A 121896-nucleotide genomic window follows, 5' to 3' on the forward strand; every position below is an offset into this window, starting at 1 on the left:
GGACTGTGTTCTGATGCCCTTGCAGACTGCGTGGTACCTTTGGGTGGGTCCAGGTTTCTCCCTCAGCCCCGTGGCCTAAGTGAGAAGCCCCTGGGCTCTGCAGTTGAGGGGAAGGTCTCAGCCAGGCTCTGGGGACCTTGTGTTGCCCGGGCTGTGAGGAGCCTCCCTGCAGGCTCAGGGAGCAGCTGTTGAGCAGGGGTCCCTAGGACTCAGATAGAGAGCCCGCCGGCACAGCCCCAGGTGGGCAGGTGGCCCTCCTCTAGGGCTTTGCTCTGAGACAAGGTTCTTCCTTCCCCAATCCCTCACCCTCTTCCCTTGTCTCTGCTGGATTTTCCCTCGCCTGGCCTCACAGTGGCTGTCACTTCCACCATCTCACCCTCCCCACGGTTCCCTGTGGCAGTATTCCCTGCTCCTAGTCACTAAGACTTGGCAGTTGGAAACAGCTCCCTTCTATTTTTAGGGACAATTACTTGCAGTTTCTTTGCAAACACCATCACACGTTGGAATTTCTAATTTCCATTTCTTTTAGAAAACAGAAAACCAATTTCTTGATTTACAGTAAGCAGTGTATCAGCCAAGAGCCTGAGAATGATGCTTGCTGGCCCGGAAGAAAATAGTTCTCCCCTGACAGAGGCTGGGCAAGCAGATGGTCAGATACAGGGGCCGTTGGGGAGGCGGGGGCCATGGCTTCATCCCTGCCCTCGGGAGCAAACGGCCAGCGAAATCCCACCTCGTTTGTCTTTGGCCAAGCTCCTCGCAAGCAGGTTCCTTCCCGAATGTGAATTTTTCTGGGGCCTCACTATTTTCAGATTGATTTTCCTCCTTAGCAATCACTGCTCAAGTAGCTTTTCCCCCTGAGCCAAGCCTTGGAAGCCACCTGCCCACAGTGGTGTCTGCACAGTCCTGCTGGTAGGGCCCCTCGGAGCTGTGAGGGGTGGCTGCTCTCCTTGTCCAGCAGGTGCGGGGACAGGGCTGGGGAGGCGACGGTGGACCTGGGCAGGGGCACAGCTGACTAATGGAGGAACAAGCCATGCATAGGGCAGGGGCACTGGTGACTGACGCCCTCGAACCTTTTCCACTTCAGGCCTTTCCTCAGCCCTGTTTCCTTCCCCCGCCTCTGGGTCTGAGCCCCGCTTCTGACTCCCAGATCTGGGCTCTGCCTGCCTGGCTGGGATGCAGTTACTCTTACAATCAGCATTCTGCTCCATCTCATGGTGGCAGGGCCTCCATGGATCCTGGCCTCTGGCCTGGCTCCCAGGGCTTCTTCATAAACGACCAGTTCTGCTGAATCATCACATCCGGGGTGGGGTTGGGGTAGCTTGCTTGGTCACAGGGTTGTTTCTTTCTCCTCCCCATCCCAGAGCACAACTAGCAGAGAAGCCCCCAGGCCCAGGGTCAAATGCACGTACGCATTAAAGTCTGCATTAACCATAGCTGGTGGACCTTCTCCACAGAGCAGTGTGGGTCTGCCCGGTAGAGGCCCTTCCTTCCAGGAGCAAACACTGGGGCCCAGAGAAGGGAGAGACCTGCTCAAAATCACACAGTCTGTTGGTGGCCGAACCAACACTTAAGCTGAGGACCTGCCCACCCACCAGCCTCCCTAGCGACCTGGGAACACAGGAAACACAAAACAGAAGGCTAGACTGGGAATTGGAAAGCATTGATGTCTTCCGGGTGCAGGAATGCCTTCTTTGTCCGCACTGATCCTCATCCCCAGCCTTCCCCTGTCAGTTCTGGGTCGGGGCTCCCAAGGATGTGGGTCATGAAGAGGACTGTCCACTGCCCTCCGTGTCCTCCAGGAGGAATGTTCAGATGCCTGCGAACACAGGGCCTATGCCAGGCTCCTAGCTGCATGGACAGTGACCCAGAACTAGGAGAGGAACAAAAGGGCCTTTGGAGGAGCCAGACGGCCTCCAAAAATATCCCTACCTCCTGCCCCTTTCTCTCGGCCTCACTCTGAGCCGGGTCACTTTAAACACATTCTGCCAAGTGTACTCTTCTAGTGTTGCCATCAGAGACTGGCAGCCTTCCCTTCAGGTGACCCTTCAGGTGGCCGCCTCTGCCCACCTGGACCTCAGACTGGCAGGGAGCAGGCAGTCATGGTAACCTGGCTCCAGGTGTGCCTGGATCGCGGGGCACACGCCTTTCAAGTGACGAGAGTTCCCATCCACCCTCCTGGCCCCTGAGAGTTCCCTTGCTTGGGTGTTCTTGGTCGCCAGCAGTCATGGAATTGGAACAAGGGACAGTCCCCATTATGGGTAGCATGTGGGAGCGGGCGGGAAGAGATGTCACTGGCATCAGACAGGTTGATGAGGTTATCTTGAGGAGGATTGCTGGTGATTGTTTCTTTGCTACTTCATGCTTTTCTCTACAGGGCTTTTTGACTTTTCTACCTTCAGCGTGGCTCTTTTTATAGCCAGGTAATAATGGCTGATGTTCGTGGCCTCACTGTGGCAGACACTGTGTTAAGCACATTACAGGCATTGACCCATTTTACAGATGAGGAACTGAAGGTAAAGAAGTTAAGTAGCTGCAAGGTCTCAGGGGTGATAAATAGCAAACTGGGACTTGCAGGTCTGCTTGACTCCTAAAGGGGAGAGCGTCTTACGTGGGCATTTAAATGAAAGGGGTGACTCTGTTCCCTTTCTGTTTAAGACACAACTTGGCCTGTCCACCCTGCATAGAGCAGACTATGAGATTCCACCACCCAGGCAGGGCCTGTGGGTCTCCTCCTCACCCTCCCCACAGAGCTTGGCCCAGGGCCAGGCCCCCACTCACCACCCACAGCAAGAAGAAGCGGGAGGGCACTCTGAGGTCTGCAGGGCGAGAAAGAGGAACTTTGCAGGGACTGGGCAGCCAAAGGGGGTGGGTCATAGGGTGAGTGGGTTGTGATTGCTGCCTTCTCTCAAGAGCCAGGGGAAAACCCTGAACCCATCACCGCTCACCTGCACACTGCCCTGGGGTTCACAAAACGCTTCCCACCATCGTCCCTTGTGGCATCCGTTCATTCAACAGGTTTCTGTTTGGCACCTCCTGCATGCAGGCCCAGGAGGTGGAGATCAGCCAGGCAGATGCAGCCCCTGCCCCTCCAGGGCCTGTCGGGCTCCTAGGTGGCGGGACCCCTCTCCCAGCCCTGCCCCACCCCACCCCGCCTCCTCCCCGACCCAGTCACTCTCTGTCATTGACGCCTAGAGGTGGCCACACATGGAAAGCTTTTTAGCGTGATTACGTGGGCGTCCGATGATTTCCAAGGATAAGCAGCTGTGGCTGTCTTCGGGCCAGGAAAATGTAATCTGGCAGTTTCCAGTGAGTGGCTCAACTATGCTGGCGCCGTTGGGGGTGGATCAGTGGGTTCTCGTGTGGGTCGGCAGACCTCGCTTCAGTTCAGTCCCACTTGCTTTGGCTGTGAGACAGGCGTTTGTGCTGAGCAAGATTAAACACTCCCACAGGTGGGGCTCCTTGTTGTTCATTAAAGGATCCTTCTCATTGGTCAGGGATCTCTGGACCCACAACGGGAAGCGGAGGGGGTGGGACCGTGGGGTGGGCGCCCTTCTCTGGTGGGGAGAAGTGTGAGGTGGGCTCAGTGGCCTCCGAGGAGCTGTGCTCACAGTTGGGCCAAGGGCAGTGCTTCCCCCCTGCCTACGAGGGCAGAAAGAAGCCGTTCCATGGTGTTCCCGCCACGGCCCCAGCAGCCGGTGCCATGGGGAGGCCACGGTTCGTAACCTGATGGGATCTGGGGCAGCTGCTAACAAGTAATGCCATCGTGAAGAAACAGGACCAGAGGTGAGACAGCAACACCCAAACTGAAATTGTGTTCTGTGGACAAAGGCTGGATTTCAACATGGAAACAAGGGCGTTGTTTAATTTCCTAAGCTGGCAAGCCGAGAGAACTTCTTTCCTTTTCTTTGGTTACCCAGAAGGCAGTGTAGGGCCCCAGAGAGAGGGAGCCCCAGGAGCCAGATGCCTGGAGGCCATGTGAGCCCCTCGGCCTTGGTTCCCCAGTCTGCAGAGCTGGGAGGCAGCACCTGGAGGTGGGGTGCAGGGTGTGGGGGACAGATATGGAGCGCTGAGGAAACATGTGGCTGGAGCCTCGGATTATGAGGTGTTAAAGCTGGTGAGGCCTCGCGAGCATCTAACCCAGCAGTTCTCACCCGGCTGCGGTGTGAAATCTCCTGGAGAAACTTTTTTTTTTTTTGTGGTACGCGGGCCTCTCACTGTTGTGGGCTCTCCCGTTGCGGAGCACAGGCTCCGGATGCGCAGGCTCAGCAGCCATGGCTCACGGGCCCAGCCTCTCCGCGGCATGTGGGATCCTCCCGGACCGGGGCACGAACCCGTGTCCCCTGCATCGGCAGGCGGACTCTCAACCACTGCGCCACCAGGGAAGCCCCTCCTGGAGAAACTTTTAAAAAATACTGATGCCCTTCCCGCCACCAAGGCACCAGGCGGTCCCCCTGACCTGGAGGCCGGGCCTGCAGGGGGCTTTCTGTGAGCCAGGAGTGAGCAGACAGGTGGGATGGAGTTTAGAGGCTTGCAGTGGAGGCTGGGGGAGCATGGAGCCCCCTGAGGAGGCTCACTGTTGTCTAGGTGAGGCGGGTGCCTCGGGGAGGATCCACCGTGCTGAGATGCAGGTGGGTTCCTGTCTCGACATCAGCAGGTCAGAGGAAGAGGAGCGTCCGTGCTCCAGCTGGCTCTCTCGTGCCTCTTAAACAAGGGCTCAGGTGAGAGCAGCGGCGCCTCGCCCCCAGTCAGCTGGCACCGGCAGGGAGTGGGCTGCAGCGTCTCCGCCCAAACCCAGCTGGCGTGGGGTCCAGCCCTCACGCACCTGCCTCAGGTTGGCTGAGGGGCAGCCCACCTCTACACCTTGAGACCTTGGGGCAAGACTCAAACCAGGACGGGGCAAATGAGTGAGTCTGGAGATGGGGGGGGGGATGCGTAGGACGCCAGCTCTCTGTAGTGCTGGATCTGGGACGGCACCCCATTCCTTTAGGAGACCCCGTGGAAACCCTGGTTAGGGTGGAAGCTCTGGGTGGGCTGGGCGCTCTGCGGGCCGGAGGGGGCTGTGGGTGGCAGGTTGGCTTCAGCATCTCAGAAGATGCCATAATTGGAGCCTGCGTCTCTATTTTAAGGCTCCATCTCTGCACCAGTGTTTATTTCCCTGGAGTTGGGCCCTGCTCCCAGAGCCGTCCATCATCCTGAGGATGCTGTGTGGCCCCAGGTCACAGCCCTCTGCTAAGGAGGAAGGCACCTGGTTCTGCGGGCATCCTAGCCGTCGCTTGCATACACTTATTTTTCACCCATCATGTGGCTCGTGGCTCTGACCTTGTGCCCTAGCCCCTTCCAGTGAGAGGAAAGGGGGTTTGTTTCTTTGCTCTCTGAGGTTTTCGCCCAGCCTTCCGCTGCTTGCTGACCTCTACAGCCAGCCCAGGGGTCCCTGGGGGTGTTTTTCCCTGAGAAGATCAGAGATTCAGTCACCACAGATACTGGCCTACAGATTCGTGTTTGTGGGATGAGGTTCCTGCCTCTGCATCCCCTGTGGACTGGAAGCAAAGCCCGACTTTTGTGTCAGCCCGGGGCACCCATCCCTGGGGCCCCACATCAGTCTTGTTGATAGCTGTCCAGGTTGGGGTGCCACCCCTGCACCCCTCTCCAGTGGAAGCTGCTGGAGAGCCTGAATGTGGTCTCACCCGGTTCCTGGTGCCCTCAACACACCCCATGCTGATCACCAGAGAGAGAGGAGGGGAGATGGGCCACAGAGGGCCCACAAAGGTCATATGATGCCGGTGCTCTGGCTTGTGTTTTCCATCTGCCTACCAGGGTTTCACAATTTATTATTTATTATTATCTGATTTTTCCATCAGATTAGATTCCTCCATGCCTTCCGGTATCCTCAAGGCCAAGCTTCTCAGAGCTTTCAGTCACCTGCCTCCTTGGCTGGGAAGGACGTCATTCATCCTATTTTTGGAAGTTTTTTTTTAAATCACTGGTTCCTTTATCTGCAGAACCCCCTGCAGGACTAGTATCCCACAGAATCTACTTTGGGAAAGACAGACCTGCTTTCCTTCTGGATTTCCCAGTCAGGAAGGACTGGCAGTACCTTGGTGGGGGGGGCACTCCCGTTCCCAGGGGCCCCCAGTGGCTCCCTGTCTCGTCTGACCTGGTTCCTGTGCTTCACTCTCAAGCGCTGAGGCCTCCGACCTGCCTCCGGGACTGCACTTCAGGGGTGCTCCTCCTCAGGGCTCTGGCCCTGTGCTCCTGGACCTCATCCCCCTGGAGCAGCACCTCCTCCTGTGTCACCCCTTGCAGGGTGTGCCTGTAAGGCAGTCACCTCCTCCCAAGGCCTCTTGGGACCCCACCCGGGGGCTCCTGTCTGAGCCCCTCTCTGTCAAGACTAGGAGACCTCTCAGCCTCCCTCTCCCCATTGCCTGAGTGGGGTCCTCCTCCAGGGCAAAGGACCACAGGAGCAGCGTCACCCCAGGCAGGGCTCACCTCCCCACTCGCCCAGTCCAGGCCAGGTGGTCACTGGCCAGTACAGGCTTCACCTCGGGCTGGGTGGAGTGAGCTGCTGCAGTCTCTCAGCCTCAGGGCCATGGGAGTGGCAGGGGCCATCAGACTCTTTGTAAAGACCACTCTGCCAATCCCAGCTCCACCACTCAGGAGCCTTGGGTCTTGGGCACAGTCCATAACTCTCCATGCCACCCATTCCTCTCCTGGGTGTCGTTCGTGCAGCAAACTGTGTCATAACGTGGCGAAGTCATTGACCCAAGGAAGCACAGGATAGGCTGTCACTGAGCAACAGGGCTGTAGGGTCTCAGAGCCACCAAAGTCACTTGACCTCGTGGACCTGCCTCAAGGCCTGTTTCTGTTGTCAGCATCCAGCTGATTGGATTCTGCAATTGAATTTGGGCAGCTTAACAAACCTCCCGAAATCTAAATAACAGTCAGCAAACCTGCTGTAATTGAATTTTTGAGATGCTAACACTGCAAATTGGAAGTGGCTGTTTTCTGCCGAGAGTCCAGGGCCCCACGGTTCTCACTTGAAACCAACGCCCGCTGGCTGTGCTTGTCTCCTCAGAGGCCCTGCGGTGGGGGTCTCTGCACATCCAGACTGCAGGAAGGCGGGAGGCACTCCCTGCTCAAAGTTCTTAGTGTTCAGGCGAGATGAAAGCCCCCCATGGGGTCCTGGGGGCCCCAGGGAGGTGTGGCCACTCAGGGTCCCAGACCATGGCTGGAAGGCTGCAGGGCTTGGGGGTTAGGCCTTGTCCCCTCCCTGTCCTGCGGAGAGGGAGGGGAGCAGCGCCTGTCCCCATTAATCCATTAACCATGCTGCTGGGTCAGGGAGCACTGCTGGGTCAGGGCATGATGTCAGCATCGTCAGCTGCCGTTCTAAGTTGGGTCTCAGGCCACGGGCACAGCGGGGCCCACGCTGCACTGATGCAGGCTCCCTGCCATGGTGGAGCAGGGAGCAGGGATCCTTCCCCAGCCTCCCTGTGCCCTCTCTTCTGTGGAGTGGCAGGGGGCTGGGACGGGGCCAGCCTGGGGTGAGCAGGCACTCAGACAGCATGTGCCCTGTCCCCCCGCCCCTTCCCCACACCAGCTAGTGGCACTCCTTGGCTGTCTGCTGGCCTCCACCTGCCTTGCGCCACCCACCCATGGATGGCTGTGGGTCCCCTTGTGTGGCTGCCTCCTCCCGTGACTCCTGGCCAGTGGGACAAGGCTTCTCTCTTATTCCCCTGACCCCCTCTGGGCCCTGCCCAGTCAGTGGCCTAGTGCCTGGCTAGCAAGTTTTGTACCTTGTCATCCAAGAAGCCATCACCTTCTTTTTACATTTTTGAATGTTACTCCCATCAGCCGGAGGCAGGTCCAGGGGCAAGTGCTGGGGAGCCCGAGGGCTCAGGGCAGTGCTCAGGTGAAACGATGGGTACTGGGCCTTGGGGAGCAGCCATCTTTTTTTTAAAAATAAATTTATTTTATTTATTTATTATTTTTGGCGGTGTTGGGTCTTCGTTGCTGCGTGCAAGTGGGGGCTACTACTCATTGTGGTGCGCGGGCTTCTCATTGCAGTGGTTTCTCTTGTTGCGGAGCACAGACTCTAGGTGCGCGGGCTTCAGTAGTTGTGGCGTGCAGGCTTAGTTGCTCTGCGGCACGTGGGATCTTCCTGGATCAGGGCTCGAGCCCGTGTCCCCTGCATTGGCAGGCGGATTCTTAACCACTGGGCCACCAGGGAAGCCCCGGGAGCAGCCATCTGTAGACGGAGGAGAGGAGGAAAGAAATTTGGAGAGTGGCAAGGAGCTGGGAAAGCCACGGGGTCTCCCTGGTACTAGATGGGCTGAAGAGCCAAGAGGAAGCAAGGGCATGGAGCGCAGGCAGAGCATGGCCTGGCTGGGCAAGGGCGGGGGTCCCTGGCTCCCTGGCACCTAGAGGTGGATGAGCCATCTGAATGTCCTCCCTGTTCAGAACCCTGCTGGTGTCCCTGAACTTGTCTCCTCACCTCCACAGGCCTGTCCCCTTCCGCTGCAGTCCTGTCCCTCTGCCAGGACCCATCTAAGCACCACCTCCCCCCAAACCTTGTCCTGCCCAGCGCTGGGTGGAGGTGCAGAGGGAGGCGTGAGTGCTGGGCTTCCCCAGCCTTCACCTCACCTGTCCTGAGGCCCCTCCTCAGCCAGTGCTGCTGTCACTCATCTCCAGCCACAGTGTGTGAGGGGAGGGGGGCCCTGGTCATCCTGTGCCTTGACCCCGAGGAGCTTGTGGGCAGGCGAGGGCAAAGCCAGATTCCCCAGAGAAACAAGCAAGAGACAATGCAAAATGGGGCAGCCACAGGGCCCCTGGCTCCCACGTCCCCACCATGTCACCTCCCCCACCTTCCAGACCAATCTGTGCAGCCTGTTGGTTTCTTGGTTTCAAAAAGCTGCCTCCCCACCCAGAAACTTGATCCATTTTCCTCAAAGATGGGGGAAAAAAAGCTCCACTTCTAAAAATAGCCAACCTGGCTTGGCTCTGCTGGCTGTTTCCATGGCAACCCACTCCTTCCCAGGAGTTCCAGGTAAAAGAGGGTCCCAGCCCTGGTGCGGGTGCCCAGTGGCTCCTCAGCTGCAGCCGGCTACTGAAGGGTTCAAGGAGACCCCCAAGCGGGGGTGGGGGCACAGCAGAAACACCGGGGCTCCCTCTGGCTCCAAGCCTCTATGATTTGAAGTAAACTCAAGACTGGTTGTGTGCAAAAAGTGAGCTGTGCTGATGAGGGTGACAGGGATATTGGTGGGTGGGGGGCCAGGAAGTCCCAGCTGTGCCCTGGCTGCATGCTGGGGACTTAAATCCTTTCCCAGAGGAGGTATGAATATCCCCAGAGTATGGACAAGCACCCTTAGCCAAGGCCACGTGGGGTTGAAGCAGGACTGCCTGGCCCAGAACCGGGCTCCTCCGCTGTCCCAGGCCACCTCCCTGAGCAGTCAGGGAGGCATGTGTGCCAGGCTTGAGGGGAGAACAGAGAGACCTGTGAGGTCTCTGTGCCCAGGTGGGAGTCTCAGTGCTTATCTAGGGAGCATCCAGGGACCACCCCTCAGGGCAGTAAGTCAGAGTACTGATCATCTTCTGGTGTTGCTGGCAATCCTTGGCTTGCAGATGCTTCACTCCAGTCTCTGTGTCATCACGAGTGTTTCTGTGTCTTTGCTTCTCTTCCTGTAAGGAGGTCAGTCATATTAGATTAAGGACCCGCCCTATTCCAATATGACTCATCTTAACTAATTATACCTGCATCAGCCCAAATAAGGTCACGTTCTGAAGTTCCAGGAAGGGCATGATTTTGGGGGGACACTAGCCAACCCAGGATAAGGGTTGGAAACTCATGCACTTGGGAAGCTTGCCATGGATGGGAGGCCACTGCCGTACTCTGCTGGCCTGGCCGGGATGGACAGAGAAGTTGTGACTGCTGCCTTGTAAACACGTTGGTAACCCGAGTTTTATGGATTTATTCTCATCTAACAAAAAGGAGAATTCATTCTTGCATTTAGCTGGTGAAAATCAGTGGGTATTTCAGGAGTCGGTGCTTTTCTAGAAATGGTCGTGTCTGAGAACAGGCTTGAGCCCTTTATTCCACGGTCATTTGCTGCACGTGATCCCGCCATCCCCAGAGCTGCCTGCACCTTACCTTGAACCCCGACCCTGGCTTGGAGGCTGGGTTGATTGTTCTTTACATGTTCCACAGTCTGGAGCTGCTGTTTGCTTTTGTCACTTTAGCCAGGGAGGCTCAGGGTGCCACTGGCTGAGGAATGTCAGGCCTGAGTTCCCCAGGAAGTCTTTCTCATTAGAAGGCGCAGGCTCGTTGGTGCAGAGTTGCCTGGGGAAGAAGAGCAGAGTCACCTTCCCCATCTGCCAGGCCCGCTTCCTGGTCTCAGAAGCCACAGTCTTTGCAGCTGGTGGAGCAACTCACTGGGCTCCTGCTGAGTCGCTTTTCTGTGAAGGTTTGATCTGAACGTTAGAAGCACACCCAGAGCAGCAGCGCAAGACAGGCAGGCAGAGCAAGGCCTGGGGAAGCAGGGGTTCAGCACGATGGCCCTGGCAGCTGGGGCTGGGAGGATGGGAGGGCAGAAGCCCCTGCCGCCTGCCCCCTGCCTGGGCCTCCCCTTTGCCCCCTCCAGCTCTCCAGTCCTTCTTCCAGTTTGGCTCCCTGGGGTCACTGTCCTTGGAGGCTGGCCATGCAGGGATGTGGGCTCCTGTTCTCTGGCTGCTGGTGGTCTTGGCCAGGTGCTTCCTGCCCTGAACCTCAGCCCTCCCGCTGAGATGAGGGTGTGCGTGGCAGGGTCTGCAGTCCCGCCGCCATCCCCAGTACAGACATTCTGGCTCTGTCCTCTTCCTGGTGAGGCTAACAGTCTCGGGACGGGTGGGGGAGGAGGGTGAGATGATGTAGGCTAGCAGGGAGAGGGCAGGGTGAGATGCCCCTGTTAGTGACCCCCTCAGTGTGGCCTGTGCTGAGAGACCAGGGGAGGGACCCCAGCCCCACCACTTACTCTCCGTAGGACCCATCCTGCTCTGATCCTCTGCTTTCTCACCTGTAAAATGAGGATGCTAAGGATGCAAAGATTAAGTGAGTTATTTGTCCAGTGCTTTAAGAAGTGCCGGCACCTTGTGTATGCCCTGGCCATTACTGCCACTGTCCGTTGCTGCCACCATCCATTGCTGTGGCTGTTTGCTGCCGGACGCCGCCTTCCCACCCAGCCCTTCATGGCTGAGCAGTAGGAAGCTGCCTCTTCCAGAGTTTGCTTCCCGAGCTGCTGAGACTGGGCTGGGTCTGAGTGCAACTCATGCAGCATTTCCCGGGGCGCACCAGCTGGTGCAGAGCCAGCCAGAGGCCAACATGAGTGGAGCAAGGCAACTGACCGCAGGGAGCTCGGTGGGGGTGGGTGAGGGGCCCTGCAGGCCAGCGTGTCCCAGGGAGAGCGGGAGAGACGGGCCTCATGCGCAGGGGTTGAGATTCGGCGTGGAGGATGGCAAACGATCCTCACCAGGCAGAGGGCAGGTGCCATGTGCACTTTGGGCTCCCCTAACCGGCCCCTTGCTCACACCTACTGCCCGGTGAAGGGGATGTCCTGTCCAGTCCTGCCTCCTCCACCCTCGGCCCTGTGCTGGCACCTCCCCACTGTGCAGGGACCGCAGGCTCCTCATGTCAGCGGCTGGGGCAGACGTGTGAGCGCCCCCGCCTGGGGAGGTGCCCCGGAGCTCAAGCCTCTGCTCTCCGACCACCTGATTTTTCCTACACCAGGGGCAGCCTGGAAGCTCCTCCGCATAGCTGCTCTGTGCTGAGTTCTGGCCTTCACATGAGCTTTGAGGCAGGCCAGGGCTCCACCGTGGGTGGATGTGTGGCTTCGATGTGGTCCTAGATTCCAGTTGCTGCTATTCTTGTATTTTTATAGTTGCAGAATTCCTGTAGGATTTTTAAGTCCATGGATAGTTCAGTGTCTGCTGTGTTATTGAGATGTGGATTGTTACTTTGTTCCTCTCAGATGCTCACTGTGCCTGAGTTTTATTCCCAGTGGGAGTGGGGACAGTGAAGATGTGTGGGGTCAGAAAAGCCTGAGAACCCCCAAGGCCACAAGCTTGAGAACCACAGCCTAAGCGACTTTGCACGTATGAGTGTTTTCCTTCCTTGGACGACATGCCCCACCAGCAGAGCTCCCGTCCGGGGGGCAGGTGGGGGTGTGGGGGGACAGTGGAAGCCGAGGAGCCCTTTTCATGGCTCTAGATGGGTAACTGCCAGTTCATCCTTCAGAAAGCACAAGATGAGTTAATGCCATCTATTCTTTTTGCTACTTTGAGGAACATCACATTGAGTGGTTTCATTTGCATCTCTGATGTTGAGCTTCATCTGTGTGTCCCACATGGATTTACTCCTTGCAAAGACCCCTGACCCTGAACTGAGACCTGGGACTCAGCCTGGCCACAGTTCACCATTTGGGGGCCAGGGTCCCCTTCATTGTTCAGCTCTGCCCTTCAGTCTGTCACCAGCCTCCTCTCATCCATGGACCTCTGCTCAAATGCCCACATACTCCGTTTTGCCAAGGGATGAAGGCCCAGGCTCCTTAGCTGTGCCCTCTCCAGCTAGCTCCTCTGTGCTACTACTCACATCCTTCTCCAGACCCTGCCCTTCTGTGTGTGACCTGCCGCTTCCATGCAGGCCTCCTGAGATGCACCCAAGATCATTCATCCAGTCACTCCTCCTCTCGCCCCTCCCCGCCTCCCTCATTCTGATCTCACTGTCCCTCTGAGAGGTACTCTGCCTGTGCATCCCCATAGAACAGACTTTGCTGGTCAGGTGTCTTCCCATCCCTCCCCTAGCAACACAGCCAGCAACTTGGGAGCAGAACAAGCACTTTCCTGTGTCCCTGGCAGCTGGACCTGAACTTGGACCCTAAGAGCTGCTTGCTAAGGTGCGATTACCCACCCTCTGCCCGTCCCGCAGGAAGATGCTCCGAGTTAGGTTGGTCAGTTCTTTCTCAGAGCACAGGGGGTCACTTTCAGGCTGACCCACAGTCAGCATGCCCCCGTGCACCCCTCCCAGTGCCCAGCAGCAGCTGTGCTGACTGGTTGGTGGCCATTCTGGTTGTTTGACACGTTGAACCTGGAAAGTGAGAGGAGGTTGCGTTGTAACTAAGAGCCTAGGCTCTGAAGCCGGACAGGCCTGGAGGCTCCAGAATTTCCCCGCCTGTGGCCCTGGGCAATTTCAAAGCACCTGTCTGCCCCTCAAACCTACCTCACTGGGTCATCAACGTGCATTAACCAAGGCAGCGCCTTGCCCAGTGCCTGGCACCCAGGAAGGCAAGATACGCGTCAGCCATTGGAGCCTTTCTAAGGTGATCCAGAGAGAGGAAACAATTCTGTGCAGATCCCCCTGGGTTCAGATCCAGCACTGCCCCCTTGATAACAGGGCCCTAAACCGGTGGCTTGGTGTCTCAGAAGCTGCGTTTTCACGCCTGCACTGCTGGCCACTGAGGTTCAGCGTTCACACTGGTCAAGCGAGTGGCCCAGGGCCTGGCCCGGCACGTGTGGTCTCCAGACACTGGGTCATTTCGGGGCTGCAGTTGGGCTGGATGGGGTGGGCGAGCCCTGCCCCCAGCCTGGATGCTGCCCCCTGCCACCTCCTTGCTCCAGGCACCCCTCCGAGGCTGGCCAGGCCCTGTCTCCAGCTTAGGGCGTGTGCGGAGCGGTGTCTCAGCTGTGGCCACCCCCATGCACCCTGTCTGCCATGGGAGGAAATCTGTTCTCTCACAATGCGTCCTTCTTTCAAAATTTTCTATCTTGGGTTACAGATTTCCTTCACCAAAAAAAAAGTTTCTTGTTAATTATTTCTAAATCAAGGCATCTCAGACACTGCTCAGCAATTACAGCCTCTGGTACTCACAGGCCAGTGTCGAAGTAGCAGCAGGGCCCAGGCCAGCTCCCCACCCCACCCCACTCGCCGCAGAGCACCCCGGAGGCTCCCATAGCCCCGCGCCCCTTTGGACACAAGCTGGGCTTGTAGCGGGCCAGGCTCCAAGGTACCTCAGACTCCCAGGAAGGGGTGCCGAGGGCACCTGGGGTCGAGTAAGCAGGGAGGGGGTGGGGCGTGAGCACCTGCCTGGCTCCTCATGGAGGCCCCCAGGCGTGAAGAGGGTGGCTCGGAGGCAGACAGACTAGCCAGGGGGCCTGGGCCAGGGCTTCACCTACCTGAGCTTCATCACCTGTCTGTCCCCTGGGAGTGGTACAGTCCCTACCCTGACAAGGCCATTGAGAGGCCACAGCCAGTGTCTCCACACAAGAGACGCCCATAGGTGAGCATGGCCTTGCTCCTCAGGGGAGACCTGCAGGAGGGGATCACCGGTCGCAGCGGGGAGGGAGCTGTGACTGCGGCCTGGGGGGTCTTCAGGCCGGCTCTGAAGATGGGGCGGCATTGGGCTGGGCAGGGGTGAGACCTCTGAGGAGCTGGGGGTCGTGAGGAGGTTCCAGGCAGTGGGGACACAGTGGGGATACAGTGGGGACACAGAGGGAAAGGCCCGAAGCACGAACACTCATTGTTTGCAGGGACCAGGGGTGGGTGGACAGCGGAGAGCAAGGTCAGGTTGGCGGGGGAGGCATGGGTCAGCCCGAGCTGGGCCTGTGACGCGGCGACAGTGCCCGGGCTTCATTCAGGGTCTGCGGGGTCTGGGATGGGAGCCGCTCCCACACAGCCAACTCCACCTCTTCACCCGGACAGCCCACCCCTGCCTGCACATCAGCTTGGGGGGTGCTGGTGCCCCCTGCAAAGCACAGCCCAGGCCCTGTCATTCAAGCTGGTCCCCTCTTCCATCCCCCCCACTGACTCCAGAGGGGCTGTGCAGACACCTCGCCCTGGCCAGGAGCCGGCACCTCCCGGGCCTCTGGGTGTGTGTTGCTCCGTAAGAACCATGGCGACCCCGCGTGTCTCCACAGATGACTCTGGGGACGACGAGGACGGGACTGCCTCCCCAGCTGACAAGAGCGAGCTACACGACACCATCAAGAAGCTCTCCCTGAAGCTGGACGACCTCAGCACGTGCAATGAGCTCGTGGCCAAGCACGGCGTGGCACTGCAGCGCTCCCTGAGCGAGCTGGACGGCCTCAGGATCCCCTGTGAGAGTGGCGAGAAGCTGAAGGCGGTCAGCGAGCGGGCCACCCTCTTCCGCATCACTTCAAATGCTATGATCAATGTGAGTGCCGCCGGCCCGGCCCAGGGACCCAAGGAGGAGGTGGCTCCCCGGTCCCCCAGTGGGTGGCCAGGGTGAGGGACAGGCCAGGGCTCCCTCTTGCTCTTGTCATCCTCCGTGTCATCTCATCCACGTGTCGTCACGGGGTGAGGACACTGCTTTTCATTGTTGGGTGGAGCTTGGAGTTGGGTGTGAGATCCGGCTGAGCCCGCAGGTGGTTCAGGCCTGGGCGAGGAAGGCAGCGCCCAACCTAAGCAGCCGGCTCAGCACACACAGTAGGGACGCGGCTGCCGCATTTTTCAGCAACAGCTGCTGCAGCTCTTTCCCCCAGTACGTGGCCCAGATGCAGCAGGATTGGAACCTGTAACCATGGGGGACTTGCATGTGTGGTGGGGGTCCCTCAGTCAGAAGAGCTTTCGAGTTGAGGCCACCACAGCCGTGCCAACCTGATAGTAAGTAGCTGAACGAGGACCCACGTCTGTGGACTGAGGGGTTCAGCCCGAGGAGTTCCCCCTTTCCACGGGTTCTGGGAGCCACACAGCTGTGACCGCGAACCGGGAGGGTCTCTCCGTGGTGGCAGAGAGTTCAAGGCTGAACCGAGCTTCTGGGTCCTTCCTCTTTCTGCCTGATGAGTGTTCCCCAGAGGTGCATGTGCTCCCTCTGGACACAGGTCTGATGTGTCAGAGGAGGCCACAGCCTCCTCCCAAGGACAGCCCCCAGGATGAGCACATCCCAGCTAGGATGGCACCGTGGGAGCTGGGGGCCAGAGCACAGAGGTGTGGGGAGATGGAGGCCGCCTCAGAGGAGGTGGGTCCAGAGAACGCGGTTCAGGCAGGCTGGCCGCAGAGACAGTGGGCAGTACCAGTGCCCAGGTGAGCCCCAGCTGGGGGGTCAGAGCAGAGACTAGGCTCTCCGTCCAACACCAGGAAACCTGAGGGCAGGGTGGGAAGGTGGAGGCTGGAGCCCACTGCAGGCCAAGATCCTGTACCCTCTTCCCAGACTCCAGGGAAACACGCACAGGTGCCCGCAGGTGTGGACTTTGTCCATGGCGTTCAGGGGTGCAGTGGCGCCCACGTGCAGAGAGGCTGCTGGACTGCAGCTCTGTGGCCGCCCTGCTGTTTGGCCCTGTCGCTGGTCTTCTCTCTCCTTTTCCCGTGTCCACCCTCTCGGCCCTCTGGCCTCCTTACAGCCCCCAGACTCTAGGGGCCTCGGTCACTGTCCTTCTTCCAGTGACAGGCACCGATATCGAGCATTTAAGGCATAATGATCCATTTGTGTTTTCCCGTGGTTTCCCTGGCATGGCCTCCCCACATGCGGAGACTAAAGCCGCATCGTCTTGAGTAAGCGGTTTTGGTTTTTCCCAGATAATGCGCTGCTCAGCTGGCGTTTCTAGCGAAAGTATTTTATCAGGCATCAGAGGCTCATCTGTGTTTACAAAGCCATAAAAACAGCTCGCCACCTAAGTGCGTAATGAATTGTTTGATGGGAAGCTCAGGCCCCTGGGGATGATTAGCAAGCCTGTTAGCAGTTCTGGCACCAGGAGTGCTGGACCCAAGTGACGGAGCCTGCACCCTGGGCTGGGATCTGCGCCCCCTGCAAACATGAACCTGACGTGAGGGCCTCTCCCATCCACCTCCACTGTGGGGGCACAGAAGTGAGGTGCTGGGAGCCCAGGCTAGTGCAGAGTCCTGCATTTCTTCCAGGGACCCTTCCTGACAGCTGCTTCTCACCTGGCAAGAGCCAGCTCAGTTCTGGGAGGCTGTCAGACCCTGAACGCCCAAACCCCCGCTGTGTGCAGAGGGGCCACCTAGGCAAAGCGTCCCTACTCCTGGCCAGGCTTTGGCCTCCACCCCTGTTACTAGGAGGGGTTTGGACCAGGGAGCTGTAACTAAGGCATCCATGTGGCTCCCACCCCCGAGCCCCGAGGGGAGCCCACTCCCATCCAGGACCACTTACCCCTCCCCACAGCTTCGTTATTACCGCTAATATCCACGTGGAGACAGAGGCACAGAGAACTCCCTGAGCTGCCCAGGGTCACCAGCTGCTAAGTGGCCAAACTGGACGCAAACCCAAGTCTGTGTAGCGCGCTGCGGGAGTCACGGCCCTCATGACGGTGAGGGTGAGACCCTCAAGGGCTGCAGAGGCCCCCTTCCACTCTGAGGTCAGCACATGGAGGGTGGCCTCGCATCCACCTGGGGCAAACCCCCATTCTCAGGGACCTGAGTCCCTGGTGTGCCTTTTACCTTTAGGCTGCAGCCCTACCAGGGTCTTTCCTGGGAAGGTGGGGACCCAGGATGGGTGGAAGCCACCCCCAGCTGTCCCCAGAAGGCACAAATCCTCATCCCTCAGATCCGCCCAGATCTCAGTGTAAGAAGAGGAAGCTGCTTCCCCCACACTGGCTTCCTACTGCCTCTCCACCATCCCCTCCCTGCCCCCCGCCCTGACTGATGGGAGCCCCTACTGGGGAACTCAGGGAATCTCTCCTCCCACCAGCCGCACAGCCAGGGCAGCCCCCTCCTGTGGATGGTGAATGGCTCTGGGTTTTCCACCTCGTGGGCTCCGATTAAGCCTGGGTCATGGAAGTGGAGCAGAAAATGGGGGACGGCAGGCCACACAAAGCCCGCAGGCAAACACATCCTGTGGAGGGCCCTGGGCAGGCTGCACTTTCCCCACACAGGGAGATGGACTGCTGCTTCTTCACTTTTCCCCAAGACGGCCAAGAGTCTGGGGTTGTTCAGCCTTCAGGAGAGAAGTAGAGGGAGATTTCTAAACCTTCAGATTCAGGAGAAGGCATCACTATCATTAGCCTTTAGATCCTGAGCCCCCAGCAGGGCAGGGAGGGAGGTTCTCTGGACAGTTTCCAAGATCCCAGGAACCATGGCTACTGAGGCAGGCCTGTCCCTGTGGCCCTGCTCCCCAAGGCGGCATCTGGCCCTCACCTTGAGGCTGGCCCCTTTTGTACGTGTTTCAGGGAACAGGATGTCTGGGGGAGGTTCTGGATCAGGAATACTGAACTGTATTGCCCTTGCCTGCACTGTACCCTCTAGAATACCCCTTCCCCACCCTTCAGATGCCTGGCAGATCCCTTTTTATCCTTCAGAACCGCACATGGACGTCACCACGGCCGGGAGGCTCTCCGAATTCCCCATCAGGAAGCCGTTCCTCCTGGTTAGATCCCCCAGTGGTCCCAGCCCACTGAGCAGTGTTTAGCCCATTATTCCAACGTCTGATCCCCCACCAGGCTTTGTGCCCCTTGAGGTCAAGCTCAGGTCTTACTCACCTGTGGCCCCAATAGTAGCCCAGTGGGAGTGCCCGATACACTCTGTCTCAATCAAAGTGGGTCTTGTATCTCAGGGGAAAAAGTTCTAAGTGGCCCACATCTCACTTACCTGCTAAGTGACCATTTACAAAGCCATTCTAGCCCCGTTTCCTCACCTGGACGAGGTCAGTGAGAAAGTGCAGGCTCTGAGCAGGGTGCAGAGCTGCTGGTCACTACCCCTCGCCACCCTGGTCACCTGGCCTTGCAGAGAAATGACCCAGCCTGGTTGCTGAGACACAGGAACAGAGCTTTATGAAATCAAGTCATAAACGTGTTGTTTTTTTTTTCCACGGGAACGTGGTACTGAGCCCCGGCCTCCTTCCCTCCTATTGTGGTTTCGGTTGGCAGGGTTCTTTCTAGCAGGCCTGCGAGGGTGGTACCTGGTGGGCCTTCAGGAGGCCTCAGGGGGCAGCAGCTGAGCAGGTCAGCGGCCCCATAGTGAACTTGGGGCTCAAGCAGTTAGGAAAGTCCTTCCTGATGGGATTTGAACCCAGACCTGAGTGGCTTCCCACTGATCCTGCCCCGGGCCTGTGCCAGGTAGGGACTCGGCGAGGACCAGGCAGACCCGTCCGGCCCCTGAGGATCCAGGGATCCCAGGGATGGTCCAGGGATCTTCCTTGTGATGCTGAGTCTCGCGTGGGCTCAGCAGTACAGCCTTTGGGAGGAGTAGCTAAGCAGGGCAGCAGCTCACACAGCCACTGGTGAAGGCCAAGTGTGTAGAGGGCCATGGAAGGGCTGGGGAGTGACCCTCAGTGGCAGGGCGGGGCCTGCAGAGGGAGAGGTAGTGGCCACAGAGTGGGGCCAGAAAGGGTCAGGAGGATTTCTCCCAGCAGGGAAGGAAAACACTAGCTGTGCGCAGGGGGTGCTGAGCTTTTTACACATGGTTCCCTGTAAGCGTTGTGCTGGGACGGCACCCACGCCATCAGGCTCTAAAGCTCCCCCACCCTTTTACCCTTCCTGGGCCTCTGCGGACAGTTCCCCAGTTGTGGTGGCCCCTTGGGCAGGACCTGGTCTTTGGGCGAAGCTCGCTGGCTGTGTGGATGACGGCCTTACCACCCGCTGCCCTGGAAATGAGAGCAGACACATCTCCTTCCCACCTGGGAGGAACAGGTGTGGGGTTCACATGACCCCTGACTGTCCCCGGGGGCCCAGCAGCCCCTCCCAGCCTCCTCTCCCACCTGTTCCCCGTCTGCCTCCCGTCCCCTGCCAGAGTTGGCCACTCACCTAACCTGAGGAGGCCACAGCCTCTCAGACTCTCCCCACCTATCACCCCTCAGATGTACATTATCTCTCCTGGGAAGCCCACCCGCAAGCCCACGGCTACTCCCAGGGCCCATCTCACAGTCCACCTGGCTGGGTCGGCCCTGGGTGCCAGGGGCTGGTGGGGCCCTGGCCAGCAGGGAGCCAGGACAGGAGAATCAACTACCCATGGTCACGTCGCCTGCAAGGCGTTCTGCATGCACCATCTCCCCCCGACCCACTCAGCCGCTTATAGTGGGGAAACTGAGGCAGCTGCTAAGGATAAGAGCCCAGGTCTTCAGGCTCCAGAGCCTTGCGCCTCATAGGAGGGAAATAAACCTATCCCTCCCTTGAGCGGGGGAAGGAGGGTCAGGAACCCCTCCTCTGCCCACCTTTACCCCACTCCCAGCTCCGCATCCCCGCCCCACTCTGCTGACTGTCGCCCTGTCTGCAGGTCCACGAGTCTCGTGGGCTTTTCTTTCTTTCTTTCTTTTTTAAATAACTTATTTAATTGAAGTATAGTTGACTTACAACGTGGTGTTAATTTCTGCTGTACAGCAGAGTGACTCAGTTATACACATGTATACATTCCTTTTCACATTCTCTTCCATGATGGTTTATCCCAGGATGTTGAATATAGTTCCCTGTGCTCTACAGTAGGACCTTGTTGTTTCATGGGCTTTTCTACCGCAGCAGTGTGCAGAGACAGGACATGGTCTCCCTGGTGATGCTGGGAGCCCTGGAGCTTCCATGCCTGGCACAGTGTCCAGCATATGGGAGCCTCAGTGAATAAGAGAGAGGAGTTGGTTGTGAAAGAACGTGGGAGCGACTGAGTGAATTGCTTAGTGTCTGGCAAAATTCCCTAGTGGGTGATTTTGTGAGTCTGATCAAAGGCAGTGCAGTGGGTCCATGCTTGGATCACCGTCTGGGTAACTGCGTTTGATGCCATTTAGAAGGAACTTCACAGCGCAGTGATCAGCCGTGGTTCAGAGACTGAGCCTCGAAGCGCTGCACATGTGCAGGGCTCCCCCGGCCCTGGTGTGGGGACCGCAAGCGGCACCTCCCTCCCTGAGAACCAGGACGCATGCGGTGTTACAGCATTGGCTCCATCACGAGGTTTGAGGTAGAGAATGGCGGAATTAATACATGTTACCAGCTCAGGCTTTGGGTATTTGTTTCCATAAAGTGAAAAGAACAAACTCCCATTTTCTTCTTTTTTCCCGCAAGTTTGTCTTTGTGGGAAAGCAGAGCGCCCTGGTTTGGAGGCAGGCCTCTGGGATGGTGGCAGTGTGATAGCAGGCACCCGCCCCAGTTTCCTCCCGTTACTTTGCTTCTCACAACGGCCACGTGAGGTTGGTGTCATTACAGCTTCCTTGTCATCGCTGTCGTTTGTATTATTCACGTGCCACCCCCAAGGCCCAGAGCGGTCATTTTGCCCAAGGTTGGCAGGCCCGGCGGCTACATGAGCACAGAGGGTCACAGCCGTTGGTCCTGGGCCATCCCCATTGCTGGCTGCGGGGCTCTGTGCAGAGGGCCAGGGCTGTGTTACCTGTCACTAGGCACAGCACACCTGGGCTCACCTCTGGGTTGGCCTTGGGCCCCTGCCCTGGGCAGAAGAGCCCCACAGTGGTGCCACGGTCATTCTGGGGCGAGTCTGCCCTGGGCTGGTAGGGTGCACGCTCCCCTCCCTGTGGGGGAAACAGGGTCTGTCCACCTGCCAGGCGGTGGAGCCTGGCAGGGAGAGAGCCGCTTCTGTGACTCTCAGGCAGGCCCGGAGGCAGCCACAGTACCAGCGTGAAGGCGCTGAGCCCCTCCGTCGGCTGGCAGCCTCGGGGCTTGCTCCCCACTTCTGCTTCTGCAGGCCCCCTCCTGACATGGCCCCCATACCTGAGTTGTGAGAGGCCCCTCAGAGTTGGGGGGCCCTTGACCTCAGGAACAGGTTTTGGGCAGCCAGTGGGCAAACAGAGCTGGATGGTAGGCAAGCCCCACAAAAGACCAAAGACAGTCGAGGTGCAGAAAGCCAGGGGGTGGGTGCTGGCCAACAGAGGGTGGTGCCCACCAGGCCCCCCTCCAAGGGCCCAGTGGGACAGACCCGGCATGCTTTTACCAAGGAAGGTAGTGGCCCACGAGGGACACACCCTGGTGCCCGCAATAGAGCTGGCCGGGTGGGATGGGGCGCAGATCCTGACGGCAGGGGCATGGGGAAGTGGCGGAGGACGCATGCCCAGGACAGCTGGGCCTGGAGGGAGGGGGCTTCAGCTCCAGTTGGAGGAGCTGTGAGAGCACGATGAGGGGGGAGCAGAGGCACTGGGGGCTGGGGGAGGCGGCTGGCGGGAGTGGGAACAGGGACACAGATGAGGATGGGTGGGGGAGGCGGGGGGCACACAGACGCAGAGGCAGCAACTCAGGGCACTTGGCCAGGACCTTGGATTTGTGGCATCATAGAAACGGACCAGATCAGAAGGGGCTGTTTACCGCTGGAAATGCTCTGAGGCTTCACTGAGCCCTGTTTGGAGATCATGAGGGGCTCCTCTCACCCACCCAAGCAGAGTGGTGGTGAGAGGCCCCAGAGCCGCCCTCCTCGTCCTTCCGGGGCCCATGGGCAGGTTCCTGTCCAGCTGACCTCTGTTCTGCCCCTGACAGCTTGCTCACTTGGGGCTTGGGGAGATGAGTAAAAATAGATTCCAGGACGATCTAAAATCGGTTGGCAAACTGGCAGCCAGATGGTGCTGGTTCCTGTGCACGAGGGGTAAACTATTTTGAATGTGGAAAGGGCTATTTTAAAGTTTGAACTGAAGTGAGAAGCTGACTCCCCAGTGCTGTGAGTGAGTCACATTAAGAAGAAGCCGTGACCATCCCCTCCGTGTCCGAGAGGGGCCGGCCCCTGTATGCGGGGCAACCCGAGCCGAGGGCCACGTGAGAAGGGGGCCCGGCCCTGGGAGCTGCCCAGCCTCCAGGGGCCGGGAGGGTGGTGGATGCGGAGCATGGTGGCGTGGCTGAGACTGAGCCAGAGGGACCCCCGGGAGAGCCTGGCACCCCCATCGCAGCTCCTGGGGGACCCGCTCTTGGTCTTGGAGCATGAGATGGCTGTGTTTCATCCAGCATGGCTGCCTCCGAGCCAGACAGTCCCAGCCTGAATCTCAGCCCTTTCCCACCGTCGGGAGGTAATGTGCTGAGGCCAGCCTGTTGCTCCTCAGTGGGAGGGGAACGAGAGACTGTGTTGACCCTGATGTGTCCCTAGTGTGAGCTGCTGGCCATGCAGAGGGGCTCAGGGAACCCGTGATTCTGCACGTTTTTCTCCTGTTCACCACCTTTATTATTACTACAGACCATTGAGAGGTGGGTCCATAGTGACCTGGCCACGTGAGGATCGATGTGGTGGGGTAGATGGTGGGGCAGCCTCGGCCCTGGCCACCCACTGACCTGGCAGCCCTGCGCCTGAGAGCCACGGCAGGCCGGTCACGTGGCTGTCAGCCCCAGGGCAGGCCCTGGCTGGCTGCAGGTGGAAACGTGGCCCTTTCTCCCTTCCTCCCTGCAAGCAGGGTTATCACAACCTGCTGTGTGCCGACAGCTGGGGACAGTCACCGAGCTGGCCCTGTCGGCCCAGGGCACCCGCCCAGCCTGGAACCACCAGGCATTTGGCCCTTGTCCCCACCTCCTCTGTGGCTCCGAGGGCTGCCCACCCGACATCCAGCAACTCTCCGGCACCCTCTTCATGGCCCGGCTAGGACGGCAGTGACCGTGCAGGAGACTGATGGTTTCCACGTGGCCACTGAAGGCTGGGCCCGAGCGGGGTCCCGGCTCTGCAGACTCTCCTAGAGCTTGAGAGGCTCCCCAGGCCATACACAGGGTGGGCAGGAGACCCAGGCCACTGCCCACATGCCCTGCTCGCCCGCCCGCATTTGAGTAGCAGCGAGGTTGTGGTTGGGATTAGGATTAGGACCAGCAAAAGCGATTAGCGTTCGTCCTCCTTCCTCCCGGGCACAGCTGGGCAAGGTTTCCGGCTCAGACACTCTGCATCTGTCCTGTGCGACACCTGTCGGGGTGACCGGTAGCCACTCCCATTGGGCCCCGACACGCTTCCACGGGCAGACAGCCCTCATAGCCCCCTTCACGGGCCCGGCTTCTGGGAGGGGAGAGTCCCCGGTGGGTGCCTCCATGCAGGGGCGTGGGGGAGGTGCCGCCATTTCCTTTCTGGGCTTTTGGTTCTCACTCTGCTTTGGGCGTATCAACAGGCCCCCTGCCTTCCCCACAGAGGTAGAATCGCATTGCCCACAGGACCCTGCACCTCTTCATCTCAGGGACACTCTCGACAGCCATGGGGGTGGGAGGAAGGGGCAGGCTTGGGAGACTGGAACCCAGTTCCCGTCCAGAGGACGATCACCCCAGTGGGTCACAGAATCGGGGACTCTGCAGGAGTCCTGGGGTTCAGCCCTCTGTTCATGAGAACACTGAGGTCCAGGAGGTTATGGGCCTGCCCCAGAGTAGGCAGCGAGGTGATGCCGTGAGGGGCCTGGATGCTGGCCCAGTGTGTCTGAGTCGGGGGCTTTGTGGTGGCCTGTGGCTCTGCTCCTGGTCAGGGCGGCGCGTGAGCTCTGAGAGTTGTGGCGGGGCCTCAGGGGAAGTGTGACCGTGTTCAGGGCCAGGGTCAGCCAGGCCCTTCCTGGGCCCCTGGGAGCCACCCCCAGCCACCCGCCCATCGCCGGGCCCCAGGCCTAATCCAGCTTAGCGAGCACACGGCGCACAGCCCAGCTCAGCATTCCAGGGCGGCGGGGCCAGACCGGCACCTGCCTCTGTTCGCGGCTGGCTGGGATGGGGCCTGGAGAAGGTCGGCAGCATCAGAGGAAACCGGCGCAGTTGGGGATGGACACCAGGTAGGCACCTCAGGGCAGAGGGGGCAGGCGGGCTCTCCACAGCCTGCAGGGTGACCCGAGCAGCTCGTCAGCTGCAGATGACTCCCGTACCCCGGAGTCAGTGGAAAAGGCCCTGGTCCAGCCACATGAGCCCCTCGATATTGGGGTACAGCAGCCTCCGCCGTGCCCCCCTCTTCAGGCAACTCTGACATGCTCTGATCTTCATCGCCCAGCCCAGCTGCATGTGGCCCCGATGAGGCCCCTGCTGTCCTGGGGATTTGACTTCCTGCCCCTCTGCTGCTCCATATCAGCCTGTCCTGCAGGGACAGCAAGGTGGAGGGCACCCAGGTTATCAGCCGGCAGCCCTGGCTCTGTGGGCAACAGCTTCTGCTGCAGGGACCAGGCATGGCTGGGTCCTGTTGCTTGAACAGGGTTATTCCCCAACATCCTTGTTAGCGAGCATCTCCAGGAGCCCAACCCCACTCCGGGAAGGCCCTGGGACCCCACATCGCCTCAAGGGGCATCCGGATGGGGGTAAGGATCCAGCTTGACAAAATAAACAGTGACAGCGCTGGTTCCACGCCCTGGGAGACTTGGACCCTGGCCCTACACGCACGGCCTGTGGCCTTGATCAAGTCCCTTGGTCTCCCTGAGCCTCCATGTCTTCCTCGGTCACGCTGTTAAAACAGCCACCTCAGTGCTTGTGAGAGTGCGCCACCCCTCCTGGCACCGGCACCGACAGCCCTGACCCACAGGGGATGGGGGGTCTGAGGGAGGTGGGGCCAGAGAAGGGGAGGAAGGCACGTGGTCACACAGGAGGGAGAGCGTGGGGCAGGACGGGGCCCCAGGAGCTGAGTGTGGAGAGGGTCTGGGACCAGGTCTGTGAGAGGCTGTCAGCTGTCTCAGAAAATGAAACCAACACTGTTTTCCCTTCCATATCATTCCTATAGTGTTGAGAGCGTCACGAACATCAAGGGCAGGAGGAAGGGAGCCTAATTCATCTTTGCAGCACAATCATCTTTCCCTCTTTGCTTTTTAAAATTTTATTTTATTTTTTATTGAAGTTGATTTACAATGTTGTGTTAGTTTCAGGTGTACAGCAAAGTGATTCAGTTATTTATTCTTCAGATTCTTTTTCCTTATAGGTTATTACAAGATACTGAGTATAGTTCCCTGTGCTATGCAGGGAACTATAAACTTGTTATCTTTCCTTCTTTGCTTTTGCTGCTAGGAAGGTCAGAGGCCATGTAGAGCTCTCTGACATGAGTTTGTAGAATTATTTACCATGACATTTGGCTATTTTATACTGTTATTTGTGGCTCTTTTATAAGCCTTGTTTTATTTTTTTTTATAAATTAATGTATTTATTTTTGGCTGCATTGGTCTTTGTTGCTGAGTGCGGGCTTTCTCTAGTTGCGGCGAGCAGGGGCTACTCTTCATTGCAGTGCGCGGGCTTCTCATTGCGGTGGCTTTTCTTGTTGCAGAGCATGGGGCTCTAAGGCGCGCGGGCTTCAGTAGTTGCGACTCACGGGCTGTAGAGCGCAGGCTCAGTAGTTGTGGCGTACGGGTTTAGTTTTTCCACAGAATGTGAGATCTTCCCAGACCACGGATTGAACCTGTGTCCCCTGCACTGACAGGCGGATTCTTAACCACTGTGCCAACAAGGAAGCCCAATAAGCCTTGTTTTAAATGCTGTGAAGTATATGAAAGGAAAGTGTCCATCTGTGTTAAAACTCAGTGAGATGACTGCAGGAGCTGTAGAGAGTTGGCGGGGAGTGACAGTGGCAGGTACGACGGAGCAGCGCTAAGGAAAGGCGAGGGCAGAGTCCAGAGGCTCTTGTGCAGCTGCCAAGCTAGTCTGATGGGGCAGGCAACCTGCCACCAGGCAGGGCACCCACAGACCCTAAGAACCAGAAAACGTGAAGCACCCATCGTGTGTCTCACCTGTAACAAGGCTCCTTGCATGACACAGCCCGGGCCCCTGCACCTTCTCCCCAAGACAGCCAGGCAAGGGGACCGTGCCTCATGTGGTCTGGGGTCCTGTCCTGTTCGCCCATTGTTGACCTGGGCAGCCCCTCCTCCCTGGGCCTCAGTCTCAGGGGGACAGGAGGATCCAGCAAGGGGCTTCCCTGAAGCGGTGGACCCGGCGCTGCCCAGGTAGACAAGGGCACCCCCCCCCCACCTGCCAGAGCCAGGCCTCTGGGATGCGTTTCTGACAGTACCTGGCTCGGTGGTCTGAGAGCTGCTGGGGCAGCGGCAGAGTGACGGCACCCCTGCAGTTAGGACTCCTTCCTTGGTCAGCAAATGGGTGGCTGGAGCCCAGACTAACCTGACTAAGCACTGGGGCCGAGCTTAGGGTCAAGGGAAGCAAGGATGAAGTGGACACAGGCCACTCAGGAGCCCACCTTGGGGGTCCCCAAATTGCATGGTAGTCACTGACTGCAGCTCTGCACCAGTGGGCAAGCCTTATAGATCCAGAATAGCCCCAGACCTGCAACAGCCCTGGATGCAGCCTCTCTCACCTCCAGAGCCTGCTAAGTGCATAAGGAGATTTCTTTCCTTCCCCACTAAAGTCTCTCCCTCCCCCTAACCTGTGCCAGGACACCTGTCAGCACAAATCCCTGCCCCTTCTGGAGAAGCGGGTTACAGTGGCATGTGGCTGGGCAGGGACCAGACCTGCAAGGGAGGGCGGGAGGCCCTTGAAGTGCCCCCTCCCCAGAGCCTTGCTGGGGAGCTGCTGGGAACTAAGCCTCAGTTTCCTCATCTGTCAAATAGGGACAGTCCCTCTCCTCCCACCTCAAGGATTTTGCTGGGTGAGCTGAGATGGGGCGGGGGGGGGGCTGCAAATGCAGGGTCTGTGGGGCTTTACCATTGTGGCTTATGGACAGGACATGGGCTCAGTGGGGCTGAGTGACCCATGTGGGAACTGGGCCTTCCCAGTCCTGATCATGCGACCTTTTCCACTACACTTTGCTGGTTGCCTTGGGCCTCCGTTTCCACATCTTCAGAAAGGTAGGGTGGCGAGGCCCTGCCCTGCCCACTCTGCATGGTGCTGGGGGTGAGATGAGATGGGATGACAGAAGGAAGGTGCCCGGGGAGGGCTTGTTAAGGAGTGACGTGCGGGGCCAGATGAGTGGCCAGCCTTCTGGAGCCCCACGCTGGGGCCCTTTCCACCAGCCAGGCCGCCACTGGGGCTTGGCTCCTTATGGAGTGGGAGAGCCAGCCAAGCCCAGGCAGGGTGAAGGCATGTGCTCGGGCGCCAGCCGTGATGAAGGGGGTGTCCATTGAGTGCCCCTTGGCCCTGAGCTCCGCGTCACCTCCCTGGCTCCTCCTGACAGCTCTTCAGGTAGTGCTGTGCGATCCCTGTCACAGAGGAGAGGCACCGTGCCTCTCTCCCTCCAGGAATCAAGTCTCTAACCCTCAGCATCAGACCTCATGTGATGTGCGTGGAGCCCAGTGGCTGGTGGTAAGGGGGTGGTGGGGAGTGGCGGCCTGAGATCACTGACGCAGGTTGGGCCGGGAACCATGTCCCTTCCAACCACATTAGAGGAGTTCAGAAAGGGCAAGTCCAGTGGTGCCCGGCTGGGACCTTGCTGCCCTCCAGGGACCGCTGAAGCCCAGACCCTCTTCTCTACTGTGATGACAGGGGCAAAACAACCATCCCGTTTCCTAAGAGTGTGCTAGAACCACTTATGGACCCGGGAAGCTGAAAAGAATCTGGATGTCATAGTAGGCCACAAGTTTGAAGGGGGAACCTTAAAAGAGTTTATGTGATACAGACTTTGAGGTAACTTGGTAGAAAGTTCGACAAGACCCTTTAGCTCTGAGCCAGGCGGTGTAGCAGAAAGGTGGCTTTCCTTCCTTCTGTGCCAAAGCCAGGGTCTGGCCTGAGCTGCTGTGTTGGTTCCAGTGGGGACAGGGGTTGTGACAAACCTAGGCCCAGACCACAGTGAGGATGCAGCAGCTGAGAGCTGGGGCCCCTGCCACCAGGAACATGCAGCACCCCAGCTGATAACTGGCGAGGCAGCATGACCAGCAACACCGGGTTTAGTGCTCTCGAATGGCATCTTGACTGTGGTTCACCGACCAGGGCAGATGCCAGGCTGGTTCTGAGAAAGCCAGGGTCCCCATGACCCCACGGAAGCCACAGGGGGCAGCAAAGGTGTTTCTGACCCACCTGCGAAGGGAGGGGGAGGGGCCACGGCACCCCCGGGCATTCCTCTCTGCCCTGCCTGGCTCACAGGCCACGCCCCCTCGCAGGCCTGCAGGGACTTCCTGGAACTAGCAGAGACGCACAGCCGGAAATGGCAGCGGGCTTTGCAGTATGAGCAGGAGCAGCGCGTCCATCTGGAGGAGACCATCGAGCAGCTGGCCAAGCAGCACAACAGCCTCGAGCGCGCTTTCCGCAGTGCCCCCGGCCGGGCCGCCAATCCCACCAAGAGCTTCAGCGAGGGTGAGCGGGCGTCAGTCCATCCATCCAGTCCACCATCAGTGTCCCCTTTGCCAGCTGGCTCAGCTTACACAGCCCCCCCAGGTTACATACCCCTCAACGCACCTACGTCTGGGCCTGCTTGGCCGACTCTGGTGCCCGTGTGCCTCTGTATCCCCCACGCCCTCACAGTGGGCACAGTCTCCCCATGTCTAGTCTCCCAATCTCCAGAGAAGAGCTCAGTGAGTCCAACTGTCCCCTCTGTGGCAGGGCTGCCCGGGTGCCAGGTGGCTGCCCACCTAACCTGGGGCTCAGGGTCACGGGTGCCCTGGGAAGGGGGTCCATCAGAAAGGGAAGCTGGGCCACAGAGAGACTGACCAGCATGTTTAGAGATCAGGGAAAGCTTCCGGAAGGAGGGAGGCTCTGAGCAAGAGGGTGAAAGTGCGTTCCAGGAAAGGGAGCGCGGGCACCACAGCCGGGTGACAGAGGTGGGGAGGGGCCGCGGGCTCTAGACCTCCCTGGGCAGGCGCAACTGTTGAAGTCGCAAACTGAGGCAGTGGCTCTGTGTGTCTCTAGGAAGCCTCTTAACCACCAAAGGCGAGGACAGTGAGGAAGATGAAGATACCGAGTACTTCGACGCCATGGAAGACTCCACATCCTTCATCACAGTGATCACTGAGCCCAAGGAGGACAGGTGGGCTCGGGGCTGGGCGGCCACCTGGAAGGAACCTCTCCCGGGTCAGCCGTGCTGGCCTGTTCTCGTGCTCCACCTGTTCTTCGCACTTGGGGTTTTCTTTAAGTCTTGCTCCAGACAGTATTTTTGCTTAGATTGGTTCTGTTCTTCCTTAAATCAAAAATACCCAAATAGAGTTTGTATTGGGATTTCATTTTAAATGGACAACAGGGCATTGGCTGCATCCAGTTCCTGCCCCAGAGCCGCACAAGTTCCCAGCCACTCCACCCACTGTGTCAGCATTCCAGAGCAGACTGGAGACACAGAAAGCCTCTTTTATTTTCTATTTCAAAGCCTTTGTTTCATTTTTCATAAAAGCTTGCTCTTTCAGGATCTTTCTAAATACACATTAATAGTAAATGAGACAGTTACTAGCACTGAAAGCCACATTGCCACACTCCCTGGGACCCTCGGGAAGCACCTGTGCTTGTGGACCGAGCTGGCAGGACACGTGCGGAGGGAAGCACGTGAGATGGGGTGGGCGGCAGGGCTGTGGTCAGGGGAGCATGCGGGGCTTGAGCACAGATTTTAATATGGTTCGGGGTTCAGTCCTCACCAGGGTTGCTCATTCTCGTCGGGTTGCCTTAGGTCCTGACCCTAGAAGGGTTGGTGGGTATGGCAGTGTTTGGGGACATAAAAGTGGCCGATGAGCCCCACAGGGGAAAGAACTGACTGTAGCCTGTGCTGCCCACTGACACCCTCACAACAAGGTGTGTCAGGACCATGTGCTCCCCTGCTCGCCCTTAGGAACTGCATACTTCTCAGCGGCCTCACTCCTACATGTATGCTGTGGCCTGCCCACCCCATGCTGCCTTCCCTGACCCCCCCCTGAAGCCCAGCCCGGCCGGGAGGAGGCCGGTGAAAACCTGTGGCTGCTCCTTTTTTGCCTCTGTGGACCAGCGTGTTTCACCACTTCCCTGTCCTGGTTTCTTCCAGGGAAAAGGCATGGTTTGGATTCCTCTTACCCCTCAGGGAGTTTCTGGTCCTATCAGTGGTATATTTCCATTTCCCAATCATATTTTTTATACATATATTTATTTTATTTATTTATCATCATCATCGTTTTTGGTTGCATTGCGTCAAGCGGGGGCTACTCTTTTTTTTTTTTTTTTTTTTGGTACGCGGGCCTCTCACTGTTGTGGCGTCTCCCGTTGCGGTGCACAGGCTCCAGACGCACAGGCTCAGCGGCCATGGCTCACGGGCCTAGCCGCTCTGCGGCATGTGGGATCTTCCCGGACCAGGGCACGAACCCGTGTCCCCTGCATCGGCAGGCGGACTCTCAACCACTGCGCCACCAGGGAAGCCTGGGGCTACTCTTTGTTGCGGAGCACAGGCTTCTCATAGCGGTGGCTTCTCGTTGCGGAGCACGGGCTCTAGGCATGTGGGCTTCAGTAGTTGTGGTGCATGGGCTTAGCTGCTCCGCGGCATGTGGGATCTTCCTGGACTAGGGATCGAACCCGTGTCCCCCGCACTCGCAGGCGGATTCTTAACCACTGTGCCACCAGGGAAGTCCCCCAATAATATTTAAAAAAAATTTTTTAATTGAAGTATAGTTGACTTACAATGTTGCGTTAGTTTCTGGTGTACAGCAAAGTGATTCAGTTTTACATACATATATATATATATATATATATATATACACACACACACACACACGGCCAAAAAGTTCGTTCAGGTTTTTCTGTAACATCTTTTTGGCCAACCCAATACATATATTCTTTTCCATTATGGTTTACTACAGGATATTGAATATAGTTCCCTGTGCTATACAGTAGGACCTTGTTGTTTATCTGTTTTATATATAGTAGTTTATATCTGCTAATCCAAAACTGCTAATTTATCCCTCTTCCCCCTTTCATAACCATAAGTTTGTCTTTTGTGTCTGTGAGTCTGTTTCATAAACAAGTTCATTTGTGTCATATTTTAGATTCCACATATAAGTGATACCATATGATACTTGTCTTTCTCTGTCTGACTTACTTCACTTAGTATGATAATCTCTAGGTCCATCCACGTTCCTGCAAATGGCAATATTTCATTCTTTTTCATGGCTGAGTAATATTCCATTGTATATATGTACCACATCTTCTTTATCCATTCCTCTGTAAGTGGACACTTAGGTTGCTTCCATGTCTTGGCTATTGTAAATAGTGCTACTGTGAATGCTGCATTTCCCAATAATATTTAAAAATCGCTTATATTGCTCTCAAAATTAGCACAGCTTAGCTGTTCTGAAATTCCATTATCACCTGGTAGTGGCACCCTTTGGGCTCTGAGGCCAGGGGGGTCCTGCTCAGATTCCCTCTGGCTCCCTGTCCACTCCCCTATACCTGGAGCCCCCAGGGCCTGGGCTTGCCTCCTGCATGCCCCGCCCTGGCCTCCTTCCATACCTCAGCAACAGCCCAGGCCCCTCTGCTCCCACCCAATCAGCAAGCAGGTGACCCTGTGCTCAGTACTCTTCATCGGCTCCCCTGGCTCCTGGCACAGCCCCAGTGCTCACGCAGCGCCCCAACTCGTGCTGCAGCTGCACTGGGCAGTGGGCAGATACTCTGCCAGGTGCCCCCTTGTCTGCAGTGCCTTCCCCCTCTCCCCAGGGACCTGGGTGGGTTCTTCCCATCCAAGGCCCTAACTGCCTAGTGCCTGTCCCCTGACCAGGCTGGCCCAGGTCACCCCTCCTGGGAGCTCCCTCAGAGCCTGGGCCCCTCGGCCAGAATGCCCCCTGCTGCTCTGGCCACCATCTCACCGCAAGTATTCCTGGGCACAGAGATCCATCCGACCCACTTCCTTCCCTTCCTGAACCCAGTAATGTGCAGTAATCAGACCAGCACAGTAAGGACACAATGGGGTTTGTCCATGCCAGAGGGGACCCACGGGGCTCTCGGGGGCTCTCCCAGAGGTGCCCACCCCTTGGCTTCTCTGGGTCCTGGTCAGCCAGTCCCCAGGAGGGGCCTGTGTGCAGGGACCCCTGGTGAGAACTTGGCTGGGCGGCTGCTGCCACAGGGCACCAGTGGGTGGGAACCCCTCCAAACTGCTGCCCCAGGTCCCTCAGCCCCACCTGAGTCCTGAACTGGAGACGCTCCCCTAGGAGATGCAAGCTGCCCCTCGGACCTCACTGAGGGGACTGGATAGAAGGGGGCTGGGTCCCCAGGAGGCCTCAGAATTTGTAAATAACTTGCCTTCCCTTTTGTGTTTCCTGCAGAAAAGCCGAGGGTGGGACTACAGGCTCCGTGGAATGGACCTCAGACAATGTGAGTGAGGTGGGACTCCGAAGGGGGGGTGAAGTGGGGAGGCCAGCACTTTGAACTCGGGCCCCCCAGGGGCGGGCCCTGTGCCTGGTGCCTTCATCTGAGCTCAGGCAGAGCCTTCCCCTCCCACCAGCAACGTCCCAGCGCGGGCCTGGTCCTCAGACTGCCCTGGGCCAGAAGCGAGGGCGAGGCCTGGGGGCCGAGGCGACCAGGCCTCTGCTGACGGGCACACTCTGCTTCTCTGGTAGGTGCTAGACAGCACCTCACTTGTGCCCCAGGGCCCCCCCAAAGTCAAGAGGCGTGTCCGCATCCCCGACAAGCCCAACTACAGTCTTAATCTTTGGAGCATCATGAAGAACTGCATTGGCCGGGAGCTCTCCAAGATCCCCATGCCGGTAGGGGCCGGGCAGAGCGGCCAGGGGGGCCCTGGGGGCTGTTTTCTTATGCGTGGATGGGAAGTAATGGCCTTTGGAAGTATACGCAGCCCTGGGTGTCATTTTCTTAATGACACTTGAGGAGCATATAACGTGTTATTGAATCGTGTTCCATCCGCACTGCTGAAATTCCCCCAGGGCAGAGGTCTCACGCTTGGAGGTAAGGAGCCAGGAAGGGGCTCTGCATTGATCAGACAGGGGGCCCTCAAAGTGCCTCCCACCCTGGTAGATGGGGAGTGGTAACATTGGGCTGTGTATGGGGCCGGGTGGACCCTCCTCCTCCATGCTGGGCTGCCCCTGGTCCCCACCCCAGCGAGGTCACCAGCAGGCAAAGGGCAGGGCTGGCGCCCTCGTGCTGCCAGATCACAGTGGCATCTCCATGGAGCAGGAGCTGGGGCTGCTCCAGGCCAGACTTGGTTTCACTCTGTGACCCAGGACAGAAGACTTGCATAATAGCTCAGAATACAAGGTAGACCCACTTCATCCATTCATTCACCTATTCATTCATTCACTCACTCATTCACTGATTTCTATGATTCACTGCCCTGGCATTTATATCCTAGGAGGGGAGACTGACAGTAAATGTAACAAAATTCTGCCAGATGCAGCAGGTCAGAACGTGGTGAGGGCTATGGAGAAAACTGAGGCAGGAGGGGCGGGGAGGCAGGCCAGTGAGTGGGGCTGTGGCTTTAGACAGGTCCTCAGATGAGCCTCTCTGTGAAGGTGGTCTGAGCAGTGATGTCCCCGAACATCTGAGAAAAGCAAGGCTGCTGTGCCGACAACCCCAGGTCTGTGCTGGGAGCAGTGGACGGTCTGTGCAGACCCCCGACCTGACACCCCGCCCACAGGTCAACTTTAACGAGCCCCTGTCCATGCTCCAGCGGCTGACGGAGGACCTGGAGTACCACCACCTGCTGGACAAGGCCGTGCACTGCACCAGCTCCGTGGAGCAGATGTGCCTGGTGGCGGCCTTCTCCGTGTCCTCCTACTCCACCACCGTGCACCGCATCGCCAAGCCCTTCAACCCCATGCTGGGCGAGACCTTCGAGCTGGACCGTCTCGATGACATGGGCCTGCGCTCCCTCTGCGAGCAGGTGAGGCCCGCGCACGCTTCAGCCAGGCCTGGGGGTCAGAGCCAGACAAACGGGACACGGCCTCTGACCGAAGGGGCCATCAAGCCAAGGTCCGGTCAGGCAGCTGGACCTCATGCGGCGGGGACAGGTCAGGGGCGCCCCACGGAGCAGGCCTCCTGGGGACAGTGTGGGCCGCGTGGGAGGAGAGCTGGGTGAGGACAGTCAGGTCTGGTGGGGGAGGGGAGGACGCCTCTCTCGGCCAGAAGGCATGGAGCAGTGGGGGAGGGGTGTGCTGGACACCATCAGGGATTAGGGTGGGCTAGAGCGTGGGGTCACCACTGAGCTGAAAGGGAGCAGCCCGCGCCACACGGGGCCGCAGTCAGTGATGGTGGAGGCCGTGAGTGTGAGGGGCCAGAGCTCAGCTCGCCTCCATCCTCTCCATCGCTTCTACAGGCCTTCCCTGCAGGTACTGGTCTCCCCAAGGCGTGGAACCAAAACTGGGCCCCTCGGGCACCTCAGCCCAGCTCTGGTATCCTTGTCTGAAGGGGGTCGATTCTGTTGGTGCTTCACTGAGTGCCAGGAGGACCCAGGCAGGGGCTACATGAAGGCGCCCAGGATAGATTCGGGTCGGGCTGCCGCTGAGTATCTACCATGTGCCAGCCGCTGCTGTGGGCCCAGGGGTTGAGCTCAGAAAGCAGACAGTTCGCAATCCAGTGGCTGGTTTTAAAGGTGTGCTCTGCCTGCTGTGCAGGCCTGTAGGAGGCCAGACCAGGGGAGGTAGGAAGTTGAGCACAGGCACCTTTAAAAAGCAGAGCTAGGGATTTGCCTTGGATGTGGGTAGGGAGGCTGGGGAAGGCGGCAAGGATGACCCAGGGTTCCTGGCCTGAACTACTACTGAGTACATTTCTTCGTTGAACATTGCTGATCAAGTAACCCCCTCAGGAGTTGAGGGTGCAGCCAGCTGGGAAGTGGCCTGTTCTCGTGGGCCGGGGGGTGGGGACAGGTACTGTGGATGTGGATGGTTCTGGCTCTTTTAGGAAGGCCCGGGAGCGGTTTGGCAACACAGAGTGAGGGAGAGAGAAGGAGCCGAGGTCAGAGAGAAGGAGGCAGGCGGCAGAAGGCTCTTCTCTGTGTGGGAAGAGTCACGGGAGGGCAGAGGAGGCAGCTTTATGAGGAACCGCCCCCGTCACTGGCTGCTGTGGGGAGAGTGCAGCACAGGGATAAGGGTGGAGCAGGGAGGCTGGGGAGGCTGGAGGCGGCGTAGGGGAAGGGCAGATTCTGGATGCTGTTTTGAAGAAAGAACAGCCAGGATTTGCTAAGGATTTAGATGGGAAACATGAGAAAGTGGGGCCAGCCATGACTCTAGAGCATTTGGTGTGAGCAGCTGGACCGACTGGATCGTCTGCCCGAGAAGGTGGTGCTGACACTGAGCTCCAGGGCCAGGTCTCTGGGGTCACGTCCCTGAATTTGCTGATGGGTGGGCTTCAGTGGGGGCCCTGGCCACAGGCATCGGGCAGGCTCGGGGACGGCTCACTCATCACCCAGTTGCTGGCAGGTTTGGCCGGCGCCTCTGAGACGTAGGAAGGATGAGGGTGCCTCCTATGGGGGCTGTCGGGAGCTCTGGGCCGTCTGCACGGAGGGGTGCAGGGAGGCTGGAGCCCACGGCTGCAGTTCCAGGGCGAGGCTGCGAGACGGGAGGCTGGGAGACGCTTTGCCCTAACCCTGTGACCAAAGGAGCCACAGAAATGAGGAGGGACAGATGAGGAAAAGTTGATGGCAGTGTCCTGGTGGTGAGACTGTGGTTAGGGTGCCCAGTGCTGGAGAGGACGGGGCGGAGGCACCGGGTGGGCAGAGCAGGCTGCACCGCCATCCAGGCTGGGACGGGACACCAGCTGGACTCCAGCTCTGGAGCCGGGCTGGCCAGGAGGCTTCCCATCCTGGGCCTCCTCAGTGCAATACAGCACAACAGATGCAGCCTCTGCAGGCGATGGGCAGGTTAACTAGAAAGTAGGCCCGAAGCCCCTGGTAGAGCCTAACGCCCTCACTTTATTCACCCTCAGCACAGCTTGTCACAATGTCATCACCCTCATTCCACAGCCCAAGTCAGGCGTGAAAACGCCCCGGCCACTGGCTCAGGCCCACAGTAGTTGGGGTGTGCCAGCCCTGCCCCCGTCCAGTGCCACCCAGGCTGCTCCCCTGGGCATTCCCTTGCTTTCCCACTGGAGCACTGTCCTTTCTGGGGGGCCTAGGCCCTGCCGTGTGTCCTGGTTCCCAGGGCCACAGAGCCATTCATACTGGGCACAGGGCAGGCTGACCCCCGGCCGGTTGGGGGCAGGCCCGGGCCACGTCCAGCAGACGCTCACGGCCTGTGGGTCTGGTCTCAGGTGAGCCACCACCCGCCATCGGCCGCACACTATGTGTTCTCCAAACACGGCTGGAGCCTCTGGCAGGAGATCACCATCTCCAGCAAGTTCCGGGGGAAATACCTCTCCATCATGCCGCTAGGTGAGCGGGGGCAGAAGGACACTCTGGATGAGGGGGAGGGTTTGCCAACCCAGAAGCCAGCTTGGTGCCTCCAGGGGTGACGTCAGTCCCCCCGTAGACTTCCTGGATGCCCCCCTGACCTGTACCCTATCCCCAGTCTGCACAAATACTGCTTCTGGTTCTCAGGACCCTGGGACCTCGGGAGGGTGGGTCAGGCTGGCTGGGACCCAGCATGGCAGGCCATGACCTCTCACCCTATATCTGGCCTCCAGGTGCCATCCACTTAGAATTCCAGGCCAGCGGGAATCACTACGTGTGGAGGAAAAGCACCTCGACTGTGCATAACATCATCGTGGGCAAGCTCTGGATCGACCAGGTCAGGGGATGCTCTCGGGGAGGGGCCGTGTGGCCCAGGGATCGGCCGCTGACCACTCCCCTCCCTTACCAGACAGGGGACGTCGAGATTGTGAACCACAAGACAAAGGACCGGTGCCAGCTAAAGTTTTTACCCTATAGCTATTTCTCCAAAGAGGTGGCCCGGAAGGTAAGCAAGGCCACCTCTTGGAGCCTGTCAGGGGGGAGCCACGGAGAAGGGCGTGTGCCTACGCTGGCCCTGCCAATGTCCCCAGGTGACAGGAGTGGTGAGTGACAGCCAGGGCAAGGCCCACTACGTGCTGTCAGGCTCGTGGGATGAACAGATGGAGTGCGCCAAGATCGTGCAAAGCAGCCCCAGCAGCCCCAGCTTGGACGGGAAGCAGAAAACGGTATACCAGACACTACCGGCCAAGCTGATGTGGAAGAAGTACCCGCTGCCGTGAGTGGGACTGCGGGGCGAAGAACAGGCAGGGAGCGGGGAGGGGACAAGCCAGACAGGAAGCGAGCGGCGGGCACGGGAGGGTTCAGGCCACGCCTGAGGGGAGCCAGACACCCGACTGTAAATAAGCGTTGACACCATCAGGTGGCAGCACGTCCTATGCAGACACTTTAAACAGGCTGATTGATGGGACAAGTCCGCATAGTCCAAGGAATGAAAACCAAACATGAAAATAAGTGCAGGAAACTATAAAAAGTGGCACAGCTGATTCCAAAGAGAATGAAACAGAAATTCTACAAAGGAAACATAAAGTAACTGAAATTGAGAACTCCATGGGAAGGTTTAATAGAGAGAACCCATTGACTGAATATAGGTCAGAAGAAATAATCTTCAGATAAACAGACAAAACCTGGAAAAGCCAAGCACCTACAGCGAGAAGGCTGGCCACCTGGTGACCCAGAGTGAGTCCCTGGAGCAGCCCCACAGGCATCCCCGGAGCCTGGGAGGGTGCAGCGTCAGGACGTGTAGGGCACGTTGAGTTTGAGAGCAGGGTCCAGCAGGCTTCTGGTCAGAGTCCAGAAGCAAGAGACCATCTCAGGAGTCTTATCTGAGGAGAAAACAGCAGAGATTTTCCACATCTAAATCTATACAGTGAAACTGTTGAGACTAGATCAGAGAAAATATTAAGCAGCCAGATTTTTAAGAAGATGTACTTTCTGAGGAACGGCAGACTGACAGCCTTCTCCTCATCAGCAATAACGGGAGCTTGAAGACAGATGAAATCTTACACATGCAGAAAGACTCACTGACAGGTGAGAATTAATTACACACCCAGCGAGAACATCTTTACAGAGTAAAGTTGAAATAGACATTTTCAAGCCACTCATTTTGCCACCAGCAAACCAGCACTAAGGATAGAGCTCCCAGATAGAAGAACCAAGATGTGTGAAATGAGGAACAAAACCTATGTGAACAGTGAATAAATAAGAACAATAATGTCTTGTGGGGTTTAAAATCTAAACATTAAGTGCAACTGCACAATCAGGTAAGTCAGAAAACTGGAGACTTTTCAAAGGCCCTTGTGCTACCCAAGAGGAGGGTCAAGATGCACACTAATTTCTGACTATGTGAACTATGCATATTGTAATTCCTAGAGTAGCTACTAAATTAATATGTTTAATTGGAATCCCAGAAGGAAAGGAAAGGAAAGAAAGAAAAACAGAAAGGAGAGAGAAATAGTTAAAGAAATGATGGAAATAAATTTCGCCAAACAAACAGATGAAAGACCTTGGGTTGAAAGGGCCCGTTGGAGTTCCAGAGACAGGAAACAAAGAAAAACTTCTGCCTAGACCACAATATACTGAAAATTAAGGACACCAAGGAGAAAATTCTAATAGCTTCCAGAGAGAAAAGATTTCAGTAGAGAATGAAGAATCAGATGGACATCAGATTTTTGGAATAATATTTTCAAAGTAATGAAGAAAATGAAATTAGAAGGTAAAAGTTTCTGTCCAGGGCTTCCCTGGTGGCGCAGTGGTTAAGAATCCGCCTGCCAAAGCAGAGGACATGGGTTCTAACCCTGGTCCGGGAAGATCCCACATGCCGCAGAGCAACTAAGCCCGAGCACCACAACTACTGAGCCTGCGCTCTAGAGCCCGCGAGCCACAACTACTGAGCACACGTGCCACAACTACTGAAGCCCGCGCGCCTAGAGCCTGTGCTCTGCAACAGGAGAAGCCACCGCAATGAGAAGCCCATGCACCGCAACGAAGAGTAGCCCCCGCTCGCCCCAACTAGAGAAAGCCTGCGTGCAGCAACGAAGGCCCAACACAGCCAAAAATAAATTAAAAAAAAAAAAAAGTTTCTGTCCAGCTGAGCTATCGTTCAAATATGAGACTGTGATAAAAAAAACAAAATGTTCTCAGGTGAACAGCCTCAGAAGGTTTGCCACACAAAAACCCACAATGAAAACAGTAGTCTAAAAGGGGGAGGGAAAGAATCCAGAAGGTGCTACAGTAGTTATATGAAATAAAAGGTTGTGTGTGGGAGGGATTTTCAAAATAATTACTAAGACCAAAGAAAAACAGAAAAAGGTCCCACAACAGTCCAGAATTAAAAGTGTAGATGATGTTAACACATGGAGTCTAGGGAGACAGAGGACACCAAGGGATGTGAAGGTAGAGACCAACAGAAGATTTTTAAATCAGTAAAAAATATGAAAAAGAAAGACAAATAAAAACAGCAAGTTAACACAGTAGAAATAAGTCCAGGCATAACAACATAAATAGATGAAACTCACTAGTTAAAAAAGCAAAATATTGGGTTGGCCCAAAAGTTTGTTCGGGTTTTCCCTACCATTTATGGAAAAACCTGAACGATCTTTTTGGCCAACTCAATACTAACTGACTGGATTTTTAAAAATCCAGATGCATGCACCTTCTAAGAAAGATCCAAAGCGTAATGATGGGCAAAGGTTGAAAGTAAAAGATAGACATATCATGAAAATACTAACCAAAAAGCTATAACAGCTATATTAATATAAGGTAAAAACAGACTTTAGGACAAAAGCATTATTAGGGATGGAAGAGTTGCTACATGATAAAACGTTGAGTTCTTCGAGAAGATATGAACGGTATGCATGACACAGACATTATGCATGTAGTGAAAGAGCCTCAAAAATACACAAAGCACACATATTGAGAGTAAAAGGAGAAATGGATAAATCCATCACCACACTGGAAGACAGAGATTTCAACACACCCTTCTCACTTGTTGAGAGTCAAATGGGGAAAAGCAACCCAGCAAGATGGAGAGCGAAAAAACACAGGATGTACATATACTTATGGTTGCAACAGAGAACATGCTTTTTCTCAAGTATACGTGGAATTTATGCAAAAATCAATCGTGTACTAAACCCTAAAGAAAGCCTCAACAAATGTACAGAGGGTAGCACACAGACCACAGCCTATGATAAGACAAATTAGAAGTTATGAGCAAGATGTCAAAAAGTCCCCACATATTTGGGAAAAAATTTAAGTTGCTAAATAATTCATGGACAAAATAATAAGTTAGAATGGAAATTTTAAAATGCCTAGAACTGAATGAGAAGAAAAAGATATCAAAACTGGCTGGATATACCAAAGGCAAAGCTTCAAAGGAAATGTATTGCCTTAAATAGGTATATAAGCTTATTAAAGCTTTTTCATTCTAAGAAATTAGAGAAAGTGCAACATACAAACTGAAAGAAAGAAGAAAATATACCTTAAAAACAAAAGCAGAGGGACTTTCCTAGTGGTGCAGTGGTTAAGAATCCACCTGCCAATGCAGGGGACACGGGTTCGAGCCCTGGTCCGGGAAGATCCCACATGCCGCCGAGCAACTAAGCCCATGTGCCACAACTACTGAGCCTGCGCTCTAGAGCCCGCGAGCCACAACTACTGAAGCCCATGCGCCTAGAGGCCGTGCTCCGCAACAAGAGAAGCCACTGCAATGAGAAGCCCATGCACTGCAACAAAGAGTAGCCCCCGCTCGCCACATCTAGAGAAAGCCCGTGCACAGCAACGAAGACCCAACACAGCCAAAAATAAATAAAATAAATTTATTTTTAAAAAAAAACAAGTTTAAAAAGAAGTTGATCTTTGAGGGAAAAAAACGAACAGAAAACTACTGGCAAGACTGATCAAGAGAGAATATAGAAATAAATATTATTAATGTTTTCATTATGTTTATTATATTTAAAGTATAAAGATATTATTAAAATTCTCATTGGAAGGACAAATTTTTAGAAAAATATAACTTATAAGAACTGAGTCTAGAAGAAAAAAAAAAGCCTGACTAATCCTATAATTAAAGATACTGAAGCAGTAGTTTAAAAATTTCCACAGGGAAAACACAAAGCCCAGGTAGTTTTATAGGTGAATTCTACCAAGTTGTCAAGAAACATATACCCCAATTTTATAGAAAATCTTCCAGACCATAGAAAAAGAAATACTTTCCTTTCTTATACTGGGAGGCCAGTATAAGATACCTAATACCAAACCAGGCTAAAAGAGTAGTAGGAAAATAAAAGTTCTACCCTCTTTCACTCATGGATAAGCACAATTCCAAAACAAGACATCAGAAAATCCAACAGTATATGAAAAAGATAACATTCTTCAGTCATGTTGAGTTTATCCTGGGTATGCAAGGATGAGTCTGTACTAGAAAATCCATAAATTTGTTACATTAACAGATCTGAACAAAAGGCATCTTAGGTGCCTCAATATAAGATTAATATGCAAAAGTCAGTTGCATTTCTACACACTAAAAGAAAACAACTAGAAAATACAGTTTAAGAGAAGACACCAATTATCATATCAGAGAATATCAAGGACCTTGTAACAAGTCTTATAATATATGCAAGACCTCTATAGAGAAAATTATAAAACTTTGCTGAGATATCAAGGAAGAGCTAAATGAATGGAGAAAGATACCACGTTCGTGGGTAGAAAGACTAAGTACTATTAATATGTCATGATCTAAAGAGTCGGTAAACCAAACAAAATCCCAATAGTGATTTTCATGGAACTTGATATTATGATTTCTTAATTTATATTGAAGAATAAAGGGCCAGGATATTTCTTAAAAAAAGAGGACTTGCCCTATTAGATACTTATTTTGAAGCTATAGTGAAATAGAATAGTAAGCCTGGAAACTATGCCCTGGATGTGTATATATCTTTGGTATATAACAAAGGTCCCGTATCATAGCACATGGAAAGATGGCACCATCCACTAAAAGGATCTCGGGAAAATGGTTATCCATATAGAAAAACATTAAGTGAATCTTTCCCTTACATTATTATAACAAAAATCAACTCCAAATAAAGGTCTTACAGTAAGTATTAAGTTTGACTTACTGTTAAACAGTAAGTTAAACTCTAAGTAGAGGGACTTCCCTGGTGGCGCAATGGTTAAGAATCCGCTTGCCAATGCAGGGGACAGGGGTTCAATCCTTGGTCCGGGAAGATCCCACATGCTGCAGAGCAACTAAGCCACAACTACTGAGCCTGTGCTCTAGAGCCCACGAGCCACAACTACTGAGCCCATGTGCCACAACTACTGAAGCCTGTGCGCCTAGAGCCCGTGCTCCACAACGAGAGGAGCCACCACAATGAGAAGCCCGTGCACCGCAATGAAGAGTAGCCCCCACTTGCCACTACTAGAGAAAGCCCACACGGAGCAACAAAGACCCAATGCAGCCAATAAATAAATAAATAAATGTTCCTTTAAAAAATAAAAAATAAATTCTAGTCTTTCTGTATCCACATACTATTAAAAAGAAACAAAAAACCTCTAAGTAGAAAATATAGATGAGTATCATCTATAACTTACGGAAATATATCTTAAATAAGACAAAAACACTGATGTATTCAATTATATTAAAATGCTTCTGTGCATTAAAAGAAATTTTGCTGGGGCTTCCCTCGTGGCTCAGTGGTTAAGAATCCACCTGCCAATGCAGGGAACATGGCTTCAATCCCTGGTTCGGGAAGATCCCACATGCTGCAGAGCAACTAAGCCTGTGCGCCACAACTACTGAGCCCACGTGCCACAACTACTGAAGCCCGGGCGCCTAAAGCCCATGCTGTGCAACAAGAGAAGCCACCGCAATGAGCAGAATGAGAAGCCCACGCACTGCAACGAACAGTAGCCCCTGCTTGCTGCAACTAGATAAAGCCCGTGCACAGCAACGAAGACCCAACGCAGCCAAAAACAGATAAATAAATAGGAACAAAAAGAATACATACAGACCTTCTAATGAATAAATAAAGCAAAAACAATCTAATGGGAAAGTGCAAGTCACGAACAAGAATTTCACACAAGAAGAAACATATGGCCAATCACCATACGAAAATGATAACATCATTGGTAATCAGGGAAATGCAAATCAGAACCACAATAAGATGCAGTTTTACCTTCATTTGATTTGAAAAAATGAACAGTCTGGTAATATCAAGTGTTGAAGAAGATATGGATCCACAGTATCCCTTATACATCACTGGTGGGAATGTGAGCTGGTATGACCATGCTGGAAAGCAGTGTGGCCTTACCTTCTAAAGAAGAACATCACAGACTCTGCAGCCCAGTAATCCCACTTCTAGGTGTATACTCAAGAGAAATTCCTATAAATGTACAACAGGAAACATGAATAAGATTACTCAAAGCAAAACTTGAAAACAACTCAAACTTATTGGATGAAATAATTAGTATATTCACATAAGGCAATATTTACAGTAGTTGAAACAAATGAACCACAGCAACATACAATACAGATAAATCTTAGTAATATAATATTAAGTTTAAAAAAAGCAAGTCCCAGAAGGTTACATACATATTCTTTTTATACAGTTAAAAACAAGTATCTAAAATATATGTATGTGAATACACACACAGACATACACACACACTTAAGACTACTTAAAGATGCAATAAAATTATATTAAAAGGAAAGCAAAGGACTGATGAACCCAGGAGTCCTGCCAGTGGCTACCTGAGAGGAGGATGGATTGGTGAGTTTTCCCTATGGTCAGATGTAGGTTTTGTCAGGATTCTACCTTTGGTTTAGGTGGCAAGGTCGCATTAATACAAGCAGGCCGGGGCTTCCCTCGTGTCGCAGTGGTTAAGAATCCACCTGACAATGCAGGGGACATGGGTTCGAGCCCTGGTCCAGGAAGATCCCACATGCCGCTGAGCAACTAAGCCCATGTGCCACAACTACTGAGCCTGTGCTCTAGAGCCTGCGAGCCACAACTACTGAAGCCTGTGTGCCACAACTAGTGAAGCCCACACGCCTAGAGCCAGTGCTCCGCAACAAGAGAAGCCACCGCAATGAGAAGCCTGTGCACGGCAACGAAGAGTAGCCCCCGCTCCCCGCAACTAAAGAAAGCCTTGCGTAGCAACAAAGGCCCAATGCAGCCCAAAATAATTAATTGATTGAAAAAAAAATACAAGCAGGCCATGTAAGGACCAACATACCAAGTATTATGACTAATTCAAAACTTTCACAGTATCAAAGCAGTATAAAAAGAAAAAAACGAAATAAGATAGATTTAAATCCAACATATTAGTAATTACATTAAGTGTTCCCATAAGCTTTCAGACAAATTTTTAAAAATCAAACTTTATGTGGTTTACAAAAAATACATCTAAATAAAATAAAGACTGGAATAAAAGGATGGAAAAAGATATGTATACATAGAAATACTAACCAAACAAAAGCTGCCTTCAGCTATAGTAATATCACAAAACAGACATTAAAACAAAAGGTCAAAGAGGGACAAAATGATAAAGGTTCAATTTGCCAGGAAGATTTTAAATTTGAATATACCCTGTACCTAATAACAGCCCCAAAATGTATACAGCAAAAGTTGATAGAAATATAAGGAAAAATGGACTAGTTTACAACCAAAGTGGGAGATTTTAACATACTTCTTTTAGTAATGGATAGCAGAAGAAAATGTCTGGAGGACAAGTTTGAACAATAGAACCTTCAGGACAGCACTCAACAACTGTGGAAAACGCAATCTCTTTGATTACATGTGGAACGTTTGCAAAAACTGACCATATACTGGGCCATAAAACAAATTTCAAAGAGATGAAATTATACGAAGTATACTGTCTGACTCCAAAGTGAGTGTGCTAGAAACAAAGATGACTAGAAAAATTACCATATATTTATAAACTTAAGAAATGTACTTCCAACCAATCCATAGGACAAAGTATAATGAAAATTAGAAAGTATAACTGCATGATAATGAAAATAATACATAACAAAAATGGCAGAATGCAGCTAAAGCAGTAGTTGGAGTGAAATTTGTAGCCTTGAAATGCACATATTAGAAAAGAAGAGACATGGGAAAATATTGAGCTAAGCATCCATCCCAGGAAGTTAGAAAAGGAGCAGCAAAAGAAATCCCAACAAAGTAGAAGGAAGACTATACAAGCAAAATCAGTAAAGCAGAAAAACCTAAAATAGGATCAACAAAGTTTCATCTTCCACCAACGAAGAAAACGGACAAACCTCTGACATGACTGGGTAGAGATGCGAAAGAGGACACTGCTGTCACACACATTAAAGGAATAATAATGAGGACATTATGAAACACTTCAGGCTGATATATATGAAAAATTGGACAAGGTGGGCAAGTTCCCAGAGAAGTATAATGTGGCAAAACATGCAGGTCGGTGGAGCCTGCAAGGTGCAGGGAGGAAAGGGCGAGGTGGACACAAGGCCAGGTTTGGGGGGTTCAGGGGGTGGACATGCAGGAGGGGAAGCAGAGAGGGGGCCGAGTGTGTCCCGGCAGCTCACCCCATGGGGCCCCGCAGGGACAACGCAGAGAACATGTACTACTTCTCGGAGCTGGCCTTGACCCTCAACGAGCACGAGGAGGGCGTGGCGCCCACCGACAGCCGCTTGCGGCCCGACCAGCGGCTGATGGAGAAGGGACACTGGGATGAGGCCAACACGGAGAAGCAGCGGCTGGAGGAGAAGCAGCGCGTGAATCGGCGCCGGAGGCTGGAGGCCTGCTCGCGGGGCTGCGGTGCGGAGGAAGGTGAGGCCAGTGGGGAGGGGGGCCCCCGGGAGTGAGGCCAGCGGGAGAGGGCATGGGGGTCTCCCAGGAACTGGGAGGAGATGAGGGGACTGGAAGAAGCTGAGGGGGAGAGAGGGGATTCCCTGGGGGCAGGGAGGGGTGCTGGAGAAGGGGGGCACCCCAGGAACGAGGAGGAGGGCCAGCAGGAGAGGGGACAGGGAGTGGTTTTCTGGGGCGCTGGGAGGAGGCAGGCTGCCCGCCCGCCTGCCCACTGTGCCTCCCAGCAGAGAAGGAGGCCGAAGTGTACGTGCCGCTGTGGTTTGAGAAGAGGCTGGACCCGGTGACTGGGGAGACGGCCTGCGTGTACAAGGGTGGCTACTGGGAGGCCAAGGAGAAGCAGGACTGGCACATGTGCCCCAACATCTTCTGAGCACCACCCCCCTCCTGCAAATACAGGCGGCTGCACAGCCTGGTCCACCTTCTATTTAATGCACTCAATTTAGTACTCAACTGCCCTCCCCACCTTTTCCTTCTTATGTTTTTTAATAACACTTTTTTGGGGCTCCCACCTTGGAAGGAGGAAGTGCTGACCCGGGTTCTTTCCAGCCCCCAGGTGCCCCGGGTCTCCTGTGACCCTTCATCATGGACTTGAGCCCCATCAGGCCCCCCAGCTCCAGTTTCCACACCTCAGGCAGGCTGGCCCGGGCCCTTGGCTGCTCTAGTCACCAGCCCCCCAGGGAGGAACTGGCCCCCTCCCAGGGAGCCACTTTTGACTTTTTTAGAAAAAAAATGATCTCCATTTCTTTCCAGCCAAGGTATTTAGTAAATATTTTTAGTACAGCACTTGGTGGACAACTTTCTAAGTGTGCTTTCTTGCCACAGAAGTGTCCTGGCAAGAGCCCCTTCTTTTTAAGACATTGGGAAGCCAGATGGACCCCTTTGAGTCGGGAGCATTTTGTAGCTCAAACAGCAAGGCCGTGTGTATGTGAGCTGCCCACCCCCCAGGAGCCCAGGACCCCCCAGAGAAGGGAACCAAGGGCCGCTGGGCCCAGGAGAGCACAAGTCAGTTGTCTCTGGAGCCAGAGCCCCACGCATGGTGGGGAAGGGGACACTGAGGGACCGCCATGTGGATTTGAGGGCAACAGCCCCTGCCTAGCCCTGGCCATGCTAGGGCTGCTCCCCAGCCCCACAGAGGCCGGGCCTGCAGGCGCTCCTGCCACGGAACCCAGCCCCAAATCAGCAATAAGAACCAACCCTCGGCTCAGCCTGGGTTGGTATCCTGGGCACCAGAGAACCCAGAGTCCCGTCTCTGCGGTGCCCCATCTCAGCACCCCTGAACTCTTTATTTGCCATATATATATATATATATATATATATATATATATATATATATATATATGATATATAAATATATATAAAATAGCTATTTTGCTTAAATTTTTATGATATGTAGAAGTGAAAAAACGATGACGACAGGGTGCTCCTGTCTGAGTTTGGCCCTCCTGTCAGCTGTGCCCTGCCCTCTCCTCAGATTCCCTTCCAGTGGCTTCTGCCAACTGTGTGGGGGGGGCCTGGGCCACTGTGGCCACTGTCCCAGCCCCTCAGAACTCCTACTCAACCTTTCACACTTCAATTTGGTCCTGAAAGTTCATCACAGGGTTTTACTTTCTACTCCAGGACTGGTTTTGTTTTTATAAAAAAAAAAAAAAAGTGAAAACACCAACGTGTGAAATGCCTTAGGGTGCCCACTGGAGGGCGGGTGGGCAGGCAGGCAGGCAGCCCCATGAGGCCTGCGGCAGAGCTGTTCAATGTTCCTTTTCTCAGAACTGTGAGTGAGCACCTTCTGACCAGTAATAAAAAATCTTGGAGTTTTCCACGGCCCCATCCCTGAGTCTGTGACTGGGTGGAGCAGGGCTGACATGGGAGAGCAGGCGACAGCCCGCAGGTGGCATGGGGGAGGGGTGTGGGGCGCTATTCTGCTCAGCGCCAGAAGCAGGCAGTGGGAGGTTGGTCTGGATGGGGAGGGGCGGGGATGGAAGACCTGGTGGGACAGGGCCTGGGCCAGGAAAGCTGCAGAGGGCTGAGGTGGCACCTACTGGAGGGTCACAGTTTGGCCTGAGGCCAGGCCAAGGCCCTCACCACTCTCCACAGGGAACACTGGCCCTGGTGAGGTCTAGGGTTGCTCAGTGACCATGACCTGACCTCAAGCAACTTGGATCACTAGCTCCCGGGACCCAAACAAGGGTGGCTGGTCTGGCCCAGTGGGTCCTCCTCCCACTGCCAGCACTTCCAGGTGACAGGATGGAGTGGGGCAGGGCACCACAGGGGCATCAGAGCCAGGCTCTAGCCACCTGTCCCAACACCCCAATGCTGTGGGATCCAAGGCTGGTACCGTACAACTCCTTCCAGGGCCTTAACTTTCCCATCTGTGGGGAGGCAGGCACTGGTGAGTCCCTGCCGAGGTGCTGGAGGGACAGCCCTCACTGGAGAGAAGGGCGTGGGGTGAGGCAACCCCAGGATAGCCCTGACCCAGGAGGCAGGCAGTGGAGGATCTGCCAGGGGAGGGAATGGAATATAAGAATAGAATTTTCATATATCCAAATATGACAACAGCAAATAGAATCCAGCCACATACAAAAAACTGATACCCCAAATTGGTAAACATATGCCCAAGTTGGTTTTACACAGTAATGCAAGAATGGGTCAAAATCGGGAAGCTTTTAGTTGTAAATCATTCATTGTACCAACTAGTTCAAGAGGGACTTCTGGATGGTAGACTAAATGCCTGGATTATCCTTCTTTGTGGAAAACTAGACATGTTGGATAAAATTTTAAAACACCTTAAATGCATCCATGAGCTGTAATGGATATAAGGAATCCTCAGGCCAAAAATTAAGTGGATGTGGAAACCTGGGGAGATAAGAGCTCTGAAGTCTGCTTCTCACTGGCATTTACTGAGCCCACTGAGCCTAACTAAGTTTTCACTGCCTCAAATTACCTGCCTGATATAGGGCATCCAGTTTGAGATAATCTCCCTCAAGCTGGGCCCCCAAAGGGCTATACCTTCAATATACCTTCAATATAATGGTGAATCAAGAATAATACAAGGAAAATTGCTTGTCTTAAAGGTTAGTCATAAGCAGAGCAGAAAAAAAAAAAAATCCCCTAAGAATTTGTAATCAGGAGCAGACCCTCACTTGGCTTCACAGCCCAAATACATGCTATCAGGATGATCCAATAAAACCTCTAGTAGAGAATACAGCATGGTCCCAAATTGGCAATGTCCCCCGTCACATGAGAGAAACAAATCCTCTCTAGAGGTTCTCCCCTTCATTCCAGACCTTATGGAACCCCAGATGTGAAGATGAAAGGAAAACGAGCAGCTCACAGTATAACATCTCCAAACACACAAGGAAATACAACATACATTGGCATAAGCAATGGCCGACAGAAATAACAGCAGAATCAGACGTAACAGAACTACTCAATATAGTAAAATTAACAGACACATATAAAATAAGCATGTTTAATATATTTCTAGAAACAGAAAGGTGGCTTGAAAATGAGTAAAAAGCATTCAAAAATACTAAAGAACTTGCAGAAATTGAAAAAAAATCACTAAAAACAATGAATAATTTTATAGCAGATTACACATGAAGAGAGTATTGGTGACATGGAAGTGAGATCTGTGGAAATTATCCAGAAAGCAACACAGACACACAAAGAGGTGAAAAGTGTAAAAATGAAATTAAGAGACATGGAGGATAAAGTGAGAAGATCCCACATGTGTCCAATCAAAATGGAACAGAAGCAACCTTTTAAGAGTTAATGACTAAAAAATTAACTTTTGACAAGAAACACCAATATACAGAGTCAATTCCAACAAATCCTTGTCAGGGTAAATAAAAAGACATCCACAGCTAAATACAATATAGTGAAATCGCAAGACCTTTAAAACAACAAAATTTTAAAAGGAGCCAAACTTGGGTGGGGGATACCTTGAAAGAGCATTGATTAGAGAATTCACTGTCTTCTGACCACCAAAGAAAGTCAGAAGACAGTGAAGTGATATCTCCAAAGTAGAAGAGCAAATGTTAGTATTCCTAGTGAAAATATCTTTCAGGAACCAAAGGAAAATACGACATTAACAAAATGTCTTATTAAAACAATAGTGGGACTTCCCTGGTGGTCCAGTGGCTAAGACTCCATGCTCCCAATGCAGTGGGCCTGGGTTTGATCCCTGGGCAGGGAAGTAGATCCCACATGCATGCTGCAACTAAGAGTCCACAGGCTGCAACTAAGAGACCACATGCTGCAACTAAGAGGCCGCCTGCCACAACCAAAAGATCCCACATGCCGCAACGAAGATCGTGCACACAGCAACGAAGATCCCACGTGCCGCAACTAAGACCTGGCACAGCCAAACAAATAAATAAATATTTTAAAAAATTAAATGGCTTATGGAGTTAGACTTTGATAAGTATTGGACTGGTCATTCGGATTTTCCCACATCTTACTGAAAAACCCAAACGAACTTTTTGGCCAACCCAATATTATGTAAAACATATAGAGGAATAGGAATACTAAATTTCAAAAACTGAGGAAAAACACCATATGTGGGGGAGAAATTTTCAGTCAATCTAAAAGAAAGCAGGAAAGGAGAGGAAAAAGGAATGCAGATAAACTGGAATAAAAATTTAAAAATAAGATGGAAATAAGTTAACCAATATATCAATAATTACACAAAATTTAAACAAATGCTTTGGGTAAGAACAAAAAATATCAAATAAAAACAAAATCCCACTATATGCTAGTTACAAGAAAACCCCTAAAACATAAGTACACAGACAAGACAGACTTTGAGACAAAAAATATTACTAGATGTCAACTTTCAGAAAATAAAAAAAGCAATCACTTCTTGGCCTTTTGGCTATGATCAAGGGTAGAAAATTTAAAAAGCCACTTTATAATGATAAAAAGTAAAATTCATAGGTTCTAAAACTCACAGGCACCTAGTAATATCTCAAAATAAAGTAAAATGGACACAATCAGAAGGAGAAATAGATAAATCCACAATCATAATGGAAGATTTTAACATCTCTCTCCCAGTAATGAGAGCTCAGACAGACCAAAAATATCAGCAAGGGTTCAAACAACACAATTAACACCTGGTAACAGGCACATACAGGGGATTACACATAACTGCAAAATACATATTTTTGAAATGCACACAGAACATTTATGAATATTAGCCACATACTTGGGCCAGTTGTCAAGCCTCAGCAAATTTCAAAGGACTGGCATACAGACCACATTCTCAGATCACAATGAAAGTTCAAAATCAATAACGAAAAGATAATTAGAAAAAGCAACCATGTTTGAACATTAAGAAATATGCTTTTAGGGCTTCCCTGGTGGCGCAGTGGTTGAGAGTCCGCCTACCGATGCAGGGGGCGTGGGTTTGTGCCCTGGTCCGGGAGGATCCCACACGCCACGGAGCGGCTGGGCCCGTAAGCCATAGCTGCTGAGCCTGCACGTCAGGAGCCTCTGCTCTGCAGCAGGAGAGGCCACAACGGTGAGAGGCCCGCGTAACGCAAAAAAAAAAAAAAAAAATGTATGCTTTTAAAATAACTCATGGATCAAAGAAGAAATCAAAAATCAGAAAATACAATTAAAAATTAAAATATTATATACCTAAACTTATAGGACATAGATAAAGCTGTACTTAGAGGGAAATTTATAGCCTAAAAGCTCATGTTGTAAAAGAATAAAGGCTAAATAATGAGCTAAACATCCAATTTGAGTAGGAAAATGAACATTAGGATAAACCCAAAGGACACATAAGGAAATGAAGATCAGAAATTAATGAAAGAGAAAACAAACATAATAGAAAGGACCAAGAAAGCTGAGGTTGATTCTTGGAAAAACTAAAACTGACAAACTTTAATGATAAGGAAAATGGAAGGAGGAAGTGGATGAACCCAAAAAACAATATTTGGAATGAAAAGAGGACATAGAGATGCTACAGATATTTTAAGGGTATTGTGAATAACTCTGTAACAACATCTTTGAAAACTGAGATAAAATTCTAGAAAAATAAAACTTAAAACTGACTCAAAAATTAGAAAAACCTGAATAGTATTATAACCTTTTAAAAATTCAGTCAGTTAAAAAATCTCCCCACACATATACACACAAAACTCCAGACACAACTGACCAAGGACTAACCAACCTTACAGAAACTATCCCAAGAGGGATACTCCCCAACTCATTTCTTGAGGCTAGTATAACCTGGTCACCAAAACCTAACAAGGACAGTACAAGAAAGGAAAATCACAAACTAGTGTCACTCACATGCTGGTACAATTCAAAACAAAATATTAACAAATTAGCAATATAGAAAAATTATAATCACTCCAGAAGTGCAAGGTTTAGCCTATGAAAAACTAACCAATGTAATTCACCATGTTAACAAATTAAAGGAGAACACTGAATGGTCATCTCAAAGGATGCAGAAAACACTTGAGAAAAAATTCAACATGCATCAATGATATTTAAAAGGAAAAAAATGCTTAAAAATAGGAATAGAAAGAAACTTCCTTAATCTGATGAATGATATCTACCAAAGGGGAAAAAAGCTTTCTCTGTGAGATAGAGAACAAAAGATACCCATTTTTACCCTTTACATTCAACACTGTATTGGCAGTCCTAGCCAATGCAACAAGGCAAGAAAAATATATGAAGTATGAGAACTGGCAAAATTATCATTGCTCCCAGATGACGTATCATAGAAAATCCAAAAGAATCTAAAGATAAAATAGAATCATCAATATATAAAAATCAATTACATTCTTATTTACTAGCAACAAACTGTGAGGAAATAAAATTTTTAAAACTATTATTTACAGTAGCATCAAAAATCATCAGACACCTAGGATACGTAGGTACATACATAGTAACAAAGGACATAGAAGACTTCTGAAGGGAAAATCACAATACGTTCTTGAAAGACACTAAAGAAAGATCTAAATTAATGGAGAGTTATACCATCTTCATGGTTTGGAAGGCTTATAAAGATATCAATTCTTCTCAAACTGATGACATACAATCAATTCCAATGAAACCCCTATAGCTTTTCTCATGGAGCTTGATAAAATGATTCTAAAATTTATATGGAAATGCAAAGGACCAAGAATAGTCAAGACACTCTTGAAGCAGAAAAAGTGGCAAGACCAGCTCTACTAGATATCAAAACTTATTGTAAAACTATAATAAATAAGTGTGGTATTGGCATAGAGAAACAACAAATGTAACTGAATAAAAATTCAGAAACAGATTCATACATATATGAACATTCGATATACAAGAGAGGTTGCGCTGTAGATTAATGAGAAAGGTAAGACTTTTCAATAAGGGGTGTAAGGACAATCAGGAAGGAACTGGAGCTCTACCTCATACCATACACAAAAGGCAATTTCAGGTGGATTAAAGGTCTATATGTGAAAGACAAAACTATAAACACTTTAGAAGACAATACAAAACAGTATCTTCATGACCTCAGGATAGGGAAGGATTTCTTAAATAAGTTACAAAAAATGCAAACAGTAAAAGACTGATAAATTAGTCTATATTAAAATTAAGAGGGACTTCCCTGGTGGCGCAGTGGATAAGACTCCGTGCTCCAGGGGCCCATGTTCGATCCCTGCTCGGGGAACTAGATCCCACATGCATGCTGAACCTAAGAGTTTGCATGCCACAACTAAGGAGCCAGTGAGCCTCAACTAAGGAGCCCATGTGTCACAACTAAGGAGCCCACATGCTTCAGCTAAGGAGCCTACAAGCTGCAACTAATGAACCCACGTGCCACAACTAAGGAGCCCGCCTGCCACAACTAAGGAGCTCACCTGCCGCAACTAAGACCTCATTCAAGAAAATTAAAAAAAAAAAAAAGAACGTCTCATCAAAAGACTATAAAAAGAGAGTTAAAAAAAAGTATGCCAAAGAGTGGAAGATTTTTGCAACACAGATAACTTATAAGGATCTTGTATCTAGAATATACAAAAATACAAATCAATAAAAAGAAGACAAGAGAGTAGAAAAATGGGAAAAAGTATTGAACAAACACTTTATCAAAGAAGAAATTCAAACAGTCAATAGACATGAAAAGATGCTCAACCACATTAGACATCAGGTTAATGCAAATTAAACCATAATGAGATAACACTACACACCCTTCAGACTGGCAAAAAACAAATCAATATCAAGTGTAGGTGAGGAAGTAGAGGAATGAAGCACTTAGTGCCAATGGGCATGTAAATTGATACAACTGCTTCTGAAAAGAATTTGGCATTATCTAGTAAAGTTGAAATGGGCATGGCCTATGATGCAGCAAGTCTCCAAGGATTATGCATGTAACAGGAGACATAAACATGAATGTCCACAGATGTACTGTAATAGCAAAAAGCTAGAAACAACCCAAATGCCAGTCATAGAGACATGGATTTTTAAAACTGTGGTATGTTCCATTGTAGGTGTAATTTGTTTTTATTACTGTATAATATTCAGCACTATGATACACTAGTGAAGATGAATAAATTACAGCTACACTCAACAACATGAGTAAATTTCTGGAACATAATATTGAAAAGAAAACAAATTGCAGAATAGTAAATAAAATGTTATGTCCGGGACTTCCTGGTGGCAGAGTGGTAACGAATCCGCCTGCCAATGCAGGGGACACGGGTTGGAGCCCTGGTCCGGGAAGATCCCACATGCCACAGAGCAACTAAGCCCGTGCGCCACAACTTCCAAACCTGTGCTCTAGAGCTCGCAAACCACAACTACTGAGCCCCTGCGTGCCACAGCTATTGAAGCCTGCGTGCCTAGAGCCTGTGCTCCACAACAAAGACAAGCCATCGCCATGAGAAGCCCACTCACCCAACTAGAGAAAGCCCGCGTGCAACAACAAAGACGCAACGCAGCCAAAACTAAATAAATAATGTATTTTTTTAAAAAGTTATGTCCATTTAAGTTCAAAAACAGGCAAAACAGGGCTTCCCTGGTGGCGCAGTGGTTGAGAGTCCGCCTGCCGATGCAGGGGACACGGGTTCGTGCCCCAATCCGGAAAGATCCCACATGCCACAGAGCGGCTGGGCCCGTGAGCCATGGCCACTGAGCCTGCGTGTACGGAGCCTGTGCTCCGCGACAGGACAGGCCACAGCAGTGAGAGGCCCGCGTGCTGGAAAAAAAAAAAAACAAAAAAAAAAACCAGGCAAAACAAAGCAATTATTTAGAAATACAAACCAACATGGTAAAAGTATAAGAAGAGCAAAGAAAAGATAAACACAGAATTCAGGTTTGTGGTTACCGCTGAGCAAGGAAGAAAGGGGAAAGGACCCAGGAGGGGCACACAGGGATTATAAAGTCATAATAATGTGTTTTCTTAAACCAGGTGATGGATGTACACTGCATATTTTTCTTACCATATATATATATATATATATATATTTTTTTTTTTTTTTTTTTTTTTTTTTTTTTTGCGGTACGCAGGCCTCTCACTGCTGTGGCCTCTCCCGTTGCGGAGCACAGGCTCCGGACGCGCAGGCTCAGCGGCCATGGCTCACGGGCCCAGCCGCTCCAGCTCCGCGGCATGTGGGATCTTCCCGGACCGGGGCACGAACCCGTGTCCCCTGCATCGGCAGGTGGACTCTCAACCACTGCGCCACCAGGGGAGCCCCCTTATAAATATTTTATACAGTATTCTTTTGTAGCTGCTCAATGCCTAATAAGAATAATCGCTAAAACAGTAGATTAAAGGAGAAAAACCCCATATGATTTTATCAATAGATGCTGAAAAGGCATTTGACAATGGGAGATGGGGATGGGGGCCTCACAACCCACATTTCATTCTGTGTAACTGGTGCCCCCTGGTGCTCAACTCAGACAAGATTGGCAGCCACGGCTTCATCCCAGAAGCCCCAAGTTTAAAAAACAAGACAACAGCATCAACAAAAACAGAAAAAACTCTTTCCACACTTTAAAGACCAGTCACCAAAACCAACAGACAATATTCTGCTCAACCCTAACATGTGGATTTCCATCCTCATCAGAAAAAAGACCTGGATAATTAATTATTCAACACTGTTTCAGAGGTTCGGCAATTAAAACTGGCATACAGGCAAATTTGCACATTTTATCTAAAAATACAAGTTTATTTTGAAAACTACCAGAGTTTATAAGATAGAAAATAAATTATATTAAACAATTTGCTTTTCTATATATTAATAATCAGGAATAGAGATGGGGGGGGAAATTCCATTCACAATAGTGACAAATAACATAAAACAGGAATAAAATGAGAAAGTTACACAACCCATATGAAGAAATAAAATCTTATTGGAAGATCTAAAAGGAGTCAAACAAATGGAAAACCATTTCGTATCGTCTAGGGAGATTTAAAATCATAAAAATGTCAACTCTCCCATAACTTACATCTAAATTTAATGCAATTATAATTTAAATCCCAATGGAACTTGTTGTGGAGGCGGGTAGGGACGGGAGAGAATTGGATTACATGATTTTAAATTTCATGAGAGAAGAAATTCTAAGAATAGCCTGGAAAACTATTTTAATAAGAAAAACAGCGAGGGAGATTGATCCATCTAGATGCTAATGACGCCCCCAAAGCTAGTTTCAGCTAGGACCTCACCCCTCGCGTCGGAATCGCCTGTCCAGCTGGTAACAGACTGTCTCCCTTGACATATGTAAGGGTCATCTCAAGCCCAACAGGTCCAAAACCAAATAGAATGAATATAAATAATGACCTAGGTGGTTCGTTTAAGAAACGGGGGTGGCATAAGTGAATTTCCATCTGGAAAAACCAAAACCAATGTCTGACTCCTGCCTAACCGCAGATACTAAAATATTTCCCACAGGGAGTGGAGGTTGACACAAAAAACTTTAATACAGTGCAACAAAATGCAAGAGAATGTTTGCAGGTGAGTAGAGGGGGAAGGACTTTCTTAAACATGATAGGAAACCCCAAAACCTTTCAAGAAACATCATAAACCAGGCCAAGGACAGACAAACCAGCAGAAAAGCAAGTTGTGAGCCGAGGTCGTGAAACCCAAGAGGCCTCAGGTCCCGAGAATCAGCGGGCTGGACCTTAAGGGGAAATTACCTGGAAAGGGTATTTCAAAATGTAAAACATGCAGCTTCAGGCTTCCCTGGTGGCGCAGTGGTTGAGAGTCCGCCTGCCGATGCAGGGGATACGGGTTCGTGCCCCGGTCCGGGAGGATCCCACATGCCGTGGAGCGGCTGGGCCCGTGAGCCATGGCCGCTGAGCCTGCGCTTCTGGAGCCTGTGCTCCGCAACAGGAGAGGCCACAGCTGTGAGAGGCCCGCGTACCGCAAAAAAAAACAAAAAACAAAAAAAACAAGCAGCTTCCTTCCCAGGTCCTCTATCTTGCAGACGTAAAAGCACCACACCATCAAGGACATCTATACCAAAAAGTTTTCTGTAGTGACCACAAAAAGTTGGAAAACTACAGGGTAAAAGGTTTCACCTGTGCCCGGGCTTAATACGCAGACTCCAGCGGAAAAAATTCCCCACTTCTCTACTTGGGGTCTGAGCCGGACACTGGATACCCTAGGCCTTCCCTCCGCTGGCCCTAGGATGTGGGACCCTCGGGGCCTCCGTCCCCAAGCTGGGCCCCGGGCGGGCCTTGTACACCCGGGTTTGCTCACAACTCACGCCGTCTGAGGCTCGGACGCCCGCCCACCCGGGCTCGGGCACGTAGGCAGGCTCGTGACGTTCCCAGGGCGCATGCGCTGGGCGCAGAGCACGTGCCAGGCCGCTGCACCGCGCAGGCGCCATTGCGCGCCTGCCTTGAGGGTCTGGAGGAGGGTGAGAGGGGTGCTCTCCGCCTCCCGCAACCGTTGGCGACCTGGGAGAAGGCAGGCGCCCGGATGGGACTGAGCGTTGGATACCCCCAGAGCCTCCGGAGAGAGATGGCCGAGGGCCGGGTCCTGGACGTGTCGTCTGGGCCAGGTGAGAGTTTGCAGCCAGTCCCCGGGCTTGTGCTGTGTTATGGTAGCTGATGATTTAGCGTAAGGAACTCAAAACTCTTCCTTCTGACAATTAGGGGTTCTCCTCGCATCGCAGCGCCCCCAAACCCGGCTAGTGCCAGACTGGCTTAAATAGTGGGGAACTGGGTAGGGGAGTGAGAACCCAGAGCTTAAACAGAGTAAGAAGTGGGGAAGAAAGGACCGTAAATTCAAAGTTGTGGGTTAGAGCTGCCCACAGCTTCCCGAGAACTGCAGTTGCTCGGGCAGGAAGTGGCCCCAGAGAGTCCCGTGGAAGCATCTCAGCAGAGTCCAGAGGGGACAAGAAAGGAGGGATGTGTCTGTCAGACCCTTCCCCTGTCCCTGGTCCAGGTTGGCCTCAGTGGCATGGGCTCCCCTATCTCCAGGCCCTGGCTGGAAGCTGCTGAGAAAGCCCGAGCCCCAAGAAGTAGCAGGGGCAACCTGCTTTGCGGACCGAAGGCGGCTGGATGGAAGACCCGCCCTCCTCACCTCGGAGGCCAAAAGGCCATAGGGTAACACCCCACGAGGGCCAATGAGTAGGTCGTGGAAGACCTACAGGCAGCAGGCGGGGCCAGTGAATCTTGTAAGCAAAGATAAGGGGTCAGGGCAGCAAGGGCTTTGGGGCCCCATTCCAACCGTCTATATGGGCCTCTGGATAGATTTCTGGTGGAGAACTACAACTTAGTAAGCCAGAACACCTCTACCGTCATCCAACGCCTTTATTTTAGAGGAAGAAAAGGGGACCCAGGATGGGCAGTGATTTGTCTGAAGCCTTGTGAGCTGAAAAAAGGAAATTTATGCAGGATCCACCAGGGGTCCTAGTTGGGCCTGGCACATTCCAAGTTACTGCCATGAAAACTGCCAGACTGAAAAACAGGCTTGGCAACATTTGGGCTCATTCCTGAGTGGGATTGTCCCTCGCCAGGCCCTTCCTCTGTCCAGTCTGTGTCTTGCTCACTATGGAGAGGGTGCCCCCAGCAGTGCTGAGGACAGTTGGAGGCCTCAAACACGGCAGCAGAGAATGCATGTTCTTTTGTAGCTCTGCCTCCCGTGGCCAAGCTGGCTGTCCACCTTCTCAGGAACCAAGAGCAATGTGGCCATTCCAAAGGAAGCCTCAGAGGTTCCATCTCCAGCCAAGGGCAGAATCCTCCAGTGGAATTTTGAGGATGTTTCAGGCATCTAGGCAACTGCCAGCGGGTCCCTTACAGCCTGGCCCAGATGCAGGACAGCCTTACATCGGGGACGAGTAGCCAGTGGAGGCACGGCCCGCTCAGACCAAATCTTGTATTCTGTGTAAAAGGGAAAGAAGTTTGAGCTCTATCAGTCTTAACACGGATTGGTCTGTAGAGCTGTGGATGCTTGCCCAGTGCTGCTTGAACCACGGGTCTAAAAGACAGTCATGTCTTTCAAGGGGAACTAGACCCAACAAGAGGAGCCAAAAAGCAGTGCCACTCACAGGAGGAAGCAGAGAAGTTCCTCTCAGCCTATTAACCTATGCCTTCCTTTGGTAAACAATGTCAAACCCTTGTCCTGACCTAGTAATACAGTATTGATGTGGGGTTTGTAATGCTAAATCCATGGGACACTTAGGGGCTGAGGGGTGATATAAGATGAACATTTCCCTGAGGACTTGCCCCTTGTTTTTCATCTGATTTACAAAGTCCCTACCCCAAGACTCAGAACTACAGCTGTGTCCCAGAGAGAAACACAACCAGCCAACAAAGATGTTCAATCTCACGTAAATTAATTCAAACCAACTCAAAAATCCATCACTTTTCACCTGTCAGATTAGTAAACAGTTCAGATGGAAGAGACTACAAACAGGCAAGTGGGGGTGGGGGGCAAGGAATATACTGTTGGTGGGAATTGAAATTGGGAAGTCTTTTCTGGAATGTATCCTAGAATTTTTAATGCATCCACCATCTAACAGCCATTTCTCTCTTTGGATCTTAACCCTGTATAAACCCAGATCTGAGTTAACGATTAAGTACACATGTATACCCACACACACTCATCACAGCACTTTTCATAAACATTAAAAACCAAAATCTCTATAAATGGGACCACTAAATGACAGTACATCCAAGACGATGAAATGCTATGTGGTTGTTCAGAAGAATAAAGTAGATCCATGTGAGCTCTTCAGAAACAAGTCCCAAGATTTACTAAGTGAGAAACAGGCAGAAACAGAACAGTAGATGTGTAGTTGTGTGCTCAGGACGGATACTCTTTCCAGGGAAAGTGAGCATTGGGGGGTGGGGGGGGTGGGGAGGAGGGAGCCTTGCTTTTCATGGTCCAGCCTTTCGTACTGTTTGAATTTTTACCATATGCATGTGTCACTTGGAGGAAAAAAACAAAACACGAAAGTCCCCATCCCTCCCACTCCTTAAAAACAAGGGTCGCTGCACTCATTCACCTTCTTGCCGCCTTGAACTCAGGACCTTCCTGCCACAGCCCCACCAGACCATCTTCTTCTCCCAAGTTTTAGACAATTCCAAGCAGGTTAGTTATCCAGGACAAGGAAGAGGGAGGAACCCCTGCATCTTATCTTCCCACCCAGAATGGAAGGAGCTCTGCCTGGAAGCAGGCTGCATTCAGCACAGCTGTGGTTGGATTTAAACAGCAAAGTGGTGGAACGCCCAGAAGTTGAAGCTAAAATGTTTAAGAAATTCAGTATTTCAGTTTCTATGGGTGTCCAGGAGAGTGAAGACATAAGACAAGGTGGTGGAGATGAGGAAGAATCTGAAGACAGTTTAAAGCCACAGTGGTGGAAAGAATGAAGAGGAGGAAGGTGCTGGATTTTACTAAGAGAAGAAAACAGACAGTTCAGGAGTCTCACCAGTGAAAGTTTATAGTATTGCATTTCGATTACAGGTATGTAAATAAAAAACTTGAGTATTACCCTCTGGTAAAAATGCAGAACCAGCTTGCACTTAGATTAAAACAGCAGGTTTGGGGACAAAAATGGACCATATGCTGCCTGTGATGAAAAGAGCGAGCTGGACAGGAGAGGAACCACCAGCTCAAGAAGCCCTAAGACTCTTAGCGAATCTTCAGAGGAAAAGGTCAGGGCCTCTCTGAGTGGTATTTCCCCCAAAGAGCCCTTGCCCAGGGATGTGGTTTGGAGAAGTCCCAAACCCACAAGTCACAGGTGCTTCTGGGCACATGCACAAGTGGGTAAAGACCTCCGATTCCCATGGGGCCTGCCTCCCTCACCAGCACTTCCCAGGCTACTGGAGTCTTCACAGGGCAGCACGTGGCCACTGCTGACCAGAGGTGGGTAGATGCTGGAAACACACCGAGAGGTCTGAATTGCAGACCAGTGGCACAAGACCATAGTTCTTGTGCCTTCAGAAAACCCAAAGTCCCCAAATAAAGGGGGATGAAGAGAGTTGGGAGAAATCAAACCAGAATTTTTCCAATGGCCATTAAAGAGAAAATTCAGCAACTCTTGCCTTTGTCTTTGACCCTGAGAAGTTGAGGGACACAGCTGTATGAGGCTGTGACCAGGCGGGAAGGAAGACATGGTGTGCTTCCTGCAGAGCCACCTCTGGAGTCCCTGTGGCTCAGTGACCCCCTCCTCCCATCTGCCCCAAAGCAGGGACCTTGACTGGGCCTGGTGGGGCCAGACAGGGGAAACGCAGTAAGAGAAAAGGCAGCGCCAGGCTCTCCAGATGGCTGGGACCATTGAGGAAGGTGTGCTCCCTAGGACCCTGCCACACCCACAGACGAGGCCGCCACCAACCAGCACAGGGGCTCCTTCACACACATGGTCCTTTCGTAAAAGGAATCCTTTGGAATTCAAACATTCAGTGTGTTACCGAGGTCAGCAGTCTGACCAGAGTCGGATCTGTCCACTCAAGTTTTTGAGGCAGGAAACCTCACTGTCCACTGTTAGTTCTCCAGCAGGGAGAACTTAGGTGGTGAATGGGGAAGTTGAACAGGAGGATCTTTCTTCCCCAAGCTGTCTGGACGGTGCCACAGCCAAGACCGACCACTTGGGCCACCACTCACATCCCCAACCTGAAGGAGGAGCCACGAGACAGGGAGCTGCTCAGCGCTGAGCCTCCTCCTGATCGTGGCCCTGTGGGGATCCCCTGGATTGGAGATCCTGGGGGAGCACCAGCCTGGGGGGCCCTGCCCCTCCCCCAGCCTTGCCCCTGGAGCCTCCCCAACTTCCAAACAGCACTGGATTCACCACATCTTGAGGAGCCAGAAGCCAAGAGAAGCAGCTCAGACTTGGCATCCTGCTTCTGTTCTCTGCCCAAGAGTCACCAAAAAAAATGTATGGTCTCACAGCAGGCACAGCATCTTGTTTCTTTTAAAAAATAAATATTTATAAACGTAGGGAGGAAGATTCAAAGAATCAGAGTCTCTTTCCCTCCAAAAGCACAAATATCCCATGTGAGTCAAACCAAGGTAAGTCCATCAACCCATAAATGAAACTCCACCCCCAGGAGCTCTGCCTTGAGGGGCAGGGGAGCTGATCTCTGGCTCCAGGCCTCTTAGTCCCCCTTGGTGATCAGGTCCTCGATGTAGGCATCCAGCTCGTCATCTGTGTTAATGTCTATGTCCTGGAACAGAGCAGTGCACGGTCAGCCAGGGGCCACAAGGTGGTGGGGGGCCCGCCTCCCCACCCTTCTTGCAGCCCGTGCCCCTTCCTCTCGCCCCTCCACCCTGGCTGTCAGGCCTTGTCCCTTCTTGATCATCCGCCCACTCCCTCCTCTGTGCACAGATGACGCCCAGATTTCTTGCTCCTACCCTGCCTCTACCCCAAGTTCCCGGCTTGCCTTAGCCATGCTGCAGGCTTCTCAGACTCAAAACATCCAAGAGCTCAACGGCACCACCCACCCCGAGTTGCTCCATCTTGGTACAGGCCACCACCGCCTCCCCTCCACCCAGTGGCTCAGACAAACCACAGCCATCACCCTTGTTTCCTCCCCTTCCCTCAAGACGTTACAACAAATCTGCCCACTTCTCTCCCTCCTCACTGTCACCATCCAAGGTTCAGGCTGCCAGAATCTCTCACCCAGACAACTGTGGGAACCTCCTCACTGGAGTCCCGGATTCTAACCTCCGCCCCCTCCAGGCCCTCCTACAACCAACCAGAGTAAATGTCTTAGATTGCAAACGTCTTAGTGCCACACCCTCCAGAGACTTCCCACCTGGTACAGGGCCCTGCTTCTTCTATCGCCCACATCTCCCTGCCTTGGGCCTCAGGCCCTGCTCTTCCCTCTCCCCAGAGCTCTCACATCCCACTCCTGCGTGACTGGTTCTGCCCTCAGCTCAAGTACCTCCTCAGAGAGGCTTCCCCTGAACACCCTAGTAAAGCGGCATCCCTGTTTTCTGTCTCTCTCATATTTACTTCACAGCACTTCCCGCCAACAGTAGTTCTGTCTCCTCCACTTGTTGGGCTATGAGAGCAGGACCCCTATCTTGCCTGTCTGCTTCACCAAGGGTCCCCAGGACAGGCACAGAGCAGTTGTCCTCAATGTTTACTGCCTGGATAAAGGGCTGAGACCCTACAGGGCGCTCCCTGCTTCTGGGCTACCTAATCCCATCTGGGCATCATCTGGAAAATTGAGAATGTTTTTCTGTTTTATGACTTGGAGGGTTCTCAAACCAGGTTGTATATCAGAATGTCTAAACAAGGGCAAAAGTCTGATACCATGGGTCTGGCTGGGATGAGGCCCAGGCAGCCGCACCACCTCCAGCCCTCCTGGTCAGGATGCTGTGCAGCCAGGGTTGGAACCACAGATTCCTGTGAGTGGGGAGAAGGGAGCAGGAGGTGCCCAAGCCCCCCCCTCCCTGAGACACCAGGTGGTCCGCTACAATGAGAGGGCTGCCTGGCTCACCTCCTGCACCTTTTGCAGGAGTGCCACGATGTTGGTCCTCAGCTTCTGCAGCTTCTCCTCTGTCTCGCGGAGCTTTCTCTCGGAGGTACGCAGGCTCTCCTCGGAGGCCTTGGCCCGCGAGTCGGCGCGGCTCTGGTAGGAATGGCACAAGTTCTGGAGCCCCACTTCATACTGCTTGAAGTACTCTTTCTGTTGGGAGAGGAGCTGGTGGGTGAGTGCATGAGCTCACAAGGGTCCCCAGTGCCCTTTTAGATGGGCACTGGTGTCCCCAACTGGCTCAGCACAAGGAAGCTCAGTCTGAAGGGATGCCGGACCCAGAAGCAAGTGATCTCTCTAGCTCCAGAGAAAAAAGACCTCGACGTCCACCTCACAGGGCTGCCACGAGGACGAAGACAGGATCACACATGAAGCACGTACCAAAGTGCTCTGGCAGACTGCCAGCCGTGAGTAAATGTGAGGGATGATTCTCACCATTCACCTTTCTAAGTGCACAACAGCACTTTGAGCAAACCACTTCCAAGTCACAACCAACAATGTCAAGATCAAAAGTTCTCTTCCACAAGTATTTTATCAAGCACCTATCAACAACAGATTCCTCCAGGTTTGTGTAGTATGTTTATACAGCATCAGAGCTTTTCACCATCTTCCCTGAGTACCTGAAACTTCCCGGGGGTGGGGCAGTAATGTTAACTAGCACTTTCTCTAGACATGGGGCTTTATCAAACTTTTAGAAAGTAGCAGAACACTTGTTTCAAATGAAAGTTACATGGAATCTCAGTATAAAAAACAATTTGGGTAATAACTCTTTATGTTTAATTTCAAAGTTATAACATTATGATTTACTCATAAATCACCAATGTGAATGATGAGGCCATTATGATGAACACAAACCCATGACCAGCAGGTCCTGGCTAACAACTACAGTCTCGCCAACTCTAGCATTTATTTACTTCTGTGAAGATGTATGAACTACCTAGCACTGAACGGCTATAAACTGCTGTTTTTAAAACGTGTTAGAACTATTTAATTGTTTACAATCTAGAATACTATCCCAGTAAATCAAGATGGCAACAGAAACTTCAAATTCTGCACAAAAAATAATTATCACTTGGCAGCGCAAAAATAAATGTTCAAGCAGTGCCAAAAGTATTAAAATGTAATACACAATGTCTTAAGCCTAACTATGATTTGTATTCATTTTAATTTTTTTTCCACTTTTAGGCCATTATAGATTCACAGGCAGTTACGTTACTTTTAAAGTATATATATATATTTTTTAATCTAGTATTTGCAGGACCCCTGACGGTCTGGAACTCCTAGTCCAGCATGATGAGCAAAAGGACGGTCATTTACAAACTGACAAGGATACAATGAACATTAGACTCCTGTTGTGTCCCGAACGTTAAAAAAATTAAAGTTTGAGTTATTTTAGGCATTTCACTTAGGTGGCTATTAAACTGATGCATTAGTGGTACACCTCCCTTTACAAGCATAAGCCAACAAACTATTTTAGGCTCAGATGCTCCTACTGACTGTGCTTTGGTCTGAGCGGTCAGGGCCACTGCAAAGATCCCACTGCACCCAGGCTTTACTCTGAATTTGGCAACAACTTTAAGCCAAAAGCAACAAACATGCCAGGCCGACCTAGCTGGCCTATCAGCTGTTTGTTCCTGGGATCTGTAGAGGATGCCTGCAGCCTGAACAAGGGTAAGCGTTGAGGTGTAGCAGCTTTCTGTGAAGCCACCATGAGTTCTGCACCTTCTAGCTTCCCCAGGGTGCAGTGCCCCCTCATCTTGCAGGGGAGCAAGACCCTTGTCCTAACAAGTTCTGGGTTCAAATCTGGACTCTATTAAGACAGACTGTTCACCTCTCTGCCCCTGGGTTTCTTCAGCTCCTAGCCTCATTTCCCTTTTTTAAAGTAGAATGGAGACAAAACTCCATGTTTTCCTCTCTGGCAAACTTTATCAAGCATACAGCTGCCCACGAGGGCCTGCCATCTTAAACATATTAACCCTGCAGTTTCAATTCCAGTTGTCCTCTCCAGAAACTCCTCCCTAGAAAACTTAAGCTATTCCTACAGCAGAAACATCCTCTTGATGTGGATGACTCCCAATCCCCATCTCCAGCCCTGCCCTTCCCACCCCTCCCAAGTGCCAGCCCCAATCTCCAGTGTCCTGTCCACTGGACGTCACCAGAAATGAAGTGCTGGTACTTCCAGCCCAAGTCAAATCACAACTCATCTTCCTCACCCTCACCCTGTTTCTCTCCCGGTTAACAGCTTTGTCATCAACCTCCAATTCCCACAGACCTGAGAGACAGGGAAGCACGTGACCTCTGCCTCCTCACCATCACCTGCCTTCAGTCAAAGAAGGACCCCTGACACGGCCCCTTCACCTGTCAGAGCTCCCATCCCCCCTCCCTGGCCTATTACCATTAGACCAGCTTCCCTGTCCCTGTGTCTCCCATCCACCCTCCTTCCCAGAACCAGAGTTACCCTCTTAGGGGCAGGGTCAACAGACTACTCGCTGCCTGTGACCAAATCAGCCTGCCACCTGTTTTTGTAAACAAAGCATTACTAGACCTCAGCCACATCCATTCCTTTGCATATGGTCTTATGGCAGCTTCCACACTGTAACGGCAGAGCTGAAGAGTTGCCACAGAGACCTTACAAGCCCATAAAGCTGAAAATATTTGCTAACTGGCCTCTACAGAATAAGCCTCTTGACCCCTGCCCCAGACATGGTTCAAGTCGACAATTCCATCCGCTCAAACCTTTAGCTGGGCCTCCATTTCATACAAAGTTTAAGCCACTGCACCTCAGGGGGGTGCCCCCGATGCCTCCTATCCTGGCTCTGAGGGCCCTTCTCCCTGAGTGCTCACCACAGAGACCACTGCCCTGGCCCCCACCTGCCCTTGCATCCCTGAGCCTTTGTTCACAACAGTCCCTCTGCCTCAAACACTTCCCGTCACTTCTACAAACACTCGCCCAAACCCACATTTTCTTTAGCCCTGGTCACTCTCTCCCCCTCCCAGAGGCTGCCCCAGCCCTCCCACCCACCTTGCAGAGCACTTACTGCTCTCAGCCTCATGTCTAGGTACCTGCTAAAAATTCAGTCTCTACTGAGTCTTAAGCCACTTGGAGGCTCCAGCACTGAGGCACTGCATCTGCATTTGCTAAATAAGATCCCACGCTTATCTCCACACACCACGAGCTTCCCTATACCTCCGAGAGTCACGTTTCCGGCACTTTGAACCTAAGCTCTTTACTGTTTCCTGCCTTGACAGAGGAAAAGGGACATACTGCACACAAGTCACACCGGGCCTGTCCCTAAGCGAGGATTCCACTCCACCCCAGCATCTCACCAGCTGCACACCAGTCATCCGGCTGAGCAGCTTCTTTTTCCACAATGTAAAGTCCCCTCTTCCCTTCCCTCAGCAGATGAAAGGGAAGCTGGCCAAGCGGGGAAGGGCGCACACAGCTGAGAGCTGACAATCACAACAAGCACCAAGGGGGGCGTGCAGAGTCAAAAACCAAAGGCTGGGCAGACTCACCAGAGGAAACGATATTAGCTCATCTGAATTCATAGCACTCAGCTCCTTCTTAGAGATGGGGAAACTCGGAGGCAGGAAGTACCGTAAACAATTCCTAAAAAAGAAAGAAGGTGGAGACTGGAAATCAGAATGGCACAGAGCTAGTGGAGAACCAGCACTGACCCCGGAGTAGGACGACAACGCACCGAAGGATCTGGACGAGGAGGTCAATGGTCTCGTGGTTGGTGCTCGGGGCGGTGGTGTCGGGCTCAATGCGAATGCAGTCTGAGGTGGAGGGTTCCGCCATGGCTACAGCCTGCTGAGCCACTGCTGCCTCCTCCTCCTCCTCCCCGCCCTCCTGCTGCGTGTCCGGGCTCTGATACTCCGGGGAAGGGGGCTTCATCAACCGCACATCCTCACTGCCTTTCTCCACCCTAGGGAGGACCCAGTGTTTGTGTCACGTGTCCCAGGCTCCCAGGATGGGCTGCCTGCCCCTGCCCAACTCTGTCAACCCAGCCTCCTAGAAGGGGCATTACCAGCGGTCTCTTGGTGTCGTGTCCGTGGGCACATAGTCAAACTTCACCTTCCACCGCACCACGTTCTTGCCCAACTCCACGGCTGTGACACGGCCTGTGTACCACTCCCTGTTCACACGCACCTCCACGTGCAGCCCTTTATCTGAGAGTGCAGATGGAGTTAGAAAACTAGACTAGAGCCCCCGACCCAGCCAGGGCCACCTTGAGAAAGGTCATCCCAGGTTCACAGGGACAAGAACCCCTAGGAGCTTGATGCCACTATGCCAGGGACACGGAGCCCAGCCACTCTGGTCTCCCTCCCCAACTGTCATGAGAGTGCCGCAGAGCAGCATGGTAACTGCCAGCGGTGAACACCAAGGAACTGATGCTAAAAATAAACACGAGGGCGTGCTAGCCTCAGCATTATTCTCAGAATTAGACTTGAAACCATTGTTGCTTGAGAGCCTGGAGCCAGGAAAGCCTCCATAAGCCTTCGGAATACGGTGCTGCTGGCAAGGGGCGCCCTTCCCACTTCCCCACAGGCTCTGGGCACCTCCCTAAACTCACCTTTCTGAGCGCTCTTGAGGTCAGCTGGGTCCTCTTCCCCAGCACTGTCTGAGAGCTGCAAGAACAGAGCCTGTGAGAGGTACCGCCAGTGCCCCTAAAGAACAGACTGTCCACCCAGGGTCATAAGCCATCACCTCATGTCGTCTTGTGCGGCTGTTTAAATCCCCAGGCCTCACTGAGAGCCACTCTCTCAACCATTATCTCAGTATGTACACACCTGCCTCCAAAAACGTCAGTAAACAAGAGAGCAGGCATAGGGGCAGAATGTCACAGACACGGAAGTACATCTGCGTCAGTGTCACCTCAAGCCTGTGAGTAGAGCCACAAGCCAGTCTCACTCAAGATCCTACCAGGTACCGTGTTTCTAGTCGTCTGTGTGACTAAGTGTCCTTCAGAGATGGACTAGGCTTCTGAAAGGCTCGTGTCACAGACTGCAGGTGGCGGGTGGAGACCCTGGGGAGTGAGAATGCTGAGAACCTACCTCATTCAAGTCCTTTTTTTCCTCCTTCACGGCAAACTTGCCCCGCTTGGACCTCTCTTTCCTCCTCTCAGCCTCTTCCTCGGCTTCTTCCTCATCAGAGACCCCAAGACTCCGCTTCCGACCAGGAGTGGCCTACAGCAAGAGGAGCGGTAACATGAGGGACCCTGGCAGACCCTCAGGTGCTGGAAGATCCCATCTGGTCTAAAGGAGCCATTCAGAAAGGGGCCTGTGGGTCTCAGTCCCCGCCAGGGCTGGGCTCCCAACAGTACTAGGGACACAGCAATCCCCGGCCTCTACGCCCACGAGGACCTTTGCTCAAAGCTGTCACAGGGGAGCCTCTCAGTTCACTCCCCACTGAACCACACCAACCACTGCTGCAGCCCACCAAGGCTGTCACCAGATTGCAACCTCTGCCCACTGCGTGAGAAGCCAATGAAGGCGACTCAAGTCTGTGGAGGACCAAACCTTGGAGGGGGCACCAAAGAGCTCCCTGGACAGGGAACCAGCAAGCTCTGTGCCCCCCATGAGTGCCTTCAGCTATCAGACTCCTCCTCTGCAGGGGCAGCACGGAAGGCTGATCTCCACTGAGGCTTCTCCACCCCCCACCGCCCCCCATGCAGTCAGCGCTGCCCCCTCCATTCCTATACCACTGTGGGCAGGGCTGGAGAAGGAGGAGCATCTCACCAGGGAGAGTTTACTGGGCGGCTCCGGCTTCTTGACCACTGGAGTCTTGATGGCTCGGGGGGCGGGGAGCTCCCGAGGGCTCTTGGAGTTGGGCAGCAGAGATGGTGATGGTGGCTGCACGGGAGGGGCGGGCCGGGATGCAGTCTTGACTGGAGTGTTGGCAGGCTTTCGGGGCACCTCAGGAGGCTGGAGCAGCCTGGAAGTACTGGCCTCCTCCCGTGCTGTCGAGGCAGGAGGCTTTGGGACGCTGCCGATAACAGGAGCCTTTCGGGGCTGGCTGGCTGGTCTGGGAGCCTGCAGGGAAGGGGGTCTGCTCGGGGCATTCCTGATCACAGCAGGTAAAGGAGGTGACCGAGGACGCTGAGGTCTACGTGCAGGTTCCTGAAAGAGGCCCAGAGAGAGTGACAACATGGATCCCAGCATGAGACACCTGAGGAAAAGCCATGCCCCTATCCCTGGGCTTTACCTCAGTGGAAGGTCTGGTGGTCACTTCCAAGGGCAATTTCTTCAGGTCAGCTTGGGAGCGGATGGGTGTGGTTTTCTGCAGGGTAAACATGATGAGGAGGTCGTTTGCGTATCTGGTACATTCAAGCAAACTCTTTTTGGAGCCCCACAGTCTGGGACAGTGGGCAAATAAAAAAGAACACCTGGGCCACAGTCCTACTATTACAAGCCTCCCATTCTCACTGAGAAGACAAAAATTCACAAACACTAAACTACCAGCAAATTACAGGATTCTATATGATTAATCCAGCACCTGAGAGACTGGGGAAAAGTGTCAGTAGACTAAATTCCTATAAAACAAGCCAAAAAGGTTGGAGATCCCGAAAGGCCAAAGCCAGAAAGGACAGGTGGGAATTGGCAGACAGGGAGGCATGCATACAATGAGAGCATCTGCCTGTGCAGAAGTCAGAAAGGGAAAGGCTTTTGTAATAAATACGATAAACGGTTGATACCACACATATATCTAAAAAACCTGACTAGTCAATTAAGGAAAAAATTTAAAACAACAGTAATGTAAGAGAACAATAAGCAGTTCTAAAAGAAACACACGAAAAAGTTGTTCAATTTTAGAAATATGAAATTCAAATTTAAAATGTGTATCTTTGCTTATCAAATTTGCAAAAACATTTAAAAATAAATGTACTGCTGGTAAAAAACAAAACATAATACATCTTCTGGAGAATAATTTGGAAATAGTTATTTAAAGAAAACATAGAATTTAAAAAATCCTTTTACTCTTTCAAATTCACTTCTGGAAAACTATCCCAAGAAAATAATTATGCACTAATAAAAAAAGTATGTGTGTGTGATATGACACAAGTCGTGATCTCTATTTCTAATAAAAAATATATGTATTTATGTGTATGTAGAGGTCATAAAAAGTTGGAAGGATGTGCAGTTAATGGTGGTTACCTCTAAGACAGGATATGTACTTTCTGGAGTTTCAAAACATTCTAAATGAATCGGACCTCTTTGTAATATATAAACAAAATTTTTTTTTTTAAAGAATGATCAAGGCATACTGGAGAACCAGTGTGCCTGGAGGTTGGGGTTGGGAAGCTTGGGCAGCACTCATGGGTGACAGAAAGGTGAAACTGAGCCTGAGGGAACAGAGGAGACACTGAGGAGTCCTGCCCATGTGCCCACTGCCCATGACCCACACACCTGCAGGGCCTCCAGCTTCTCTTGCTGCTGGCGAATTTTCTCTGTCAGTTGCTTCTGCTTCTCTTCCTGTGTCTTCAGATCCTTTCTGAACGTCCCCAGGGGAACCTTCTGCTTCTGTTCAGAAGCCTCACACCTGTAAAGAGAAAGTGCTAGGAAGGGTGTGGCAAGATAGCTCCAGGTACGGCAGGGTCCTTCCTCCTCAGCCAACCCATGCTCTCTCTCACCAGAGCAACCTCAGACTTCCCAAATGCACAGAATTAATACTCATTGCAGGATACACTTCTATTATTTCCAGGCACTTATTATACACAGCAAGACAGAGATGTAAGGATATGAGCACTGACCACAAGAAGCATAGTGGAAGAGTGGAAAAAGCACGGGAGGAGGTGGGGACGCCCACAAACTCCTTGTTAGAAAAAGTGCTCACCGGTCCTGCTCAGGATCAGGGTTCATGGAGCAAACCCAAGTGTCAGGGTAATCTTTTTCCACAGAACTCAGCTGGAAGGGGAGGGTCCGCCACTTCAGACACAAATCTGTGACACAGAACATACCCCCAACAAAACATCAGCCATGCCCAGCAACAATAACCAGGCTCCTCCCAGCCAGGCCCAAGGCAGAGATGCCCCCGACTTTCTATGCAAAGATCCTCAGTCTGGCTCCAACTCTGCCTTCCTTACAGAACAGTCACTCTTCTCAGGGACAGTGATTCCAGCAAGGATGGAAACTTTATACCACGGACCCTCAGCGGCCCCAACCCCTCTCCTTCCTCCAGCAAAATCCTGACTCAGTCATCACTCACACTTCTACCGATGTGGTACCAAACCTTGTGAGACCCGGCAGGGTAGATGACCTCCTGCCTCATTTAGAAGGAACAGGTGGGCACAGCACAGCCCCAAGACTGAGCTCCCAGGGCCATCACCAAACAGACTCATATCCCTAGTGGGACATACGTCCCTGAATGTCACTGCATTCAGGAGGCCAGCACGGTGACTATGATGGAAAGGAATCAGGAGGAGGTGCCGACCCCCAACTCACCACACTGGATGGTGGTTGGGATTTCCATAGCTCTCCGCCGTTTGTAACGCAGCTCACTGGATGGAGGCTGGTTCCAGTTGGCAGAGAGGTAGCCGAACTCATCCCAGAACTTGATGATTCCCCGCTGGGCTGGAAGACAAGCACCCACACATCGCGTGGGGAGTCAGCCCCCTGAGGCAGCGAGAGGATCTCAAGGCTGGAGGTGAAGCGAAAGGGCATTACCAATGGCGATGTCCTTCCAGTACTGCGCCAGGTGCTCCCCCATCGCCCGCAGCAGGTGCCGGTACTCCTTGGCATCAGCAAAGTCCTGCTTGTTGTGTGTAGGCTCCAGGACCAGGTAGGGCACATCTACAACCCCAACGACCCCGCCACATGCCCTGCAGGAGGAGGTAGACACGGCTCTGTCACCCCACTGACCAAACCTCTCCCGCCAACCATCCTGGGCTGAAGCTCTCCTCAGGCAGCACTCACATGCCCCCTTCCAGCTGTGGGCCCACTTTCTCATACATCTTGATCAGGCGGCTACAGTTGTAGATGAACATGCCGTCCAGGTCCCGGTGTTCAATGTTGACCCCAAAAACAAAGTTCAGTTCCTTGGGTTCTTTAAGCGCTCTGAGAAGACAAAAGATAAATTCAAACAGATCAACCCATTAACACACAAATACCATGGTGTTTAAGATGTATTAAGCTTAAGCTGAAACTTGAGACACTTAAGTTTTGCCTTTGCATTCAATATGCAACCTGTAGACTTGACAAGGATACTCACTGTGCAGTCACTCTAAGCTCCCCAATTAAAAGCATATGACTTTAGCTTTTGGTATCAAACAGGGATGTATTTAGTATGAATGGGATTCTGTGAAGCTGTTGCAAATCTCTGCAAAGATGCTTATTTAGTGGAATAAACACAAGGTCATCTGCATAACCATTCCACTAATGTGACAGTAATTAATTTTAAAAAGACAAAAATTCACAAGAACAATAAACATGTGAGAGAAGAAATGATCATGGGATAAACGTCAACAAAATCATGGAAACTGAAAAGCAGATAGATGATCAGTGGACAGACTCACGGGGCAGATACCCGAAACCTAGGCCTGTGGTGAGGAGGCCAAGAAGTAAGCAGGGTCTCAGGCCCAGAGCCTGCAGAGGCTCCAGACGTGGTGGGGGACACGGAGATCATGTAATGAGCCAGGACAAATGCCCAGTCTAGATAAAAAGGAACAAACTCAATCTGTAGCATTATTAAGAGTACATATCACCAGGTGGGAGAAGTATAAGGGAGTTTACAGCTGTATTTCTTAAATAGTCTGTATTTTACAAGTTGTATACTACAAGCATTTTATACATCCTTTAAATGAAAAGAAAAAAAAGGAAAAAGGAAAGGAAGAGGGAAAGGATGGGCAAGGTGGGGAGAGAATGGAGGAGAGAGAAAAGGGGAGAAAGGAAGGGAGGGAGGGGGGAGGGAAGGTGAGAGCGCTGCCAGTGAGGACAGGTTGGTGTTCAACTCAAGGTGCTGGCTCTGCCCACCTTGTCCTGGCTCAGGGGAGAACTGAGCTGGGTAACCTCTCCTGTGGTGGGCATGTGACAAACGTCTGGGAATCACAACATTAATGGCTTTCTCAAAGCAATCTGCATGTGACAGAATAGCAACCTTGTGGGGTGGAGAGGGATTCCTCAAGCTCTTTCTTTGTCAATAATCCATACAAAAGCTACATAATTTTAAAAGACCCAAGGCCAGCCGGGCACTCACCGCTGCTTGGCCTCCTTGATCCGCTTCTTGACATCAGCTTCTCTGCGAAGGGTAATGGCCGTGTTCTGGACCTGTCGCAACATCACCTGGAAACACACGCCAGCACCAAGTAAGGAGAGGAAGTGCTATGGGCCACAGCTGGTAATATCATTAACAACACATCTGAAACTTCTCACTTTAAATCACATGGACGCAAAAACAGACCTGGAAATTTACTTCCTTTCCACAGAAAAGGGCCCTCGCTAGGGACAAACACAAAAGCTGTGCTTCACCTGACCAGACTTGCTGACACGGAGGAGGAAACACCCCCAACTGAAACAACAGTCTGCAGAGGTGTGTGTGTCGCAGGGGAGGAGTGGAGAACTGCTGACCCTTACTGCTGTGTGTGACCTGAGGCAAGTGACCCTCTTCCGTTTCTTTCTATAAACTGAGGATACTAACAGTGTCCACCTCACATGGTTGCCAAGATCCTGCCATACAGTGTGTTCAATAGTGACTATGGAAACATCATCACATCCCATTTTGCAGCTCTAGGGCAAGGGGTTCATGACTGGCGGGAGACAGAGCCAGGCGAGCTCTGGGATCCTAAGGGCAGCAACGCTGGAGAAGAGCTGCTGGGTCTGGGGCCTCACCCTGGAGTCCCGTGTGAGGTCTCCGCCCAGGCGCACTTCTAATGTCCGAGCTTTGCTCTCCGCCTCCCTTGCCTTCTCTTCAGCTGAAACCCAGAAGAAACCATGGTAAGAATTCAAAAGGTCAAAACTCTTAGCTATCCCTCCTGGACCCCATAGTGCAGTCCCTGCCGTATGAGACGTTCGTACACTGTCAGGGAACAGGTGAGCTGGGAGAGCAGCCTCCTTGCTTGGAAAGTCAAGGAGGCCCCAAGGAAAACAGACACCTTTTCCAACTTTACAAATGAATCAGAACAGGTCAAGCACTGCCCAAGGCAACCAGAGTTAAACCCTCAGCAGGAGCTGGAAGTTACCAACAGTCCTCAGCCAACCACTCTCCTTGAGCAGCCAAGAAGCTTTGTCAGCAAGAGAGACCTTGAGATTTTTGCCCTGGAGTCAAGAAAACCAATTTCACAAGTATTTGTGCCAGAGGATAGTGTGGGACTCTTCACTCTGGGCAGGCAAGCTTTAGATAACAGCCTGTAAATGGCTGAAGGAGTAGCCTGGAAAGAAAAACTGCTGAGGGAGAGGTGGGAGAGAAACTGGACCAGTGGTTCAGGAAAGCCCACCCCTGGGTGTTGCATGGAGCTTTTGCCTGGATCCTGCTTTTGCCACAAGCAACGTCCCCCAGACGACCCTCCTGCCCAGGGGGTCATTACCAATCCGTGCCACGTGCTCAGCTTTCTTCACCTCCTGCTCCGCGCGGGTCTTGAACCGGCTTGATGTGTACTTGTACATCCTGGGGGGGCGGGGGGCGAGTAACCAGAGGGCCTGAGCACCAGAGGTGCAGGGCAGCAACTATCTTGGCCCTCCGATGAGTCAAAGCCAAGCTTATTTTAGCAAAAAGACTCAATTCCCTACTCCACTTGCCCCCTGCCATCCTGCTCCATCTTTGAAAAGCAACCTCACTACTCTCTGAGTGTGTCATTAATCCCACAGTAGAAACCAACCTCAGCAACGAGCAGGGCCTCTGCTTCCCTGTGTACTGTCTAAAGGGCCATTGGCCCTGCAACCAGAGGCTCAGACAGCTCACCGTGTCAGGCTGAGCACCCTCCACCTCACAGAAGGCACACTCAACAAGCCTCACCAGCCACCTCTGCCCCTCCCTCAGGACCCAGTAGTTTGTCTGCAGTTAATCAAGCAGCTTAAAGACCCAAACGCAGTCAACACTGTCAGAGCCGCTCATCCACCATCACTCCAAAGATGCCCCAGAGACACGTGGCCAGGCCCCATTCTTGGCCCAAAGGAAACAGCAGGCCAGGGTGGGCAGGCCCCTACCTGGGCTTGTAGAGGCAGCAGGAAAGCCTCTTGGTCTGCACCTTGTGCCCGTGGATGAAGATCCGCATCCGGGGATCAATGTAGAGCACGGCAGCATAGGCACGGAAGGAGCGGCGCTCTGGCTTCCTGGAGGCAGCAGAATGGAGGGTGCTGTCACCCTCCCACCGCCAGCCCAACCAAAGGCTTGGGTGGACAGCCTCTCTGCAGGCTCTCCACCTTTCCACCTCCCATCTCGGCTTCTCTTGCTGCCCTGAGGGGTGCTTCCTCTGTGTGGGCACCACATCCCACCTCCTCTCACGTCCCTGGCACAGACACCTAAACTGGCCCCACCATCCCAGCACGGACCTGGCAATTCCTCTCCCCTCTCTAGGCCTCGGTCTCTTTCTCATTCAAGTTAAGGAGCTGGGGCAAGGATCTGGATTAGCTGAGGACCTGCTGTCCTTCTATTCATCCCTTCTGCCTTGTGGCAGGAAGACATTGAGTTCTCAGCTTTACCAACTCTAAAACTGGGGAATTCAGGGAACAAGCTCACCCCTCTCAACCTCAAGTCACCTCCCTTTTCCTCCCTACCCAGCCACACTCACGTGCCCTCCGGAGAAGTCTCTGCCATCTGGATATCTCTTGGATTTGAGATTATGTCCAGCTCTGGCTCTCCGTTATCCATGAGTTTGAGATTGAAGATGATCACCAGCGTTCCTAGGGAATAGAAATCCTGTGGTTCTACCAGGCACCCCCAGCCAATCCCCATACTGCTCCTGGCTCTGGAGCTCCCTGATGCTAGAGGCCGCAGGCCTACTTACCACTGTCCCCAGGAATCTTCATGAACTGAGTCATCACTTCCTCTTCATTGCGGAAGGGAGAATACTTATAGATGAGTTCCGTCTCAATGGCAAACTTCTCCACGTTGTCTGTAACAGGTTCCCGGGTCCGAGCATTCCAGGTGGGCAATGGGACTATCACCTTTGGAGGAAGCACAAGCAGACGCTTGAAGGAAGCCCCAGAACAGCCTTCCCCCCGCAAATGTGCATCCATCTTTTCCCTCCCCACAGCAGCTCCACACTGCCCCAAGGGGAGGCCCAAGCCCCCCAGCCTGGCACCAGTGGCTCTAGCTTCTGCCCCTTCCCAAGACTCTGCCTCACACTGCTAGGTCCTCTGGGGTATGCTGCCTTATGGCCTGGGGGTCTCTGCATGAGCAGTTCCCTGCTTGGGATATCCCTGGTCATTTTCCCTATCTGGTAGTAAGTTATTATTTCCACTAAGCAAAACATATTTGCGATGATCTAGTGAATCTAAAGACACACACAAACATAACTTATAACTCAGCAATTCTACTCCCAGGTATATAACCTAGGAGAAATAAAATCTAAAAACAAAACGCTATAGTATGAGTCCATTTATATAAAATTCATAAATAAGCAAAAAATAAACTATTATTCAAGAATGCATACACAGGTGACAAAATTATAAAGAAAAACAAGGAAATGACTGATCATCACCAAGGCAGTTCCTTAAGAGGTGCGATAAGGAATATGATTGGTGAGGGACACATGGGGACTTCTAGCATCAGTCTACGGTGGTGGCTACGTGGGTATTTGCTTTATAATTACTCTCAACTGTACATAGGTTATTTTTTTTATTTTATTGAAGTCTAGTTGATTTACAATGTTGTGTTAATTTCTGCTGTACAGCAAAGTGATTCAGTTATACATATATATATATACATAGATTTTAATACTCTTCCATATGTGTAAAATTTAATCTTACATCTACGTAATCTTCTAGAAAATCCTACCCTTGTCAATTATACCTCAATAAAGCTGGGAGAAAAATCCTACTCATTCTTCAAAAACCCTACTAAAACGCCACTTGCCCGGAGGCATCAACATGCATCTCTCCCCCCGCCCCCACCCCTCTCCCAGGTGCCGGGGAGCCCTGTAGCCTGGGATTCCCTCTGCAGAGCAAACCACCCCAGGCACCTCAGAGGTTCAAAATGGCTGGCTGGCCCACCCTGCGGAAAAGGGGATTCTGTATTTTAACAAGCTCTGTGGTGATAAACTGTTAAGAGTTCTGAGGCACTTTACTGGTTTCTAAGAAGCTACAGTATTCAGCCCTGGGGCTGGTCTGGACACATTCCCACCCAGCTAAAAGTGATCTTATTTTGAAATCTTGGCTGAGTTCACACTAGAGTACAATCCAAAACAGTGACCTTCTAGCTCCAAGTAAGGAAAAAATTTCAACCTAGCTTTTTCACCAGGGGAATTGAGTTCCATTTGTGTTCTGAGAATTGGTACCTCCTTTACACCTCCCAATCTTCACAGCAGTCCCAGGTGACAACGGCATTACTTTAACCTCTGGGCACTCACCTCATTTGACACCCACCCACCATTGGAATATTCCTCCTTTACTTTCAGGGTCACCACTCACCTGGCTTTCCTCCTACCCCTCTGGCCGCTCCTGCCTCCTTTGCTGCTTTCCCCTTCTCCTTGGCCTTTACATGTGGGTGGGCATGCCTAAGACCCCAGGCCCTCTTCTCCAACACGCTCTTTTAGGTGAGCCCATTCACTACGAAGATTCCTTGGAGTCTAAGCCTCCCCCGAGCTCCAGACCCAGACTTAACTTTGCGTGTCCAGGACAAAACGTACACACTTCCCCTCCAAACTGCCCCTCTTCCATCCTTCCCCAGCTCCAGACAGCCCACCCCCAAGTGCCACACCAGGACCTCAGCCATCTACAACCCCCCCTTCCCATTTCCCCTTTCCAACTGATTAAACACCAAATCTGCGGCCACTCCTATTTCTCTCACCTCCCTGCTGGAGTCCTGTAGACAGTCAGGGCCTCTGACACCAACACCCCAATCTTTCCAATCCAGGCACCACACAGTAACCAAACTGATCTTTTCAAAGAGGATCTAATACATTGCTTAGATTCCCTTTCCTGGCTGCTTTTAATAAAGTCCCACACACTCCCCAAGGCCCAGAGGTCAGGCCCGACCTACCCTCTCTGCTCTCCAGAGGCCACCACCTCTCGTCAGGTGGCCCCTCTGCCCTTCCCACAGCCCCCACCAGCTCTCAGGCCAGGAACAGGCCGTTTCTATTGACGCGCAGCCCCTGCTCTCACCACCCTCAGTCCACCAGGAAGCAGTCCTGAAAAGCCCAGCCGGGGCCAAATCCTCCTGCCCCACCTTTCCCGGGAGTGCTTGCCAGCTGCAGCACTTCTCTCACTCACCAAAAAGGCAAACAAACCCAGTGGCTCACGAAGTAAAGACGGCAGAAAAAGAGCCTTTCGTTCCCAGCATGAACTGATTTGCTATGATTTAGGCTCACATCTAAACAAGGCCAGTACCAATTTACTCACAGCCAACCAACACAGATGAGTTAGACTGACACTGACCGCATTTCACCTGTTTAAGTGACAGGAGTGGATTTCTTTCTGCAGACCCTCTTGGCCCCCTCTCAAGCTCTGGCCTCCATTTCTCACACAGGAAAGGAGTTAAGAGTCCGGTCTGAGGCTAGGCAGGCCAAGGCCTTCCCTGATCCTCCCATGAGCAGGCGCAGACCTCACCAAACCAGCTCTACAGATATGAGCCACCAGGCCCAAAGAGAATCAGCTGTGCATGTGTTTAACTTACACAGTTAATTACCAAAAGGTTTCAAAATCAGAATATTCTAGAGTCATTAGGCCTTCCTTCCAGCATAACAGTAATCAGCTTAGGCTGTGTGTCAGCTGCCACTTACTGAAAAACTTAAATGATTTTCCATGTGTTCACCTGCTTCACTACCTGTCCAGGCCCTGCAGGTATCAGACTTGTTTGTAGCTTCTGATATAAATGGTTAGAGTAACACATTTCCTCAAAAGGAAAATGCACTCACAGCACATTCCACAAAATCACCATCATATGGGAAAGACAGTGCTGTTCCTATTATTATCACCAGCTGTGGTCTCCACCCATAGTCAGGGAAGCCCCAAATACTCCCCCTGATAAAACAGCTCTCCCCAGTGACAACCCCTACCCCAGGACTGAATTCAAGCTGCAGATCTAGGAGACCTACAAATCCAACTCTTGGTTCCTGACACTTGATGGCCTCATTCTCAGAACCGGGACATCTCTTCTCTGAAGCTGTGAGATTTTACTTCCTCTCCCATTAAGACACCTGCCTTGGGCTTCCCTGGTGGCGTGGTGGTTGGGAGTCCGCCTGCCGATGCAGGGGACGCGGGTTCGTGCCCCGGTCTGGGAGGATCCCGCGTGCCACAGAGCACCTGGACCCATGGGCCATGGCCGCTGGGCCTGCGCGTCCAGAGCCTGTGCTCTGCGGCGGGAGAGGCCACGTCAGTGAGAGGCCCGCGTACAGAAAAAAAAAAAAAAAAAAGACACCTGCCTTAACCCCTCAACCAGTTCATCCAACCAACCAGCTAATCCCATAACAAGGGATGTGGCTGCAATCCTGCAACGCCAATAAGCCCAGCATGCAAATGACCTATGAAAACAGCCTGGGCAGAACTAGGAAGTGGAAGGGTGACTGGGAGAACGAGGATGGGACCTACTTCATCAATGCCTTCCTCCTCGTGAAAGGTACGCGACAGGAAGAGACAGGTCATGGTCTCTTCCTTCTTGGTGAAGAGGATAAAATCCTTCCCAATGCGCATTGAGCCCCTGAAAGGGAAGCAGAAATGGGTTATTCTCCTAGGGCTGAAGAAGGAGCAAATTCCCCCTCTGGACGTGATGAGACTGCCTTTGGAGGGCTCCCCTAAAGGCCTCCCTGGGACCCAGGACCCTGAGCTGAGCTCCACAGCCCTCGCTCCCTCTCCTCCCCGCCCCCCACCTCCCGACACTCCTCCTCCTGCTCTTCCGTGGGCCTCAGTTTCTCCTCATCACCTTCTCAACCACATTTTCCCAGCACGCAGGGTTCTCTCACCACCAAGCATCAGCCCCAGGGGAGTCTCACCCCAGCTTGTCGCTGCCTGTGCTCTGGTTTCTTCCCAGCCACACAGGGCTGCTGTGGCCTAACTGTGAGCCACCAGGTTTCACTCCAGTAACACCTCCAACACACACATCATCTTCCACACTGAGCACATCCAGGTCTCACCCTGTCCTTCCTTCACTGACACAAACTCCCCTCCCATCCACTCATCAAACGGCAGCACCATCAAGGGAAGAGCCCACTGCCTATGCTCACAAGTCCTCAAAAAACCAGGATGACCCCAAGGCTCAGCCAAACACAGGGCTAACCGAAGTATCACTGTTGAACACAGTTCCAAGGAGGCCTACAATTGGCTCATGTCCTGTAACCACAACCATCTTGTGTCTTGAATTGTTTTGTCACCTCAACTCATTAAGCCACAGGTCCCTGCTTTAGGAAGCAACTGGTTTCTGAAAAATGTGCCTCCAGGCTGACTTCCACAAGGCAAAAGTCTGAACGGAATCAACTGCTCCTTCCTCTATTTGGCTGAGTTAATCCTTCTGAGGAGCAGGCAAGGACAGGCCTTTCCGGGAAACACTGAACAGGGCAAAAGCGTGAAGCACCAGTGGGAACAGGACCCACTGACCTGTCTTCTGAGCAGCTTCTGGCTTTATGGCTATTACCTCATTAGTCCTCCTAATACCCCAGGGAGGTGACAGCGGCGGGAAGCCTTATTACTTCCCTTCTATGTAAATACAAATACAAACTGGGCCAGTGTGCCAAGTATGCAAATGAACGCCATGCCCCATTTCCCCGAATGTTCAGGAAAACTCCAGGACACTATCCAGAGATGCCCCGGTGGCTGCCAAGTTGTTTTTCTCCTCCTCCAGTTCCCGAGGTGCTGGCAATGCTCCCTCCCCAGACAATCTCACAGTCCTCCTCCTGCCTCCCTGAAACTTACCGGTGGCAAAACGAGGCACATTAGCTTACCTTCTGCCAAAGCTTGCTCTTACCCTAATTTTGCAAAACCTCTCACTTTGTGCCTCTTCCCTGTCTTTGATCCTGACCTTGGAGGGTAAATAGCAACAACCCAGAAACGCCACTTCTCTGCTGGTTTCTCTGCTTCACAGCCCTATTCTCACCACAAATCACTTCCTCCTGAAACTCTTTCAAGTACACTGGTTTCAAAATGAATTCACTCTGAACACTAGATGGCTCCTTCTCAATGGCGCCTTCTCAAAAGTCGTTCTACCAGAATATGCTGATGGCAACACTCTCAACTTCGGTATGCTTTCCTTCCTGGTCTTCTAAGCACTTCCAGAATCACATTTCATTTGCTCCTGAAGCTTCCTCAGTAAGGATGAATGTCAGCGTTTAGAAGCCCATTTTCTACAGCAGGAAACAGATACTCAGAGAAGGTGAAATGGCTTGTCTGAAGTCACAGAGCTGATAAAACCAGGAAGGGGTTTTATCTATAATCCAGAAGGGAAGTCAGGGTTTCTTACATCTGACTCTAGAACTCAGTTGTTGGAAACTTAGATCACCACACCAGAATCACCTGGGCCCTACCCCAGACCCACCAAATCAGGCCAAAAATCTACCATGGAAAGATCAAAGGAGAGATAAAGTAAGAAGGGAGAAACTAGGCTAGGGCTCTCACAGTAATGATAGATTCTTAACCTACTCATATGTGTTATAATCTCAATTTACAAAGGAGGAGGCTGAGGCTCACAGAAGCAATTAAGCGGCTGATGTCAGATTTGAACTTTGGTTTGACTGAAGTGAGATGGACAGCAGCTCCGGCCTTGCAGTCAGAAAGACGTGGTGCATATCTCAGCTCTACACTTGGGCATTTTTACACCTTTGGGCAAGTCACATCACCCCTATAAACCTCAATTTTCTCATCTGAAGATGAGAATCATAGTACCTATACCTCACAGGGCTATGGTGAGGATTAAACAAAATCATCCAAGTAAAGTTTTTAGCACAGTGCCCAGCACATGGTAAGTGCTTGTTATTGAGAGACAAGTGGGAGATCCAGGTACCAAGTCCTTGCCATCATGGGAAGCACTCTCTCTCTTCCCCATACACCCAAGCTGGTTGCATGGAGGGACAACTGATGCTGCTGCCCAACCAAACACCACCCTCAAATAAAACAACACATTTCCACAGCAAGACTAGAAACATGACTCAGAATTCCATTTGTAGAAACTCCAATCCCACTAAATCTTATTCCATCCAAAGGTATGTACAACTGGAAGTGAGCATTTCAGAAATAGAAATCTTCCTCTTGGGGCTTCACTCAAAACCAGAACACCACATTCCAAATGCCAAACAAGTGGGAACCAAGGGCTGAGAAAGAAGTCTGGAGGGATGGGGAGACATTAGGTAGGTCCCTGCTACAGGGCCTGGCAGGACATGTGAGTAGCAACCAGGTCCTTTGGTGGTGTTGTGGGGGGGTGTTTCGGGTCTCTCACTCACTCACCCTGGATCCCCAGTGCCTGGCACAAAGTGTGACAGGTGCTCAGGGGACACGCTGCACCACGGAGTGACCCCCTCACCATCTCATAAGCAACCCAAGCCCACAAAACAGCCACTTGCATCTTCAACCACAAGGTAAAAATAAGAATTTTCAGTAGGAGGAGAGGTGCTGTTCCAGAGCACAGTGCCAAGAGAAACCTACAGCTTCTCCCACCTCAATGATTTTGGATGTTCATACTCTTTGATCTGTGATGTAGGCTGGACATCAGCTGCTAAGTCCCCAAACCACAACTCCTTCCCGACCTTCCTCCTGTTCCAGAATTACAGTGATGGAGGGACAAGGACGAGGAACATTTTCATTGGACAGAAGCAGGAGGGCATTGCTCGATTTTGTTTTGAGTCCTGGGACAAGCTTCTAGTATACTTACGATTTTAACCCATTCCCGTACTGCCCAATCTGGGTGGACTCAGGCGTTCGCTTGGCTGACTTCCCAAACTGGATCACGCTAGCAGCATCACCTGAAGTGGCGGACACAAGACAAAGTGAAAAGTTTGCTTTTCTTTCCCAGACTCTCAAAAATCAAAGGTCTGAGCCTTGTTAAATCCAAGCAGGGCTGGCTGTCTACTGAAAACCTCTGTCCAAGGAAATTCACAACCATGAGGCAAATGGAGGAAACCTCTGACTGGCCTGTCAGTACCGCCATCACTAGGCCCTTGTTCTGTTACCAGAACGTGGTAATAAGGCTGGGGGAGGCCACCACAGTTCCAGCTCCAGGATGTTACACAAGCTGATAAATACAATGTCAAGAGACAGGTAATCTGACAGACTTCAGGCTGCCATTCAGATCCTATCTCCCGTGCTAGAACAAAACCCAGCAAATCCGTGAGTGGAATTAAGCCTGAGATGTTGCAAGAGACCTCCCTCTCCCTTCTAGTCACAAGAGTGAGGCAGAAAAACAAGTTAACACAATAAGCATTTTGTAAAAATGGTTACTTCTTCCCCAAAAGAAGCAATCAGCCCAACACTTACTTGGATCCATTCCTGCTCCATCATCCAAAAAACAAAGCATAAATCCTCCGCGAAGGTCCTCTCGCCTTTCTGTAAAAGAAGGAGCTGCCATTACTGGGCAGTTACCCACCAGAGGGCGGCAACCTGTTTGTGATCGGAAGGTGGATCAATGTGAAGCTTAGTCCAAAAAGGCCTTCTCCTTCTAACAGTCCTAGCTAGTGTGAGTTAAATGTCAGGGCCCTTGATGGTAGGAATTTCCATCAAAGGCTCTCCAATGCATTCTAGTTCACGACAAAGCATAAGAGAATGTATAAGGAAGGGACAGAGAATACCTAGTCCAGCATCTAGCCACAGCCAGGGCCACTGAACATGCACGGATTTCATACACACCTCAACCACCCTTCTGCCTCTCTGCACCTGGACTTTTTCCACCTCTGCCTTCTGCTGTGGACACTAAAGTACTCCAACTACTACATGCTGTACCTTATCAACAGTGCTCAAATTCAACAGGGCACCTCGTTTGTGGGTTAAGTTTGGGGTAGCCTTCAGATAAAGTGATGGAGCCAGTCGTGCTATGGACACAGTGGTAGCAGCTGCTATCTAGAAGGTGAATTACTAAGTCAGTATGTGACTATCCCCAGGCCAACCATAGTTTCTGGGCCATCAGTATTCATCATCACATCCCCTCCTTGCTATGGGTCCTTCAAATAGCTCCCCATCCCAGAAGTGAGATGGCACAGAGTGTAGTGAGAGCTGCCTGGTTTCCAACTGGACCTGCTCGACTGGAGAGAGGAACAGTCCTTCGACAATAAGAGACAGAGCAGCTGTGGCAGGGCGTCCTGACCGACAGGAAGGAAATGTATGACACTAAGGCTGCCATTCCAGTGGCTAGAAGAACCCCTTCCTTCAGCAGCTGTCTCTACAGCAGCAAGTGGTCACTCAGAGCAGTCTGGGTCCAAGCACATCAGAAACACTGGAGAAGAGATTCCCAAACAGGGAAGGGAACCACACTAGAGTTTCCAAGGTGCCTTTTGACCCCAGTGATGAGGACTAGGCAGGCAAAGGAGGAACGGCACAGGCCTTGGAATCAGGAGAGCATTTGTACTAAAAAGGAAGAAGGTCAGTTTAAGGTACTACAGGGATAAGCCCAAGGCTGCCTTGGAGTCTATTCCCTAATTGAGGACATTTTTGTCTCCCCCAAGCTGCAGTTCACCAACTTCACCCAACTATCTAAGCAGTGGAACCTCAGTTTAAAATGCTCTTTGTCCTCCCCTCAAGTTAAATATTCAAGTAAGTCATAACCACCTCTGTTAAATGGACTAGTTAATGTAATTTAAAATGCTATTTCAGAAGTACTATAAGCCACAGAGATTTTCAAGTATCATTTGATGTTCAGGAAGCTGAACTTTGCTGAAACATTAATCACAGGTGCTTCCTGAAAGTTCGAGAATAAGGATCTTCTTGGAAGTACTACTGGTAGATAAGAAAATTTTTCCTGTGGCAGTGCCTTTTATCAGTCTGGAGAACCCAAATGAGATCTAGTAAGCAGAAGCAAGTGCAAAAAAGGTGCAGAAATTCCTCAGTTTCCTTCTGGAGGAAGCAAAGTGTCATATGGAGACTCAAACTGGGTCAGGAACAGAGCGTGGTAAAGGAAGTGTTCTAAATCTAGCCAAGAGCCATTTGCTGTATGCTTTAGCCATAAAATGTACACAAAGACTCTGCTTTGGGATCTAGAAATTGGTTCAAGCCAAGTGTATCTGAAAAATCTCCAAGGATTGATTACTGGCATTTCTTGAACACTACCTAGGAATTACTTCTAGGTCCTTATGTTTGGTAGAACAGGACTCACAGGCTGTTTTCTTTTTTTTTAATTTTGATGCTTTTTAAAAAAAATTTATTCATGTCTGGCTGCGTTGGGTCTTCGTTGCTGCGCGTGGGCTTTCTCTAGTTGCAGCAAGCGGGGGTTACTCTTCGCTGCAGTGCACAGGCTTCTCATTGCAGTGGCTTTTCTTACTGTGGAGCATGAGCTCAAGGCGCACGGGCTTCAGTAGTTGTGGCACACGGGCTCGGTAGTTGTGGCTCGCAGGCTCTAGAGCACAGGCTCAGTAGTTGTGGCGCACGGGCTTAGTTGCTCCACACACAGCATGTGGGATCTTCCTGGACCAGAGCTTGAACCCGTGTGCCCTGCATTTGCAGGCAGATTCTTAACCACTGCACCACCAGGGAAGTCCACACAGGCTGTTTTAACACACAATCATCACTTAACAGTGGGTCTGAGATCCCTTTCTTGCCCAAGGACTTCATTTTAAAGCTTTTTCATATGTTTATGAGAGTAAGACACCCACCTATGGAGGATCCTCCTGGCCACACAGTGACCAACAGTCTGTAAGCAGCTAGCAGTGCTCAGGTCCACAGTCACGTGTGGCACTGCCTCAGGGCCAAAAGAGACTAGGTGACACAGCAGTAACTCCTTCAACTTTGTAAGGAGGCAGTATGGCATCTTCACTTGGCTAAAATGCTTATCCCAATCACTCAGTTATTCGATGTGCCTGGCTCTGTGATGAAGATAATAGCCGAGAATAATGCGGATGTGATCACTGCCTTCAGGGAGCTTACAATCCATAGGATAGCTACTCCCTGTAGCAGATCAGTAAGCAGGAGGGTTTAAGCAAAAGGAGACTGAGAAGAGTGTCAGCTAGAGCAAAGGCACTGTGCATAAGGATCACCTGAAGAGCCTGTTAAAATACAGATTCGGGGCTCCACCCTGCAGAGTCTAGTAGTGTGGGTCGGAGGTGGTACCTGAGAATTTGCATTTCTAACAAGCTCCCAGGTGATGCCAATACTGTCCACCACTGGTCCACTCTTTGAGAAGCAGAGAGCTAGAGCTAGCAAGAACTAGAAGGCCTCTCTGCTTGAACCTATCTCCCCAGACATTCCAGCAGTTAGAGATGCATTCCTAACACATTCTATTCACTTTAGTCAGTCAATTGAGTGCTATCTAAAGCCTCTAAGCAAAGGATTTTTATGAAGATGGGGGAGTTCTGGACAGAAGGGAGTCTAGGCAGCTGGAGGTTGTCTGCTCCCCGTCCCAACATACATCTCAGAAGCAAGACAAGGAGGGCAAAGCCAAACTACCTTCTTTGCAGTTGTGCTTCAGGCCCTGGTAGCAGCTATGTACAATCACAGACCCAGTGTGGAAGGCTGCACATCTAAGTTTCCCCCAACATGACTAAGTCTGGCCTCTCCAAGTTAGCCCAACGTTCCTCCATCCAACTCCCATTGCGGAGAACAGGAAAAAGAAAGAAGCTGAAAAGGAGATGTGAGATGGAGCTATAAGTCAAAAGTCAGAGGCGATAAAATGATGTTGTCCTCAGCGGAGGCTGTAACAGAACAACACTCAAGTTCCTCGTACTTCGCAATGTGTTTGAGCAGTATTCGTTTCAGCTACATTTGCTCTAATTTTCCATTTACTAACCATTGACCTGGCATCACAAAAGGGATCTTTCTTTGAGGCATGGCAGTCCCTATCCAAGGAAGTCCAGAAAATCAATAAAAACACACTCTACTTCTGACAGGCACGTTATGGTCTGGCCCAACCTAACAGGAATGCTTTGGGTACGGGAGTCTGATTCCTTTCTCACCCTTCTTTAAATTACAGTGTGAATGTGTGGCGAATTCAAACTACATCTGATGTTTGGGGAGATTTCCGAGTTCAGTTATCAATCTAGTTTCAGAATGGGAGACAGGAAGATACTTTCCCCGATATAGTAAGAACAAAAACTTTACATTACTAATTCTATTATTCTACTTGTAAAATGAGGTTGCTTTTATTCCTCCTGTTGAATGTGTTAATACGGCACTGAAGTAGAAAAGTGTGAAGTTAGGGGCACCTCAGTCAAGATTCCCAGTCTCAAGGTACTTGAGAGTAAATCAAGTCTTTCTCCAAAATGCTATAGTGCTTAGCGCTTCTATCACACCATTTAATCCTTAACTACCTTGACAGTTCCCTCAAGATCAAGTCATTGTTCTCTAATCATCTGTAGAGTGCTGTCTCTCCAATTAGTGACTAAGTTGTCTAATGAGAATTTAGCAAAGGCCCCATCTCATGCTCTCTCGACTCCTCCCAAAACACAACAGCAGTAACACTGAGCACAGAATGAATGCACACTGGGCCCTTTTCATTTAAAGTGAAATCCAACTGTTTGTTCTGCTGCATTCTAAGGGTAAAGCACTAAATTTCCTTGCTGAAATTCACCCACCAAAGGTAGTAAGAAGGAGCAGGGATGATCTCTTTTAAAAAGCTTCTTCCAGTAATTCCCTGGTGGTCCAGTGGTTAGGCGCTCTCACTGCTGGGGCCTCGGATTCGATCCCTGATCTGGGGACTAAACTCCCATAGGCTGCGTGGCGCAGCCAAAATAAAAAAAAAGCTTCTTCCAAATAGATTTGGCTATGATGATTTGTCCCTTCAACATCACTTGGAGTGGAGGCCATTCTGTGCTTTGCCATCTGTGCAATGATTAAAACAGCCACCATTTCTTTCAGAGGTAGCGGTTAATACTCCTCACTAAAGCACACTGGGATGTAAGGCATACTGTGGCTTGGGAATGATGCCTCCATCTGGCCTGAGGGTTTAGTAACCATCTTCTAACATTCTGCTGCTATGCCCCCTTTTCTTGTTATTTTCTTCTAAAAATAAAAGTAGTCTTATTTTCACCACTTTGGCAGAGCCTTCTGAACAGAAGGCTTTAGAATTTAAGCAGTATAGCTGACTTTTAGCTGTTCTGAATATTTTCTTTGCTCCAAAGAAAGGAATAAGAAATTCATATCTGGGGAGATTCTTTATAATTATATGGCATTGGAAATTCTAAGAATTACTTCCTATTGTGTGATTATCCCCATTTATCAAACAGGTCTGTGAAGAAAAAGAGGGATTATTTGATAACCATATATTCCCATAAAAACACTCAAGTTTTCTCAAAAGCTAGACAATGCTACCCAAATTGAATTTAAAAGCCATCTTCCTCTGTTCCACTTCCACATTTTTAGCATTCAAACGACCAAAAAACGTGCTGGTGCAAACACTGAACAGGCAAAAAGCAAGCTATTTATCAAATAATAAATAAATAAATAAATAAATAATGACTAAGATTTCTTCCACTGTTGTACCCACTCCATAAAAAAAAAAAAAGGATCTTACTGCCAAAGAGCAGAGCCAATTAGGCAAAATAGTAGACGCTGTCGATATCTTTAAATTCGAAGCAAAGCAGCCCTTCTTCCTACATAACTTCTCTGCCTGAGAACATCTCTGCAGACCTCAGTGTCAACCTGGTTACACAACTGTTTTATACAACTGACACCAGCAACTCTCCAAGTTGGGACTTGTCCTCACCAAGGCTGCAGAGGGAGAAGATGGCCTTCAACAAGATCTCTCTTTGGCTGCAGGAACCACAAATCTGGTCACCTGCTAACTCCAATCAGGACAATCAGTGGTACTTGGTCATTTCACTCCCCATCACCCCCATAAATCTCCTAGCGGATTTATTTAAATAGATCTATAGATCTGGGCACCCTGTGTTAGTTCCTTTACACCAATATTCTTGATTTCTATTACATGCCTGACGAGGGCTGCCCTGTTTCTCCCTAAGACCTGTAGTAATCAGGCTGTCTACCCACGCTCCAAAAACCAGTTTTTTCCCACTCATTTCTTCTTAGGCACAGCAATAAATGCTTTCGGGAACTGGGCATTAGAAGAAAGGACTGATGTCTGTCTTACCTGCATAAATATCGATTCTGGTGGCATCAGCATCCCTGCAAAGTTAAAAGAAAAAAAAATCAAGATTCAAATGAGAATATGAAAATATCAACCATCAAGATGCACAATATTTTGAGGGGGATACGTACTATTTTGAATCTATCTTCAGGAAGTCATAAAGAAATTCTATATACATTAAAGATATACTTTTACATTTGGTAACACAATTTTCCTTACATGTCTATGAAACACTTCTGGAGCTCCAAATTATTTAAAATAATCACAGGATACACAGGACCTAGACACACTTTTTTAATAAAAATTTCACAGTGAAACATCTAAAAAGAACATTTTTTAGATGTTTAAAAACATCTAAAAAATGTTTTATCCTTCTTTAGAGGATAAAAAAGAACATTTCTTTTACACACTAGGAAATGACTCCAATCACTCATTTGATTGCAATCATAAACAATGTTCCAATAACTTGTCCATTTTTTCTTCTCACCAAGATTTGAGAAAAAAGAAAACAACCTGCCACAAAGCCTAAGAAAAATCAGGTCTCATGGGATACACACTATAGTCAGCAGACTGATTCATAAGCCCATAATCTGATCCTCCCTAAACTTGAAAGGAAGTTGGGACAGCCCATTAGACTCCAGCCATCGGCTGAAATAAAAGTTCAGTTATCAATGAAGTCTTCCATAAAGGCTTGAAAGTAATCTAGTCCAGTTCTGCCAACTGTAGACAAGGAAAATGAGGCACAGAGTTTCATTGGTTTTAAATGTGAAAAATCCACTCAAATCCATACAACTCTACACGTGCCTATTCTCAAAGACATAAAAACATTTTCAAAAATAAAAGAGATTGGCAAAATGTGTGCATGAGCAGGAACATACACTCCCAATCTCCAGTTCACCATATGATATACAAAAAAGCAGTCTGACAAAACACATTACAGTCTCACTAAACTAACAAGTGGGAAATTCAAACACAGTTCCATTAAGCTACAACATTTTTAAATTGTATATAAAAATTATAAGTCAACCAGGATTGAAATAATTGAAAACACTGAAAATGGGAGCTTTCTAGTTAAACAACCTGTTAACCAGCACCCTTCCATAAGCAGTCCAGTGAATAATAACAATAAAAGTAATAATAGTATAGGTTTATAGCATGGACATAGGTAGACATAATTATCATTATGTCATTAACTGGAGGTCTGTTTAGAAAGTACTCCTGTCAACTCTTATCCTCTTCTTCCTTCATTAGTCATCAACACTTGGTCAATAAACGCCGTGTCTGAATTTTATGTTTGCATTCAGAAACAAGACTGAGATAATATTTTAGTGATATAATTATAAAAAGACTTCTGATTTGGCCTTTGCTATTTATCTCTGAGCCAACCCAAACTTTTCAGTCTTGCTCAGTAACATTTATAGGCTTCTATCACTAAGAATTCAGTATAACACAGTGCTAAAGAATGATTTCTTCTAAGCACAATTGCTAACAATGGAAGATGCTTTGATCAACCTGAGTCATCTGACAATAAAATACAGTCACTCCTCCGTATCTGCAGGGGATTGGTTCCAGGACCACCCAGGAATACCAAAATCTGCAGATGCTCAACTCCCTTATATAAAATAGTATAGTACTTGCATATAACCTATGCACATCCTCACGTCTACTTAAAATCATCTCTAGCTACTTACGATAACTAATACAATGTAAATGCTATGTAAATAGTTGCCAGCATGCAACAAATTCAAGTTTTGCTTTTTTGGAACTTTCTGGAACTTTCAAATACTTTCGATCATGGTTCATTGAATCACAGATGCAGAACTTGCAGATACAGAGGGCTGATTATACATTTTGGGAAGACACAGAACTCTGACATAATTTTAAAGACATTAGATAGTGTACTGTCCTGGTAGCACAAATTAAAACAGAGCTTGTCTGTCCTAGTAATTAGCTAACTAAATTTTTATCTTAATTCCCTGTTTTTCACTACAATTATCTTGCTCTAATACACAAGGGAAGGTAGCTTTGGAGGTCATAAATTCACTATTTTTAGGCTGGAGCACAGCAACGAATGAATTAAGGTATCAACTAATGTGCTATTAAAAATACTTTTTGGGTAAGAGGCTTCTTAGGAATGAGTCGCATTTGCAACAGAATTGCCCTTCTCCCAAGTCTTCAGAGAGCAAAGGTCACACGACCCAAAAAGTTTTCAAGCAGAGACTGTATGCTTGAAGACTACATACCTTGCATTATCAACTAGTTCAGCAAGAGCACCAAACAAGAATTCATGAGTGGTTCTGAAATGATAAATATTGAGAGTCAGGAAAAGAATTATGGAATTAAACTATGATTCCTAACAAAAAGTCAAGGTTATAAAATAAAGTTTTTGGGGAAAAAAAACCTAAAATTGTCATTTGCATCATCAATTTACATTACTGAAGTTTAAATTTCCCCACAATTCAAGTCTTTCCAGAGCTCACTAGTAGTCCTCAAGTGTTAACCTGTCAAGTCCTGCTATCTACTCAAAAATGTTTATTCTTACTATTTTGAGTAGAGGAACCCACTCTAAAATATTCAAAGATTCCTATGTGTACTACTTCTAAAACAGTGTTTTTCACTATTCGTATTCTACCCTGAAAAATGCCTATATTTCATTTTTCATTGCCTTAACCAGCTGTCAGTTTCTGCATATCTCTTAAGAATTCTCAAAGGACAAATTGCTAGCATTCAGCTTTACCAATACCTTTGTGTGATTTACTGGTGAAAACCCATTCAGTTTTGTGCAATTTATAAGCAAAAATACTCCATTTGAAAGTGGGGAGAAAGAAAATAATCCATTTCTTGACATTCCCTGATTCTGGCCAAAAACAAAACTTTCTCCACATTAAAGAAAGGAATCCAAGACCCTCTTAAACAATTCCTCCTTATCCTAAGAGGATAAGGGCTTGGTGTGGCCTCCTAGGGCCCTTGTTCAAGTTAGCCCTTTCAAGGAGGGTAGCCAATGGTCATCTCCTCCTCTAGGAGGCTGCTCAAAATGTGAGTGGGATAAGTTCACAATTACCATGTTATTCAGAATTCAATAAAGATGATGTTTATGTGTAAGATGTCTCCTTACATTTCTTCCTCCATTTACACCTTCTTTAATTTGTGCTGTTTCCCATAATAGTCCTCGTTAGATATAAAAGTAGATGTGTCTACCTAGAACCACCTAGAAACTCTGACATTTTTCTTCTTTGGCCACACCTTGTGGCATGTGGGACCCTAGTTCCTTGACCAGGGATGGAACCTGTGCCCCCTGCAGTGGAAGTGCGGAGACTTAACAACTGGACCTCCAGGGGAGTCCTGAAACTCTGACTTTTGATTAAAGAAAATATAAAAGCATTAACCCACATATTACCATCATCAATTTTTCAAAAATAACCATGTTATTCCAGTTGATTTTTTTGTATGTAAAGTTTCAGCCAATAGATAAAGTGAAAATTTCTAAAAATTGAGAATGAAATATACCAATACTAAATAAGCAGTGTCTAGGATCTATGAGCACTTACTATATTGTTCAAAACAAATTGTAAAACGCTTGTTTATAAAATAAATACCCAAATTTCACGTGTCCAGGAACACTGGTTTTTTCCTCAAATAAATCTTCAAATTTTTATAAATGCAAATTTTTAATTAAAACTACCAGTTCTTGGAATTTTAGGAAGAACTTTTTCCCATGAGATCAGTGAATATATCTGCTGCTGATCCAAAGGCAGTACCATGATGTATTAACAAAATGTAGAAATTTTATCTCCAAGTCCCCTAACAGAGCTCAAATTCTTCTGACTAAAATCCAATTCTTAATTATTTTACATGAAGAAAACCCCCCACAATTTTGCAAGGAAAAACACCTGCAAGAAACATCCATATCTTTATTTATTTTAAAAATGTGTCTCCAAGGGCTTCTCTGGTGGCACAGTGGTTAAGAATCCACCTGTCAGAACACTCTATGACATAAATCACAGCAAGATCCTTTTTGACCCACTTCCTACAGAAATGGAAATAAAAACAAAAATAAACAAATGGGACCTAATGAAACTCAAAAGCTTTTGCACAGCAAAGGAAACCATAAACAAGACAGAACGACAACCCTCAGAATGGGAGAAAATATTTGCAAATGGAGCAACTGACAAAGGATTAATCTCCAAAATTTACAAGCAGCTCATGCAGCTCAGTATCAAAAAAACAAACAACCCAATCCAAAACTGGGCAGAATACCTACATAGACATTTCTCCAAAGAAGATATACAGATTGCCAACAAACACATGAAAGGATGCTCAACATCATTAATCATTAGAGAAATGCAAATCAAAATTACAATGAGGTATCACCTCACACCAATGAGAATGGCCATCAACCAAAAATCTACAAACAATAAATGCTGGAGAGGGTGTGGAGAAAAGGGAACCCTCTTGCACTGTTGGTGGGAATGTAAATTGATACAGCCACTATGGAGAACAGTATGGAGGTTCCTTAAAAACTAAAAATAGCACTACCATACAACCCAGCAATCCCACTACTGGGCATATACCCTGAGAAAACCATAATTCAAAAAGAGTCATGTACCACAATGTTCACTGCAGCTCTATTTACAACAGCCAGGACATGGAAGCAACCTAAGTGTCCATCGACAGATGAATGGATAAAGAAGATGTGGCACATATATATGGTGGAATATTACTCAGCCATAAAAAGAAATGAAACCGAGTTATTTGTAGTGAGGTGGATGCACCTGAAGTCTGTCATACAGAGTGAAGTCAGTCAGAAAGAGAAAAACAAATACCGTATGCTGACACATATATATGGAATCTAAAAAAAAAAAAAAAGGTCATGAAGAACCTAGGGGCAGGACAAGAATAAAGACACAGACCTACTAGAGAATGGACTTGAGAACACGGGGAGGGGGAAGGGTAAGCTGGGACAAACTGAGGGAGTGGCATAGACATATATACCCTACCAAATGTAAAACCAATAGCTGGTGGGAAGCAGCTGCATAGCACAGGGAGATCAGCTCAGTGCTTTGTGACCACCTAGAGGGGTGGGATAGGGAGGGTGGGAGGGAGGGAGACGCAAGAGGGAAGAGATATGGGGATATATGTATATGTACAGCTGATTCACTTTGTTATACAGCAGAAACTAACACACCACTGTAAAGCAATTATACTCCAATAAAGATGTTAAAAAATAAATAAATAAAATTTAAAATAATTTTTAAAATATTAAAAAAAAAACAGAATCCACCTGCCAATGCAGGGGACACAGGTTCAAGCCCTGGTCCAGGAAGATGCCACATGTCACGGAGCAAATAAGCCCATGCGCCACAACTACTGAGCCTGCACTCTAGAGCCCACAAGCCACAACTACTGAAACCCACGTACCTAGAATCCTTGCTCCACAACAAGAGAAGCCACTGCAATGAGAAACCCGTGCACCACAACCAGGAGTAACCACAGCTCACCACAACTAGAGAAAGCCTGTGTGCAGCAACGAAGACCCAACGCAGCCAAAAATAAATTAATTAATTTAAATAAATAAAGACAAACTCATTAAAAAAATATTTGTCTCTAAAATCATCACCTTAAATTCTTCAAATTATCAATTGAAGAAACAAAAAAATATTCTGATTACTTCAACTAATTAAATAGGGAAAATAAGCTGGAAAATTAAAGTGATTTGATGATGGTAATATAAGTTAAAAGTAAATCTTTGTTTTCAAGCTTTCAACCAATCATCTTCCTGTCTGACTAAGCAATGACTAAGAAACTTATAAAGTGAATTAGTTTTCTATACTCTAAATTTTCTTTTTAATTTTTTTTTTTTTTTGCGGTACGCGGGCCTCTCACTGTTGTGGCCTCTCCCGCTGCGGAGCACAGGCTCCAGACGCGCAGGCTCAGCGGCCATGGCTCACGGGCCCAGCCGCTCTGCCGCATGTGGGATCTTCCCAGACCAGGGCACGAACCCGTGTCCCCTGCATTGGCAGGCGGACTCTCAACCACTGCGCCACCAGGGAAGCCCCCTAAATTTTCTTTTTAATTTTGAAGGCTAAAATGTAAAGTAACAAATTCTACTGCAATATTTCTCATTTCAAAAAGAATTTGTATTTGAAGTCAAGGAATATCAGAAATATAGCTCCTGGAAAAAAAAACAAGAGTACAATCTTAGTAAGAATGAGACTACAATTTGTATGTAGAAATCTTTGGGATTATCTGGCCTTTGGTAGTGACAATGGTGAATATCAATAATCTGGAAAACTAATTCTGATACCTTTGCCATCAGGGCAAAGAAATCAAAAACAGAAACAGCAATTGCTTCTCACCAATACATATTTCTGATTGTTTCACATGAAAATTAAAGACATTTAGAATTCAATAATATCTCAAAAGGGCAAGCACAAAGAGCACTTCTGGCTAAGTTTTTACTGCTTTCTACACAATGCTTAGAAAAGTGTCTTGTACATTTAGAATCTAAAGAAAACATTCCAAATGTCTTTGCTGTTCCGCACAGTATCAATGCTGTTCCACAATACATATTTCAGATAAGTTAACAGATACTTTAAAATGTAGCTAAGGGGTGCTTTTGTGATGTGTGCTGACACATCATAAAAGGAGCCTTTTGTGACAACTGTTGGTAAGGTCAGAGACAACACTCAGATTCTTCTCCAAACCTCCAAGTGAATAACTGATCCTACTAACAAATGCTAAAGCCAAAGTTCTAAGTATCTCTTAAATTCATAAGAACCAAAAACGTACCAACTGTGTAAGCTCTCCCCTTTTTTTCAAATAACATTCAAAGAGGTGTACTCATTGCTAGCTGGCAGTTGAGATAGAGATATCTGTATAAGTATCAAAGGAAATTATTTTCTTCACAGACCTAAAGATTCTTTGCATGTGATCCAAGAAAGATCAACCATCTGGAAAAAGACAAAGATTTTTAACAACCTCTTTCACTTTCAACTGATTGTGGCTTTTATACCATTTGTGCTACGATCAAAATAACTTTGCAGCTCAGCATTTCCAGTGACAAATTCAAGTGTAAATCTACTCATTATGTAAGGAAAATGGTCTATTTATATTCAGCCTGAATTTAAAGCCATAGATTATCCATAACCCCATCACACAGTGATAGCTTCTGCTGAATTCTTGGATATGCTGTTAAGAGTTAATTGCCTTAACTGCTAGAAAATAAAGATAAAAATTCTAGAGCAACCATTCTACATTCTAATGGCTTTAACATAGTCAGAATGTGAACCCACATTTCAAGAGGATTATAAATTATAAGATATATGGTCTCTAGAGATGAAAGGTTCCTTTACATTCACTTCACATACCAAGAAAACAACCCAAAAATATATGGCCAAGATAATAAGTTATTAAATGTGCAGACACAAAGAGACATAGAAAACAGGCATCTTATACATAAGCACCCTGCTCTATCAGAGCACTTAGCAATACTGCATACAGAGTGATTTAAGATACGCCCCTTATGCCAAAGGAACATCACTACCATCGCTACATCTGGTATCTGGCCCTTGACTACTCGTGAACATTTTAGTAGCAGTCACAAAATCCATCACCGAAGAGCAGTAACAGCATAAAACTACATTTAGTAGTTCATTGATTGAAGTTAATTGTAACTTCAATCATTTCATATGAGCAACATGCAATATTAAAACAAATTAGCCTAAGACCTTCATGTTAGAATTTCCCAGGCCTGCTTCAAACCTTAATGCTGATATAATCAAGAGAATAACCATCAACAGTTACTGTAGACCTAACACAAAAAAAATTAAAAAATTTAAGGCAGGGGTTTATCATCTCCAACAGATGCTCCAGAATTTACTAAAAATTAATCTGCCTAATGACTACCACCAAACAGCAAGTAGCTACCACACTGACCAACTTTTGGTTTATATGAGGTAATATTATAAATAAAACAAATAACTGTCACCATTTATTCAATATTTACTGTGAACCATATGGGAACTAATTACCTTATAAACATTATTTTACATAATTCTCATAAACATTGTCAGATTAGCCCCATTTTGTACATGAAGAAACTGAGGCTCAGATAAGTTGACCTACCCAAGGGCACAGCCAGGAAGCAGTCAAACATAAGCTTGGCTGGCTCCCAAGCCCATGCTCTTTTTACTGCACCACACTGATTTCTATCCTGGACTCTGCTAAATGGGAGATAAAGGGTCACTTTTTTCACAATTCAATATGGCAATATTGTAGATGTCAGACACCCTAAAATGGTCTTTTTTTTTTTTTAATTAGAATAAAGCAGAAGGCAAGTCCTCCCTTCTCCAAAGGTTAACACTGCATCATTTAACCCAGAGGAGATGTATCTACCGTCATTACGATTAACAAGTCACATTTTATGAAAATTAAAAATTTGTTTCCTCTAGAAATGAACTTCCAGTCAAGTCACAATAAAGAACGGTCCTGAAATTGGCTACAAACCAAAAACTTATCTAGGTGTTCGGGGGTTCATATTTTCTTCTGGCAGGACTGGACACATTCAGAAGTAAACAACTTCTAAGGTGTGATCCAGGTAATAAATTCCAGAGCTTCCAAAATGATACATCCAGCCCTCAAAATGCTTATGCAAGCAAGTGGTTCCAATTCAACACGGTAAGTCAAATTCCCAGAAAATTCTCCAATTTCAAACAAGTGACTCAACTGAGGTTCAATTCTTTGCCTTTGCTCTGTTCTATTAAACTATAAAATAGCAAAAGAAATACAGAGAAATATCCCAGAATCCTCAAATAAAAGGTTCGAGATAAACTAAAATTGAAGACTTTTAAAGTGGTAAGTAAACCCTCTGCTGTATAGACAAGGAAACAAGGTAAAACTGACTCCAGTAGGAGGTCTTGCCTAATGGTTAAAAGCACTAGCCATGTGGCCAGATAAATCTTACTGCCTTCAATCTTGGTGCCTTACATCTGCCACTTAGCAGCTGTGTAACCTTTCGCATGTAACTTAATCTCTTTGAGCCTCAGTCTCCTCAAATGCAAAATAGGAATAACCCTTATTCCAGTAGGGCTGCTATAAAGATTACTTTAGACCATGTTTAAAAGTGACTGGCATGAAGCACTTAACTGTTGTTACTATCATTTTATTATCAAATAAAGTCTTTGGGGAAGCTGGAACAAGAACCTAGTTTCTGAACTCTCGTTATGGTCTTCCAAGAATATCAGTGTTTTGGCCCCTCATTCCAAAATTCACAACTGAATTTAACAAACACAATCATCCGTGAACATCTAAGTGGCCTTCCACTACTTGTTCTTAACGTGGCAGTTCAAATACACAAAAGGATACTAAAGGATACTGCCCTTGGCTATACTATGAGATAGATGGGTATAACCTTTGATCAGAGACCTTATCTAGCTGGATTTCAGATTCATTATCCACAGCTTGAGAATTCACCTAGGTGACTCTGCAATACCTACTTAAACACTCTAGTTCAGTAAGAATCTTCCTAAACAAAACAAAACCAGGTTCTCATTTGGCAACTCGCTTCACTACTCAGAAAATTTTGATTTCGGTAGGAAAAACAGCAAACAAAAAAATTACAGACGTCCTTTCCAACACTGATGGCCTCCCCACAAGATCATGCCTCTCACAAAGGATCTCCTTCATCCCTCTCCAGAAAAGAGGAAACACAAGACGAAGCACCTGGTGCAGAGCCTCAATTCCTATTTCATGGATGTGAAATGCCCAGGATGCTATAAAATCACCACCATCTTTAGCCATGCACAAACAGTAGTTTTGTGTGTTGGCTACTCTACTGTCCTCTGTCAGCCTACAGAAGGAAAAGCAAGGCTTACGGAAGAATGCTCCTTCAGACGGAAGCGGCACTAAAAGCCCCCAGAATCAAGATGAATGGGAAACCATCCCAATAAACATATTTTGGATTAAAAAAAAAAATTACAGGCGTTATCACAAATATGTGGTTCTTTCCCGTAAAAGGCTAAGTTATTGTACTATTACTAGATAACTGAAGTCTATGTTCTCAACCCTGAAGGTGGTTCTTCTGAACTCTGGGCCATTCATTTAGCTGCTCGCCACCTCTCCAGGTACCAAAATGAGAAAATACTTACCTTCATCTCAAAAGTGCCAAATGAATGTACTAAAGGACTAAGTAGTTATACCCCCACTGCATCACTTCCAAAAGAGTGGGCATAAGGATTAACCCTAAAACATTCCAGACCAATGTGGAGTGATGGTAATCTCCTCACAAACTCAAGAACTATGAACACAGTATGTGTTCAATGATTTGCATACATTTTGGGGAAAGGCTATTTAAATCACGGATTCAACCAAGTTATCACTTCCTGCTTAGCATATAAAAACTACAGTGGATGAGGATGAATTTCCCAGAAAAATAAAACCACCTGTTTTCTGAGGAAAAAATTTCTTCTCACAACTTGCCATTTAAACGTCTTCATTCCTTTTTTTTTCTTTTTTCCTTCTTAGAAAGAAAAGACTTGTTAGAAGCCAACTGTTTTGGCTGTCGTCACCAAAGAGAAGAAGGAGTTGATACTAGAATAGTCCAACTTTTGGCGATCCAAAGAACAGTACTTGTTGGATTCCTATCAAACACTTGAATGAAACAACTCAATATACTGACTTCAAGGAGCTAGCTTGCATTTGATCAAATAAATTTTGATCCAATAGAGGAAGATCATATTCTTCTGGATTAGCAACAAACATTTCACTGATCTCAGTTCTTCCATAAAGAGCTCAAGACTCATCCAGTGACACATCCCAAAAAGTAAAAATGCAAAATTTTCTGGGAAAAGGATTTCCATATTAATATCAAGCAACGAGTTATCAGTGATCTCAGTGGCACCTATAGGATACTTACGAATTTGTGTGTAGATAGTCAAACGTTAGCTGAGCTCGATTCAGACTGCTGTAATTTGTGAAAGCCATGAGTGCAATGAGGTCTCCAGTTCTTTACCCACTAACTGGGAACTATAAGCTTACAATGGAACAGATTTTTCAGGATTCCTTCCAGTAAAGGTTTGGTAAATCTGTGCTCCTTAGTTAAACAAGGTTATCTAGTATCTAACCAAGATATATTCAAAAAGATGTCTAAAACAAAAATCGATTTCTCCTTTACATTTTTTTTAATCTTCTCAATGACTATGATGTAATATCTTGGAAGGAACTACGTCATAAACGTGTAGTCTTAAGGAGCTTCAGCGTTAATTTGTGACAGTTCACGGAGTGGAATGTGGTCGGTCCTTGAGTAGATGATACTGGAGTTGGTGTTTTAATTACTGCTCCATCTTCATGTTCTTCGAGCCTTTTTTGTTGTTGTTCCTCTAAATTTCCTGTGAGGAAATTTACCAATCCGGAAATTTAGCAACTTCAGTCATAAAACTGGACAACCACCCATGTCTTCGCCATCAATGATCCCAGGATCCTTAAATTAGCCCCAGACTGGTGACCACGATGTTGATGAAGTGCATATGGCGTTAGTTCCGGCTTCACCACCTCCTAACTGAAAGATCTCCTAAGCGCTGAAGACCGATTTCTGTTTTCAAAGCCCGGACCAAACCTAGCTTGCTGTGTGCCCCAATTTCGTCAGGGTAGTGGGTCAAATTACCTCACAATGACCCACTAAGTAGCCACAGAATTGACCCGCCCAAATTAACTCAGGCGGGCCGCGCCCCTCCCCCACTTCCCTCAGACACCGGCCTCAGCCTCTAAGGCCCTGACTGGGCCTCGGTCCCGTGGTCTCCTCCTCACGGAGGAGTTAGTCCCAGCTTTCAAGGCCCGGATCGAGGACAGTGGCGAGCGCACCACCCGACCGGGCGTTGCCCGGCGCTCACAGCTGCCTTTGTCCCTCCCCACGGAATTGGAACCCAACAACCGCAGCGCGCTCTTGGAACCATGTGCTGCCGCCGCCTCCGCCTCCGCCGCTGCCGCCGCCGCCGCCGCGAAACCAGCCGCCCGCGCGCCGCGTTGGATGAGATGGTGACCGGACTCAGCACCACAAACTTCGGCGTTTAGGGCTGCTCCGCCGCCGCTGCCGCTGCCGCCACTGCCACCTCAGCCACCGCTTTGTCTCCGCCAGTGCACACAACCCGGGCCGCCTCGCGCACTCCCCGACGCCCCAAGCCCCCGAGGCCTCCGCGGCGCACTCGGCCAATCACAGAGCCGCCCCTCCTCCCGCCCCCGCCCTGATGCGAAGCCTCCTGATTGGTGGGTAGCGTGTCTCCACGTGACCGGATTTTGTTAGCCGGGCACTCCCTTGTCACGTGAGTGCGCGCGCCTCTCTTCCTGCTTTCTTGACCCTCTCCGCCATTTAAAGAAACAGTACCGGGGGCGGGCCGAGCGACGCAGCCGGGACGGCAGCTGCGGCGCGGACCGGAGGAGCCATCTTGTCTCGTCGCCGGGGAGTCAGGCCCCTAACTCGAAGAAGCCCTGGCGCGCCCTCCCCCCCTTCCCGGTCTGGTAGGGCGAAGGAGCGGGCGCGCGGTCGATCGAGCGATCGGTTGGCGGCTCTTTCTCCTGCTCTGGCATCCAGCTCTTGGGGCGCAGGCCCGGCCGCCGCGGCGCGCGCCCGGTGGCCGTTGGCGCTCGCGCCGCGTCTTTCTTCTTGTACGCAGAACTCGGGCGGCGGCCTATGCGTTTGCGATTCGACGAGGAGTCGTCCGGGTGGTCGGCGGTGGCGGGCAGCTGCTCCGCCCCGCTCCCGGGGAGGCGGCGGGATTTGGCGCGGCCGGGGAAGCTGGGGTGGCCGGGGCCGGCCTGGAGGCCTGGCGCCACCCTTCGGGGCCTGCAAGGACCCAGTTGGGCGGGCAGGAGGGGGCCGGGGGATGGTTGGTGGTGGGCTTCCTACTTTGCCTTTTTCTCCTTATGCCGCCCTAGTGAGGGGCGGGAGCTTTGGCGGCAGCTCCGGGGTGGAGAGACAAGCTCCGGAGTCGGAAGAGCTGGGTTTGCTTCCGGGCCTAGCCACCAGCTGGCCGAGTGACCTTAGGCAAGTCACTTGGTAATTTGTCTGCGCCTCAGTTTCCTCCTCTATCAACGTTTGTGGGATTGAAGGCGCTTTGTAAACTATAAAGCGTCGGTGAATGTAAGGGATGATTATTGTTCGTAATGGTTGGCTTTTTTTGTGTGTGTCTTGAGTTGTAAGAAAACTTAGCAATTGTCCAATCCTTGGATTTTGAACCTGGGAACCTTGGATTGGAGTTGGATATTCCCAAATTCCCTGAAATCGTGTGCAAAAATTAGTGGGAATATGCATTTTAGGGGAATGAGGATCCATCGGCAGCAAGTTTTCAGAGGGGGCTGTGACCCAGAAGAGTTAAGAACCACAATTCACTTGCCACAAGGAGGAAACTGAGGCCTAGATGTCATTCGGGACCCGTCACAACCAATTTGAAGCCCCTGTTGAATCCCTGGGATATGTGAGCTGTTCTATGCATAGTGGGTATTCGGGGTTACAACACTCTACTGCTTGGCTTCTATTCTGAGTCTTTTCACCATGGGTTGCCTGAAAGGTGGCTGACGCATATGGTACAGTGGCACCCAATATAAAGCAGCTAAAAGTAGGAGTGGATGTGTTCTCTAGTATCAAGAAGCCTGTTTAATCTTTGGCCCAACAACTTTTTATTTTCTGGTGCCTGACTACCTTTCTGTTTCATTGACCATTTTCCATGACCATGGCTGCCATCCGTTACTTGCTCCTATTTTATATTCTTAGTTTGTGTGGTTGGTAGTGAGCAGGCTTATTTTTAAATGGTGCTGCCAAGTCCAGCTAATTAATGGTGCAGGTGGATTTTTAGCAAGCTGGCTGACTGGAACAAACTGAACCAGGCGTGGAATTCCTGAAGATGTTTGGGGGTTTGTCTTTATTAATTGAAGGTTAACATTCTCTGAAAAGTTTTGTTAGAATGTCTGCTGAACCTCAAAATCAGTAGATTGCAAGTGTTTCATACCTAACCTTCCCCCCGCCTCCGGCCTGCTTTGTATTCTCTTTGCTTGCAAGTGTGTTACTAAGATGGCCAAAATGCCAGTTTTTGCTTCTTTGTTAATTGTCAGCTGCTTTTATCAAATTCCAGGCCATTATCCAGCAAACACTATAAAAATGTTTGAACACTTGGATTTCAAACATTTTCAATTTGTGGAGTGGTGCTTACCAGTGGTACAGTTCTAAGCAAGCAAACACAAACCCACTTAAGTGTTTTGTTTGTTAGGTGTTAGCCGGTTCTGCTATTTCATACAAACATCTGGGAAAAAATCAATTGACTATTACCTTTACCTAGAGGGCAGAGACAAAGGATCTCAATTCCAGAGGAGTGACTGTTTTGGAGAAAGATGTGTTGGTCTTTTAGCTCTTTTGTAATTAAATCTGGATGTACCTCAAAAGAATCTTAAGACTGTGGTGATAAGATGCTTTCCTCAGGAGAAAGGAGGAAAAAAACAACTGGAACTCAAAGCTTGAAATTCTGTGACAAAACATGAGCTGTCCAGGATAGGAGGTTGAAAGTGTTTCACTACGGCGTTCTGCTCTTGGAACAGATGTCCTTCAGTGTAGTCACGGCGTGGACTCCAGATTTCCAGATTTTCAAGAACTGGATCTGGGACCTGGAAGAGATTATCAAGATGTGACAGGAACTTGGGAGCTGGATTTTTTTATTTTTGAATTTGGGGACTGTTTTCCTCGCTTTGAGAAAAGAGACAATGACTGAGCAAACACTGCCACCATTGCTATTACTGGGAATTCAGAGACCTGAATTTTCGCCACACTCTCAGTGCAAACTTTGGCGATGCTCCACCCACAGTGAACTACGGTACTTGCCATTTTCCAAAATGCCTTATTCGTTACCATCTCTGCACTTTTGTTTGTGCTCTCTTCTCTACCCTGGAATGCCTTCCTCCGCTTCTTCACCTATCAAAACTGCCATTTATTCAATATCCAACTCAAATGCTCTTTCCTTCATGAATTTCCTAACTTTAGGCAGAAATTATCTTTTTTAAGTTTTATAATGTGCTGTTTTTTATCTTTTATCTATATTTGTATACAAATAGCTTATAAAGTCCTTTTTTGCATGCATTAGCTCTTTCCAGATAGCAAGCCCCGTGAAAGCAAGGGGTTTGTCTTGGGAATCTTTGCCCAGACATATTACCACATATGATGATGCATTAGTAAAAAGAAGGAATTTAGAGAACAGGCGATCTCAGAATAAGCACTCAATAAATGTTTGCTTAGTTGCTATGTGATAACCTAATTACTCCTGATTAGGGAAAAAGTCACTAGTTTTGGGCCATGTCTCTTCTTTTATTTCATGCTTTATTATTTTTTAATTCTAACTCTAAAAAGACTTAGGGAGGGGCTTCCCTGGTGGTGCAGTGGTTGGGAGTCTGCCTGCCAATGCAGGGGACACGGGTTCGTGCCCTGGTCCGGGAAGATCCCACATGCCGCGGAGCAGCTGGGCCCATGAGCCATGGCCGCTGAGCCTGCACGTCCGGAGCCTGTGCTTCGCAATGGGAGAGGCCACAACAGTGAGAGGCCCGCGTACCACAAAAAAAAAAAAGAGAGACTTAGGGAGCCCTCATATATAAAGAGAAACTGCTCTGCTGCATAGGGTATTACAGAGGGGTGCAAGGGCCAGGGCCTTATTCCCTGCGTACCTTATTCTCTTGCACTCAAGATGGAATCTTATGAAAATGTAATTAAGGATAGCTTTTACAAATACAAGACCATAAGACAATTTGTGAAAGGCATTGGAAAGGAAGAACAACAGTATCTCCTTTGCTTTGCTTTGGTGTTGGTATATAAAATTAAATCCAGTTCTCATACCACCTTTGGAGCCACTTCTTTCTCCACCAACCACTGCCCAGCAACCTGAATACAATCAAATTACTACCCCAAAGTATGAGACTTGGGGCAGTTCCTATTTGCTGCTTCCCAAGACAGTTTGTCCTCAAGAGTCAGGAAACAGTCTTTACCAGAGAACTCTTTCTGTTCTTATCATCACTGATCGTTAATCATAAGGCTTTTTTCCCCCATTTATCATCTGTCAGCTTCTAAACCATGCTTGTCAAGAATTAGTATCCGTCAAGCAGCTGATGTGCTGACAGCAGCCCCACCCCAGTGTTAGAGTCCTTTCTTTGTAATTCCAAGCATTTGTTGTCTTATATGTTTTGTCCCTCTCCCCTCCAGTCCTGTGCCTCCTGGTTGCCGAGTGTTCACCTGGACCGTCTGACCACCTTTGTGCTATTCCATCAGCCTACAGATCTGGTACCTGGATTTTTGCCCATGGTGATTCTACCACCTTACTACTGAAGAAGACATCATTCCAGTGGACCACTGTGACCCAGGAGGCATCCAGCAAATCATCATGATGTGGCCTTCACCTCCACTCCTGTCCTGTTCTACCGAGATTCAACACAGCCCTTTGTAGTGAAGTCAAACTCCTCAAGCCAAATAGCTGAAGCTATTTTATCACAACAAAGGCTGTTTGTTCCATGAGTGTGCATTTCATTTCTTCAGTTAAAGCCTTCAGAGACACATAATAAATTTGGACCAGGGGATTTTTAGTTATCAGCACTGTCTGAAGAATGGCAACATCTTTTTGAGAACCACATTGGACCATGCCCCACTATCTTAAATGATTGAAATTCAGGAAGTATCTAATCTGGACCCCATTCTTTTTCCATGTCAAATCTGTAGTAACCTACTGAATGAGCAAGCAGATATTCTGACCCATTGGGATTAAAACAAAGGCACAGTGAACTCACAGCATCTTCTTTGGGATTACTCAGGAACCAGAACTTTTCACACAAATGTAAGAAATTCTACCAAGGAATCCCTTTACCTAACAGCATCTCACAAAGCTCCAATCAGATTCCAGAAAAGGCCTCTTGATACATCCAGGTAGAACCTATATGGTAATCCCTTATGTTTATATAGCACTTTACAGTTTCAAAGCACTTTTACATGCATTAATCTCAATTATCAAATAACACAAATTATAATCCCTTTTTGCAAATGAGGAAATGGAAATTTAAAAGGTTATCCAAGGTGACACAGCTACAAAGTGGTAGAGGCCAGGCCTTCTGACTCCTAGTCCAGTTCTCTCCTTGGAATTAACTTAGGCTCTGTTTTACCCAGTGTTAAAATAACTGGAGAGTGGGAACCCCAGAAAAGTTTCCAACTTCCTGATCTGGTGCCCTCAATCAGTCAGGATGTCATACATGTAATCTTGTGATAGCTGTACCTAGACCAGAATTCCAATACAGCATCTCTGACGTTTAGGAGTAGACTGTTTCCATGGTGGTAGACTGTCCAGTCAACAAAGAAAATGTTCATTTGACAGCAAGATTACCCATTATGAAACACAGAGATGCTTTTAGATCTTTCATCCATCTTCATGGTTTTCCCAAAGATGGCCTAGTTGATTGGAGATCCCTGTTCATATCATGTCTTTTTTTTTTTTTTTTAATTCTTACTAATATTCCTGGACACCAAGATCTACCTGTGGTCCTCTATCCCTAAACTAATATTTACATAGAATGAGCCATCAATTTTTTTAGAACAGTACTGTTCATATATATGTGTGTGTATGTATATATTTGATATACACATATATATCATAGAGCTTCTGTAGTCCAGTAAGGTGGTAAAATACTGTAAATGTGTCCCCTTCCCTGATTCATAATGCAGTGTAGTGTATTAAAGGATCTCAGAAGGCTTGCTGTAAAGAGCCTCATTTAGCTGTTTGGTCCAGTGTGTCCTAAGTTTAATCAAGCACAGAAAGTTATTTTTGCAGCATTCCTTTTAGTGGAATGGGAAAACTGCTCTAAAGCAGTATAGCCAGTGCTTCCTGATTGCCAACAGATTACCCTGGAGACCCAGGAATAAACAGCATCTTTGAACCCCCCTCCCTTTTTATGCCTTGTCAATAACTACTTGAATTAGTATGTCTTCCTCATCTGAGAGCCCCACATCTTGACAGTTACCTTTACTTTCTGTCAAAGAAACCTCTAGAAGATTTGTGGGGATACATGGGATGGGGATGAGGGAGTTAATTCTGCCACAAAATTAGATGAATTCCATGACATTTAGCAATATACTTTTCTGTCCTTAGAATTGTGCTGTAAATCTAGTTTAAGGGAATTGCATCTCAGGTGGGTAAGAAGACTGGGAAGGGAAGGGAGGAGGAGAATAGAGAAAAGGGGGAGGAGGGGTGAGAAGGAGATATTTTCTTAGGATTTGAGTTGTGGCCCACTGAGATCTTAATAATACTTGAAGAGAAGTCATCCAGCCAGGGAATTTTTGAAATAATATTAACAAAGAAATGAATGCATTTTGCAGCTGTACGCTGACTGCAAAACCCCCAGCACTATTGTCACTTAAAACCAATAGCCTTGTTCTCTGATAGTCACTTACAAGCCCAATTTCAGGCAATCTGAATTTGTAGCAGATTTGAATGTTAACTTCATTTTGTAATGTGGCCCACATTAGGGAAAGAATAAATAGGAAAACACCTTGGCTTACCACAGGCTTTGCTCACACAGTTTCTGGTTTCTGTGACCTATTTTTTGTATTTCAGCATTTTGTGAACAGCTTATTCTTAGATCATTGGTTTTCCAAAGGCTTTGTGGCCATGAAGCCCTTTGAATGAAAACTTTATGGAAGCCCAGAGTAAAAGTGAAGCTGCTCTGGAGGAAGCAGAAGTGGGGGGCCTGAAACCTGCCACAAGCATCTTACTTTACCACCATGGTGACACCTAAGGAGACTTCTTTACAACAACTAGAATTCTTCAGAACACAGTTTGAAAACCACTGCCCTAGACAACAGTATGTTCAACCTGAATGGCATTCTGTTCTGTACCTCTACCCAACACCATCCACGTTCAGTTGATGCTGAATGTTCTTAGGAATACTACTGTGGGCAGACTCAGAAAAGTACAAGAAGATGGGCATATCTTTGCCCCCCAGAGTAATCATATGGGCCGAAAGTGGTATCAAATGGACCTAGAGTAATAGCCCTCTACCTACAGATGGACTTCCAGTGATTCCTGGATTTGATATAGCCAGAGAGCAATTCATACATACTCTACACTGACAAACCCCCTTACCCAGCTTCTTTCACAAACACCAGATGCTCTAGTGGTACTTGAAATACATGACCTTGAAGTCTTGATCCTCCTTGGATACATGAATCGCCAGGTATTGAAGCTGATGCTGAAGTTGATGTCTCATTGAGGCCATATTAGAGCAACTGTACATTGGACCGCCCATCCTCAGCCATGGTACTCTACTTCATGTGCAAGGGATAACTATAAACTGAAAGCAGAATTCAAAGACTGGCAACATTACCTAAAAGGGTACCTGGTTATTATTCATCTTCTCAGACTATGTCACTATCACTCAGCCAGTGGCAGTTACACTACTTCTTGGTTTTTATTCAGTTTAACTGCTGTTTCCAGGATAAATGAGCTAATAACCTTTGAAGAATCGCTAAAACAATTCCTCAGTCACTGGCACATCTGCCTAGCCTCCAAAATTATGAAAACTCAGCTCTAACTACATGTAATACCTGATCCACAAGGGACAATCTCTGAACATCCTTTCTCATCTGTGTGATTTAAAATGTGACCATTTCGAAAATTTTCTTCCAGCCAAGAGAGATTTTAAGATGGGTGTTTTGATGTCTGGTACCATCAGCTGTTGATGTTAATGATGTGTGGAGGTAGGCCTTTTGACCAGGCCATGATAGCTTACTTGGTGGGCATCTCAAATTGCATATCATCTACCTTTTGCTGGAAATGTAGACTGACTTGAAATCTCCAAAGCCCGCAGCTAAAGATTTTATCAATAGACTCAAGAGCTTCCTGCTGCTTCTTCCTAATGTCACAAGACCACAGTCCCCTGTCCTTGTGGATGTTTTCATGGAATTTCATCTGTCTCAGTACTATTGTTTTACACTGAATCAGAGTGGCTGACTTCATTCCTTGTCATGAAATACTCTCAGGTATTAAGACAACTTACCTGTTCAGGAGGGATTTGATTCATGAACTCCTCCCAGACCAGATCATGTAGAACAAGTAGACTTTGATTTGTGCCATGAGAAAAGTCTCATTTCTTCAGAGTCAACTTAAGGGCCCGCTGTCCTCAGCTACTTTAACGAATGCACTGGTTAAATGTTGGAAATGTTTCTTTATATCTTTTGTCTCTTATCCTCTAGACTAATTGTGATTATGAGTCAGTCTACAAATCATCAAACAAGGCCTAAGTCTGGTTACTCTATACTGCTCACCCTCAACAAATAAAATCTGATGACTGGCCTGCTTGTATATACAACTGTTATCTGTAAAGAAGAAATTATCTACAAGCTTAGATTTTCTATTGCCTTCAAAATGTCAGCTCAATTTTCTTTTCTCCTGTACTTGACCGAAAAAGACATTGATCTACACTGGCAGTCATTCCCTTTAATCCTGTCAAAATGAGGGACTAAAGGTAAAGATGATCATCTGTTCAAGAGTCTGATGTACACTGTGTATAAGAATTGATGGTGGAAAAAGCGTAAAACTCAAACCTAGTATCTTACTATCTCCATGCCTCAGATCTCATCTTTCAGCAGTACCATTCAACCAGTCTGAGGCCTTGACTTGTTGATAAGATGATTCTCAGAGATGGGCTGAGTTACAGAAGATGGAGACTTGATTACCAAAGAAAGTAGGGCCAACCTTGATGAACCTGGCTCTCCCAACCCTATCACTCCCAGATGTAGCATAGACTCCTAAACAGAACCTCAAGTCTGGATTAAGGAGATAGCCTTCTCCTGAGCTGAAAGTTCTTGGGCAGATGAGCAGGAAAATGAAAGTTGCTGTACCTGACTGGCCCTTTAAGATCAGAAAATTGTATCCAGAATAAATGCTGTGGATTAACCCTGGAGTACTCAGGGTTAAAACTAATGTACAGAGTTTCGATATTAAACTGCCTGTTCTTCTAGATCATAGCCTGGCTATTGATATGGCTGGCCCTGCTGGAAGTACCTTACTTACTTGCCTATTTACCTGACACAGCCCTTGCCTGCTTTTTTGACATATTGCTGCAATCAGACTGGCTGTCCTTGAGAAGACTATAGCTGATCTTGGTCTACCTTATACCCAGTTCCACCAAGAGGTTTTGAACAGAAGCAGCCTGCACCTCACCCACCAGGACTTAATGTTCACAACAGGAAGGATCATGCTGTATACTCTTTGACCAGCAGCTTTTTTTTTTTTTTAACTGCAGAGTCAGCCTCTATGCCTATATATATTAGCTCATTTTCAGCACTTGGGACCCTTTCTACCAGATCTGAAAGAGCAGAGCAGATTGAAGTCACTGTCCATTCCTCTGTTCTACGGTAATACAGAGATGAATCTGATTTGCCAGTACTCACAGAAATGTACCAGTTCAACCTGGCAAAAGACTTAAAGGAACATAAGAAAACTTTTCCACTGAGCTTAAAAGTTACCACTGACTTGATGAGCGTCACAGAACTATTTGCCAGTGGGAGGCTGGTTGTCCTGCTTCATGTCAGCAAGACAGTTGGGCTCTCAAACTCACGACCACTGAGTTTACTTACATTGAAACTCTATTGTATCATCCAGAGTGTGCTATTGGACATGATTATTCCATTCAAATGGATTACAAGCCTCCTGAGTAGAAGACAAACTTACTCCTCATGATTTTTAGAAGACAAACTTACTCCTCATGATTTTTTCCAGAATACATTTATTGTCAAGGATGGAACAATGCCAGCTGTTAGCATACAATTTTATGAGCAGAGATTAAACTTTTTCAGTATCTGGTCTTACCATTGACATCAGTTGTTTTTGATTGACCAGCATCAATTCCATCCCTTTGCAACAACTCCCTGATGTTTCTTGGAACCTCCTCTCCTTCTTTTCAGTCCATGTGGTTCAATCTGACCTAATCTTAGGTTTCATGGGTGGACATGTAATTCACACCTGATCAATCAGCACAGTCCATCTCCTTGACCATAGTGATTGGTTCAGGAATGGTCGTTTGATTCAAGCTGGTCCAGTGATACCCAACCCTAAGAGTTTAGTGAACTGTGGAGGAGAAGCTCAGAAGCTCTACTGAGGTTGCTTAGCTCTGTAGGATGAAAAGCTCAGACCAACAGGGCCCACCGTATCAAATGAGCCAGTCAAAGAATGAAGCCAGTACAGAGGAAAGCAGAGCCAAATGTTGGAGAGACTTGAGTCCTGATGACAATGTTTGTGCCCCTGGATCCAACCGTGCCTGAAGCAAGTATATCCCCTGGACTTTTCAGTTATGTGAACCAATAAATACCCTTCTTTGCTTAAGTTACTTTGAGTTGGGTTTCTATTACTTGAAATTGAGTCCTAATATTACTACTATCTACCAATAGCAAAACTTGACAGATCCAAATGCTAAACTACAGGTCAAGGCCACACTGAAATTATTTTCCAATCCAGAATATAAAATGGAACAGGAACTGACAATGTTTAGGTTATTACAGAAGCATAAAAATTAATTACATGGTAGAAAAATATACAAAAAAAACTATCAGCAAAGAATTGATTACATAATACATGGTTCAGCCATATAAGAAAACCTACATGTCTGTTAAAATAAATAAAATACATTTATTGTGTATGGGCATGGAAAAATGGCCATGATTTACTAAGTGAAACAAACCATTGCTAGAAAAATGTGTACTATGAACTCATTTTAAAATTTATGTGTTTATGTTCATAATGCATAGAAAAATCTATTAATGGCTTTCTTTAAACAGTGTAGATTACATGAGACTTTATACATTTCTGTATTTGAATATTTTACACTACTCACATTAAACTTTATTTTAAACTTTAAACTTTATTTTAAAATAAAGAGTTTTAAAAATTAAATTTAGTGCTTACTGTTTGACCTTGGCAAGTTACTCAACACTGAGCCTGTTTTGTTAAATAATTTTAAAGACCTGCCTTTATATTTGTGAATATTTAGATAAATATATTCATCCATTACTCAAACTGATAGACTGTTGGATCTTTCAGAGCTCAGTAATTTTTCCTTAATTTTTAATGTCTGAGCATATTTGGCTTATGAACTTTATAGTTTCAGTGTTCATGAAAGATTATTCCAGTTCTCAACCAACATTAATCTCTTTAAGACCTCTACTGCAGGTTCACACTAGGCAGAGAGAAGGAAAAAGTCTCATTTTCTTTGAAATCTTTGAGTATTCTGATCTCGCTGCAGTCAAGGTCAATAATGGCCTTTTATTGTTAAGTCCATTACATAAACATCATATCTGAACTTTCAGCAGCACGAACAACTGCCACCAGCATCTTGGCATACTCTTCAAGTGTAATTTTCTTCCTACCTTCCTGGCTGTTGCTCCATTGTAGGTTTAGTTCTTCTCATTTAAATATTGGCATAACAGACATCCATTGATTTTTGTCTCCCCCGCCAAAAATCATTGCCCCATTTTTTTAGTGATAGATCTCCACTTTTCCTTTGGAATGCTACTCCTTCCCATTCTGTGGGAATACCATAAATGACAGTATTCTTGCATCATGCTCCCTGGCTGACAGGTTGACTGTGTGATCCAAGCTTGTACAGTCTAAATTCCCCTCCCACCAGGACTTTGAGTCTTGAGAGAGGTGACACAAAATTATAGGAGCTGAGTCCTTCTGATGGTAGTGTCCCAAGGAAACCATATAAGAGTTCATGCAATGACATCCCCAAAGGTGCCCTAGTTTCTGTTGTCAAGGCCTAGTTATCCAGATTTTCCTTTGTTTCTCAGACCACCATATATCTTCGTTGTGTTCCCTTTTTATTTGTCAGCCAAAGTGGGTTTCTCTTGCTTGCAACCAAATGACTGGTTTCTGTTGCTTTAACAGTTAAATAGTAGGCGTCAAACCCTCAGGAACATGGGGGATCTGGAATTGATTACTGCACTGAGACTGAAAGGCAGCAGGAACACTTCCTCTGTGTGTGCTGCAGTGGGGGTAGGAGGACAATGAGCAATTTGCAATGGCAAAACAACTAGTAAAGATGCTCCCCCTTGTCATTTGGAATCATGTACCTATTGAGGCAACATTTGGATAACCAGTTAGCTGTTGACCATAGGACAATTTGAAGTGGATAAGGAAGGCCAAGACCATTGAGTTAGGAATGTATAATTGTAAATTATTGCAATAGAACTTGGAGATTGATTCCACAAGTTGCAGAATTATGATGCTGATTGAATTTGCTGCATTGGTAAGATCTTTTGTGAAAATTAAGGCAATCAGAAAAGAGACTGACTTATGGAGCACTGATATCTGGGAAGATTCAAAAGACTTGGAAAATTTCAACCCCCAGATACTTTAGGAATAAAAGTTTGGGTGTTCCCATTAGTCAAATACCTTTGGCTAAAGAAAACATATAGTGTATAGTGAAGGAGGAAGAGATAAGCACAGTCGGCTCTCCATAACCACAGGTTCTGCACCTGGATTCAACCAACGTGGATCAAAATCCATAGCTGAATCTGGGGATGTGGAACCCACAGATACAGGGGGCCAACTGTAGTATGCCATTTTATATAAGGGACTTAAGCATCCTCAGATTTCCGTATCCACTGGGGCCCTAAAACCAGTCCCCCATGCATACCAAGGGACAACTACCAGCTCCAGCCCTGTGACTTGTGGAAATAAGATCTATATAGCCTCTACCCATATTTCCTAGCTTACCTTTTTATCCCTCTCCTTTCTCTCCATTTCAGTACTTTACCTCTCATATTTCCTGGCTGAAGTTTGAGCATGATCCAAGTTAGCCCAGTCAGACTTCCCCTCCATTGGAACTGAGCTATTCTGCTGGCAGTGTCCCCAGACTAATATATATGGGTGTGTTGGTAAATCCAACAGTAAATCCATAAGTTGTAGATTGTCAAGACAGGGGGTTAAGATCTAGAGAAGAATGACTATCACCCAGAAATCTAGACTTGACACTGGGTGTGATAACTGGAAATTATTTTAGGTTATCTCCCCTGGGGAGAAGATGAATTCATTTTCTACAGTATGTTGAATGGAGTCATTTATAAAATTGTTCTTAAAGAATGCATGTACTGGGCAGCCAAGGGATAGAACAGCAGACAGCTGCATTTACCTACTCTATTTTTCCCCCTTTTTTGAGAGTAGCACCTCACCTTTCCTTCAGAAAGCTAGCCCTCTCCCATGCTGCCAGAAGGTAATACATAAGAGGCATGTAAGTTCCTGTTACTGAGATTTCCTCAGTTGCCCACGTTCCTGATTTTCTTGAATGTTAAGCTTCTCTAATTTTTGTGAACTTCCTCATATCCTTCCAATAAATTACTTATGGCTGCACAAGGTATCCCCTGTACAACCATATGCAGAGGCCCAGTAGCCAGAGTTGATTTTTTTTTGCTTACAGTCAGAGCACCCCAGCTGAATCAGTATCCCTCCTATGTCTTAGGCCTTCTTGCCCTATAGATGCTCTGAAAAATCTCATCCAGTTCCATGGCTTTGTGGTTTCCAACTGTATGTTGATAACTTCCAGATTCCTATCTTAAGCCCAGGCATATATCCTGAGCTCCAGATCTGAATGACCACCTGTTATCTGGATATTCCCCCACTTAATTAACACAGATAACTTACACTAACCCCACCATTTTCCCCTCAAAATCTGCTCTTCTTCCACTGTTTCCTTTTCTTGATAAATGGCACTATCCTCCACCTTGTTTCTCAAACCAGAACATGGGCATTATTCTTGACATTTCCCTCTCTTCTTTCTCACCCCAGACATCTCTATTAGTCATTAAATTCTCTTGGTGTGTCATGTAAATATACCCCAAAACCATCTCCATTTCCGTCACCCTTGTCCAAGGGAACAGTATCTGTTGCTAGGACTTGTGTGATGCCCTTTTAGTGGTGTTTCCGCCTCCACTGTTGTCATACTTCAGTCCATTCTTTGCAGAGCTGATTGTGTCACTCCTGTGTCTAAAATCTTTTAATTGTTCCCCCCATTATTTCAGAATAAAATCTAAACTTTTATTATAAAACTTTATCCTTGTTTACAAGGCTCTTCATTATCTTACTCAACTTTGTTACTTTGTTATCTTTCACCATGTCAAACAGTAATAGCCAATTTTGTATGTTGGAGTTTCCTGTAATATTTCATGTGAAAAAAGAAGGGGAAGAGTCCATTAAGAGAAAAAAAACCCATTAATATTTAGAACTACCCAATTACTTACTGCTATAAATACTACATTTTCTTCCAAATTTCTCTTTTCATGAAGTTTCTAAATTAAATCTGACATGTGTAACTACTACATAAATAGAGCTCCAGTAAGGTGCATGGAGAACAATCAAATCCCTACCTCACATCATACACACACACACACACACACACACACACACAAAATACCAGAAGGACTACAAATTTAAATGTTAAAATGAAATACTTGAAGAATTTTTAGGAGACTATTTTTATAATATTGTGATGGGAGATCATAAGCAAAACAGGAAACCTATAAACTCTAAAGGAAATTACAGACATATTTGACTACATAAACAGAAATTTTGGGAAAACAAATCTATCTATAAAAGACGCATGATAGACGGAGGAAATATTTCCAACATAAGTGACAGATTGAGATTAATATGGCTAATATACAAAGAGTTCCCACAAACTGATCACTACAAAACAATCACACCAGTAGAGAACACCCAATAGGTAAGAAATCTAAAAAATCAACAGTAATAGTCACTAACCATTTATTTAGTACTTGCTATGTGCTGGATAGAGTTTCGGGTACTTTACAAGTATTATGTCTTTTAATCCTCACAACTTACCTTATGAAATAGATAATATCCCTGTTTTTCAGCTAAGGAAACGGGCTCAGAGGAATGAAGTAACTTGCCCAAGTCATACAATAGGTTGTCACACATCTTGAGCCAGGACACAAACTCAGATGGAATGGCTCCAGAGTCTTTAAACCATTATGCTTTTCTGCTTTTCAATAAGCATATGAAAGAAGATCATGTGTACATGTGGTCAGTAAGATGTAAATCAAAGCAACAAATACCATTGGTCAACTATCAATCAGACAGCAATGACATATCAGAAGAGTAATGACCTTTGGTACTGGCAAGAATTAGGGTAAATGAAAACTTTCATACATTGTGGGTGGGAAAGTGGATTGTTCCAATCTTTTTTAGAAGGTAATCTGGCCATATTGATTACAAATTTTAAATGTACCTTTTAACCCAACAGTCCTACTTCAAAGACCCCATCTCAGAGAACTAAGAGCACTGAGATATAAGGACATCAGTACAAGAGGTTTACTGCAACATGGCCTGTGGTCACAGAAAAATGGAAATGACTTGAGAGCCCATCAAAGGGAATGGCCAAATAATTTATATAACAGCTATACTCTGGAGCATTGTGCAGCTGTTAACAAGAATGAGTCAGATCTCTAGCTCTTAACGCTTGGCATGTCCATGATGTATTTCTTAAGCAAAAAGAAAAATTTTCAGAGTAATGTATATCATGAGAACCCATTTTTGTGAAAACAAACAAAACATACAGATGTGTCTAAATGATCATGAAAGAAAGATAGAAGGACATGCAGCAGGCTGTTATGGTTTAAAATGAGGAGTTTGGAGAAAGCATACATATTGGCACTGTTTCACTACTTACGGGAAACACATGCTTTTTTTTTTTTAAGAGAAAGCATACTCATTTCTAAGAAAAATAATTTATAATTTGAAGAAGAAGCAATTAAATTGCAACTGGACGTTTTCAAATTAAAATATGCTAATAGAGTGATGATAAAAAAAGAGGGCAACAAAGATTAGCAGTTGCTTACATCCTACATATTTAGGGTTGCCTTTGAAAGATGCTTGGGTTCCAGGTAACTGGTCTTCAACCATTAGTTAGGCCAGTCTGTAGCCTAGAAGGGGCTGTCTGTTAGGGTGCCCTTCTGACAAAGACCTGTGGTCTCCCTGTATCTGTTCTTCCCAGAATAAACACATTTCCCAGCCTCCCTTGCAGATAGGTATAACCTGCTGACTAAATTTTTGCCTGTGGGGCATGAGCAACTTATGGGATTGTCCTTGAAAGAGTGTGTGCCCATCTCCTCCTCCTTCCATTTTGCTGGCTAGAATGTGGGCTTGATGGCTGGAACTTGAACACATCACTTGGACTGTGAAGGAGAAGGAGATATGTGTGAATGGTGATAGAGCTACAAGTGAGAAGGAGCCTGGGTACGTGATAAACATGGAGCCACCATACCAGGCCTGACCTGTTTACCGCTGGGCTTGCTTTACAGGATAAATAAACTTCTATCCTCTTTATATAATTGGAATTTAAGGTTTTCTGTTCCTTGCAATTGAACCTGTTTGCCCACAAATAGTTTGATGGAAGTATTTCTTAGAAACATGTAATTCCATCTGTTCTAATTTTATACTACTGAAGCAACCTGCCCCTAGCTGGACTTACTGACAAGAGGGCAGTTCCCTAGGTGGGTGTCCAGTTGGGTCATGAACCAGGCATACATTTCCCATCATAAATTAATAAGCCCCTTGCTTTATTAGCTAAGTGCCCCTTCTTTATGTTCCCAGAACCCCCCACTGCTGCTTTTGTCTCCCCAGTATCCGTCCCCACTTTTTTTGATAACTGCACATCAATTGCCCTCTGGGTTTTCAGCCCTCCTCCACTTCCTGTCCATATGCTAACTACCCGTGGCTCCAGGGTGAGCACATAACCCAGATTGACCTACCAGAGCCCTGTAGCCCCTTGGCCAAGGTATTTGGAAAGGAATGAGTAAATGATCCAAGCCAAACCAATCTTATACAAACAGCTAATTTTGAGAGGTTGGTGGGCGAAGGGTGTTTAAACAACAGAGAAAGGCATTTCCTTCTGTTTTTAATCCTCTGAATTTAGATCTGTAAGGTTGCAAGCCTGGCACTGTTGGTAACCGTCTTGTCACCACAGGATTGCCCATGTGAGACTGGAACCTACACAGGGAACTAAAAGAGAATCTCAAAGACATTTTTGTCTGCTGGATCCAGCCGTGCCTGAAGCAAAACTAACCCTGAACATTTTTTGCAAGCCAATAAATCCACTTTCTGCCTCTTCAGTTTGAGTTGTCATCTCTTCACAAAGTGGACAGAGTCCTGACTAAACCATTCCAATTCAACTTATTACCACCACCTGACACATAGTAAGTGTTTAGGAAACATGAGATTATTTTGTAGGAGGCAGGCTAGAACCTGTTAACTCCAATAGACTGAGCTACAGAAGTTTCTGCATTGGCAAAGCTGAGGACTCTGGCAAGTTACTTAACCTCTCTGAGCCTGCTTCTTTATTCATAAAAAGAGGAGTAGCAACAGTCCCTAACTCAAAGATGGTGAGGATTAGGAGAGATGATGCACACATAGTGCCGAGCACAGTGCCTGGTACCTAGTAAGTTCTCAGTAAATGTTAATAATAATGTTATTAAGGCAACAATTCCCTGGAAGCCTTCTTGGCTCAGCCAGACAGCCATTCTCTTGCCATCCTTTTAACCTCAACTTGCCAGTGTCCATGAAACACACACACGCTATTATTCAGTCTCTTTTATAAGGAAAATCAATTCCTTATTTGTCCCATCACCCTTGGGAGTGCTGGTGGCAGCAAAACATGTCACATTCCGTTCCTGTCGTGGACTGAGGTCCTTGGACACCACCTGTGCCAGTTGGCCTGTTAGCAAATGCGGTAGGAAGCCTGGATTAAAGAGGTCCAATTCCCGTTAATAGAAATATGTCCTTCATCTGTATCAGGGAAGACAGCCAGTCTGGAGCCTGAGCACATTCCAGAGGGTTGATCAGATCAAGGCCCAGGACTCCCCACTGTTCCTTGTGTTAAAATATATATATATATATATATATATATATATATATATATATAGGTTTAATATACAGAGTTAAGAACCCTGGTCATTCACATGAACAAAAATAAAAGATATTTTTCTGCTCAAGTCTAATTCTGAATATCCCAGAAGACCTTATGGCTTTATCCCAGGTTGCCATCCTGAACTGCCTTCAAGTCTTAGGGAAAGTAGCTGACCTCAGACCTAGTTGTTAGGTCTGAGAAATGGGCCAAAGCCAACTGCATCAAGTGGCAAGTGCTGAGGGCCTTGGGGAGCCCTGGGCTCATCCTTGTCATTTGCTGAGGCAACAGCAGCGGAACAGAAACACACCAGTCATTTGTGCTTGACTCAATGCCTGGCCTCTTTGGACAGGAGCTCTGACTTCTCAAGTTTGGAAAATGCCTGGGAGACTGTTTAGAGTTGGGGAGAAGACAGCCCAGAGAAAGTATTCAAATCCAGATGCTGTTTTAGGTGGTCTAGGTCTTCAGAGACATACACAGATCAGGGCTTCAAAGGCTTCAGAGTTGAGGTGGGGGTAGGATGGGGGGGAGGGAAGGAGGAACATGATGACCAGTGAGCCCAGACTTTGCTCCAATCACAAAGATTTGCTGACATGCTCAAAAGACAGTGACAACAGTCCTCAAAACAGCGTTCAACTTGCGTCCCATCTTCAGGACACATCATTTGTAGTGCACTATGAATTAACATTTTAAGATAAATACTCTGCTTCTCTCATGACCAGCACAATTATACTGCAGTATATTCTGTGAATTTTACAATTTATGCTGCAAATGAACAGCGTGGGCATTTGCGTTATACCTCAAGTTTTGAAGAGTACATGACAAAGCAAGCATGAAATCAGAGTAGTCCAGGGCCACCCACACACACACACCACCGCTGAGATGAGACAGCCCAGGGAGCCAGCCTCAGAGGGGGGTACCTAGCTGGGGTCTCCAAGGAAGGAGGGAGAGGATCAGACCTCCTCAAGGATCCTACAGAGGAACTGCGTAGTTACACAGTTTCTTTCCATCACTTCCTGGCCCAAAACAAGCCCTTCAACCACTTTGGGTTGTTTCATTATCTCTAACGATGGGAAAACTTGCAATAATCAAAAGTGACTGTGGAAAAGTTTCAAGAAACCTCAAGTCTATAATAACAGGCATCCTTGGCTTTAGCCGAAAAGCAAATCGATACCAAGTTGTTCTTAGCACTTTGCCAAATAGAATGCACTTTCCTTGTGCCTGGGGCACCCAAAACGGGAACAAGGGCTCAGGCTGTGTTTAT

General features: G+C 48.8%; 3 protein-coding genes and 1 pseudogene across 12 annotated transcripts; 3 read left to right on the forward strand and 1 right to left on the reverse strand.

The window, feature by feature from the left end:
- Positions 1 to 28853: 28853 nt before the first annotated feature.
- Positions 28854 to 47290, forward strand: OSBP2 (oxysterol binding protein 2). 3 transcript variants are annotated; one of them, XM_022600331.2, is made up of 11 exons: positions 28854 to 29052; positions 29605 to 29722; positions 32961 to 33009; positions 33255 to 33401; positions 34289 to 34534; positions 36898 to 37018; positions 37270 to 37373; positions 37446 to 37541; positions 37627 to 37811; positions 46178 to 46404; positions 46668 to 47290. In XM_022600331.2, the coding sequence occupies exons 2-11, from the start codon at positions 29670 to 29672 to the stop codon at positions 46811 to 46813; spliced, it is 1374 nt and encodes a 457-aa protein (XP_022456039.2). In that variant the 5' UTR covers positions 28854 to 29052; positions 29605 to 29669; the 3' UTR covers positions 46814 to 47290. The 3 variants fall into 3 exon arrangements, with proteins under 3 accessions (XP_022456039.2, XP_022456031.2, XP_089750857.1); XM_022600323.2 differs by having other exon boundaries at positions 28855 to 29052; positions 46671 to 47290; XM_089894731.1 differs by lacking the exon at positions 33255 to 33401 and having other exon boundaries at positions 28947 to 29052.
- On the reverse strand, positions 36862 to 102828 carry MORC2 (MORC family CW-type zinc finger 2). 8 transcript variants are annotated; one of them, XR_016387550.1, is made up of 27 exons: positions 101569 to 102827; positions 92900 to 92953; positions 90660 to 90694; positions 84908 to 84976; positions 84306 to 84396; positions 81041 to 81149; positions 77299 to 77458; positions 77083 to 77194; positions 76499 to 76624; positions 75880 to 75959; positions 75185 to 75267; positions 74553 to 74638; positions 73274 to 73414; positions 73025 to 73179; positions 72803 to 72931; positions 72195 to 72300; positions 71768 to 71900; positions 70566 to 70640; positions 70100 to 70480; positions 69416 to 69547; positions 68935 to 68989; positions 68389 to 68530; positions 68059 to 68286; positions 67874 to 67967; positions 64322 to 64510; positions 43768 to 43974; positions 36862 to 38418 (listed from the first exon to the last, which is right to left on the reverse strand). XR_016387550.1 is itself a non-coding variant. In XM_089894730.1 (27 exons), exons 1-26 carry the CDS (start codon positions 101634 to 101636, stop codon positions 43906 to 43908), a joined length of 3102 nt encoding a protein of 1033 aa, XP_089750856.1. In that variant the 5' UTR covers positions 101637 to 102827; the 3' UTR covers positions 36864 to 38418; positions 43903 to 43905. The 8 variants fall into 8 exon arrangements, 7 of the variants coding, with proteins under 7 accessions (XP_089750856.1, XP_089750855.1, XP_089750854.1 ...); XM_089894730.1 differs by having other exon boundaries at positions 36864 to 38418; positions 43903 to 43974; XM_022551090.3 differs by lacking the exons at positions 36862 to 38418; positions 43768 to 43974 and adding exons at positions 62760 to 63040; positions 64135 to 64227 and having other exon boundaries at positions 101569 to 102828.
- On the forward strand, positions 100101 to 100901 carry LOC111162846 (small ribosomal subunit protein eS27 pseudogene; annotated as a pseudogene).
- TUG1 (taurine up-regulated 1) lies at positions 102162 to 113041 on the forward strand. Its single transcript, XM_089894243.1, has 5 exons — positions 102162 to 102183; positions 102413 to 102686; positions 102787 to 102914; positions 103123 to 105508; positions 106882 to 113041. The coding sequence occupies exons 1-4, from the start codon at positions 102162 to 102164 to the stop codon at positions 103581 to 103583; spliced, it is 885 nt and encodes a 294-aa protein (XP_089750369.1). The 3' UTR covers positions 103584 to 105508; positions 106882 to 113041.
- The last annotated feature ends 8855 nt before the right edge of the window (positions 113042 to 121896 follow it).

This window comes from Delphinapterus leucas, chromosome 14 (genome assembly GCF_059928025.1).
Source record: "Delphinapterus leucas isolate spDelLeu-1000000601 "Yukka" chromosome 14, BTC_Dleu_Yukka2, whole genome shotgun sequence".
Taxonomy (NCBI): Eukaryota; Metazoa; Chordata; class Mammalia; order Artiodactyla; family Monodontidae; genus Delphinapterus; species Delphinapterus leucas.

Bases quoted from the DNA above. Each gene is read 5' to 3' on its own strand.
- MORC2 (XM_022551090.3), bottom strand. From the start codon at position 101,636: ATGGCTTTCACAAATTACAGCAGTCTGAATCGAGCTCAGCTAACGTTT. The intron at 81,150-84,305 runs GTAAGTATACTA...CTTCCCTTTCAG, and splicing joins TACGGGAATGGGTTAAAATC to GGGCTCAATGCGCATTGGGA. The intron at 68,287-68,388 runs GTAATGCCCCTT...GGTCCTCCCTAG, and splicing joins ACGACACCAAGAGACCGCTG to GGTGGAGAAAGGCAGTGAGG.
- TUG1 (XM_089894243.1), top strand. From the start codon at position 102,162: ATGTTGATGAAGTGCATATGGC. The intron at 102,687-102,786 runs GTGACCGGACTC...TGTCTCCGCCAG, and splicing joins GCGCCGCGTTGGATGAGATG to TGCACACAACCCGGGCCGCC. The intron at 102,915-103,122 runs GTGGGTAGCGTG...AGTCAGGCCCCT, and splicing joins GATGCGAAGCCTCCTGATTG to AACTCGAAGAAGCCCTGGCG.
- OSBP2 (XM_022600331.2), top strand. From the start codon at position 29,670: ATGGAAGACTCCACATCCTTCATCACAGTGATCACTGAGCCCAAGGAG. The intron at 33,010-33,254 runs GTGAGTGAGGTG...CTTCTCTGGTAG, and splicing joins TGGAATGGACCTCAGACAAT to GTGCTAGACAGCACCTCACT. The intron at 37,542-37,626 runs GTAAGCAAGGCC...CAATGTCCCCAG, and splicing joins CCAAAGAGGTGGCCCGGAAG to GTGACAGGAGTGGTGAGTGA.